The sequence below is a fragment of the Rutidosis leptorrhynchoides genome, chromosome 3, assembly GCF_046630445.1.
Source record: "Rutidosis leptorrhynchoides isolate AG116_Rl617_1_P2 chromosome 3, CSIRO_AGI_Rlap_v1, whole genome shotgun sequence".
NCBI lineage: Eukaryota > Viridiplantae > Streptophyta > Magnoliopsida > Asterales > Asteraceae > Rutidosis > Rutidosis leptorrhynchoides.
In genome coordinates, this window is record NC_092335.1 from 651,948,833 (window position 1) to 652,093,011 (window position 144,179).

A 144,179-nucleotide genomic window follows, 5' to 3' on the forward strand; every position below is an offset into this window, starting at 1 on the left:
TCCCCAGATGGATGATCTCCGTAAAGATCAACCGCATCTATGTTTTACCGCGGTCAACATACATATGCCATAACAAATTGAGGTGTGCAAACTCATGGTTCACCGATGATATTTGGACACGATATAATTTTACTCTAAAACTTGTGCTATTTTATGAATTATATTGTGTAAAACCATTTTTAGGACATTCGGTTTCAAGTTCCATGATACTTCAATTATGGGGGCGGATAGCTTGCTAATCGCCGACTGAGACTACGGTTTTCAGTTACCCTCAACCGGAATTTGAGGTTAAAACCGGAAAACGTGTCTAGTGTAAAAACTAGCATGACATTTTATAAAAATCATAAAACGTTTTCACAAGGTCCAATTTTCTCTAAGGATCCAAATTTTTAAAGCTTAATCACAAGTTTCAACTTTGTTTCTGTTGTCAGAATTTTATTTCGTGTGGTGTGCGTGTGATTCAATAAAAAAATTGTGTAATGTTTCTAACTTATTCCATATAGCGTGTGTTTCATTTCGTGTAGCGTGTGTTGTGTGATTTAATGTTCGATAAGGAAAAATATGTAATGTTCCAGTTCTGTTTAAAAGATGTGATTACTTGAGGACAAGCAACGTTCAAGTGTGGGGTATTTTGATATTGCTTTAAACATACATATAATTCGACGCAATATCATTTATATTTCATCATCTTTTATCGTTTACTAAGACATTCAAATGTATAAATCACGAGAAAAACGACAAAAGATAATACGAGCTCAAAGTTTGAAGAAAAGACGATAAACGATGGATTTAAACCAAATATATATCGAGATAACGTTACCCGAATAGAAGTTCAAGATGAGCAAATAAAAAGAGTTCAAATGAAAAGTTCCAAATCGATAAACGTCAACGCGGGATCGACATAGAACAAAACATAAAATAAAAATGAGAAAACAGTCGACAACTCTTACGCGAATCGTGTGGCCATCTACGCGAAACGCGTAGTATTTAAGCCGTACGCGTATCGTGTAGGAATCTACGCGAAACGCATAATCTCTTGATCAGATCCAGATTCCAAATGTAAATGGGACGGTTCCTTTTCTGTTTAATAATACTTCTTTTTTTTAGTGGTACAGCAAGAAAAGCAGTACAATCATTTCACCTACTACTTGAATCTCATAATACGGAATACTTATACAGAGTGTTGAGAAGAGAGGAGTACACACATTTAGAAGAGAATTACATTTACACACATACATTTTAACACAGTGCACATCAAATTTATTTTCTAGTATCTTTTGTAATTTGTATTAATTTCAGTTTCAAGGTTCAATATTTAGGATAGTTTCAAATATTAAGGGTGTATTGTTCGTGATTAAGAGTATTATTGTACGCGTGAAAGGGTGTTGTTATTGTAATTTTCTACCATTGAAGTTAATGAAAGTGAAGAATTTTTCGTAAGTATATTCTGTTAATATTATCGTTATCAGTTTTTATCATTATTATTATGTTTGTATATTTATATTTTTATGTTTACCTTAGTATAATGAGTAGCTAATTTCCCTAGTGTTTGCTTAGATGTAGAGCCCCTAGTGAAATGGATTGTTATTATTTGTAAAAATTAAAATGTAACTTTAGTATTTTTAACATTGAGCCTAATTGAAAGAACCATTATTATGTATTTGGATATTTAACCCTTGTCACTTAATTTGTTAGATTAAAAATAATGAAAGTTATTTTTATTTATATAAATTAAGCTTTAACATTAAAAGTGATCTAGACGAACTTATAACTAATTTACTAACACTAAATTAAAAATTAAGGTTCGGTGGTTTGGGTAATATCACTAGTCATATAATAGTGAAATTGTAAAAACTGAAACCGTTATGATTTGGGTTTTGGCGAAGGTCAAAACTGGGTCGGGTCTCAATTTAAATACTTAAAGATTAGTAACTATCTAAATATAATCCAATGAAAATTAAATTTAATTTAGTTAGCCAAAACTTATTATTTATTCGAAAGGAAAATATAAGTTTTATACTAAACATTTTAATACGAGCTTAAACTTAAAACAATCCATGGACCTAGAGGTGACACATTTAAGTAAACACTCCCTTTTATTTTATAAATCATTATTATTATTATTTACGTTTATTTATTCAGTAAAGTTAAAACTAAAAAAAATATATACACAACATTATAACCAAGTGTATTCGTTACTGTTTTGTCACCTGGATTATAACATACGCAGATCGCGTATAAATCTACACGATACGCGTACGTATTAAACCATACACAAAACGCGTAAATCACTACACGAAACGCGTAAATACAAATACGAGTACTGTAGCGAACTAGGTTAAAATTTAGGGTTTTATTTATTTTATTATTATATTTAAGTTGTTAGTTTATAATTAGTATTAATTTATAATTAGTAATTAGTTTATAACTAGTTAATTATTATAATTCCTATTAATTTATATTAATTTAGTTAAAACATGTTATTTAGTTAATTTAAATAAATTTACATTATAATTACTCAAAACAAAATTCTAAACAATTAGTTTTATTAAAAGTTATTATTTAATTAATTATCATTTAGTAATAAACTTATTAGTATAATTTCAATTAATTCACTTTTAAGTTAATAATTATAAATAATGTATTCGTATAAATTAATAAATAGTTCAATTAAATTAGGATTAAGTTATATTTTATTATTATGTAGTATTATCAATTCCTAATCCAAAACCCCCTTAAAATAAGTTTAACTTCAAAGACTATTAAAAAAACATTGAACACTGTCTCCCTGTGGAACGAACTGGATTTACCAACAAACTAAACTACACGGATAGGACTAGTTGCCTATATATGTTTGAAACCAACCTAAAATCGTTAAAATACCATATATACAATAAATCAATTCGTGTAACAAAACAACTCAAATCCGCTCATAAATAAAGGTACTGTTTCAACGCATCACAACTTCATAGCTTTCAGGTTCTATAGTTGTGAAGTTGCAGGTCTAGTACACCTCTGCTAACTTTTTAACTCTTCCAGGTGTTGACTCTAGACTTGATTCGTCTTGCGTTAATGGTAATGTTGCCGTCGGAGAAGATGGCGTAGTAGGGCTCGTTTCTCCTGTGCTTTCGTGACCAGAATGCTCCATTTGTAGTGGTTGTTGAGTTGGAGTTTCTATAGATATCCGCAGCAGATATGTTTGTTTTTCAACTTTGTCCTTCTCCCAGTTCCAAGAAGCGTCTTCGTCAAACTCCACGTCTCGGCTTATCACGATGTTATTGGTCTTTAGGTTATAGACTACATAGCCTTTTGACTGTGTGTTATAGCCCAAGAATATTCCCTTCTCTGATTTTTCTTGGAGCTTGTGACGTTTCTCCTTAGGAACATGGATGTAGCAGATACATCCAAATACTCGTATGTGTTTTGCCGACGGTTTCCTTCCACTCCATGCCTCAATAGGAGTCTTGTTTTCGACGGCTTTCGTGGGACATCAATTTAGTATATATACAGCTGTGTATACAGCTTCAGCCCAGAAACTGTTTGGAAGGCCTTTTTCATGTATCATTGTTTTGGCCATTTCCATTACAGTTCTATTTTTGCGTTCAGAAACGCCATTTTGCTCAGGAGCGTAACCAACAGTGAGTTGGCGCTTAACATCTTCATCTTCGCAAAATTTATTGAATTGTGTAGAGGTGTATTCTTTCCCTCTATCACTCCTTAGTGTTTTTATATAATGGCCACTACTTTTTTCTACGAAGTTCTTGAATTTCTTGAATATCGTAAATACATCAGATTTTTCACGCATGAAATAAACCCACGTCATTCTAGAATAGTCATAGATGAAGAGAATAAAGTACCTGTTTTGGTTAAGTAACGGGGTCCTCATTGGTCCACAAACGTCAGTGTGCACCAACTCTAGTATACCTTTCGCTCTCCAGGCTTTGTCACGAGGGAAAGGTTTTCGATGTTGCTTGCCCATCATACAGCTTTCACACGTGTCGGTGATCTCTTCTATGTTCGGCAAGTCTCTCATCATATTCTTCTGTTGGAGGATTTTTAGTGCGTGAAAGTTAAAGTGGCCAAATCTTCGATGCCATAGCCATGATTCTTCAACTTGTATTTTCATGGCAGTGTCTCTGATATACTGCCAACGAAGCGGAAAGTTGCGGTTCTCCATTGGCACCTCGGTTATTAATTTATAATTGTTTTTCTTATCACGAATAACACATGATTTATCTTCGAAGAGTAAAGTGTATCCGTGCTCCATCATTTGACCAACACTTAGCAAGTTACTTGCTAGGCTTGGTACTAGAAGAACGTCATTGATAGATCGAGTGACGTTATTAGTTTGAACAGTAATAGTACCTTTGCCTTTAGTATCAACAAGCGCTCCATTCCCTAGTTTGACTCGGGATTTTACTGACGTGTTGATACTATGAAATAACTTCTCATCTCCTGTCATGTGGTTGCTGCACCCACTGTCGATCAACCAAGTATCATCCATCTGTTTGTTTGCGACATGACAGGCATAGAATAGCTGATTTTTGTTCTCCGATATATCTTCACTTTCTTCCATGAAGTTAGCTCGATGATTTTGTTTTAAACGGCAATCTTTTTCTAGATGCCCAAATCTTTTGCAGTTATTGCACTGTGATTTTCTTTTGTGAAAACAATCTTTCTCCAAGTGGTTTGTACTTTTGCAAATACCACATGCAGGATAGTTTTTTTTTCTCTGATCTAACCCGGTTCTGGGTTTTTCTCCTCCTCTCGAATTTTCTTCAAGATTTCTTTTCCCCCCATTATTAGATTTCTGAGACGTTATTTTGAGTTTAGACTGAAAGGCACTTTCAAGTGAGTTTTCACTACGCCGACTCAGTCTAGCCTCATATGCTTCAAGAGAGACAATTAATTATGGTACCGACCGAGTCTCGATGTCTTTCGACTCTTCGATAGCAGTAATGGCATGATCGTATTATTCAGTCATACTGATAAGTATTTTTTCTACGATCCTTTTATCAGTTATAGAATCTCCATAGGCTCTCATTTGATTTACTATTTCTTTTATTCTCGAATAGTAGTCTTTGACAGTCTCATTCTCTTTCATATTTAAATTTTCAAAATCTCGTCTTAGAGTTAGTAGTTTGACAGATCTCACATTGGCATTTCCTTGAAATCCTTCTTGAAGGATTCTCCACGCCTCTTTGGCTGTCGTAGCTCCCATGATTCGTGGAAAGATAGACGGTGTCAAGGCTTGTTGAATGTAGCCTAGAGCAGCAGCATTTCTGACTACATTTTTGTTGTATTTTTCTTGTTCTTCCGCGGACAGAGTTTCGACGTCTTTTGGAGTTGTAAACCCGACTTCGACAATATCCCACAAGCTTTGTGCTTGAAAATATGTCTTCATTCGGATACTCCAAAAATCATAGTTGTCACCATTAAAAATGGGGACGGGAATATTGTACGCACCAACGGTAGTCATGGTGTACTCGAACAAACGCCCAAACTAGCTCTTGATACCACTTGTTAGAATTGTTATGTTTTTAGATTAATTAGTAGTGTTGATTAGTTGATGTTTAGATGTAGTAAATTAGTGATGAGTAGTAATTATGAGGGGATATTTTATAGAAACTTATTATTTGTGAATGATGGTGAATATAAGGAAGATTTCTTGTTTTAGAAAGAAGCGATTTTATTGAATTCTTGTGTCTTGAGTACATTCACATTTGCAACCTAAATGGCCTACTTATAGGCCTTGAAATGTGAGTTAGAGGATTCTAGTACTCCTTGATATTTTTTCTTGCTACACATCTAGTAACTTCTAGTTAATACAACTCAAATATCTAGTACTAAATATCTAAGACAAATTTCTAACTCTAGACTAATCTAGAAAAACATTTGATATTTTAATAGTTACAAACAAACTGAAGAATTTAAACTGTTCAATGAATGGTTCCCATGTACAGTAAATTCTACATTAAATTCTCACCGAATCAACTACTTCAACTTTTGCAGTTTCCCCAGATTAACCTAATTTATGTATTAAGTATAAGTTAATTAAGTATTAAGTGTATAATGCTAATTTAGAGTTTCAATATGATAGAAAATTAAAATAATAAATGCACACTTACACGAGTTATTACAGACACAACATTAATCAAGATCATACACATCAAGAATAGCCGGAAGTAATAAAAATTGCAAAATATAGTACGCTCTTGTAATAATGTAGATAAAAAATAAGAATTAGGAAAATCAAAATGTTAAAAAAAAAAAATTAGGGCAAATTGCCTAAAAAGGTAAGATAAAAACAACATTTTCTCAATGAAGGTAACATCATTTTTTTTCTTTGCCCATAAAAGTCTCTGATTTCAATTTAGTGCTTAAAAGAGTGTTTTGATTGAAAAATAGTGCAAATTGGGGTAAAAATTTGCAGATGGTATTTTTATTTAATTTTCTATCTGAGTTGTATATTCCATGTCATTTTTCTGTATTTTTTTAATTTCCATCTCATTTTTTATTGTCCATGTCATTTATTTATTTCTACTCTACATATATCAAATTGATTCATATAAAAACCTAACTACATTTCCCAAATTATTGCATATTCTCCAACGAAATCAAAACCACCGAAACAAAGGTCCGGTCAAAGTACCTAACCGTTCTTCTTCGTTTCCGGCTACCTCCGGTGACTGAATATTGGCCATTGACTTCCGGCAGTTCATACTCCTAAAGTCTGCATTGGTTGTAGCGTCTTCGTCGGTTTTTTGCGATGAGTACCGCCGTAGTTGTAAATCTGGATGGAAAATACGAGAATGATCGAAGTTGTGGATCTGATGGTTTGGGAGTGATGGTGAACTTTATATTGTAGATCGGAGTTGTAGATCTGTCGGTATATGAAATTTTAATTGTTCATATTTTATCTGTTGTTGCTATTTTTCACAATATACACTAATGTTATGTTACGGCTAGGGCTCTTATTTTAATTACAGTTAATATTAATATTTTGTAAGCCTTCAAGGTTCTACTGGTAGTAAGTTCAAGAGCAGACTCATTTGAATCTATATAATTACATTTGTTGGATCAAATTGTTGTTGGGTGTTGCTAATAAGTTGAAGTATGAATGGAATTAACTCTTGATAAAATGATTAAAATAAAAATGACATGGAAAACAAAAAAATGAGATGGAAAATAAAAAATTACATTATCCTAACATGGAATATACAACGAGGAAAGAAAATTAAATAAAAATGCCAACTGTCAATTTTTACCTCGATTTGCATCATTTTCCAATCAAATACCCTTCTAAGCACTAAATTGTAATCAAAGAAACTTATGGGCAAAGAAAAAAATGATATTACCTTTATTGAGAAAATGTTGTTTTTATCTTACCTTTTGGTCAATTTGCCCAAAAAATTAATAGAAACAAAAAAAAATAAAAATTAATTTATTTTTATCATGAAAAATAAAAAATAAAAAAAAAGATGAAAAAAAAATATATATATACTCCATATCATTCTAAAATTTTATAAGAAAAAATGGGTCTCGACCAAACCCGACCCAATCCAACCCGTTTAAACACGACCTGTTCAACCAGTTTGACCCAACCTGTTTGGGTCCCGACCCAACCCATTTGCCAGGCATAGTAAAGAGTTTGCTGCTATCATGGCTAGTGGAACGTGCGGTGCAGTGAAGCTGCAGCCCTTGCAACGAAGGTTGTGAAGAAATATGGGCACCAACCTAAAACAGGTTTTATGTTTCGTTATTTATATCTTCCATTGTACATTGTTACCCATTATAAAAAATGGCACCTTACATAATTTAAGAATTTGTTACTTTTAACTTGTGCAAACATTCCCATACGTTTTTTTATTTGCTACATTGAACAACAACGGGTTGTTTGTAGGGCTGTTAACGAGCCGAGCTTCACATATGAATCCTTCGACTTTGCATCACATACATACTAGACTAATTTATTACCATGTTGAACATATGAATCCTCAACTCCGTTTCTAAAGATGTCAAATGTTGCTGAATATATGGATTACAATCCAACAGTGGTTGATTCACATACTATTTGAACCCCATAAGTACTTCATAGCTACAAGTCACTTCTTCAAAGAGAACTAGTCTATTTATCGTATTGGATCCTGCACGAGGGAAGCTAAAGACGTAACAACATCGCTGATAAATGGACGTAATGATGCATTGTTATTAATACACATGGTTGCTATGGCTAGCACATGGCTTAAATCGGCCTTCGGGTAATTTCCTTCAAGAAGTGGATCAACCAATTCCGAGTATTTTTGTGGGTTATTGATCCTCGTTTCTGCCTGTTTAACAAAAAAGTTCATGCATGTTAGAACTTAAAACTCTATAAATTACGCCTTCCAAAAACTATAACACTAACTTACCCATCGAACAAGATGCAATTCTTCACTTTTCCTTGTCAAATCAACAGCTCTTCTTCCTGTAATTAGCTCCAATAACACGACTCCATAACTGTAAATATCGGTCTTTACACTTAACTTACCCCTCTTTTGATACTCAGGTGCACAATATCTAAGTGTTCCCATCACTCTTGATGTCTTGTCCCCAAATGGACCCAGCGTTGCTAACCCGAAATCAGACAGTTTTGCATTGAAATCATGATCAAGCAGTATGTTGGGCGACTTTAAGTCTCGATAGATGATTGGTGGATTGTTCGTCTCGTGCAAATATTCAAGACCTTGTGCGGTATGCATCGCTACTTTCATCCTTGTTGACCAACTCATCAGACTCTTTCCCCGTGGAAGATCTGTAAATATGAAATTAACAATGAATCAGAGCGGGTTTGGTACGTGTCAATATGGGTTACTTTTGGTGTCTGTCAGAAGATCTGTAAATATGAAATTAACAATGAATCAGAGCGGGTTTGGTACGTGTCAATATGGGTTACTTTTGGTGTCTGTCAGGTTAACCCAATAATTAGTATTTTAGGGAATGTAGTGTACCAAGTAGATGGTTTTCCAAAGAACCAGAAGACATGTACTCGTACACAAGTAGTCTATTATCTCCATCTGCGCAATATCCAATCAATTTAACCAAATTCGGATGACAAAGATGGCCCAACATCATAACCTCGACAAGAAATTCTTTGTTTCCTTGTCTTCCATTGCGGTTTAGTTGCTTCACAGCCACAATCTGAACCCAAAATAATATACAAAAAAACATAAAGATTGAAAGTATCATTTCGTCATATCGATACCAATTATGAAAGTTTCTCGAAAATCATTAGATCACCTCGCCGGTTCTTTCAAGTTGTCCTTTATAAACCCGCCCAAATCCACCTTCTCCTAGAAGACATTCTTCCTTGAAGTTCTTTGTCGCCATTTCTAGCTCCTTGAAGGTGAAGGTTTTAGCTGCCATATTGTTGTTAACGTTAGCCTTGTACTTTTTAGCTTCTTTACCGACCCTTTTAGGGGAATCCACGTCACCCGATGCCCTTTTCTTATTTTCTGCACAATAAACCAATTGATATACACCGACACTTTAATGTTTTTTTGGAACTATAGTTAGGCACTGACGGACGTCCGAATGCGATGTCAGAACCCACTCACCCGATCAGATCATGTCCTTGGACAGACATTAAAGTATGTGATTACATGAAAGAAAATGATACTTACTAAATGGAATGAAAGGTACACATTGGCGTTTCCCTTCTCTCTTTCTCAACCATTTACAACGTTTCATCTGTTGAACGGGGAAACGTGGTTTCCATCTCAAATTCCGCGTTTTCCCTTCTGTCGCATCTTTCTTTGGAACACACGTAAACAAATTAATTTTTCTTATTTTTGTTGGTTTCTTTTCTCTCTTTTTTAGTTTTGCATATAGTACTTGAAAACATGAAAAACAATTCATGTTTTGGTTCTTCCCTTCTGTAGAATCTTGTGTTTGGAAACATGAAAAACATTTCATCTTTCGTGTTTTTCCTTTGGTAGAATCTTGTGCCTGGAAACATGAAAAGCGATTCATCTTTCGTATCCTTGAATCTTTTGTCCCATGTGTTGCATCCCTAGTCCAAAAACCTGGGAAACAATTCATGTTTCGTTTCTTCCCTTCTCGTGTCATAAAACACGAAAAACAATTCATATTTCGTTTTTTCCCATCCGAAGAACCTAATGTCGAAAAGCATGTAAAACAGTTATGTTCATGTCTTGGCAGACACGAAAAACAGCCCATGTTTCTTTGACACAAAAATACCTTTCAATATATATTTGATCAATTCCCTTTCTTTTATCTCCCCAGATTTTGAAACCCCAGAATCAAAATATTCAACCCATTGGCTGCAAATTTTCTATACGTCAAATTATTCAAGAAGCTATTAAGAATTTTGACCGAATAATTGATGTTCTTGAGGGTTTCATGGGTCAAAGTTTGTTAAGTTTCATATCTTTCCTTGATCAAATTGATAAACAATACATGATATATATGTTGGAATTTAACAAGTTCATAATATACTTAAACCATTTTAAGAATTAAGAAAGCGGAAGCATGTTAATTACCAATTTTAGACTTGTTAAACTTTAACCAATTAAAGTTAAATCTCAATTAGGATTAAGTTGTGAAACATACTTACAAACTACAAGATAGATAAGAGATTATACCTTCTCCAAGCTATGTAGTTGATGATGAAGATGATGATGAAGAATAGAGCTTCAAATGGATGAAACCTCAAGTAGTTATACCCCAAACTTATGCACCAACACCTAGCCTTAGTTAGGATTTATAAACACTTGAATTATACTTGCAAAAACCAAACTTTGAACCCTCTTTTCTTCCCTAAAAGTCACTGCTGGACAGCAGCAGTTGGGAGAAGTTTGGTGCAGTTTTTTTTGAAGTATATTGCATGTATGTTGTTCCAAGAAGTCAAGGAACATATATATGGATATATGGAAAAGCATGACCAAAGGAATGGCATCTCTAGCATGTGTATGCACAACTCCAAGGCCACTACTAATATTAAATAAAATGGATTTATTTTATAAAATTACATTTTATAAAACTTCCATTTTATTTATTATGTTTACATCATTTATAAAACCTATTTTATAAAATGTAACATAATTAATTAATTATTTAACCTATAAATAATTAAATCCATATCATATAAATTATTCCATGATTCATATAAATATACATCAAGTAATAATTTAAGAAAGCCATTTTCTTAAAGTTCAAGTGTCGCGTATTTAATCAACGATCCAACCGCTAAGATTAAATACATATAAGGTGTCAGTAAGCTTGTTATTGGGTATGACCCGACTTGGATCATAACACATTAGCCACATTAATTTAATATGTCTCTCGGGCATACGAAGAACCTTCAATCTCCCACTTGCACGAGAAACATAAGAAATTAATGCAAGTGATGGATACCACATAACGACCGTCCATCACCCCCAATATGCTATGACTTTGTGCCATTCAATAACATCATCCCTTTCGAGTTCCCACCTCGAATATGAATAGGTGAATCTTTCATTATTTCCTTTCGTCCTAGATGTCATGTTAAATCCAAGAGATACAGAGTGATCACTCTCTTTTAGATTTAACTTTATCAGGCCTTAGACATCTGACTCTCAACGAATAAGAGGGACAAATTCCATCTTGACTACATATGTCCTAAATATGTACCTTGCATTATACCTGAGCTCTTCCTTGTGAGCTACCATATTTCAGAATAGCGAAGGAAAGAATCAAGGCACAATACTTGGTAAATATCCGAACCCAATATGTATCTCAGGTCAGAGGATACAATGATATTCGCCTTTACTCAAGATTACAAGTGATCAACCACAAAGGCTCTATTTAGTAAGTCTTGAGAGCGGGTCTTCCAATATTTGTGTCCCACAAATATCTATGAACCTTGGTTGCAACCTTGCCCCACATTCATCCCGTGAATGTATACCAATCCAAGTTCATAATAGTCTAAACCTCACACTTGTTCCCACGAATGTGATCGACTATGGAATTTTAGAATAATTACTTATTCATGGATAAAATATGCAAAATAGGAACATGACTCAAAATAAATTAATACCATAATTATATTAATGAGTTTGAACAATTTCATTCCGTTACAATACTTAAACAGATCATGACCAATCACTAGAATATCGAAGCCCTAATGCACAAACATGTCCAGTATGTTTTGCTCCATATAAGAGCTTCGTGAGAGGATCCGCTATATTAAGATCTGTGCGAACTTTACGAATACATATCTTTCCTTTTTCAACTTCATCCTTTATGTAGTTGAATCTCCGCTCAATGTGACGGGTCTTTTGGTGAGCACGAGGTTCCTTGATTTGAGCAATCGCACCCTCGTTGTCACAAAAGATCTCAAGAGGGTCCTGAATGGAAGGGACTACTCCTAAGTCGTCGATGAATTTCTTCATCCATGCAGCTTCCTGAGCTTCCAATGATGCGGCGATGTACTCCGACTCTGTAGTGGATAAAGCAACAACATCCTGTTTTGAACTCTTCCAAGAGACTGCACCTCCATTTAACGTGAAGACATAACCGGATTGTGATCGAGAATCATCTCGATCAGTTTGGAAACTCGCGTCCACGTAACCTTTTACAGCGAGTTCCTCCTCACCAGACCCATATATTAGAAACATATCCTTAGTCCTCCTAAGGTATTTCAATATACTTTTAACAGCAATCCAATGACTGTTTCCTGGGTTATTCTGGTATCTGCTTGTCAGGCTAAGAGCGCATGACACATCCGGTCTAGTACATATCATTGCATACATGATTGACCCAATGGCAGACGCATATGGGACTTTCTTCATTCTCTCTTGTTCATCTTTCGTGGTGGGGCACTGAGATGAACTAAGGAGTGTTCTGTAGTGACCCGAACTTTTCCATGTTTATATATATTAATTGAGATTGATATTTACATGATTAAATGTTTCCAACATGTTAAGCAATCAAACTTGTTAAGACTTGATTAATTGAAATATGTTTCATATAGACAATTGACCACCCAAGTTGACCGGTGATTCACGAACGTTAAAACTTGTAAAAACTATATGATGACATATATATGGATATATATATAGTTAACATGATACTATGATAAGTAAACATATCATTAAGTATATTAACAATGAACTACATATGTAAAAACAAGACTACTAACTTAATGATTTTTAAACGAGACATATATGTAACGATTATCGTTGTAAAGACATTTAATGTATATATATATCATATTAAGAGATATTCATACATGATAATATCATGATAATATAATAATTTAAAATCTCATTTGATATTATAAACATTGGGTTAACAACATTTAACAAGATCGTTAACCTAAAGGTTTCAAAACAACACTTACATGTAACGACTAACGATGACTTAACGACTCAGTTAAAATGTATATACATGTAGTGTTTTAATATGTATTTATACACTTTTGAAAGACTTCAATACACTTATCAAAATACTTCTACTTAACAAAAATGCTTACAATTACATCCTCGTTCAGTTTCATCAACAATTCTACTCGTATGCACCCGTATTCGTACTCGTACAATACACGGCTTTTAGATGTATGTACTATTGGTATATACACTCCAATGATCAGCTCTTAGCAGCCCATGTGAGTCACCTAACACATGTGGGAACCATCATTTGGCAACTAGCATGAAATATCTCATAAAATTACAAAAATATGAGTAATCATTCATGACTTATTTACATGAAAACAAAATTACATATCCTTTATATCTAATCCATACACCAACGACCAAAAACACCTACAAACACTTTCATTCTTCAATTTTCTTCATCTAATTGATCTCTCTCAAGTTCTATCTTCAAGTTCTAAGTGTTCTTCATAAATTCCAAAAGTTCTAGTTTCATAAAATCAAGAATACTTTCAAGTTTGCTAGCTCACTTCCAATCTTGTAAGGTGATCATCCAACCTCAAGAAATCTTTGTTTCTTACAGTAGGTTATCATTCTAATACAAGGTAATAATCATATTCAAACTTTGGTTCAATTTCTATAACTATAACAATCTTATTTCAAGTGATGATCTTACTTGAACTTGTTTTCGTGTCATGATTCTGCTTCAAGAACTTCGAGCCATCCAAGGATCCATTGAAGCTAGGTCCATTTTTCTCTTTTCCAGTAGGTTTATCCAAGGAACTTAAGGTAGTAATGATGTTCATAACATCATTCGATTCATACATATAAAGCTATCTTATTCGAAGGTTTAAACTTGTAATCACTAGAACATAGTTTAGTTAATTCTAAACTTGTTCGCAAACAAAAGTTAATCCTTCTAACTTGACTTTTAAAATAAACTAAACACATGTTCTATATCTATATGATATGCTAACTTAATGATTTAAAACCTGGAAACACGAAAAACACCGTAAAACCGGATTTACGCCGTCGTAGTAACACCGCGGGCTGTTTTGGGTTAGTTAATTAAAAACTATGATAAACTTTGATTTAAAAGTTGTTATTCTGAGAAAATGATTTTTATTATGAACATGAAACTATATCCAAAAATTATGGTTAAACTCAAAGTGGAAGTATGTTTTCTAAAATGGTCATCTAGACGTCGTTCTTTCGACTGAAATGACTACCTTTACAAAAACGACTTGTAACTTATTTTTCCGACTATAAACCTATACTTTTCTGTTTAGATTCATAAAATAGAGTTCAATATGAAACCATAGCAATTTGATTCACTCAAAACGGATTTAAAATGAAGAAGTTATGGGTAAAACAAGATTGGATAATTTTTCTCATTTTAGGTACGTGAAAATTGGTAACAAATCTATTCCAACCATAACTTAATCAACTTGTATTATATATTATGTAATCTTGAGATACCATAGACACGTATACAATGTTTCGACCTATCATGTCGACACATCTATATATATTTCGGAACAACCATAGACACTCTATATGTGAATGTTGGAGTTAGCTATACAGGGTTGAGGTTGATTCCAAAATATATATAGTTTGAGTTGTGATCAATACTGAGATACGTATACACTGGGTCGTGGATTGATTCAAGATAATATTTATCGATTTATTTCTGTACATCTAACTGTGGACAACTAGTTGTAGGTTACTAACGAGGACAGCTGACTTAATAAACTTAAAACATCAAAATATATTAAAAGTGTTGTAAATATATTTTTGAACATACTTTGATATATATGTATATATTGTTATAGGTTCGTGAATCAACCAGTGGCCAAGTCTTACTTCCCGACGAAGTAAAAATCTGTGAAAGTGAGTTATAGTCCCACTTTTAAAATCTAATATTTTTGGGATGAGAATACATGCAGGTTTTATAAATGATTTACAAAATAGACACAAGTACGTGAAACTACATTCTATGGTTGAATTATCGAAATCGAATATGCCCCTTTTTATTAAGTCTGGTAATCTAAGAATTAGGGAACAGACACCCTAATTGACGCGAATCCTAAAGATAGATCTATTGGGCCTAACAAACCCCATCCAAAGTACCGGATGCTTTAGTACTTCGAAATTTATATCATATCCGAAGGGTGTCCCGGAATGATGGGGATATTCTTATATATGCATCTTGTTATTGTCGGTTACCAGGTGTTCACCATATGAATGATTTTTATCTCTATGTATGGGATGTGTATTGAAATATGAAATCTTGTGGTCTATTGTTACGATTTGATATATATAGGTTAAACCTATAACTCACCAACATTTTTGTTGACGTTTAAAGCATGTTTATTCTCAGGTGAATATTAAGAGCTTCCGCTGTTGCATACTAAAATAAGGACAAGATTTGGAGTCCATGTTTGTATGATATTGTGTAAAAACTGCATTCAAGAAACTGATTTCGATGTAACATATTTGTATTGTAAACCATTATGTAATGGTCGTGTGTAAACAGGATATTTTAGATTATCATTATTTGATAATCTACGTAAAGCTTTTTAAACCTTTATTTATGAAATAAAGGTTATGGTTTGTTTTAAAAATGAATGCAGTCTTTGAAAAACGTCTCATATAGAGGTCAAAACCTCGCAACGAAATCAATTAATATGGAACGTTTTTAATCAATAAGAACGGGACATTTCAGTTGGTATCAGAGCGTTGGTCTTAGAGAACCAGAAAATTTGCATTAGTGTGTCTTATCGAGTTTGTTAGGATGCATTAGTGAGTCTGGACTTCGACCGTGTTTTCTTTAAAAATGATTGCTTAACATTTTTGTTGGAAACTATATATTTTTAACATATGAATATTATGTGATATATTAATCTCTTAACGTGTTTGATATTATGTGATAGATGTCTACCTCTAGAACAAGTCCCATTGACTCACCTAATAATAATGAAGAGTCAAATGTAAATTGGAATGATTTGTGGACTGATTCACAAGTTCCCGAAGAGGAACCGGAAGAAGAGTCGGAACCGGAAGAAGAATCGGAACCGGAAGAAGAATCGGAACCGGATGAAGAAATAGAACCGGTGGGGGAAATAATAAAACGGTTTAGTAAAAGAAAATCCTCAACCAACCGACCAAAGTTAATTATGGTCAATGGTGTTTCCGCCAAGGAAGCAAAATATTGGGAGGATTACCAATTCTCCGATGAATCGGATTCCGACGAGAATTCCGATGATGTTATAGAAATTACCCCAACTGAATTTAAAAAGGCAAAAGAAAATAATAAGGGAAAGGGCATAAAAATAGAGAAATCTAATTCCAACCCCGATGAACTTTATATGTATCGTCAACCCCCGAAGTCCTTAAGTTGTAACAATGACCCGGGAACCTCTAAACCACCAGGTTTTTCTAAACCAATGTGGACAACGACGGCTCGTATTAGGGGAACATCATATATCCCTATAAACTTGGCAAAACGAACCAAAACCGAAGAAGAAGAAACGAGCGAGTCGGAATAAGATAGTTGTATTCGTGTGGTGTAATATATGTAATATAGTGTTCTTATGCTTTATGATATATGTAAAAATTGCTTGTATTAATAAGTATTTTTTTATGAAACTAACTCTTGTCTATTTTACAGTTTAAAAACACAAAATGGATAGACAACCCAATATTTTAAGAGACCTACCCGGAGACATGATTGATGAAATCTTGTCTAGAGTCGGCCAGAATTCTTCGGCACAACTATTTAAGGCGAGATCAGTTTGTAAGACATTCGAAGAACGTTCCAAGAATGTCTTGGTTTATAAGAGACTTTCGTTTGAAAGATGGGGGATATCACATTGGGAAACCCATAAGTTACGATGTGTTTACTTTGACGCATATATTGCGGGGAACCCAAATGCTATTTTACGCAACGGGTTAAGAAATTATTTTGACTCAATATATCCGAATATTGGACTTCGTGATTTAGAAAAAGCGGCTAACATGCAACATAAAGAAGCATGTTATGCTTACGGATTAGTAATGTTCGCTTCTCACCAAAGTGAGAACAAGAACATCGGGCTACAACTATTAAACAAAACGTTTCCACAAGTGACGGAGTCGGTAATTGGGGTAAGAAATGAGGTTTTTAGATTATTACGGGACTGTTGGACATTACGTAACCCTCGTCCCTTTGATGACGTTACAACACGCTGTCTTATCAATGGCCATAACGGTTATGTTGCACAAGACCAAGGATGGGAAGTAGTCCTAGTAAAACCAGAATGCATGACTTGTTTCTGGACGTATGAATTACGTGTCTTTATTTCCTTTGCCGAACGACTTGTGTACTAGCTAGAATTGTCTTCACAACTATCTTGTATCAAAGTTATTGTGTGCTATATTTCATGCTTTACGTAAAATAAGCGGTATTGTAAGTTTGTAAAATATTGTATAAAAGTTTGAACGCGAAATATTATTACAATCAGTTTTTCATATAGAATTGTAGTAGTTGAATTGTATATTAGCTACTAAGTATGAACTTAACGGGTAGGTACTACCCGAATTTAAACTTATAAAACGCTAATATGAAGAAAAAGCTTTTATAAATGAGTTCATATTATGCTACGAAATACTATTAACTACTCTTAATATTCTGTATGATTAACTTGTTCCATTTAACTATTTTGAAGGAAATGGCACCGACTACTCGACACACCGTGAATATGAATGAAGAGGAATTCCGTACTTTTCTAGCTTCAAACATAGCCGCAGTACAGGCTGCGCTACATACCAACAATAACCTTGGATCTAGCAGTACAGGAAATCGTGTAGGATGCACCTACAAAGAATTCACTGCCTGCAAACCTTTGGAATTTGATGGAACCGAAGGACCGATCGGATTGAAACGGTGGACCGAGAAGGTTGAATCGGTGTTTGCCATAAGTAAGTGTACTGAAGAGGACAAAGTGAAGTACGCTACGCATACCTTCACAGGTTCTGCGTTAACATGGTGGAATACCTATCTAGAGCAAGTGGGACAAGATGATGCGTACGCACTACCGTGGTCAGCATTCAAGCACTTGATGAACGAGAAGTACCGTCCCAGAACCGAGGTCAATAAGCTCAAGACAGAACTTAGAGGGTTACGAACCCAAGGATTTGATATTACCACGTACGAAAGACGATTCACAGAATTGTGCCTATTGTGTCCGGGAGCATTCGAAGATGAGGAAGAGAAGATCGACGCGTTTGTGAAAGGATTACCGGAAAGAATCCAAGAAGATATAAGTTCACACGAGCCCGCCTCCATACAACAGGCATGTAGAATGGCTCACAAACTAGTGAACCAGATTGAAGAAAGAATTAAAGAACAGACTGCTGAAGAGGCCAATGTGAAGCAAGTCAAAAGAAAGTGGGAGGAAAACGGTGATAAGAATCACCAATACAACAACAACAGCAATTACAACAATAATCGCAACAATTATCCCAACAATCGCAACATCAATCGCAACTACAACAAACGGCCCAACAACAACAACAACAGCAACTACAACAATCATCCCAACAACAATAATAACCGCAACAACAACAACAATCAGAAGCAGCTATGCCAAAGGTGTGAAAAGAATCACTCGGGGTTCTGCACCAAATTTTGCAACAAGTGTAAAAGAAATGGTCATAGCGCGGCGAAGTGTGAGGTCTACGGACCAGGGGTTAATAGAACGAAAGGAACAAATGGTGTCGGAACGAGTAATGGCGGAGCAAGTAGTGTCGGAGCAAGTTATGCCAATGTAGTTTGTTATAAATGTGGAAAACCAGGCCACATTATTAGAAATTGCCCGAACCAGGAGAACACGAATGGACAAGGCCGTGGAAGAGTTTTCAATATTAATGCGGTAGAGGCACAGGAAGACCCGGAGCTTGTTACGGGTACGTTTCTTATTGACAATAAATCTGCTTACGTTTTATTTGATTCGGGTGCGGATAGAAGCTATATGAGTAGAGATTTTTGTGCTAAATTAAGTTGTCCATTGACGCCTTTGGATAGTAAATTTTTACTCGAATTAGCAAATGGTAAATTAATTTCAGCAGATAATATATGTCGGAATCGAGAAATTAAACTGGTTAGCGAAACATTTAAGATTGATTTGATACCAGTAGAGTTAGGGAGTTTTGATGTGATAATCGGTATGGACTGGTTGAAAGAAGTGAAAGCGGAGATCGTTTGTTACAAAAATGCAATTCGCATTATACGAGAAAAAGGAAAACCCTTAATGGTGTACGGAGAAAAGGGCAACACGAAGCTACATCTTATTAGTAATTTGAAGGCACAAAAACTAATAAGAAAAGGTTGCTATGCTGTTCTAGCACACGTCGAGAAAGTACAAACTGAAGAAAAGAGCATCAATGATGTTCCCATTGCAAAAGAATTTCCCGATGTATTTCCGAAAGAATTACCCGGATTACCCCCACATCGATCCGTTGAATTTCAAATAGATCTTGTACCAGGAGCTGCACCAATAGCTCGTGCTCCTTACAGACTCGCACCCAGCGAGATGAAAGAACTGCAAAGCCAATTACAAGAACTTTTAGAGCGTGGTTTCATTCGACCAAGCACATCACCGTGGGGAGCTCCTGTTTTGTTTGTCAAGAAGAAAGATGGTACATTCAGGTTGTGTATCGACTACCGAGAGTTGAACAAACTTACCATCAAGAACCGCTACCCACTACCGAGAATCGACGACTTATTTGATCAACTACAAGGCTCGTCTGTTTATTCAAAGATTGACTTACGTTCCGGGTATCATCAAATGCGGGTGAAAGAAGATGATATTCCAAAGACTGCTTTCAGAACACGTTACGGTCATTACGAGTTTATGGTCATGCCGTTTGGTTTAACTAATGCACCAGCTGTGTTCATGGACCTTATGAACCGAGTGTGTGGACCATACCTTGACAAGTTTGTCATTGTTTTCATTGATGACATACTTATTTACTCAAAGAATGACCAAGAACACGGTGAACATTTGAGAAAGGTGTTAGAAGTATTGAGGAAGGAAGAATTGTACGCTAAGTTTTCAAAGTGTGCATTTTGGTTGGAAGAAGTTCAATTCCTCGGTCACATAGTGAACAAAGAAGGTATTAAGGTGGATCCGGCAAAGATAGAAACTGTTGAAAAGTGGGAAACCCCGAAAACTCCGAAACACATACGCCAGTTTTTAGGACTAGCTGGTTACTACAGAAGGTTCATCCAAGACTTTTCCAGAATAGCAAAACCCTTGACTGCATTAACGCATAAAGGGAAGAAATTTGAATGGAATGATGAACAAGAGAAAGCGTTTCAGTTATTGAAGAAAAAGCTAACTACGGCACCTATATTGTCATTGCCTGAAGGGAATGATGATTTTGTGATTTATTGTGATGCATCAAAGCAAGGTCTCGGTTGTGTACTAATGCAACGAACGAAGGTGATTGCTTATGCGTCTAGACAATTGAAGATTCACGAACAAAATTATACGACGCATGATTTGGAATTAGGCGCGGTTGTTTTTGCATTAAAGACTTGGAGGCACTACTTATATGGGGTCAAAAGTATTATATATACCGACCACAAAAGTCTTCAACACATATTTAATCAGAAACAACTGAATATGAGGCAGCGTAGGTGGATTGAATTATTGAATGATTACGACTTTGAGATTCGTTACCACCCGGGGAAGGCAAATGTGGTAGCCGATGCCTTGAGCAGGAAGGACAGAGAACCCATTCGAGTAAAATCTATGAATATAATGATTCATAATAACATTACTACTCAAATAAAGGAGGCGCAACAAGGAGTTTTAAAAGAGGGAAATTTAAAGGATGAAATACCCAAAGGATCGGAGAAGCATCTTAATATTCGGGAAGACGGAACCCGGTATAGGGCTGAAAGGATTTGGGTACCAAAATTTGGAGATATGAGAGAAATGGTACTTAGAGAAGCTCATAAAACCAGATACTCAATACATCCTGGAACGGGGAAGATGTACAAGGATCTCAAGAAACATTTTTGGTGGCCGGGTATGAAAGCCGATGTTGCTAAATACGTAGGAGAATGTTTGACGTGTTCTAAGGTCAAAGCTGAGCATCAGAAACCATCAGGTCTACTTCAACAACCCGAAATCCCGGAATGGAAATGGGAAAACATTACCATGGATTTCATCACTAAATTGCCAAGGACTGCAAGTGGTTTTGATACTATTTGGGTAATAGTTGATCGTCTCACCAAATCAGCACACTTCCTACCAATAAGAGAAGATGACAAGATGGAGAAGTTAGCACGACTGTATTTGAAGGAAGTCGTCTCCAGACATGGAATACCAATCTCTATTATCTCTGATAGGGATGGCAGATTTATTTCAAGATTCTGGCAGACATTACAGCAAGCATTAGGAACTCGTCTAGACATGAGTACTGCCTATCATCCACAAACTGATGGGCAGAGCGAAAGGACGATACAAACGCTTGAAGACATGCTACGAGCATGTGTTATTGATTTCGGAAACAGTTGGGATCGACATCTACCGTTAGCAGAATTTTCCTACAACAACAGCTACCATTCAAGCATTGAGATGGCACCGTTTGAAGCACTTTATGGTAGAAAGTGCAGGTCTCCGATTTGTTGGAGTGAAGTGGGGGATAGACAGATTACGGGTCCGGAGATTATACAAGAAACTACCGAGAAGATCATCCAAATTCAACAACGGTTGAAAACCGCCCAAAGTCGACAAAAGAGCTACGCTGACATTAAAAGAAAAGATATAGAATTTGAAATTGGAGAGATGGTCATGCTTAAAGTTGCACCTTGGAAAGGCGTTGTTCGATTTGGTAAACGAGGGAAATTAAATCCAAGGTATATTGGACCATTCAAGATTATTGATCGTGTCGGACCAGTAGCTTACCGACTAGAGTTACCTCAACAACTCGCGGCTGTACATAACACTTTCCACGTCTCGAATTTAAAGAAATGTTTTGCTAAAGAAGATCTCACTATTCCGTTAGATGAAATCCAAATCAACGAAAAACTTCAATTCATCGAAGAACCCGTCGAAATAATGGATCGTGAGGTTAAAAGACTTAAGCAAAACAAGATACCAATTGTTAAGGTTCGATGGAATGCTCGTAGAGGACCCGAGTTCACCTGGGAGCGTGAAGATCAGATGAAGAAGAAATACCCGCATCTATTTCCAGAAGATTCGTCAACACCTTCAACAGCTTAAAATTTCGGGACGAAATTTATTTAACGGGTAGGTACTGTAGTGACCCGAACTTTTCCATGTTTATATATATTAATTGAGATTGATATTTACATGATTAAATGTTTCCAACATGTTAAGCAATCAAACTTGTTAAGACTTGATTAATTGAAATATGTTTCATATAGACAATTGACCACCCAAGTTGACCGGTGATTCACGAACGTTAAAACTTGTAAAAACTATATGATGACATATATATGGATATATATATAGTTAACATGATACTATGATAAGTAAACATATCATTAAGTATATTAACAATGAACTACATATGTAAAAACAAGACTACTAACTTAATGATTTTTAAACGAGACATATATGTAACGATTATCGTTGTAAAGACATTTAATGTATATATATATCATATTAAGAGATATTCATACATGATAATATCATGATAATATAATAATTTAAAATCTCATTTGATATTATAAACATTGGGTTAACAACATTTAACAAGATCGTTAACCTAAAGGTTTCAAAACAACACTTACATGTAACGACTAACGATGACTTAACGACTCAGTTAAAATGTATATACATGTAGTGTTTTAATATGTATTTATACACTTTTGAAAGACTTCAATACACTTATCAAAATACTTCTACTTAACAAAAATGCTTACAATTACATCCTCGTTCAGTTTCATCAACAATTCTACTCGTATGCACCCGTATTCGTACTCGTACAATACACGGCTTTTAGATGTATGTACTATTGGTATATACACTCCAATGATCAGCTCTTAGCAGCCCATGTGAGTCACCTAACACATGTGGGAACCATCATTTGGCAACTAGCATGAAATATCTCATAAAATTACAAAAATATGAGTAATCATTCATGACTTATTTACATGAAAACAAAATTACATATCCTTTATATCTAATCCATACACCAACGACCAAAAACACCTACAAACACTTTCATTCTTCAATTTTCTTCATCTAATTGATCTCTCTCAAGTTCTATCTTCAAGTTCTAAGTGTTCTTCATAAATTCCAAAAGTTCTAGTTTCATAAAATCAAGAATACTTTCAAGTTTGCTAGCTCACTTCCAATCTTGTAAGGTGATCATCCAACCTCAAGAAATCTTTGTTTCTTACAGTAGGTTATCATTCTAATACAAGGTAATAATCATATTCAAACTTTGGTTCAATTTCTATAACTATAACAATCTTATTTCAAGTGATGATCTTACTTGAACTTGTTTTCGTGTCATGATTCTGCTTCAAGAACTTCGAGCCATCCAAGGATCCATTGAAGCTAGGTCCATTTTTCTCTTTTCCAGTAGGTTTATCCAAGGAACTTAAGGTAGTAATGATGTTCATAACATCATTCGATTCATACATATAAAGCTATCTTATTCGAAGGTTTAAACTTGTAATCACTAGAACATAGTTTAGTTAATTCTAAACTTGTTCGCAAACAAAAGTTAATCCTTCTAACTTGACTTTTAAAATAAACTAAACACATGTTCTATATCTATATGATATGCTAACTTAATGATTTAAAACCTGGAAACACGAAAAACACCGTAAAACCGGATTTACGCCGTCGTAGTAACACCGCGGGCTGTTTTGGGTTAGTTAATTAAAAACTATGATAAACTTTGATTTAAAAGTTGTTATTCTGAGAAAATGATTTTTATTATGAACATGAAACTATATCCAAAAATTATGGTTAAACTCAAAGTGGAAGTATGTTTTCTAAAATGGTCATCTAGACGTCGTTCTTTCGACTGAAATGACTACCTTTACAAAAACGACTTGTAACTTATTTTTCCGACTATAAACCTATACTTTTCTGTTTAGATTCATAAAATAGAGTTCAATATGAAACCATAGCAATTTGATTCACTCAAAACGGATTTAAAATGAAGAAGTTATGGGTAAAACAAGATTGGATAATTTTTCTCATTTTAGGTACGTGAAAATTGGTAACAAATCTATTCCAACCATAACTTAATCAACTTGTATTATATATTATGTAATCTTGAGATACCATAGACACGTATACAATGTTTCGACCTATCATGTCGACACATCTATATATATTTCGGAACAACCATAGACACTCTATATGTGAATGTTGGAGTTAGCTATACAGGGTTGAGGTTGATTCCAAAATATATATAGTTTGAGTTGTGATCAATACTGAGATACGTATACACTGGGTCGTGGATTGATTCAAGATAATATTTATCGATTTATTTCTGTACATCTAACTGTGGACAACTAGTTGTAGGTTACTAACGAGGACAGCTGACTTAATAAACTTAAAACATCAAAATATATTAAAAGTGTTGTAAATATATTTTTGAACATACTTTGATATATATGTATATATTGTTATAGGTTCGTGAATCAACCAGTGGCCAAGTCTTACTTCCCGACGAAGTAAAAATCTGTGAAAGTGAGTTATAGTCCCACTTTTAAAATCTAATATTTTTGGGATGAGAATACATGCAGGTTTTATAAATGATTTACAAAATAGACACAAGTACGTGAAACTACATTCTATGGTTGAATTATCGAAATCGAATATGCCCCTTTTTATTAAGTCTGGTAATCTAAGAATTAGGGAACAGACACCCTAATTGACGCGAATCCTAAAGATAGATCTATTGGGCCTAACAAACCCCATCCAAAGTACCGGATGCTTTAGTACTTCGAAATTTATATCATATCCGAAGGGTGTCCCGGAATGATGGGGATATTCTTATATATGCATCTTGTTATTGTCGGTTACCAGGTGTTCACCATATGAATGATTTTTATCTCTATGTATGGGATGTGTATTGAAATATGAAATCTTGTGGTCTATTGTTACGATTTGATATATATAGGTTAAACCTATAACTCACCAACATTTTTGTTGACGTTTAAAGCATGTTTATTCTCAGGTGAATATTAAGAGCTTCCGCTGTTGCATACTAAAATAAGGACAAGATTTGGAGTCCATGTTTGTATGATATTGTGTAAAAACTGCATTCAAGAAACTGATTTCGATGTAACATATTTGTATTGTAAACCATTATGTAATGGTCGTGTGTAAACAGGATATTTTAGATTATCATTATTTGATAATCTACGTAAAGCTTTTTAAACCTTTATTTATGAAATAAAGGTTATGGTTTGTTTTAAAAATGAATGCAGTCTTTGAAAAACGTCTCATATAGAGGTCAAAACCTCGCAACGAAATCAATTAATATGGAACGTTTTTAATCAATAAGAACGGGACATTTCATGTTCCTCTTTGAATAGGTACCAAACCTTTCTTAGAGTTCTCCATCTTGAACCTTTTCAAGATCTTTTCAATGTATGCACTTTGATTCAAACCTATCAGTTTCTTGGATCTATCCCTGTAGATCCCAATCCCCAAAACGTATTGTGCTTCTCCAAGATCCTTAATGGAGAAGCATTTACTTAGCCAAGTTTTAACTCTTTGCATTGCCGGAATATCATTTCCAAATAACAATATATCATCCACATATAGTACAAGGAACATGATAGTGCTCCCACTAGCTTTCTTATATACACAAGCTTCATCACCATTTTTAATGAAGCCAAATTTCACGGCTTCCTCATTAAAACGATGATTCCACATTCTAGATGCTTGTTTCAATCCGTAGATTGACTTCTTTAACTTGCATACCTTTTTAGGATATTTCGGATCAACAAAACCTTCAGGCTGAACCATATAGACATCCTCCACAAGATATCCATTTAGGAAAGCGGTCTTGACATCCATTTGCCATATTTCATAATCATAATGAGCAGCAATGGCAAGTAATATCCTAATAGACTTTAGCATTGCCACAGGCGAAAAAGTTTCATCATAGTCAACCCCTTGAGTTTGAGTGAAACCTTTTGCTACAAGTCTAGCTTTATATGTATCCAAGTTTCCATGTATGTCGGTTTTCATTTTGAAAAGCCATTTACAATCAACTAGCCTTGAGCCAGCAGGTTGTGTAACAAGTTCCCAAACTTGGTTGTCATACATGGATTGCATCTCAGCGTTCATGGCTTCCTGCCATTTATCTTTATCAATCCTTGATAAAGCATCTTGGTAGTTTATTGGTTCATCCAAATCAACCACATAGCAACCATCCATGAGAAACCTATATCTCTCAGGAGGATTACTAATCCTACCAGATCTGCGAACGTCTTGTGTATTTTGATCATCCATCTGATCACTCTCAACATTTTCATGTTGAGTGCTAGTGTCAGCCAATTGTGTATCATCTACTTGATCTTGAACCTCTTCAAGATCTATCTTCCTTTCACTATTTCCTTCCATTAGGAACTTAGTTTCAAGGAATTCAGCTTTTCGAGCAACAAATACATTTTGCTCGGTTGGATCATAGAAATAGTATCCCATATCATCCTTGGGATATCCTATGAAGATACACTTCGTGGATCGAGCATTCAACTTATTAGGGACGTAACGCTTAGGATAAGCTTCACATCCCCATACCTTTAAGTATGATAGAGATGGAGGTTTTCCAAACCACATCTCATGAGGTGTTCGTTCCACTTTCTTGGTTGGGGCCATATTTAAAATACGAGCCGCGGAGCATAGACAATAACCCCAAAATGATAGAGGTAACGAGCTTCTAGCCATCATAAATCGAACCATATCCATTAGGGTTCGGTTCCTCCTTTCGGAAACTCCATTCAGTTGGGGTGTTCCAGGAGGAGTGAGTTGCGAGATAATCCCGCAACTTCTAAGATGATCTTGGAAAGCATCGCTTAGGTACTCCCCTCCTCTATCGGTACGAAGTACCTTGATTGTCTTATTGAGTTGATTTTGTACTTCGTTTTGATACTCTTTGAATGCTTCAAAAGTTTTGTCCTTATGTCTTAACAAGTAGACATATCCGAAACGACTGAAGTCATCAATGAAAGTAACGAAGTATCTTTCACCATTCCTAGTTATGGGCTTAAAGGGTCCACATACATCCGAATGTATTAATCCCAATAAGTCCTTAGCCCTTTCATAGGTCCCTTTGAAAGGTGCTTTAGTCATTTTGCCTTGTAAACAAGATTCACATACATCAAATGAGTCTAGTTCATTTGATTTCAAAAGGCCACTCTTTTGAAGTGTATGCATTCGATTCTTGTTTATGTGACCAAGGCGACAATGCCATAAGTAGGAATCACTCAAATCCCTTTTGAGTTTCTTGGTGCTAGTATGGTATATTGAGCTACTAGATGATGTGTCATCATGAACCAATTCATAAATTCCATTTGAAGGCGAAGCCTTAAAATAGAATACATTATCTAAATAAACGTGGATATCATCATTAACAAAATTAAGATAAAAACCACATTGTTTTAAATGGGAAACTGAAATAATGTTTCGACATAAATCCGGTGCATACAAAACATTGTTCAAAATAAGTTCTAAACCACTTGGAAGCTTTAATACAAAGTCTCCTTGAGCCTTCACTTGCACTTTGGCTCCATTACCCATAAAGAGACTTGATGTTCCCGTTTGCTTGCTACTTCTTTTGAACCCCTGCAAAGAATTGCAAATGTGAGTTCCACATCCAGTGTCTAATACCCATGTATTAGAAGAAGTAATACTAAGCTCTATATATACCATATATATATTACCTGAGGTTTGCCCCGCATCCCTCTTTTCCTTCAACTCCTTAAGGTAGACCGGGCAGTTTCGTTTCCAGTGACCCATTTCACCGCAACCGAAGCACGGGTCTTCCTTGGGGTTTGCTTGTCCGGCAATCTTTTGATTCTTGTTCTTGTTTTTGGTTGGGGTAACCATCCTCCCCTTTCCCTTGCCATGATGGGCGGGTCCTTTCCTCTTAGCCGCCTTTGGCTTAGAGGTGTTATTACCTTTGGACCCACCATCATTGATCATTAGCACGGGTGAAGCCCTCTTACCCATGCTAGTTTCTGCCGTCCTAAGCATGCCATGAAGTTCGCCAATGGTCTTATCCATCCCATTCATATTGTAATTAATTACAAATTGGTCAAACCTCTTTGACAAGGAGTTTAGGATAAGATCCGTGGCTAGCTCATTAGATATGTTGAGATTAAGACGGTTTGCGCGATCAATGAGGCTTTTCATCTTAAGGACATAAGATGAAACGGATTGGGAGTCGTCCATACGACATGCATGAAGCGCTCGGACCGTTTCAAAGCGCTCGACACGAGCTTGTTGAAGGAACATCTCCTTCAATTGCGTGATCATGTCGTATGCAGTATAATGCTCGAAATCCTTTTAGAGTTCGGGTATCATAGTCCCAAGCATTAGGCAAGCAACTTGCACCGAATCGGCGCAATACTTATCCCAATAAGCCATGCCTTCCGTATCATCCTCGTCGGGTTGATCGGGAATGGGGTCTTCCAACACATACGCCTTATCCTCAAGTTTGAGGACAATCCTAAGATTGCGGAACCAATCCATAAAGTTCGTATGGTTGAGTTTGTCTTTCTCGAGGAGAGACCTTAATGATAGGTTGTTCAAGTTAATAGGTGCGTTTTGCATGTTGTTGTTATTGGCGGCCATCTACAAAATTTAACAAAGTTCATTTAAGTATCGATTTTAAATTTAACAATCAATACCCTTTAAATCCAATTGATATATATATTAAATTTTAGAATCCAACGGTAAACCAAATTTCGGTTAGGTGACCTTTATCCCGTCATTTGATTTAGCTAGGTAGTCATTATATGACAATTGCAAACCTTTTGCAACTTCTAAGTTATGGGATCATGCAATCCTTTTGCATGACATATTATCCCATTAACGCCTATTTGTTCATCATGCTTCGGTGACCCTAAGTTCATGATTTCTAAATCAAGTCGTCCTACTTGTTTAGACATGTAAACTTAACATACAAGTGGTTAGGTGACCTTTATCCCACAAGTGTGCAAAATTTACCTTAATCATATTAGTTTGCTCATAACGGTTAGGTGACCTTTATCCCATTGTGAGTTCCCTAATATTTTTAAGCGTTGCACAAAAGGATGGCGTTTAACTTGTTTGCCTCGATAATAAGGGATTTTAAGTTTTCATTAATTCTAGTTTGAGAAAACTTTTATGCCATACACCAACATGCATTTAGTGTATGGTTCATTTGAAATCCATTTTCATGTCTATAAACCATTTTATATATGTGATCCTAATCATGTTCTTAATAACCGTTTATTAATGTCCTTTTAGCCATTTTTAATTTAACCAATTAAATTGTCGTTTTGCTTGTTGTTAACTTGTGTGATTAACTTGTAGCATACAACCATACAATCCACAATCATACAATAAACAACCATGCATGCAAAACAAATATGTTCACAATCAAGCCATTTTGGTAGACATTTGTTTAGCCGAAAACAAATGCCACCGGATAAGGGGTTATAACACAAAGTAGGAGATTTCAAATCTCCCACTTAACCTTGCATCCAAATGCTTCTTCATGTGTTCTTCAAGTCTTCATCATTCTTCATCATTTTACAAAATATATCCTAATACATTTTGTCTAAAAAATGAAATTACAACCTAATCTATTTTACATACCAAATATAAAATAAATTACATAACCAAATGAATTATTACATGCCAAATGAATAAATATTATTACAAACCAATTGAATAAATATCAATCAACCATGCATGCAACCAAACACAAGGTCAAGGCTTAGATTGTGAACTTTAACTACATAAGAGATAGGCAATACAGAATCACAAGTGATTGGCAGTACAGAATCACAAGTGATCGGCAGTACAGAATCACAAGTGATTGGCAGTACAGAATCACAAGTGATCGGCAGTACAGAATCACAAGTGATCGGCAGTACAGAATCACAAGTGATTGGCAGTACAGAATCACAAGTGATCGACAATACAGAATGCAGAATCACAAGTGATTTTGGCCAAAATGACAAACCGCCCAAAACCGAAAATTTTACATTCTACTTCATGCATGTTCATAGAATGCAAAATTATAGTGGGTTTAATAAATCATCTCGAAGCATATTCCATCAACTTCGGCTCTAGATACCATTGTTGGGATTTAACAAGTTCATAATATACTTAAACCATTTTAAGAATTAAGAAAGCGGAAGCATGTTAATTACCAATTTTAGACTTGTTAAACTTTAACCAATTAAAGTTAAATCCCAATTAGGATCAAGTTGTGAAACATACTTAAAAACTACAAGATAGATAAGAGATTATACCTTCTCCAAGCTATGTAGTTGATGATGAAGATGATGATGAAGAATAGAGCTTCAAATGGATGAAACCTCAAGTAGTTATACCCCAAACTTATGCACCAACACCTAGCCTTAGTTAGGATTTATAAACACTTGAATTATACTTGCAAAAACCAAACTTTGAACCCTCTTTTCTTCCCTAAAAGTCACTGCTGGACAGCAGCAGTTGGGAGAAGTTTGGTGCAGTTTTTTTTGAAGTATATTGCATGTATGTTGTTCCAAGAAGTCAAGGAACATGTATATGGATATATGGAAAAGCATGACCAAAGGAATGGCATCTCTAGCATGTGTATGCACAACTCCAAGGCCACTACTAATATTAAATAAAATGGATTTATTTTATAAAATTACATTTTATAAAACTTCCATTTTATTTATTATGTTTACATCATTTATAAAACCTATTTTATAAAATGTAACATAATTAATTAATTATTTAACCTATAAATAATTAAATCCATATCATATAAATTATTCCATGATTCATATAAATATACATCAAGTAATAATTTAAGAAAGCCATTTTCTTAAAGTTCAAGTGTCGCGTATTTAATCAACGATCCAACCGCTAAGATTAAATACATATAAGGTGTCAGTAAGCTTGTTATTGGGTATGACCCGACTTGGATCATAACACATTAGCCACATTAATTTAATATGTCTCTCGGGCATACGAAGAACCTTCAATATATAGGCTAAGAGGCCAATCCAAAAGACTACAAAATAAATATAGAGGCCAATCCAAAAGACCACATGATAAATATAGAGGCATAAATATTGGTCACACCAAAAGTCTTCTAACATCCCCCCCGCAGTTCGAGCGGGAGCGGACCGGACGCTCAAACTGGATCATTTTTTTTCTTTGTTTCATGAATTAGACTGATAATCGCTAATAAAAATGCATATTGTTTCGGCTTTCTCCTTTTCCGTAACGACATCGTGGCATGCATTGCCTAAGGATTCTTTTTCCTTTACCGTAACGTCATCGTGGCTTGCTTTTGCCTAAGGATTTGACAGTACTTTGATACACAACTTTTGTCAACGATAACAATCTTCTTCACCGCAAAAAAGAGTTTTGACATATATTCTCTTTTATTCGGGGTTTGGAACCTAGTCAAGCTAGGCGGCTCATCCCCACGCCGATTATTATTATTATTCAAAGTAAGAAGAAAAAATAAAGTAGATAAACGTAGCCATGCAAAGAAGATATGGCTACGTGGTTGTCATAGATCGATGTGTTTCAACCAGGATCGTACTGCTCGAATACCATGTTAAGTTTCATATCTTTCCTTGATCAAATTGATAAACAATACATGATATATATAGGCTAAGAGGCCAATCCAAAAGACTACAAAATAAATATAGAGGCCAATCCAAAAGACTACATGATAAATATAGAGGCATAAATATTGGTCACACCAAAAGTCTTCTAACAAAGTTAAGAACCCATATGGGGATACAAAAAGAAAAAAACAAAGGGAAGATCAGTGCGCTATTTATTCCAACAAGGGAACAATTTAAGGTGTGAAGAACCCTTTAATTTTTGTTTAATCGAATGAGAGGAGAGAGAATAGAGGTTGGGAGAAGATTGAAGCTATAAACAGAATGATCAATGAGCGCACGTACGGGAAGATCCTTCATAATAAAAAAAAATAAAAAAAGGTTAAAAATCGACCTTCTGGCGGCCCCAGACAGATCAATCCCACGGCCAACATGTAAGAGGTAAATCGTGTAACTCATTCTTAGAGGAACATGGGGGTAGTCATGACCACCGCTTTATGCTACATGCCCCAACCACTAAGTTATCATTACGGGGACAGATCCTTCCATAATACATGGGTAAACCTAGTGTTCTTTCATTTCTAAGATAGAGTAACTTAACTCGGGTATATTATACTATGATATTTTTTTAAGAACACACTAATACTATGATTAGTTCACCCCGGGACTAAAAATCACAATCTCAATCTCAAGGTTGATGAGTCATTTCGAAACTGTTAGGCAAAGTCCTTTGCTATTTTTACTCTGATATACTTGCCTAATTTAATTATCTCCGGGCATTTACTATTTTTTCGTTCTATCACACTCAAAATGTGATGCTAGTGATATAAGGACGTTAATCACTAGATCGTCTTTTGATAGATTTAAATAAATAATGTAAGTTACATATATGGACTAGAAATAGAATGACTATTGCCCCTTAAATGAACAATTGAGTATTGTTGTATCGTTTCATTCATTCCCCCAATTATATGAAGCACACCTTTAATCACCAACTAGTCCGGATCCGGCCCGCGCGATGTGGCGGGGGCTTTCAACCTGCGTATTCATATTTAACGTTGCTTTATGTATTTACAGAAGGGAAAACGGCTCATGTGTTAAGCGCTGTTGTAGATGTCGTTGTGTTTAGCGTTTTTTAACGCAGTTAGTTTCGTTTTGTTCATAAAATTATTTCGAGTGTAACGGTGTTGTCGAAAAAAATTAATTCGCGGCGAGCAGCAAAATACGGGCTGTCGTTGTGTTTAGCCTTTTTTTAAAAGTCTCCGTTTCGAACGCCGTTAGTTTCGTTTTGTTCATAAAATTAGTTCGAATATGACGGTGCTGTCGAAAAAATTTAACTCGCGGCGAGCAGGAAGATACAGGATGTCGTTGTATTTAACGTTTTTTAAAAAGTGTCCGTTTCTAACGTAGTTAGTTTCGTTTTGTTCATAAGAATATTTCGAGTTTAACGGTGCGGTCGATGGAATGTAACTCGAGGCGAGCAGGAAGATACGGGTTGTCGAAGTGTTTGGGTGGAGTTTTTATTTTAAGTATGAGAATTTATGTTTTACCCCTATGTAATTAGGTGTATTTTTTGGGAGTTGGTTAAAGTTAAGGGGGTGTTTTGTAAGGTGTGGGGGTGGTGTCGTTTTTGGCTCGGGGAAGCGAGGAAAAGTGCTTCTCTTTTAGTATATTAAAAATTATGCGATTTACCATGATTGGTCAATTGGGCTAAATAATACTTATCATATACACGTAGAAACTCAAACAATTTTACCAGTCGTTTAAAATTTTTAACATAAAGGCTATGTTTGACTAGGATTTAATGGACTTAATAGTATAAAACTCAATATGAGAAGTCATTGACAAGTGTTTGTTTTTGACTTATTGAATAAGTTGCATCTTAATCATGAAATATTCAAATAAGTGTGAATTTCCATTTAGGTTCCGACTTTTTAGTAACTGCTCTAATAACTCACAATGTACATGGTTAATATGATAAATTCAATTATTCAAACGGTTATTCAACATATAAATCAAACACTAATTATTTATTCATCACTTATTCATTATAGACGTCTTATTTAAATTCAGATAAAAGAACTAACTTAATTGGGGAAAAAAAATGGGGCCAAAAAAAAAAGTTTATACGGAGTAAAATTTTGCAAATATGCAAAAGAGCGGATTTACAGTTGGACGTTTTTTTTCCGTTACTTTGCACGAGACTTTGTTATGACCACCGCATCATCAACAAAAACAAACGCCACCTTTACTTTCTCAGTATATAAGCAAACCAAAATTCATATTCTCTTCTCACATTTTTTTTCTCTGTTAAACCTAAATAAAAATTTGTGATCGTTGCTACTTAGGGTTTCTGAGATTAAAAGCGGCTAAGATGGGACAAAAATCGTTGATTTACAGTTTTGTTGCAAGAGGAACATTGATTCTATGGAATTTACGGAATTCACCGGTAATTTTACTAACATTGCTTCTCAGTGTCTCCAGAAGCTTCCAGCTACGAATAATAAGTTTACGTACTCGTGCGATGGACATACGTTTACGTATCTCGTTGTAAACGGATTCAGGGAGTTTCATCTGATTTATTTACGGTTTTTAAACCGTTGATTTTATGAAATGTTGTTCGATTGGGTTAATTATGTGTTGATTAGGTTAAAGTTAATACTGTCACGTTAGATGACTATAAGTTTGAAATGTTAGTTGATTTGAATATGATTGTGTGTGGTTTTTGAATATTTATTTATACTGATTAAGTTACTTTTGTTAGTTGATATGATTATAAGTTTGAAATGGTCGTTGATTTGATTATTTATGTGGTTTTAGATTATGTGTTGATGCGGATTAAGATAATTATGTTAGTTTAAATGATTTTTTTAGTTTGAGTGATGATCGATGAAAATCGTACTAAGTATCTTCTATAATGTTTAGTTTTGTGATTGTAGTCGTTGAATGATTGTTGCCAAGTTTGATTTGCTTTGTAGTTGATTACATTGCTATAAATGTGTATTAATCGAATCATGAGATGATCGCTTAAATTGTCGCTGGAATATGTATTTTATGTAGTAGTTCAAAGCATATTTATGTTGTCAGTAAGCACGAAGAAAATGTGTCATATAAAACTTGAGTCAGTTTGAGTGGCTAATCTCAATAGTAGAAATAGATGGATGTAGTTGTTTCTACTTATATAGTTATGAAGTGCTATCAATTGATTAGTTATCGTTCCTAGTACACATCATATAGCAACTAAATATTAACTGTTAAAAAAATGCATTTTCTCTCTCCCTCTCCTGGATAGGGGATTTGGGCGGGAAAAATTTCAACCGTCAATTTTGCCCTAATTTTCAATTTGTGTCACGTTTTTCATCGATCTAAACAGCAAACTGTAAAGTTTTTCTTCGTTTTATTCAATTAGTAGTCACTTGTATTGGTCTTCTTCTTCTAATTGTCTGCAATCATGTCGCTTAATCGTTGTAATTCGAAGCGTAAAATCAAAATTCCGGTTAGGTTTTCGAATACAATTCATAATATGAAATCAAAGGAGGTAGAAAGTGATACGAGTTCAGAGAAGGATATAACGGATTATGTGAATGTTGATTCTAGTGCTGAGGTCACAAATGAGGAGCAGAGTGTGAATAAAAGTATGCATGAGGTGCTTAACACGAATGATATCAGCTAAAAAGTCACGTTTTCACCCCGGTATTAAAGCCCAAATACAAGAAAGATTCGAACTTTGTCAGCAAAATACCCACTTCGTCGGTTAGAATTGAAGAACAAGTAATTACGAAGACAGTGCAAAAAGAATCAAGAGAATCGGAGCTAAAACGAAGATTCTAGAGCGAAAACGGAGAAAGACAAGAAATCAAGTTACGATCCAGGAAATTCGGCTGACAAGGCAAGCCAAACGGCCTGCCAAACGGCTTGCCTGGCTCACAAACGGCCTGCCAAACGGCCAGGGCAAACGGTTCGGCTTGGCAAACGGCCCCTGCAAACGGCCTGCCAGCCCAGGGAAAAATTAGGCTTATTTAAAGGGTCTTTGTCATTCATTTCAACACACACTTCAATTCACTTCTTTCTCTCTCTTGTACAATATTAGTCAGACTTTCAAGGTCTTCGACTCTGTACGGGAAACCTAGTACCCGGAAAAGAACGCCGAAGATTGTATTAGGAGCGGTCTGGAGTCTTGAAGTTGTCACTTTTGTATTCATAACTCGTTTAATCTACTGGTACTCCTATCCTTTATCTTTATATAATGTGTTCTATCATTATGTTCTGTGATATTGTTGCCATGATTAGCGAGTAGTTATCTTTAGTGTATGCTATGATGTAAGCAGTTATAATGCCGAAATGATGTTATGGTTTGTGTACGTTGTTGAAATGCTTTCCGATTATGCTTTAAACTCAATCGCTTTTCCAACTAATAGAACGTAGTTATTGGCTCTGTTATTGGGAAGTCGCGAACCCCAATTCAGAGTACACTATCTGTGTCACCCCTTGGTAAGAGAAGTCTATCGGATACAACGTAAGATCGACTGAGGCACACCGGTTGTAGTAAGTCTATCGAGCTTTGGATTCCGACCGAGGACTCTCTCGTAGTGAAACATCTGACTAGACCCTTAGTACATTGTCAGTCCCAGACCATGCTAGTGTAGTCACCAAGCATGTAAACTTCGTACGTGAATGCTGAAGCACAGCGGTTGTTGTAAGCAGTACCTCTGCTAAGTAAGGCCATGGAACCCGGTCAGTGTTGATTAGTACACTGCACCATAACACGGTCTCAAGCATTGCACCCCGCTTGAGGGATTCTTAGTTAATTAAGGAAATGTTTGTTTAGACACATAAAAGATTGGACCGTTAGGATAACCGAACGTGTTCATGGAAGTCAGCTTGACTTGGCCATGGTGTTCTTTATGGTTGAACTCTTCTTAAGGGCCTAACTATCTTTTAAAACCAATCATTAACGAAAGCATTGAAACACATCACGTCTCTCGGATATGGTAACCCATGTATTCTATTATGCTTAAGAAAGTTTAGACCTTTGTGGAATGTTAATACGTCACCCAACCGAGTCGCTCAATTGGATGAGCCGTCTGAACGTGTATGCCTGTAGTCAGACTGCACGGGCGTCGGGGGTAAGGGACGTTGCTGTCTATTCAGAATCTTCAAGCCTATCGCAGTACCCAGTGACATGTCTTATGACAAGGGCATTTAGGACCAGTGTAATGAATACAAGTCCTCTGCCTATTCATGAGCCAACATTCCATAATCTCAGTAGAATAACTGATGAAATCATAGTATGCACTTACTTTAACCTTATCTGAATTACGAATTTTATCGCATTTACTTTATCTGTCTTATAAATTAGAAAATCCCAAAATTAAGTAACCACTACTCCTTCATAACTATCTTAGGCTTAAATATAGGTTCGATTCTACTGATATCTCAAAAATACGACTCTAGGTCATACTTCTCTTACTCATACTAAGGAGTAGTACGATTTAGGCCCCGCTAAATATAAATTTAAAACAGTACCCCCCTCTTGGTGGTTGATTCTGATGTGTTGCGACCTAATGACACCACACAAATAAAACCGTCCGTTTTGGCCATATCAAGAGGGAAGTTAGTTTTTGGCGCCGCTGCTGGGGAACTGGTATCATACAATACTGCTCTCTATCAAACTTATTCACAAGCATTTAGTGGTATCTAAGAAAGACAATTATACACGGACTTGGTTGTTAGATTTTTCGAACAGTATTCATTTATATTGGGACCAAAAGGATCCTGCCTCTCCGTAGTCGGCCTGGCCACTTGGTTTGTTGAATAGTTCGTGTGGAGCTCTGTTATCGAAATACCAGGGAATCAGTAGCCAGAACCAAAAACATATTCAACCTTAGGATAGTTAGTTAAATTAGACTACTTTAGATTAGATTACCTTAGATTACATTAGACATATCTTAGATTACTTTAGAATTAGATTACCTTAGATTAAGACTACCTTAGACTAGCTTAGCTTACCTTAGATTACTTTAGAAATTTAGTTTATCTGCTTAAAATTAAAAACAAAAAGGCATACCCAGTGTAAGACCCAAACCCGATCTAGACCAGGGCCGTTGTTATTCGTACCTAATCCAGACGCAATAATCTCTAAAGCAGGCAAGGAAGCACGAATCAGAAATCAAATGGCGTTACGCGTTACTTTAGCAGAAAATACCAAACCCTCGATTGAAGGTCGAGGAGGACCGATCAGATTTCCAGAGATTCAAGGACACTCGTTCGAGTTAAAACATCACATCATCCAGCTCATCCAGAATAGCTGTCAGTTTCATGGATTACCGAATGACGATCCTAATTCTCACCTTGATAAATTCATATCTCTTTCGAACTCCTACAGACAGCCAGGGATAGGACAAGATATAGTCCGACTATACTTGTTTCCCTATTCTCTCACTCATCATGCTCAAACCTGGTTCGAAGGACTGGAAAAAGATTCCATCATATCATGGACGGAGATGGCCACTAAATTCCTAACCAAATATTTCCCTCCTTCTAAACAAACCAAACTAAAGAATGACATCATTAACTTCAAACAAAGTTATGATGAATCTCTTTACACCGCATGGGAGCGATTCAAAACCCTGCTGAAGAAATGCCCTAATCACCAGCTAGAACGGTCAGCCCAAATCTGTACCTTCTATAATGGTCTTACGGTAAATCATAGGACGACGATCTATGCAGCAGCTCAAGGGAATCTGATGAACCAAACCGCAGACGAAGCATGGGAATTGCTCGAGAACATGACAATGCATCATCATGACTGGAACAGTGGTGAAATAACTTCATCATCTGCCCCACTCTCTGCACTTAACAATCAAACGGAGGCCATCAAATCCCTTACGGATAAGATGGAATCTCTCGCTAAACAACTCGGATAATTGAAGACGCAGCCGCAGCAGGTCAACCAAGCTCAGGCTTGTGTTAATTGTACCAACCCGCAACCCACTGAATAATATCAAGTTGAGTACGAAAACCCTTACGGTTCAGTCTGTTACATTCAATACCCAGCTCGTCCACCAAATCCCGGATTCAATCAACAACCTAGGGTTAATCAATTCCAGCGAAGCAACCAGCCTTTTCGCTATCGCTACCCACCTTATCCAGTCCAACAATGTCAATTGACCTACGATCAACCACTTCCACTCACTGGTTCACCGGTCGAGGAAAATTCCCCTACCACCCATATTACAAAAGCAACTAACTCCACTCTCGGAGCTGATGATCAGTTGACTCAGTTCATTCAAGGACAACAACAGCTAAATCATAGAACTGCAGCCATACAAGATTAGACAGAGATACTAATGAGAAATCAATTGGCTCTGCTCAAAAGTCTGGAAACGCAGCTCGGACAGTTATCACAACGCCTTGAAACCCGACCGCAGGGAAGGTTACCAAGTAATACTATCCAAAATCCCCACATAGAAGAAGAAAAGCAAATGGATTCCCTAATCCCAGAGCAAAAACCATGGAGAAGGTGAGCTAGGCTCAAGAAAAAATTGACATATACTCAGAAGCTGACCCATGCAACTCCAGTTCGTGTACCCTATCCTGGAAGTCTACAGGAGGAACCATCCAAGCTTAATTCCTTCAAACTTGATGGAAGATGTAGTGACCCGAACTTTTCCATGTTTATATATATATTAAATGAAATTGTTATTTACATGATTAAGTGTTTCCAACATGTTAAGCAATCAAACTTGTTAAGACTTGATTAATTGAAATAGGTTTCATATAGACAATTGACCACCCAAGTTGACCGGTGATTCACGAACGTTAAAACTTGTAAAAACTATATGATGACATATATATGGTTATCTATATAGTTAACATGATATTATGATAAGTAAACATATCATTAAGTATATTAATAATGAACTACATATGTAAAAACAAGACTACTAACTTAATGATTTTGAAACGAGACATATATGTAACGATTATCGTTGTAACGACATTTAATGTGTATATATCATATTAAGAGATATTCGTACATCATAATATCATGATAATATAATAGTTTAAAATCTCATTTGATATTATAAACGTTGGGTTAACAATATTGAGCGTAGGTGGCAAGCAGTTATATGTATACGGTGCTTTACTCGTAGACGCTTCTCCAGCTCTCGCAAGAATAGTATGGGAGTCGTCCTCGGAGGGACTTCCCGAATGACCGTACCGAGGAATTCTACCATACTCCATGCAGCTATTGTTGTTAATCCTGCAGAGCCTACCCAAAGGTTCAGGCCGGATTGTATATACATGTAGTGTTTTAATATGTATTCATACACTTTTTAAAGACTTCAAGACACTTATAAAAATACTTCTACTTAACAAAAATGCTTACAATTACATCCTCGTTCAGTTTCATCAATAATTCTACTCGTATGCACCCGTATTCGTACTCGTACAATACACAGCTTTTAGATGTATGTACTATTGGTATATACACTCCAATGATCAGCTCTTAGCAGCCCATGTGAGTCACCTAACACATGTAGGAACCATCATTTGGCAACTAGCATGAAATATCTCATAAAATTACAAAAATATGAGTAATCATTCATGACTTATTTATATGAAAACAAAATTGCATATCCTTTATATCTAATCCATACACCAACGACCAAAAACACCTACAAACACTTTCATTCTTCAATTTTCTTCATCTAATTGATCTCTCTCAAGTTCTATCTTCAAGTTCTAAGTGTTCTTCATAAATTCTACAAGTTCTAGTTTCATAAAATCAAGAATACTTCCAAGTTTGCTAGCTTACATCCAATCTTGTAGAGTGATCATCCAACCTCAAGAAATCTTTCTTATTCACAGTAAGATATATTTCTAATATAAGGTAATACTCATATTCAAACTTTGATTCAATTTCTATAACTATAACAATCTTATTTCGAGTGAAAATCTTACTTGAACTGTTTTCGTGTCATGATTCTGCTTCAAGAACTTTCAAGCCATCCAAGGATCCTTTGAAGCTAGATCCATTTTTCTCATTTCCAGTAGCTTTATCCAGAAAACTTGAGGTAGTAATTATGTTCATAACATCATTCGATTCATAAATATAAAGCTATCTTATTCGAAGGTTTGAACTTGTAATCACTAGAACATAGTTTAGTTAATTCTAAACTTGTTCGCAAACAAAAGTTAATCCTTCTAACTTGACTTTTAAAATCAACTAAACAAATGTTCTATATCTATATGATATGCTAACTTAATGATTTAAAACCTGGAAACACGAAAAACACCGTAAAACCGGATTTACGCCGTCGTATTAACACCGCGGGCTGTTTTGGGTTAGTTAATTAAAAACTATGATAAACTTTGATTTAAAAGTTGTTCTTCTGGGAAAATGATTTTTATTATGAACATGAAACTATATCCAAAAATCATGGTTAAACTCAAAGTGGAAGTATGTTTTTCAAAATGGTCATCAAGACGTCGTTCTTTCGACTGAAATGACAACCTCTTACAAAAATGACTTGTAACTTATATTTCCGACTATAAACCTATACTTTTTCTGTTTAGATTCATAAAATAGAGTTCAATATGAAACCATAGCAATTTGATTCACTCAAAACGGATTTAAAACGAAGAAGTTATGGGTAAAACAAGATTGGATAATTTTTCTTGTTGTAGCTACGTGAAAATTGGTAACAAATCTATATTAATCATATCCTAGCTAACTTATATTGTATTCTACATGTATTCTAATATATTATGTAATCTTGGGATACCATATACACGTATGCAAATGTTTTGACATATCATATCGACCCATGTGTATATATTATTTGGAACAACCATAGACACTCTATATGCAGTAATGTGGGAGTTAGCTATACAGGGTTGAGGTTGATTCCAAAAATATATATACTTTGAGTTGTGATCTAGCCTGAGACGTGTATACACTGGGTCGTGGATTGATTCAAGATAATATATATCAATTTTTTTTCTGTACATCTAACGTTGGACAACTAGTTGTAGGTTACTAACGAGGACAGCTGACTTAATAAACTTAAAACATCAAAATGTATTAAAAGTGTTGTAAATATATTTTGAATATACTATGATATATATGTACATATTTGTTATAGGTTCGTGAATCGACCAGTGGCCAAGTCTTACTTCCCGACGAAGTAAAAATCTGTGAAAGTGAGTTATAGTCCCACTTTTAAAATCTAATATTTTTGGGATGAGAATACATGCAGGTTTTATAAATGATTTACAAAATAGACACAAGTACGTGAAACTACATTCTATGATTGAATTATCGAAATCGAATATGCCCCTTTTTATTAAGTCTGGTAATCTAAGAATTAGGGAACAGACACCCTAATTGACGCGAATCCTAAAGATAGATCTATTGGGCCTAACAAACCCCATCCAAAGTACCGAATGCTTTAGTACTTCGAAATTTATATCATATCCGAAGGGTGTCCTGGAATGATGGGGATATTCTTATATATGCATCTCGTTAATGTCGGTTACCAGGTGTTCACCATATGAATGATTTTTTATCTCTATGTATGGGATGTATATTGAAATATGAAATCTTGTGGTCTATTGTTACGATTTGATATATATAGGTTTAACCTATAACTCACCAACATTTTTTGTTGACGTTTGAAGCATGTTTATTCTTAGGTGATTATTAAGAGCTTCCGCTGTTGCATACTTAAATAAGGACAAGATTTGGAGTCCATGCTTGTATGATATTGTGTAAAAACTGCATTCAAGAAACTTATTTCGTTGTAACATATTTGTATTGTAAATCATTATGTAATAGTCGTGCGTAAACAGGATATTTTAGATTATCATTATTTGATAATCTACGTAAAGCTTTTTAAACCTTTATTGATGAAATAAAGGTTATGGTTTGTTTTAAAATGAATGCAGTCTTTGAAAAACGTCTCATATAGAGGTCAAAACCTCGCAACAAAATCAATTAATATGGAACGTTTTTAATCAATAAGAACGGGACATTTCAGAAGATTCCTGGATACTATGTCTAAAGTCCCTAACCAGAAGAGATACATCTGAAGGCTTCTCTCTACAAAGGAGAGGATACCAGATTCTAACAAAATCCCCCTGAGTGAAGAATGCTCAGCATTACTCAGAAACTCTCTACCACCAAAGCTAGGAGATACGGGCCGATTCGTTTTCCCGTGTTCAATCTACCAATCTGGAACAATTCATGCACTAGCAAATTTAGGAGCAAGTATCAGCCTTATCCCCTACTCTCTCTAAAAGAGATTAGAGTTAGGAGACTTGTCATCAACTAAAATGACAATCCAACTTGCCGATCACACAATTCGATATCCTAAGGGCATAGTTGAGAACGTCTTGGTGAAAGTCGACAAATTATTGTATCCTACGGATTTCGTAGTAATGGATATTAAGGAAGACCTACACACACCAGTAGTGTTAGGAAGACCTTTCATGAATACGGCTAGGACTGTCATTGATGTATACAATCAAACCTTGATCTTACGATCACATGGGGAGAGCGTTACCTTTAAAATTGACCGACCAACCCATCTTTCTGGACAGGCAGAGATGTTTGCTATTTCCACCAGACGGATCACTTCCGATGACGATTCTTCACCACCAGCCGATGATATCGAGATGGGTGTCAAATCACAGTTTGTAGACGACCCAGAAATGGAAGAAGAGGATCTCAGCGAAGAAATAGAGGAAGAAGAGGAATCTGAAGAGGAAGAGGAGATGAAAGACGTAAAAAAAAACTGCAATAATACCCTCTCTAAGCGTTGAGCGTCACGAAGAATTAATGAGGCTTGAGACGGAAGATCACAGTTTAATCATTTGCTTCAAGAAGAAGACTAACAAGGCTGAGGTTAAGGATATAGAAATTGACCCTACAAGTATCAAAGTGGAGAATCTGAATACAGAAGAAACCCGTTCATCAGACGCATCCTCAGAAGAACACTATACTGATGATGACGAGGAAGAGCAACATGAAGACATTCTGAATAACTCACACTCTCCAACTGAACCAGATCAAGGGGAGCTGGACTCTTCTTTATATCGGATTCCGGTCATATCTACACACGCAGACATGATAACCTTCATCAATGATACCGATGAATTTGAAGATATTCTTGAAGGTATTTCATATTCCCGAGAGACATATTAAATTAACGTGGCTAATATGTTTTGATCCAAGTCGGGTCATACCTAATAACAAACTTACCAGCACCTGATTCGTATTTGATCTTAACGATTGGATCATTAATCAAATACGCGACACTTGGACTTGAAGAAAAATGGTTTTCAGTAATTTAACTTGATGTATATATATAAATTATGGAATAATTTATATGATATGGATTTAATTATTTATAGGTTAAATAATTAATTAATTGTGTTACATTTTATAAAAGTAAGTTTTATAAATAATGTACACATAATAAATAAAATGAATGTTTTATAAAAAGTATTTTATAAAATTTAATTATATAAAATCAAATTTTATAAAACCATTTTATATAAAAGTTGGAAGTGGCCTTGGAGTCTTAACACACATGCTAGAGATTCCATCTAGTTGGTCACACTTTTCCTTTAATCCATATACATGTTCCTTGACTTCTTGGAACACATTACATGCAAAATACATAAAAAAAAAACTGCACCAAACTCTCTCAAAAACTGCTGTTAGGCCGTGGCCTTTGGGAAGAGAAAATAGGTTCAAAGTTTGGTTTTTGCAAGTTCATTCAAGTGTCTAATAAATCCTAACCAAAAGCAAGGGTGTTGGTGCACAAGTTTGGGGTATTTCTCCTTGAGGTTTCATCATTTTGAGACTTCATTCGTCATCATCTTTTGGGCAGCTGCTGTTCGGGTTTTAGTAGAAGATACAAGTGGTTTTCAAGCTTGGTTTACTAGCTCATTAAGGTTCTAAAGCCTAACTACATTAAGGGTAGTGTTGGTGCATCAAAAGCTTGGGCTTTTACACATTGTTCATCACTTTGTTCTTCATACACACCCTCAATTGACTTGAGGAGGTAAATACATTCTTACTTCCTAGTTATTATTTGTAAGCATATTTTCATGACTTGATGCATTTATGTAATTCAAATAAAATGGTTTTACATATAAACTTGTTTTCTTGTTAATTATGCTTCCGCTAGTTATAACTAAAATGAATTGGTTTCATGATTCTATTAACATCAAGAAACTTGTTATTATGTTGAATTCCATCAATGGTATCTAGAGCCGAAGTCTATGAAATATGCTTCTTATATATGGTCTTTAAAACCCACCAACTTTGCATTCTATGTACATGCATGAAAGTAGAATGTAAAAATATTCGGGTTTGGGTGGGTTCATGATTTTGGCCGAATTTTAAGGGTTCCAAAAGTGGGTTTGGAACTTGCAAATTGGTCAATTTTGTTGTATGTTGTAAGTTCACAATCTAGCCATGACCATGTGTTTGAATGAATGCTTATTTGGTTGATTTATTATTCAATTGATATGGTTGTAATATTCATTCATTTGGTTTGTAAAATTAATTATTCATTTGGCATGTAATATTAATTTTGGTTATGTAATTTATTTCATATTTGGTATGTAAAATAGATTAGGTTATATTTTCAATTTTAGAAAAATGTATTAGGATATATTTTTTGTAAAAATGAAGATGAAAGGATGGAGTCAAAGGAAGAACATAAGAAGAATCTACTTGGATGCAAGATTAAGTGGGAGTGGTAAAATCTCCTACTTTGTGTTATGACCCATTACCCGGTAGCATTTTGTTTTCGGCTAAACAAAATGTCTACCAAAAGGCTTGATTGTGAACATTTGTTTTGCATGCGTGGTTGTTTTAATTTCTTGTATGATTGTGGATTGTGTATGTTACTACAACAAGTTATCACACAAGTTAACAACAAGCAAAACTACTATTTAATTGGTTAAATTATTAACAACATGAAATGTACCAAACTACAATTTAATCGGTTAAATTGAAATGGCAAAAGACGCTAATAAATGGTTATTAAGAACAAGAAACGGATTGCACATATAAAACGGTTTATATCAAAGTAATGAAATATCTTTATTACATAACATGTAAATGGATTTTCATAAACACCATACACTAAATGCATGTTGGTGTATGGCATAAAAGTTTTCTCCAGCTAGAAATTATGAAACTTAAAATCCCTTTAACAAACAAGGCAAACAAGTTAAATGCCATCCTTTTGTGCAAACACTTAAAAATATTAGGGAACTCTTAATGGGATAAAGGTCACCTAACCGTTATGAGCAAACTAATATGATTGAGGTGAATTTCACACACTTGTGGGATAAAGGTCACCTAACCACTAGTATGTTGAATTTACACGTTAGCACAAGTAGGACGACTTGATTTGGGAATCATGAACTTAGGGTCACCGAAGCATGATGAACAAATAGGCGTTGATGGGATAATATGCCATGCAAAAGGATTGCATCATCCCATAACTTAGAAGTTTCAAAAGGATTGCAATTGTCATATAATGACTACCTAGCTAAATCAAATGACGGGATAAAGGTCACCTAACCGAAATTAGGTTTACCGTTGGATTCTAAAATTTAATAAATATCAATTGGATTTAAAGGGTATTGATTGTTAAATTAAAATTAATACTTAAACAACTTTGTTAAATTTTGTAGATGGCCGCCAATAACAACAACAACATTCCAAATGCACCTATCAACTTTAACAACCTGTCGTTGAGGTCAATCCTCGAAAAGGAAAAACTCAACCATACAAACTTCATGGATTGGTTCCGCAATCTAAGAATAGTCCTCAAACTTGAGGACAGGGCGTATGTGTTGGAAGACCCCATTCCCGATCAACCGGACGAGGATGATACGGAAGCCATGGCTTATTGGGAGAAATATTGCACCGATTCATTGCAAGTTTCTTGCCTCATGCTTGGGACTATGATACCCGAACTCTAAAAGGATTTCGAGCATCATAGTGCATATGACATGATCACATAATTGAAGGAGATGTTCCGTCAACAAGCTCGTGTCGAGCGCTTTGAAACGGTCCGAGCGCTTCATGCATGTCGGATGGACGACACCCAATCCGTTTCATCTTATGTCCTTAAGATGAAAAGCCTCATTGATCGAGCAAACCGTCTAAATTGCAACGTGTCTAATGAATTATCCACGGACCTTATCCTTAACTCATTGTCAAAGAGGTTTGACACATTCATGTTAAACTATAACATGAATGGTTGGGATAAAAGCATTGGCGAATTACATGCCATGCTTAAGACGGCAGAAGCAAGCATGGGAAAAAGGACTTCACCCGTGTTTACGATCAATGAAGGCGGGTCCAAAAACTATAACACTTCTAAGCCAAAGGCGGCTAAGAGGAAAGGACCCGCCTACCAAGGCAAGGGCAAGGGAAAGGGGAAGATGGTTACCCCAACCAACAACAAGAAGCAAAAGGTTGCCGGTAAAGCTAACCCCAAGGAAGATCCGTGCTTTGGTTGCGGTGAAATGGGTCACTGGAAATGAAACTGCCCGGTCTACCTTAAGGAGTTGAAGGAAAAGAGGGATGCAGGGCAAACCTCAGGTAATGTATATATGGTATACATTGAGCTTAGTATTACTTCTTCTAATACATGGGTATTAGACACAGGATGTGGAACTCATATTTGCAATTCTTTGCAGGGGTTCAAAAGAAGTGATCGAGAAGCGGGAACGACAAGTCTCTTCATGGGAAATGGAGCAAGGGTGCAAGTAAAAGCTCAAGGAGACTTTGTTTTAAAGCTACCAAGTGGTTTGGAGCATATTTTGAAAAATGTTTTGTATGCACCCGATTTATCTCGAAACATTATTTCTGTATCCCGTTTGAAACAATATGGTTTTAATCTTAATTTCATTAATGATGATATCCATGTTTCTTTAGATAATGTATTATATTTTAAGGCTTCGCCTTCGAATGGTATTTATGAATTGGTTCATAATGACACTTCATGCAGTAGCTCAATGATCCATACGAACACCAAGAAACTCAAAAGGGATTTGAGTGATTCCTACTTATGGCACTGTCTCCTTGGTCACATAAACAAGAACCGAATGCATACACTTCAAAAGAATGGACTTTTGAAATCAAATGAACTAGACTCATTTGATGTATGTGAGTCTTGCTTACAAGGCAAAATGACTAAAGCACCTTTCAAAGGGACCTATGAAAGGGCTAAGGACTTATTGGGATTAATACACTCGGATGTATGTGGACCCTTTAAGCCCATAACCAGGAATGGTGAAAGATACTTCGTTACTTTCATTGATGACTTCAGTCGTTTCGGATATGTCTACTTATTAAGACACAAGGACGAAACTTTTGAGGCATTCAAGGAATATCAAAACGAAGTACAAAATCAACTCAATAAGACAATCAAGGTACTTCGTACCGATAGAGGAGGTGAATACCTAAGTGATGCTTTCCAAGATCATCTTAGAAGTTGTGATATTATCTCACAACTTACTCCACCAGGGACACCACAACTTAATGGAGTTTCCGAAAGGAGGAACCGAACCCTAATGGATATGGTTCGATCTATGATGGCTAGAAGCTCGTTACCTCTATCATTTTGGGGTTATTGTCTATGCTCTGCGGCTCGTATTTTAAATATGGCCCCAACCAAGAAAGTGGAACGAACACCTCATGAGATGTGGTTTGGAAAACCTCCATCTCTATCATACTTAAAGGTATGGGGATGTGAAGCTTATCCTAAGTGTTACGTCCCTAATAAGTTGAATGCTCGATCCACGAAGTGTATCTTCATAGGATATCCCAAGGATGATATGGGATACTATTTCTATGATCCAACCGAGCAAAATGTATTTGTTGCTCGAAAGGCTGAATTCCTTGAAACTAAGTTCCTAATGGAAGGAAATAGTGAAAGGAAGATAGATCTTGAAGAGGTTCAAGATCAAGTAGATGATACATAATTGGCTGACACTAGCACTCAACATGAAAATGTTGAGAGTGATCAGATGGATGATCAAAATACACAAGACGTTCGCAAATCTAGTAGGATTAGTAATCCTCCTGAGAGATATGGGTTTCTCATGGATGGTTGCTATGTGGTTGATTTGGATGAACCAACAAACTACCAAGATGCTTTGTCGAGGACTGATAAGGATAATTGGCAGGAAGCCATGAACGCTGAGATGCAATCCATGTATGACAACCAAGTTTGGGAACTGGTTGTACAACCTACCGGCTCAAGGCTAGTTGATTGTAAATGGCTTTTCAAAATGAAAACAGACATACATGGAAACTTGGATACATATAAAGCAAGACTTGTAGCAAAAGGTTTCACTCAAACTCAAGGGGTTGACTATGATGAAACTTTTTCGCCTGTGGCATTGCTAAAGTCTATTAGGATATTGTTTGCCATTGCTGCTCATTATGATTATGAAATATGGCAAATGGATGTCAAGACCGCTTTCCTAAATTGATATCTTGTGGAAGATGTCTATATGGTTCAGCCTGAAGGTTTTGTTGACCCGAAATATCCTAAAAAGGTATGCAAGTTAAAGAAGTCAATCTACGGATTGAAACAAGCATCTAGAATGTGGAATCATCGTTTTAATGAGGAAGCCGAGAAATTTGGCTTCATTAAAAATGGTGATGAAGCTTGTGTATACAAGAAAGCTAGTGGGAGCACTATCATGTTCCTTTTACTATATGTGGATGATATATTGTTATTTGGAAATGATATTCCAGCAATGCAAGGTGTTAAAACTTGGCTAAGTAAATGCTTCTCCATTAAGGATCTTGGAGAAGCACAATACGTTTTGGGGATTGGGATCTACAGGGATAGATCTAAGAAACTGATAAGTTTGAATCAAAGTGCATACATTGAAAGGATCTTGAAAAGGTTCAAGATGGAGAACTCTAAGAAAGGTTTGGTACCTATTCAAAAGGGAACACTTCTCAGTTCATCTCAGTGCCCCACCACGAAAGATGAACAGGAGAGAATGAAGAAAGTCCCATATGCATCTGCTATTGGGTCAATCATGTATGCAATGATATGCACGAGACCGGATGTGTCATGCGCTCTAAGCCTGACAAGTAGATACCAGAATAACCCAGGCAACAGTCATTGGATTGCTGTCAAAAGTATATTGAAATACCTTAGGAGAACTAAGGATATGTTTCTAATATATGGGTCTGGTGAGGAGGAACTCACTGTAAAAGGTTACGTGGACGCGAGTTTCCAAACTGATCGAGATGATTCTCGATCACAGTCCGGTTATGTCTTCACATTAAATGGTGGTGCGGTCTCTTGGAAGAGTTCAAAACAGGATGTTGTTGCATTATCCACTACAGAGTCTGAGTACATTGCCGCCTCATTAGCAGCTCAGGAAGCTGCATGGATGAAGAAATTCATCGACGACTTAGGAGTAGTCCCTTCCATTCAGGACCCTTTTGAGATCTTTTGTGACAACGAGGGTGCGATTGCTCAAATCAAAGAACCTCGTGCTCATCAAAAGACCCGTCACATTGAGCGGAGATTCAACTACATAAGGGATGAAGTTGAAAAGGGAAAGATATGTATTCACAAAGTTCACACAGATCTTAATATAGCGGATCCTCTCACGAAGCTCTTACATGGAGCAAAACACGCTGGACATGTTTGTGCATTAGGGCTTCGATATTCTAGTGATTGGTCATGATCTGTTTTAAATATTGTAACGGAACGAAATTGTTCAAACTCATTAATATAATTATGGTATTAATCTATTTTGAGTTATGTTCCTATTTTGCATATTTTATCCATGAACAAATAATTATTCTAAATTCCGTAGTCGATCACATTTGTGGGAGCAAGTGTGAGGTTTAGACTATTATGAACTCGGATTGGTATACATTCACGGGATGAATGTGGTGCAAGGTTGCAACCAAGGTTCATAGATATTTGTGGGATATAAATATTGGAAGACCCGCCCTCAAGATCTACGAAATGGAGCCTTTGTGGTTGATCACATGTAATCTTGAGTAAAGGCGAATATCACTGTATCCTCTGACCTGAGATACATATTGGGTTCGGATATTTGCCGAGTATCGTACCTTGATTCTTTCCTTCGCTATTCTGTAACATGGTAGTTCATAAGGAAGAGCTCAGGTATAATGCAAGGTATATATTTAGGACGTATGTAGTCAAGATGGAATTTTTCCCTCTTATTCGTTGAGAGTCAGATGTCTAAGGCCTGATAAAGTTAAATCTAGAAGAGGGTGATCACTCTGTATCTCTTGGATTTAACATGACATCTAGGATGAAAGGATATAATGAAAGATTCACCTATTCACATTCGAGACGGGAACTCGAAAGGGATGATGTTATTGAATGGCACAAAGTCATAACATATTGGGGGTGATGGACAGTCGTTAGGTGGTATCCATCACTTGCATTAATTTCTTATGTTTCTCGTGCAAGTGGGAGATTGAAGGTATTTCATATGCCCGAGAGACATATTAAATTAACGTGTCTAATATGTTTTGAACCAAGTCGGGTCATACCCAATAACAAACTTACCAGCACCTTATTCGTATTTGATCTTAACGATTGGATCATTAATCAAATACGCGACACTTGGACTTGAAGAAAAATGGTTTTCAGTAATTTAACTTGATGTATATATATAAATTATGGAATAATTTATATGATATGGATTTAATTATTTATAGGTTAAATAATTAATTAATTGTGTTACATTTTATAAAAGTAAGTTTTATAAATAATGTACACATAATAAATAAAATGAATGTTTTATAAAAAGTATTTTATAAAATTTAATTATATAAAATCAAATTTTATAAAACCATTTTATATAAAAGTTGGAAGTGGCCTTGGAGTCTTAACACACATGCTAGAGATTCCATCTAGTTGGTCACACTTTTCCTTTAATCCATATACATGTTCCTTGACTTCTTGGAACACATTACATGCAAAATACATCAAAAAAAAAACTGCACCAAATTCTCTCAAAAACTGCTGTTAGGCCGTGGCCTTTGGGAGGAGAAAATAGGTTTAAAGTTTGGTTTTTGCAAGTTCATTCAAGTGTCTAATAAATCCTAACCAAAAGCAAGGGTGTTGGTGCACAAGTTTGGGGTATTTCTCCTTGAGGTTTCATCATTTTGAGACTTCATTCGTCATCATCTTTTGAGCAGCTGCTGTCCGGGTTTTAGTAGAAGATACAAGTGGGTTTCAAGCTTGGTTTACTAGCTCATTAAGGTTCTAAAGCCTAACTACATTAAGGGTAGTGTTGGTGCATCAAAAGCTTGGGCTTTTACACATTGTTCATCACTTTGTTCTTCATACACACCCTCAATTGACTTGAGGAGGTAAATACATTCTTACTTCCTAGTTATTATTTGTAAGCATATTTTCATGACTTGATGCATTTATGGAATTCAAATAAAATGGTTTTACATATAAACTTGTTTTCTTGTTAATTATGCTTCCGCTAGTTATAACTAAAATGAATTGGTTTCATGATTCTATTAACATCAAGAAACTTGTTATTATGTTGAATTCCATTAATTCTCGAAGCCATCCGTAAATCAACAATTGATTTCATGCTACGCTTAACAGAACGAATTATGGCTATCCGAGAAGAATACAACCTTTATCTCCAAAGAGAAGACAATGATGTTGAAATCCTAGAAGAACGCATTCAAGACTTTATCAACACTCTTCACGATCATATCTACCGAGAACAAAGGCAACGAGAGCACAATTCAGTGGTTCGCACTATTCTTGAGACAAGATTCTGTCGAGATCAGAAGATCATTTACTCTAACGTTTATAACGCCTTGACCTGATCTGCACTTCCGTTCTCAGCAAACCAACGAGCACTACTGACTCTCATCCGGAAGCACATGGATCTTTCCACCGGACGCCCAACTTATCACTTTGATTTGAAAATGATCGAGGATATTCACAGTTTTTTTCGCTCTCTTGGAAAGATATAATTTCGAAAGCACACCAGACAGACTAGTGATTTACGTAACAATTGATCACCATGCTGATCTGATAATCAAAGAGTTACGAGATGCTATTACGGAGGAAGTATAGCTCAACAATCTGTTCTCTCATCTTGAACCAGACCGAGTCAACATTGCCACCTATGTTACGAAGCAGATATCATGTATCTTCCATGAATCCACAGATCCAAGTTTCACATTCAAAGCTGGATGTCAGGAGATATACTCAAAGACGGTGACATTAATGCTCGGGTCAGGATTGTTGTTCACTTCTTTTCAGCTTCGTCTTCTAACAAATCTGTGCAAAGCTACAGACTCTTACTGTGGAGATCACCATTCTGAAGACTTCGAGATTCTAAAGATACAGTTTCTAACATTGTTTGAAGACCTCCGAAATAAGCATCCCATCAGAGAAACAATCACCACCAGCACTGCTTCTATGATTGACATTCATGGGTTAACCAGCAGAGCTGTGGATCATATTCTCATCGGACTTCAAGACTTATCACGAGCCGAAACTGCGCACTACTTATCTTTCAGAAGATCTTCAAGAGAAGTACCGGATCTTCTACCACTGTTGGTCCGACACTTTCTCAGGATTTACCCACCAAGACTCACATTCCCTCTAGAAGACCAAGATTACAACCATCAGCGAGGAATGTTCGCTTTTTAAAGCATCACTACGGTCGAGCAACGACCTTAAACAAAAGCGCTTCCCGGGAGGCAACTCGTGCAATAAAGTAGAGTAGATGAATAAAGGATGACAAATGAGCCGATCAATAAAAGATGCAAGGATTGAAAGCCAGCCACATCTGCTAGGGGTATTTCTTTCTTCCCACTACTAGCTTAAAATTTAAACTATGCCACATCCTAGCTTATCACTAAATGTGGGATTCTAACCCAATTAAAACACTAGACAAATACTCCCAAATCTTCAACTAAAACTCCTAAGTGTGGGATACACTAGGAACATTGAGGACAATTTTCATCTAAGTGTGGGATGTTGGTATAATCTTTTTATGATGTATTAAAATAACCCATTACAAAGATTCCAAGTTCTTAAGCCGAATTTCAAAATTTTTAACAAGAGAAAGCCTTTTCGAAAAAGTATTTTAAAAAACCTGAAACATTTGTAAATAAAAGTAAGGCTTAAGTAGGGTGGAAATCTTGTTAGGATGAACCAAATCTCTAACAGAGCATTGCATGACTAAGACATTATCGACCTAAATTGATTATGGTGAGGCACCCCAAATAAGACCAGCATTCATCTTTAATGCTCATTGTTTTTCGTTGAGAGTGCCGATGTCTGTGCTCAGAATCAGAACTTGCTTTCGATCTACATTTCCAAAGCAGCGAAACGTGATTTGGTTATAATCAAAAGAGCTAGCCATTTGTCAAAAATAAACCTTCCGCAACTCCACTACTTCTACTCCACCACCATATCCACATCATCTTTACTATTATTCAAAAAATCCAGAAAATGAGATTCCTTCCGAAAACCCGATGTTATAAACCCCTCAAGCATCATGGCAAAGGTCTTGAAAAAGTTTACCAACAAAAAGTTTCTCGAGATGAAAAATATTTTCAAAGTTCTGAAAAAAAGAGCATAACTTATTAAGAGAAACGCAGAAGAAAAACTTGACCGAAAATGATTATCAAATGAAGAAAGGTTCAATAGTGCTTCTCAAACACTTCAGCACTCCTATCTATCCGAATAAAAGTCTGTATAAAGACTATATTACCCTTTTCTCTCACCCCTCAAAAACAACTTTATTACCACTCCAAAATTCCTTTTTCATCATTGACAAATGACCTAGAATCTAAGATTACTACCATTCTCACATTAATAGCAAGGATTTGAGTCTTTATCAAGCCTATGACGATGGGTGCAGCATGACTGGCTATGAGTGAATTCATTTCTTAGATCTATAGGGAACCCTAAACACTTGTGTGATTTGAGCGACCCGTGAAAGCTAGCCTATGTCATGTAACCTCCTCGCATACTTGCAGAGATAGTTTCAATCATAACATAGATGACTCACCTTATCTTTCCGCTCTTATAATAAAAAGCAAACCACTTAGGCTATTAGAAAAGAAACTCCGAAAAGATTTCTTAAGGTAAAATGAGAGTTTGCTTGAGGACAAGTAAAGTCTAAGTGTGAGATATTTGATATCGGCTAAAAAGTCACGTTTTCACCCCGGTATTAAAGCCTAAAAACAAGAAAGATTCGAACTTTTTCAGCAAAATACCCACTTCGTCGGTTAGAATTGAAGAACAAGTAATTACGAAAACGGTGCAAAAATAATCAAGAGCATCGGAGCTAAAACGAAGATTCTAGAGCGAAAATGGTGAAAGACAAGAAATCAAGTTACGATCCAGGAAATTCGGCTGACCAGGCAAGCCAAACGGCCTGCCAAACGGCTTGCCTGGCTCACAAACGGCCTACCAAACGGCCAGGCCAAACGACCCTTGCAAACGGCTCATCTTGGCAAACAGTCCCTGCAACCGGCCTACCAAACGGCCTGCCAGCCGTTTGCACACAAAAATTAGGCTTATTTAAAGGGTCTTTGTCATTGATTTCAACACACACTTCAATTCACTTATTTCTCTCTCTTGTACAATATTAGTCATACTTTCAAGGTCTTCGACTCCGTGCAGGAAACCTAGTACCCGGAGAAGAACGCCGAAAATTATATTAGGAGCGGTCTGGAGTCTTGAAGTTGTCACTTTTGTATTCAGAACTCGTTTAATCTACTGGTACTTCTATCATTTATCTTTATATAATGTCTTCTATCATCATGTTCTGTGATATTGTTGCCATGATTAGCGAGTAGTTATCTTTAGTGTATGCTATGATGTAAGCAGTTATAATGCCGAAATGATGTTATGGTTTATGTATGTTGTTGAAATGCTTTCTGATTATGCTTTAAACTCAATCGCTTTTCCAACTAATAGAACGTAGTTATTGGCCATGTTATTGGGAAGTCGCGAACCCCGATTCAGAGTACACTATCTATGTCACCCCTTCGTAAGAGAAGTCTATCGGATACAACGTAAGATCGGCTAAGGCACACCGGTTGTAGTAAGTCTATAGAGATTTGGATTCTGACCGAGGACTCTTTCGTAGTGAAACATCTGACTAGACCCTTAGTACATTGTCGGTCCCAGACCATGCTAGTGTAGTCACCAAGCATATAAACTTCGTACGAGCATGCTGAATCACATCGGTTGTTGTAAGCTGTACCTCTGCTAAGTATGTCCATGGAACTCGGTCAGTGTTGATTAGTACACTGCACCATAACGCGGTCTCAAGCATTGCACCCTACTTGAGGGATTCTTAGTTAATTAAGGAACTATTTGCTTAGACACATAAAGGATTGGACCATTAGGATAACCGAACGTGTTCATGGAAGTCAGCTTGACTTGGCCATGGTGTTCTTTATGGTTGAACTCTTCTTAAGGGCCTAACTATCTTTTAAAACCAATCATTAACGAAAGCATTGAAACACATCACATCTCTCGGATATGGTAAACCATGTATTCTATTATGCTTAAGAAAGTTTAGACCTTTGTGGAATGTTAATACGTCACCCAACCGAGTCGCTCAATTGGATGAGCCATCTGAACGTGTATTCCTGTAGCCAGACTGCACGAGCGTCGGGGGTAAGGGATGTTGCTGTCTATTCAGAATCTTCAAGCCTATCGCAGTACCCAGTGACATGTCTTATGATAGGGGCATTTAGGACCAGTGTAATGAATACAAGGCCTCTGCCTATTCATGAGCCAGCATTCTATAATCTCGGCAGAATAACTGATGAAATCATAGTATGCACTTACTTTAACCTTATCTAAATTACGAATTTTATCGCATTTACTTTATCTTTCTTATAAATTAGAAAATCCCAAAATTAAGTAACCACTACTCCTTCATAACTATCTTAGGCTTAAATATAGGTTCGATTCTACTGATATCTTAAAAATACGACTCTAGGTCATACTTCCCTTACTCATACTAAGGAGTAGTACGATTTAGGCCCCGCTAAATATAAATTTAAAACAATACCCCCCTTTTGGTGGTTGATTTTAACGTGTTGCGACCTAACGACACCGCACAAATAAAACCGTCCGTTTTGGTCATATCAACGAACAGCTCTGATCAGTTTTCACCACTTGGTGTGAATAACAATACTGTACCTACTGTCAATATTTTACATGTTAATAATGATTCATTTGTTAATATTGGGGAAACTATGGATAATCAGAATAGTGATGTTAATATGAATAATGAGAGACATAGATCATATGCTAAAATTGTTAATGAAGATATTGACAGGAAATTAAGCTTTGTACCTTTGAGTATTGATGAGGATGGTAATGAAATAGTTGTATTTGATGAGGTTTTTGTTGAGGAGGGTGCTAGTAGATGGAATAAAACTGCTTATGGTTATATCATTGGTGGTAACATGCCATATGGAATGCTTCACTTTAATCTAAGAAATATGCGGAACAAATATGGCATACGAGATTTAATCATGGATCAAAACCAGGTCTGTTATTTTAAGTTTAGGAGTGTGGAAGGTATGAATGAGGTTATTGAACAAGATCCTTGGATTGTAAATGGAAAACCATTGTTTGTTGGTAAATGGAGCCCTGATGTTAATATTGAGAAGGTAGAGCCTACTAAATTGCTAGTTTGGGTTAAACTTACTAATGTTCCTCTGGAGGCTTGGAGTTCAAAAGGCATTAGTGCCATTACAAGTAAGTTTGGTAAACCTCTAGTCATGGATAATATGACTGCTAATATGTGTCATAAAGTTGTTGGTAGAGCAGGGTATGCTAGAGTCATGGTAGAAATGGAAGCTGCTAAGGGTTATAGTGATCATGTGAACATCCATTATAGAGATAGTATGCAGGTGGTCAAGGGAATTAAGAAAGTTAAGGTTGAGTATGATTGGAAGCCTGCATTGTGTTCACGTTGTGCTGTCTTTGGTCACATCCATGATGTATGTAAAATAAGACCTAAAACTAGTGCTGAATTGGAGGCAAAGGATGATAAGATTGTCAGAGATCAGGAAGGTTATATAGAGGTTAAAAACAAGAAGGCTGTGCTGAATGAAAGGAAGCAAGTGAAAAGACAGGTAAAAATTAGCAAAGTTTATATGCCTAAAAAACAAATAAAACCTGTCAAAGATAAAATTCCTAAGAAGATGTGGAAACTAAATGAGCAAGCTAGTAGTGGTTTGAAACAATCTATGAATAAGTATGCTGTTTCATCTGATTATGAGGATGACATCAATTCTATGAAATCAACGGGAGAAAATAGCAAAAGTGATGATGATATTTTAGAGTTTAGCAAGTATGAAAATATCCAAGTAAGGGCTAATGAGTTGAATGGTACTGATCCAGCATTGTTGGAAAAAGATATTTAGTTATCATGGATTTTAAAATTGCTAGTTGGAACATAAGGGGTATGTGTAATAAGAATAATCAAGATGAATTAAGAGATTTTTTTAGGGATAAAAGGGTTAGTGTATGTGCTATTTTGGAAACTCATTTAAAGCCAAGTAATATTGATAAAGCCTGTAAATATGTGTTTGGTAACTGGAGTTGGATGTCCAATATAGCCTTAAGTCCTAATAGCTGTAGAATCATAATTGGATGGGACATCAATGTTGTGAATGTTATGGTGTTAAATGTATCTAGACAAGTGATATTATGTCTGATTGAAACAATGGATAAGAGATCAAAGTTTTATTGTAGCTTCATTTATGCTTGTAATAGTGGTAGACAAAAGAGAAATTTGTATGCTTGTAATAGTGGTAGACAAAAGAGAAATTTGTGGGATGAACTGCTATGTCATGCTTCTATTACTAATCAAATGCCTTGGATTTTGATTGGTGACTTTAATGTTACTAGAAGTGTGAATGAACACAGTACAGGTTGTTCTCATATGTCTGATGATATGAATGAATTCAATGAATGTATCAATAACATTGAGGTTGATGATTTGGGTTTCTCTTGTTTTCACTTCACTTGGACAAAATCCTTGAAGAATCCATTGTGTAATGTGCTGAGAAAATTGGATAGAATTATGTGTACGAGGCCTTCCTCACCTGCTATCCTCTAGTGTATGGTGTTTTTTTTACCATTTCATGTTTCTGACCACAGTCCTGCTATTTTGGGATTACCTAATGGTTTTAGTAGGAAGGGGAGATCTTTTAGGTTCATAAACTATGTGACTGATAAAGAAGATTTTCTGGAAATTGTTGATCAAAGATGGAAAGAAAATATAGTTGGGCATAAAATATATCAAGTGGTTACTAAATTGAAGTTGCTCAAGAAAGATCTCAATAGATTAAATTGGGAGGGTGGTAATGTCTTTTCTAAGGTAAAGGAGCTAAAAGTGAATCTCAAATGTAGTCAAGCTGATGTTGAGAAGATGCCTCATGATCTTGAGTTGAGGAAAATTGCAACTGCTATTTTGTTGGAATATGAAAATGCTAAAAAAGATGAGTTGACTTTACGCAACCAGAAAGCCAACATAAAGTGGCTTGCTGAGGGAGATAGAAATTCTAAGTTTTTTCATAGCATTTTAAAGAATAGGCAACAAAAGAGTAGAGTTGATAATATTTGTGATGAGAATGGTATGAGGTTTAGTGGTAAACAGGTTGGTGAGCAATTTGTCAATCATTTCAAGAATGTTTTGGGTGTTAATAAACCATGCAAGCCTATTTTGGAGTTAGGTGATATATTTACTACTAAACTGACACCTATTGATGCTCAAGATATGGTCAGACCTATTAATGATGATGAAATCAAGTGTGCCATGTTTGACATTGATGATGATAAAGCCTCAGGGCCTGATGGGTTTTCTTCTCTCTTTTTCAAAAAGGCATGGAATATTGTGGGGCAGGAGGTATGTCTTGCTGTAAAAGAATTTTTTGAGTCTGGTAGACTATTAAGGGGGGTGAATGCAACATTAATTGCTTTAATTCCTAAGTTAGAGACTCCTTAAAAGGTATCAGATTTTCGTCCAATAGCATGCTGCAATGCTCTTTATAAATGCATTAGTAAAGTCATTACTAATAGATTGAAAGGAGGCTTGATAAACTTGTTTGTTGCAATCAAAGTGAATTTATCCCAGGGAGGTCTATCCATGATAATGTTCTAGTTGTACAGGAAATTCTTAAAGGCTACAATAGAGTAAAGGGTCCTAAAAGGTGTGCCTTGATGATAGATATTCAAAAAGCCTATGATACAGTGGATTAGGCATTTTTAAGGTATATTCTGCATAATTTTGGATTTCATCCTAAAATGGTGTAGTGGATTATGGCTTGTGTGAATAGTACATCATTCTCTATATGTGTTAATGGGGACATAGAAGGGCTTTTTAAAGGAGGAAGAGGGCTTAGACTGTTGGATGTGCAAAGAAGATCAAAACGAAGAAACTGGAACAGGTCGCGTTTGGATGTGGTTTGTCGCGATACGCAACACAATGGAACGCGATATATGTTTCTGGTACGCGATGAATGAGGCAGGGATTGGGACTTGATGGTTATCGCGTTTTGATCAACGTTGCCGCGTTTGAGTTGAGTTTGTCGCGGAACGCGACATAGTGTCGCGAAACGCGACAGTGTTCGTAGCCAGCAAGTTATTTAATTTGTTTCCTAATTTTGATTAGCACTATAAATATGTGACAACCCGGGAATTTCCAATCAAATTTAAACTTTATCTTTATATTATTCCGACACGATAAGCAAAGTTTGTTAAGTTAAATCTCAAGAATTTTAAATTGTGTTCATACATTCATTATAATCTCGACCAAATTCAGACGATTCACGAACCGTTATATATAAATAAATATGTATATATATGTATATATATATATTATAACTTGAGAATATTAATAAAGTATTAAACGTATAATACTTTACATGATCGTATTTGTTTCAATATGTTTATCGATGGAATTAGAAGATAATATCAAATTGTTGATTTATCAGATACATTATGATATGATTACGGGTCTATGTTATGAGGTCCACTGTGATTTAAGAAATCTATTCTTTTTGACAACATTCGGAAAATGGTAAAGTGATTTATAAGTAAGAACGTAAAGTGTAAATAACTTAGATGTTGGATATCGACAAGTTAAGTAACTCGACATTTTTCATTAAGATGATTTCATACGTTTATTTAACCTTTGAACTTTATCCCATGCTTCACCAACAAACTGTAATTTAAAAACTTGAAACCTATTATGAATATATATGATTCTACTTTTTTAAAACATTTTATGATATAACGATTTCCATTATTTTAATCTTTAAACAAAATGATTCTTAAAAATATATTTGGTTTTGGAAAACAAAATTATTATATTTATTTGATTTAGTTTCAAACGTACAAAACCGTTTTCAGTTTAAAAAGAACTTTATTATTAAAACGTATATAACTTTTATAAATATCTAGAACCACTTTTGACAACTCATTACTTAATGATAATGCTAAAAACGAACATATATTTCATAGCATTATTCCTCAAGAAAGACAAGCTTTTAGTTGCAATTGTTCTATTTACAAGTGATATTCGTTTAAATAATAAAAGGTGAAGACAAAAGACAGATTCGACGAATTGAAGACGCAAACGACCAAAAAGCTCAAAAGTACAAAAGACAATCAAAAAGGTTCCAATTATTGATAAGAAACGTCTCGAAATCACAAGAGTACAAGATTCAAAACGCAAAGTACAAGATATTAAATTGTACGCGAGGACGTTCGAAAATCCGGAACCGGGACTAGAGTCAACTCTTAACGCTCGACGCAACGGACTAAAAATTACAAGTTAACTATGTATATAAATATAATATAATATATAATTAATTATATTAATTATATATATATTATATATATATATTAAAAACTGTCGGCAGCCAGAAACTCCAAGGGTGTGAATTGAAAATACCTCTCCGCGACTCGCGGAGTTTGAAGGGCTTTTTGCCGCGAGTCGCGGAGCCCCAAAATTCACTTCTGGCTATAAAGCCAACCGAATTCTGATCGAATTTTACACATCTTATTTCTCAATCTCTCTCTCAATATATACGTAATATATTTATATTTATAATTTATATTTTAATTTTAATTATAATTCTAATAATAAGGGTATGTTAGCGAATGTTGTAAGGGTGTAAGTCGAAATTCTGTCCGTGTAACGCTACGCTATTTTTAATCATTGTAAGTTATGTTCAACCTTTTTATATTAATGTCTCGTAGCTAAGTTATTATTATGCTTATTTAAAACGAAGTAATCATGATGTTGGGCTAATTACTAAAATTGGGTAATTGGGCTTTGTACCATAATTGGGGTTTGGATAAAAGAACGACACTTGTGGAAACTAGGCTATGGGCTATTAATGGGCTTTATATTTGTTTAACTAAATGAAAGTTTGTTAATGTTAATATAAAGATTTACAATTGGGCGTCCCTATAAATTACCATATACACTCGATCGGACACGATGGGCGGGGTATTTATATGTACGAATAATCGTTCATTTAACCGGACACGGGAATGGATTAATAGCCACTAGAATAATTAAAACAGGGGTGAAATTACATTCAAGGGTAATTGGTGTAATTGTTAACAAAGTAGTAAAACCTTGGTTTACACGCAGTCGATAACCTGGTGTATTCATTAAACAAAGTATTAAAACCTTGTTACAATTCGAATCCCCAATTAGTTGGAATATTTATCTTCGGGTATAATAATAATTTGACAAGGACACTTGCAATTTATATTTATGACTGATGGACTGTTATGGACAAAAACCAGACGGACATATTGAATAATCCAGGACAAAGGACAATTAACCCATGGGCATAAAACTAAAATCAACACGTCAAACATCATGATTACGGAAGTTTAAATAAGCATAATTCTTTTATATCATATTTTATTTCCTTTATTTTATATTTAATTGCACTTCTAATTATCGCACTTTTATTTATTGTTATTTTATTTTATCGCACTTTTAATTATCGTACTTTTTAATTATCGCAATTTAATTTTATCGCATTTTTATTATTCGCAATTTCATTATCGTTATTTACTTTACGCTTTAATTTAAAGTCTTGTATTTATTTTATATTTTACATTAGGTTTTAACTGCGACTAAAGTTTTAAAATCGACAAACCGGTCATTAAACGGTAAAAACCCCCCTTTATAATAATAATATCACTTATATATATATTTGTATTTTTATAAAAGTAAACTAATATAGCGTTGAGCTTTGTTTAAAGATTTCCCTGTGGAACGAACCGGACTTACTAAAAACTACACTACTGTACGATTAGGTACACTGCCTATAAGTGTTGTAGCAAGGTTTAAGTATATCCATTCTATAAATAAATAAATATCTTGTGTAAAATTGTATCGTATTTAATAGTATTTTCTAGTAAAATAATAACTATTTTATATACCCCTCGCTGCACATAAAGTTATTTTTGGCGCCGCTGCCGGGGACATCTTAAAAGCCGGAAGCGCAACGCTAATATAAAAAAAAAAAAAAGGATTTTTATCTACTTTTATTAAAAGTCATTTTTGTAAAATTACGTTTTAAAAAATTCGAAAAATATAAAAAGAAAAACAAAAATATTAGTATTTTTAGGATTTTGTTAAATATTTAAGTTTTATAAGTTTCTTTATTTTTATTTTAGTTTATAAAAATATAAGTTTTAATTTTAATATCTTTTAATTATTTAAAAAACAGAAAACAAAATAAAAAAAAAAAAAATAAAAGAAAACGCGTAAAAATCTGTAAGCTGTCAACAGAATTTCTGAACCCCGCGACTCGCGGGGTTTTCCTCTTTATTTGCCGCGACTCGCGGAGACCCTCTGACACACGGACAAAAACCCTAATCACGGGTTATTTTTAATTATTATTATTATTAAAACCTAATTATTATTATTATTATTATTAATTTTAATTTTACTTTTACTTTTTATTTAATTTGTTATATTTAGTATAAATAAGTTTATTAAAATTGTAAAATTAGTAGTTTTATTAAATAAATAATATAAAAATAATATTTTTATAAAAATTGTACTTTTTACAACTTTTTATATATTTTTATATTTTGTACCTTTTTAATCGTTGTAGCGTAATATTTATATTTTTAGCTCATATTTAATTTTAAACTTAGTTTTTGCTATAGTTATTTTTACTCCTATATTTTTAGGCTTTGCCGTAGAATTCCTTAAGTGCTTTTTCTTTAGACTAAGATTTAGGTGCTTTAGAATTTTGCGACGCCTTTTTAAGTTTTAGTTTCTTTTTAAGTTATTTTCATTTGGGATTTAGTTTTTCCCTGTAAGCTTTAATATTTTTAGACCTTTTACTATGTATCAATTATCACTCCAATTAGTAATTTCAATTTGCGATTATAATTTTAAGTTAGTTGTAGTAATAAGGTTAAATTAGTTAAGTATTTTTAAGTTTTTATAAGTTTCTTTTATTTTTCCGTCACCTTTTATTTTTCAACCATTTTTTCTTTTTCGACCTTTTGCGGCGCAATCTTTTTCTCTCTTATTTCTCGCTATTCTAGTTTTAGGACTTAGAATTTATTCTACTTCTTATCTAAATTTCTAAAAATTACGAAAATTTATTTTAAGTGGTTAAATTAATAGACATCAAAATTTTCTGGTTCGTAGTAATAGTTGGATTTGTACGTGGACCGGGTTATTGGAGCCAAACAGTCCTCAATTATATTGAGACCAAACGAATCCTGCCCCTCTGCTGCATCTTTTGGCTATTCGAAACGTGGGCAAAATCAGAAAAGTCTATTGATTGGATAACTTATTATAATTTTTCTTTCCTTTTAAAAACTAATAGGATATTCAGTGAATGCACCGAGCAAGACGTTCACCACCTTTTGTACGTTCACCACCTGTAACTCGATCAAGACATCGTTTAACAAATATAACCACCGTTGATTTTTCTTTAGAATCGTCATCCAGTCGACCAAGTACTTCAGTTCAAATTTCCGATAATCCAGTTTTTGAAACAAACCTCACAATTGAGAATCCGGAAAATATTCAGGAACGGTTCGTAGATCCTGAACCATTAAACTTTCCTCCGGAACCACCAATCATTCAAACAGAGATTGTTGAGGAACGAACCATTAAATCTGAAGCATCTAGTGATACCGAGTCAACAAATTCAATTATGGAGAATCTGGAACCTTTAAGTATGGAAGACCGAATGAGAGCTAAACGCACTGGCCAAGGTCACGCAATTACTCATCCAGACATTAATGCGCCAGATTATGAAATCAAAGGACAAATTTTACACATGGTGACTAATCAATGCCAATTTAGTGGTGCGCCGAAGGAAGATCCAAATGAACATCTACGTACCTTTAATAGGATCTGCACACTATTTAAAATACGAGAAGTGGAGGATGAACAGATATATCTCATGTTATTTCCCTGGACTTTAAAGGGAGAAGCCAAAGATTGGTTGGAATCGTTACCTGAAGGGGCGATTGATACATGGGACGTTTTAATTGACAAATTTCTTAAACAATTTTTTCCCGCATCTAAAGCCGTAAGACTTCAAGCAGAAATTGTTACGTTCACACAGAAACCAAATGAAACTCTATATGAGGCGTGGACAAGATATGGAAAGTTATTAAGAGGATGTCCGCAACATGGTTTAGACACCTGTCAAATAGTACAAATATTTTACCGAGGATGCGACATCACTACAAGGAAAGACATAGATATAGCAGCTGGTGGTTCTATTATGAAGAAAACCGAAACTGATGCTTACAAAATTATTGATAACACTGCTTCCCACTCACATGAGTGGCACCAAGAAAAAGATATCATTAGATCATCTAAAGCAGCTAGAGCCGATTCTAGCCATGACTTAGATTCCATTTCCGCAAAGATAGATGCTGTGGAGAGACGAATGGAAAAGATGACTAAGGATATTCATGCTATACGAATTAGTTGTGAGCAGTGTGGAGGACCACATTTGACAAAAGATTGTCTCAGTATTGAATTAACAATGGAACAAAGAGAGAATATTTCATACATAAACCAAAGGCCTGGAAATAATTATCAGAATAATTATCAACCGCCAAGACCGATTTACAATCAAAACCAGAATTATAACCGAAATATTCCATACAACAACCAACAAGGTCCTAGCAATCAACAAGTATCCAATAATACTTATAATCAGCAAAGACCGAATTTTCAAAACAAACCACCACAACAAACCGATGATAAAAAGCCGAATTTAGAAGATATGATGACGAAGCTAGTTGAAACTCAAACGCAGTTTTTCACATCTCAAAAACAAACCAATGAACAAAATGCTCAAGCATTTAGAAATCAACAAGCTTCTATTCAAAATCTGGAACAAGAAGTAAGTAACCTAGCAAGGTTAATAGGTGAAAGAAAACCGGGAAGTCTACCAAGCGATACAAACGCTAACCCCCGGAATGAAACAGCTAAAGCTATTACCACAAGAAGTGGTACAACACTTAAACCACCTGAAATACCTGTAACTTCTGATGAAACTATTCCTACTCCACAAGAACCACAACCTGATCAAGATAAGGAAAAAGAACCGGTAGTTGAAAAGGTTAATGAAGATAACACAGTTAAGGCTAAACCTTATGTTAAACCATACCAACCACCACTTCCTTACCCGAGTAAAATGAAGAAAGAAAAACTTGAAGCCGAGCAATCCAAATTCTTGGATATGTTTAAACAGATAAATGTAAATCTTCCTTTCATTGATGTGATTTCAGGAATGCCAAGGTATGCTAAATTCTTGAAAGATCTAATCACGAATAGAAAGAAAATGGAAGAACTCTCGGCTGTCACTATGAATGCAAATTGTTCAGCAGTACTGTTGAATAAGATACCAGAAAAACTATCTGATCCAGGAAGTTTCACAATTCCATGTTTTCTGGGTAGTCTTAGTTCAATAGAAGCATTGGCAGATTTAGGTGCTAGTATAAATCTAATGCCGTATTCACTATACGCTAAACTAGACCTTGGAGAATTGAAACCAACCAGAATAAGCATACAACTAGCCGATAGATCAATAAAATATCCTAGAGGGATAATGGAGAACATGCTAGTTAAAGTTGGTACTTTAGTATTTCCAGTAGATTTTGTTGTTTTGGACATGGAAGAAGATTCTCAAGTTCCTCTCATATTAGGAAGACCATTCTTAAACACGGCTAAAGCAATGATAGACGTGTTCGGTAAGAAACTGACCCTAAGTATAGAGGATGAGAGTGTTACCTTTTCAGTTGATAGAGCAATGCAACAACCACAATCTGCAGATGATACATGTTATTATATTCAAACTATAGATGCACATGCAGAATTATTAGAAGAATTTCCAGAATTACAAGGAACAGGAGAATGTTCTTTAGGAGAAAGTAATGAACCAATTGATGAAGTTGAAATGTTAGCTACACTTATAGCTAATGGATATGAACCAACAACAGAAGAAATTCAAATGCTAAAAGAAGAAGACAGATATCGATATAAATCATCGATAGAAGAACCTCCGAAATTAGAGTTAAAGCCACTTCCAAACCATTTGGAATACGCTTATTTACATGGTGAATCTGAATTACCTGTAATAATATCGTCTTCTCTTACTGAAAATGAGAAATCACAACTCATTTCTGTGTTGAAAGATCATAAACCAGCCATTGCATGGAAGATTCATGATATTAAAGGAATAAGTCCTTCGTATTGCACACATAAAATCCTTATGGAAGAAGGTCATAAAACGTATGTGCAACGCCAACGAAGACTAAATCCTAATATGCAAGATGTAGTTAAGAAAGAGATTATTAAACTGCTAGATGCAGGTTTGATATATCCAATCTCTGATAGTCCATGGGTAAGCCCAGTTCAATGCGTGCCTAAGAAGGGTGGCATGACTGTCATCACAAATGAGAAAAATGAGCTTATTCCTACTAGGACTGTAACAGGATGGCGTGTATGTATTGATTATAGAAAATTAAATGACGCCACCAGAAAAGATCACTTTCCCTTACCTTTCATAGATCAAATGTTGGAAAGATTAGCCGGAAATAGTTACTATTGTTTTCTAGATGGATTTTCCGGATATTTTCAAATTCCAATAGCACCCGAAGATCAAGAGAAAACCACATTCACGTGCCCTTATGGTACTTTTGCTTACAAACGCATGCCATTTGGACTTTGTAACGCCCCTGCAACCTTTCAAAGGTGCATGATGGCGATTTTTCATGACATGATAGAAGAATGCATGGAAGTATTCATGGATGACTTTTCAGTCTTCGGTGATACATTTAAATCATGTCTAGTTAATCTGGAACGAATGCTAATTAGATGCGAAAAATCAAATCTAGTACTTAATTGGGAGAAATGCCATTTTATGGTTAAAGAAGGCATCGTTCTTGGACATAAAATTTCAAAAGAAGGAATTGAAGTGGATAGAGCTAAAGTAGATGTAATTGCTAAACTTCCACATCCCACCAATGTTAGAGGAGTTAGGAGTTTTCTAGGGCATGCCGGTTTTTACCGACGTTTCATAAAAGATTTTTCTAAAATTGCCACTCCTATGAATAAACTCCTAGAAAAGGATGCACCATTCATCTTTTCAGATGAGTGTATCAAATCTTTCAATATTCTTAAAGAAAAACTCACTAATGCACCGATCATGATAACACCAAATTGGAATCTACCATTCGAACTAATGTGCGATGCAAGTGATTTTGCAATGGGAGCCGTTTTAGGACAAAGGATTGAAAAACGATTTCAACCTATATATTATGCTAGTAAGACATTACAAGGAGCACAAACGAACTATACAACTACTGAAAAAGAACTCCTTGCTATTGTCTTTGCTTTTGACAAATTTCGATCATATCTCGTTCTAGCAAAAACGGTGGTCTATACCGACCATTCTGCTCTTAGATACCTATTTTCAAAACAAGATGCTAAACCAAGATTAATCCGTTGGATCTTACTCTTACAAGAGTTTGATATTGAAATCCGAGATAAAAAAGGAGCAGAAAATCTCGCCGCTGATCATCTTTCTCGTCTTGAAAATCCCGAATTAGAAGTTCTAAATGAATCGACCATACAAGACAACTTTCCTGATGAATATCTATTGAAGATAGATTATAAAGAAATCCCATGGTTTGCAGACTATGCAAACTACTTGGTTTGTGGATTCCTTGAAAAAGGATTATCGTACCAAAGACGAAAGAAATTCTTCAGTAATATAAAACACTATTTCTGGGAAGATCCACACCTGTTTAAAAGTTGTCCCGATGGAATAATACGCCGATGTGTATTTGGAGATGAAGCTAGTAAAATTTTAAACCATTGTCACACAGGACCAACAGGAGGGCATTATGGGCCTCAACTAACAGCAAGAAAAGTTTATGAAGCTGGATTCTATTGGCCTACAATTTACAAAGACGCACACCTTCTTTGCAAATCCTGTGATGCATGTCAAAGGGCCGGAAAAATAAGTCAACGTGATGAAATGCCACAAAATGTCATCCAAGTATGTGAAGTATTTGACATTTGGGGTATTGACTTTATGGGTCCATTTCCAAAATCTCATAATAATCTATATATACTCGTAGCCATTGATTATGTATCTAAATGGGCGGAAGCACAAGCTCTCCCAACTAACGATGCACGAGTTGTAGTCAACTTTTTAAAACGTCTTTTTGCAAGGTTTGGAACACCGAAAGCTTTAATAAGTGATCGGGGTACTCATTTCTGTAATAATCAACTTGAGAAAGTTCTTAAAAGATATGGAGTAACTCATAAAATCTCCACTGCATATCATCCACAAACAAGTGGACAAGTTGAAAATACCAACCGAGCTTTAAAACGTATTCTAGAGAAAACCGTAGGATCAAATCCGAAGGAATGGTCCATTAAATTGGAGGATGCACTCTGGGCTTTTAGAACAGCCTACAAAACTCCAATTGGAACCACACCTTTTAGACTTGTTTATGGAAAAGCATGTCATCTTCCAGTAGAAATTGAACACAAAGCATTTTGGGCTTTGAAGACATGTAATCTTGATTTACATGAAGCCGGACGTCTACGATTAAGTCAACTAAACGAATTAGAAGAATTAAGACATGAAGCATACGAGAATTCGTTAATATATAAAGAAAGAACGAAGAAATGGCATGATAAAAGAATCAGAAGTTCAAGGGAATTCAAAGAAGGAGACAGAGTTCTTCTTTTCAATTCACGATTCAAGCTGTTTCCTGGAAAATTGAAATCAAGATGGTCTGGACCATTCATAGTCAAAAGAGTTTTCCCATACGGAACGATAGAATTGATAAATTCAAATGGGATTGAATTTAAAGTTAATGGTCACAGAGTTAAACATTACATACAGGGTCCGATGGAAGTCGACAACGAAGTTAATCACAATTTCAATACCACAGCTAACTAAGTATGGGGAGAATCAAGTCTTTAAAGGATAATATATATTTCTGTTAGAGTTAGATTGTCTGTTTTCGTGTAGTTCTCGAAAATGGAACACGTATGGTCTTTCCCTAGCAGACCCTAAAGAACTAGTCTTCTCCCCCCATTCTGAATTTTTATTTTTTTTAGGTTTTTACGTAATGAAGACTGCCTGTGAACTAAACCATGGTCTAATGCTACACGCTTTGATCACTAAAAGAAATAATGACATACTACCGAGTGAATTAGTATCAGTAATCAGAGAAAGAATGGACGGAGTTAGAAAAGGATCCAGATGCGAAGATAATAAGTTACAATTTGGTAAAGGAAAATCAAAATCCGCAGCGAAAAGAAGAGCACGACACCTAGAAAAATGTCACAAATGCGGAAAATGGTCACATGGAGGTAAATGTTCAAATAATCAAACCTATTCAAATACCGAATTTGTTACTTTATGCAGAGACGGACCGTTCATATGTTTAGAAGAAAAGACAATGAATGCTCGAGGTTACGCCTATGCAGCCATGGAAAACCAATTAAACCGACTATCTTATGAATATAATAGATCATATAACTAAGAAATCTATTTCACAGGTATGTCTGTACAGTTTTTATTTTTATTTTTATTTTTAACCTTTTGATAATAAACGCTAATTTGTTCGCTAAAAAGTATTAAATTGGTATTAAATAAAATTAGGTTTGGCGACCGAAATTATTGATATCCTTCAAAAATTTATTACATCACTGCGAAATTTAACGTTTATTCTTAAGGTATAAATATCTTTAATCAATCAACCCAAAATATTTCAAAAATTCGTCATGAGTTAAATTAGGTCTTGGAACCGAAATTACTTTACCGAAAAGAGGGGCGCATATTTTTGATAATATTTGATTGATTAAAGTGGGATAAAAAGAAAAAAAAAAAAAAGATTTTTAAATTTATTTTTACCATGTTTTTAAAATTAATATTTAAATCTTAAATTAATATTGTAAACTTTGTAAAAACAATATTTTTAAAATTGTAAATATTTGAAAAAATTAATATAAGTTTGGTATGAATTTATGAATTTTTAAAATAAGTTTGGTATGAATTTATGAATTTTTAAATTAAGTTTGGTGTGAATTTTTAATTTTTAAAATATGAAATTTTAATTTTATGCATTTCAAATTTTAAGTTTGGTGTGAATTTTTAATATTAATTTTGAATTTTATATTTATGTTGTGTGAATTTAAAAACAAAAATTTACTTTATCTCATTAAGTTAAAAATATGATTTTAAAATTCGTCGTAAGTTGAAGACTAGGTCTTTGAACCGAAATTGCTTTACCCGAGGGAGGGACGAGAACTTTTATTATCATTATTTTTAATCTTATTGATTTAAAGTATGCCAAAAACATTAAAAAACCCAAAAATCTTAGCTTTTAAAACAATCGCTACAAAAAGACAAATTTTAAAATTTTGTCGAGGGACGAGAACTTTTATTATCATTATTTTTAATCTTATTGATTTAAAGTATGCCAAAAACATTAAAAAACCCAAAAATCTTAGCTTTTAAAACAATCGCTACAAAAAGACAAATTTTAAAATTTTGTCGAGGGACGGACTAGGACATCGATCCGAAACGACCTCGTCCTAAATAACAAGGGAAACAAAATTTTAAAATTAATTTCTTAATTGTTTTATAAGTTAAAGATTATAAAAAAAAAAAAAAAAAAAAAAAAAAAAAAAAAAGTAACTCCGCGACTCGCGGAGTTTTAAGTGAAAACCTCCGCGACTCGCGGAGGGACCAAAACACAGAAAAAAAATAAAACAGCTGAATCGATCAGTAAACTCCCACCACCAAAAACACAGAAATTTTCTGCGAAAAAACCCGAGAAAACCCACGAAAATCATCCCAAAAACTCGATTTTTCACCGTTAATCTTCAAATTTTTCACTACAATCATGTTGAGGAGGATCTTATCTAAGAATTACTCAAGAAAACAGGTACAATTACACCCCAAATCACCTTTAAATCCGAATTTTAGTGTGTTCTTGAGCATATTTTCATAATTTGAATTTTGTTAATTTTTAGTGTAATTAGTGTTAAATTGTTAGTATATTATGCTTGTATAACCTAGATTGATGCTGTTTAACATGATTAGAAGCCAAAAACTTCAAAATCTTTAGAATCTAGGGTTTGTGTTCTTGAGCAAATTTGGGGCTTTTTGATATAAACAGGTTATGGCCGATTTTTGTCATGAATTGTTGCTAAATTGAGTAGTGTAACATGTCTAGGTAGTTAAATGATCCAAACTTTGAGCCTAAACATGATTTTGAGAATTAAAGTGGACTTTTTCAAGTTCAAAATTCATGAACTTGATTTTTGAAAGATAATGCCATTTGAGACTTGTTTATTTGCTAATAATGATTATTTTGACATGTTATTTGAGTTGAATGCTTATGAATTTGGCGAAAATTTTCGTATATGCTTATTTGAAAAAGTGTAGATTTGATAAAAATGTGAAAATAAGCTTAAGTTTGATATAAAGTAATAATGTCATTGTAATTATTTTGATTGATGATTTTGCTGACACTAATGCATATTTGGATGCACAAAATTTGTGTTTGATGTGTTTTGCAGAATGAAAGGGGTGAATCTTCATCCCAAGCCCGCCATGCTCCTGCTGAGAACTTGGAACAACAGGAGGTAGATAACTACTACAAGCAGGATGTACCTCATCCAGTCATGACCTTTTCAGATATGCACTTGGAACAGTTGCACCCGAACCTGCGATTTGACAGACTTTGGATAGATTATCCAAAATATCAACGGGGTTTGCATACTCTTCATTCCAAGGTTGTTGAGGTACCAAGGGTCATAGAATGGGGACCCTTAGAAGCTGTAGAATTGGCCGGGCCAATTAGGGAATTACTGGTACAGAGGTATGGTAATTCTTCTTTTAATGACTGGATATGTTTATTCACCATACGCAGACCTGTATATAAAGTATGGTGTGAAGAGTTGTTATGTAGTATAGAGTTGAATGATCGGGTAGCTAGTTTAACCGATCGTTCTTTTATTAGATTTTTGTTAGGCGGTTCGATGCGCCACATGTCTTTACTGGACATGGCTCAGGCTTTACGTATATATACGCCTGAGGAATTAGCGTCTGCCGATTGTAGAGGATTGATACTAAACGGTAGGAAAATAGATGAGAATTTTGATACACACGGTGTGTGGAGTCAAATGACAAGCCACCACCGTTTCAAAGGGGGAAACTACTCTTATTTGGATATAGATAGAGCCGAATTAAGAGTAATACATAGGTTTTTAGCTAATTCGATTACACAAAGGGGTAAAAACAAAGAAAAGGTAAATGAACAAGATTTGTTTTACCATATGTGTATTCGAGACCCACACAGCGCTGTAAGTATACCATATTGTGTGGGTTATTATTTATCAGCTATGGTTCGAGGGATGCGTCCACATAGCATAATAGGAGGTGGTATTTTTATTACTTTGATTGGTGAATATCTCGGTGTGGATATAAGTCGGGGGGGATTATTAGTAGAAGAGCCGGAACCCCGCGACACTATAGGTTTAAATGTATACCATGGTGCGAAAGTGTTGAAGCGGCGAAATAACGCCGCAGTACGATACAATGGTAGACATCCACAGGTAGAGAGAAACCAGGAACAAGGTAATATAGGAGGGGGGAATGAGATGCAAGAAATGCATAGGTTTATAGCTTCTCAGGAATACGAAAATGCTAGACAGAGAGCATTTGAAGATTGGCAAGTTCATCAGAACCAGATCATAGCGCATTGCCAACATATAGGTAGAAACTATATTCCTACTCCGAAACCCGTCTTCCCTCCTTGGTCGATAGAGATGCAGCCACCATATCCTACGTATGACCCTGCCGAAGCATTCTATAGCACTTATGGTTATGCGTGGAACCCCTATTGGTACCAATATCATCCTTAGTTTACTTATTATTTTTTTTTATTATTTTGTAATTTGTAATTATTTATACATTTAATATTTTTGTTAATATTGTAATCATTTTTATAATTTCTAACTTTTATTCTTAGATTTTAAAAATTTTTGAATGTGGGGTAATAAACCAAACTTCAAAAATATGTATATATGTTTGCAGTTTATCTTATGTATACAACAGGGTAAAACAACGCATTTTCAAAGACTGGCATTAAGTTCAGCAAAAGCAAGTAATTTTGACGACAATGATGCAAAATATATGTGAAATAACAACAATACGGAATGAACAAATGACGTGCACCATTTATCATTCAGCAAACAAACGCCAATATATTTGGAAACTTTGGTAAAAATTTAATCATTTTCACACAAATCACCCTCAATAATTTAAATTGTTACTGATTTCTTGCAAATGAGGGCATTGCAAGATCTTAAGTGTGGGAAGGGGTTAAATTCTTTCGGATTTTAAAATTTTTATATTAAACACTTGGTTACCATTAAAAATACTAGTAAAGCAGTAGTTGTATTAGAATCTAGTGCTCTCTGATAAAAAAGAACAGCCCTAGTCTTATATACTGACTACCCAATTCTAGTAAAATTTTTCAAAATTTTCAATTAAATGAATTAAAATCATGTTTATACACATTTATGAACGATAAAACTAGGTTTTAACACCGAAATTATTGTTACCTCGGAAAGGACATAAATTGAGAAACAAACTAAAATGTTAAAATTTATTTAAAATGGAATAGAGGACGATAAAAAGAAAAATAAAAAGCCAAGTGTGGGAAAATTTACCAAATTATTTTAAACATATGTCACATATATCTGTAACAAATAACTGAAAATACTTTTGCTTTGGACTAAACTAAACTGTTTTACCCGATGAAAGAAAAGAAGAGATGGATCTACACGATGAATCAATTCCATCATTAAAAGGAAGTAAAGTCTTCCGAAAAAGACACGCGCTTCTTGATTTAGGTCATGAAGTTGTCGTTCAGACCAGCTGTAGGTTGACGAAAAATCTAGAAAAGTCATCACTAAAATCAGCAGGAAATCCACGGACCTCAGCATTAAACAGGGTCGCCAAGTGGTCAGATTTATCCTAACCATGAGAAGGATTTATCTCGTACAATGGGGGGGCACCGTGCAAATTAGCTGGATAATACTAATGAATCAGATCCCCAGAAAGGATAATCTCCTTAAAGATCAAAAATCAGCTTTTAAGCCTGATATTACTCAATCCTAGAGATTGACCTTAAAGATTGAGAATTCAAACTCATGGAATTCAATGATATCTAAACTCGAGCTTGAAACGAGAAAATATTTTGATCAAAATTATAAACCGATTTGTTTTCTGAAAACCCTATTTTCAATGCGTTCATTACCATTGAACGTAAAATCCTAGGAATTCACCTGGAATTCATTAGGTCACCTGAACTAAATCGGGTGTCAACCGTAAGAACGGTGGTTGCATAACATGGTCAAAGACAGAACCTTGTGCCAGACCGAAAAATTATAAGGGTGAGCTTTACTATTGCTCCTACCAAGGATAGTAATTGCGTCCGACACGTTATAGACCATAATCAAAAGCATGTCACGGGACATTGCCTTAAACAGTTGCTTGTTCAACGCTTTCCTTTACAACCGGACGGTAGTTTGCCGAAAGGTAATATACGGAACAAGTAAACTGGACGTGTTGCTTTCCAAATACAAGGTTAGCAAGTGGGTGACACAAAACCGCAAGTTTTGAGCTAAAATTTTCAAATCTGAAACCCACCAAACCCACAAAAATATTTTGCAAACACCGGTAAAGGGTTATTCCGGAAAATTTATCTAGGGTAAAAACTAGATTTAATTTTCAAAAGATCAAATGTTTTCATAAAGATCCAATTTCCCTAATGGATCTAAATTTTTATAGTCATGTGGGACTGTAAACCATATCGTTACTACCATTGTTTATACCGCCGTATAGAAATCACTGATGTACAAAGTGTGAAGAATAAAGAAGTGATTCTAGTATTTCAAGACGATATTGCTTGAGGACAAGCAACGCTCAAGTGTGGGAATATTTGATAATGCTAAAAACGAACATATATTTCATAGCATTATTCCTCAAGAAAGACAAGCTTTTAGTTGCAATTGTTCTATTTACAAGTGATATTCGTTTAAATAATAAAAGGTGAAGACAAAAGACAGATTCGACGAATTGAAGACGCAAACGACCAAAAAGCTCAAAAGTACAAAAGACAATCAAAAAGGTTCCAATTATTGATAAGAAACGTCTCGAAATCACAAGAGTACAAGATTCAAAACGCAAAGTACAAGATATTAAATTGTACGCGAGGACGTTCGAAAATCCGGAACCGGGACTAGAGTCAACTCTTAACGCTCGACGCAACGGACTAAAAATTACAAGTTAACTATGTATATAAATATAATATAATATATAATTAATTATATTAATTATATATATATTATATATATATATTAAAAACTGTCGGCAGCCAGAAACTCCAAGGGTGTGAATTGAAAATACCTCTCCGCGACTCGCGGAGTTTGAAGGGCTTTTTGCCGCGAGTCGCGGAGCCCCAAAATTCACTTCTGGCTATAAAGCCAACCGAATTCTGATCGAATTTTACACATCTTATTTCTCAATCTCTCTCTCAATATATACGTAATATATTTATATTTATAATTTATATTTTAATTTTAATTATAATTCTAATAATAAGGGTATGTTAGCGAATGTTGTAAGGGTGTAAGTCGAAATTCTGTCCGTGTAACGCTACGCTATTTTTAATCATTGTAAGTTATGTTCAACCTTTTTATATTAATGTCTCGTAGCTAAGTTATTATTATGCTTATTTAAAACGAAGTAATCATGATGTTGGGCTAATTACTAAAATTGGGTAATTGGGCTTTGTACCATAATTGGGGTTTGGATAAAAGAACGACACTTGTGGAAACTAGGCTATGGGCTATTAATGGGCTTTATATTTGTTTAACTAAATGAAAGTTTGTTAATGTTAATATAAAGATTTACAATTGGGCGTCCCTATAAATTACCATATACACTCGATCGGACACGATGGGCGGGGTATTTATATGTACGAATAATCGTTCATTTAACCGGACACGGGAATGGATTAATAGCCACTAGAATAATTAAAACAGGGGTGAAATTACATTCAAGGGTAATTGGTGTAATTGTTAACAAAGTAGTAAAACCTTGGTTTACACGCAGTCGATAACCTGGTGTATTCATTAAACAAAGTATTAAAACCTTGTTACAATTCGAATCCCCAATTAGTTGGAATATTTATCTTCGGGTATAATAATAATTTGACAAGGACACTTGCAATTTATATTTATGACTGATGGACTGTTATGGACAAAAACCAGACGGACATATTGAATAATCCAGGACAAAGGACAATTAACCCATGGGCATAAAACTAAAATCAACACGTCAAACATCATGATTACGGAAGTTTAAATAAGCATAATTCTTTTATATCATATTTTATTTCCTTTATTTTATATTTAATTGCACTTCTAATTATCGCACTTTTATTTATTGTTATTTTATTTTATCGCACTTTTAATTATCGTACTTTTTAATTATCGCAATTTAATTTTATCGCATTTTTATTATTCGCAATTTCATTATCGTTATTTACTTTACGCTTTAATTTAAAGTCTTGTATTTATTTTATATTTTACATTAGGTTTTAACTGCGACTAAAGTTTTAAAATCGACAAACCGGTCATTAAACGGTAAAAACCCCCCTTTATAATAATAATATCACTTATATATATATTTGTATTTTTATAAAAGTAAACTAATATAGCGTTGAGCTTTGTTTAAAGATTTCCCTGTGGAACGAACCGGACTTACTAAAAACTACACTACTGTACGATTAGGTACACTGCCTATAAGTGTTGTAGCAAGGTTTAAGTATATCCATTCTATAAATAAATAAATATCTTGTGTAAAATTGTATCGTATTTAATAGTATTTTCTAGTAAAATAATAACTATTTTATATACCCCTCGCTGCACATCACTTAACCAGTATGATAAAGATAACGATATTTATATTTTATTTTATTAAATATATATAACGATTTAAATTAATATTATATATATTTATACGCGTATTATACGTACATAGTTTTATACTTTTACTATACTTAAACTTTACCTTTACTTTATTTTTACTTTACTTTAACTTTAATAATTCACTTTAATAATTCATACTTTAATAATTCACTTTAATAATTCATACTTTAATAATTCACTTTAATAATTCATACTTTAATAATTCACTTTAATAATTCAAAAATCTATTATAAATAGAATTCAATAGGTTTCATTATTTCATAGAAACTTGAAAATATTTTTCTCTAAACTCTCACAATCGATTTACATATATATATTTACTCCGTATTATTTCAAGATATTATTAGTATACATAAAATATTACGTCAGAGTGCTGTTCGAGTGATTTCGAAATTGTTTTTCGAGTGGGATTGGATTAAGGAAATTATGGGTTATAGCTATGGAGGTGATTGGTATGGTTCATGGGTATGCTCGTGAGGTCAATATAGTGTTTATCATCTCCGTTGCGTCTACGTACCTTTCCTGCAATATTGAATCTCAATATTGATACGTGAGTACTCACAATTTAACTTTTACATACTAATAGTGTATCCCTGACTAGTGCTCGAGTATATAGGATTATGCATGTTTGTACTTTTGATATTGCCTTTAGTTAGGTTATGTTGAATCCTGAATTAGTTATATATGCGACTGAGATAAGGTATAAGATATGCATGTCGTTGAAAAGCTAGCGAAAAATTAAGAACTTTTCATTTAGATATCGAATGATTTCGATGAACGGATTTGAAGTTATAGTCCATCGAATTTTTGTATTATTATTAAAAATGATTATTATTATCGTCGTTATTATCGTCGTTCTAGTTTTATCTTATTATTATTATTATTATCTTTATCAATAAAAGGATTTATCATTAAAAATTGTTATTTTTTTATTACTATCGTTATTATCGTTAAAGTTATAATTAGTATTATTATTATTATCCAATTATTATTATTATTATTATTATTATTATTATTATTATTATTATTGGTATTATTATTATTATTATCATTATTAATATATATATCATTATTTAAAAATGGTTATTGTTATTGTTATTATTATTATTACTATATTATCATTAAGATAATTATTAGTATTATCGTTAATAATGTTATAGTAACTATCATTATTAATATTAGTGTAATTAAAACAAATATTTGTAACACCTAATTATTTTGATTACTATTATTATCATTATTACGAACACGATATAAAAGACGATTAAAAGCTATTAAACAAAACGATTAGGAAATAATGGGTAAGAGTATCATGATGAAATTAAAATATTATAAGATATTGATTTAGATAAAATTATCGTTCTTATTATTTTTATCATTACTATTATTATTAAAATTATCGTTAGTATTAAAACTATCATTTTAACAAAAATTATCATTTTAATAGAAATGTCATTGTTACTATAAAATATCATTATTATTATTATTTTAAATAGAATTATTATTTTAAAGATAATATTAAAAATTATCGTAAATATTAAAGTTATCATAATTAGAATTATCGTTTTATCATAATGTCATCTTAGTAATTATAAATATTGATATTTTTATAATAATAATTATTATTATAAAATAATACAACTTTTACTTACTATCATTATAGATATTATTTTATCAAATAAATATTTGATACAAACATATTTTACTACGTGTAATAACTTACTTTAATAATACGTATCATATTATCTTTATAATATTAAATGAACCCTATAAATTTTATTACTTAATATATATAAAAGTATATTTTATTATATAAATATAATATAAAATTTTATTTATTAATAAATAAATTATATTATTTACTCTAATAAATCTTTTAAGAATATTTAAAAATATAAAACGACGATATTTAAACTATATATTAATCATGTATAAATTTTTGGAAATTATTTTGAGTCAAATTTACTTTTGTTGACTTTTGCATATTAGTCTCGAGCATTAGGATTGTGGTACACTATGACTTGACCTAATTTGTTAGACAAATATTGATCAACACATAAATATATATAATTAATTTAGGTTCGTGAATCCGAGGCTAACCTTGCACTTGTTCAATGACGTTATATGTATTTTTACTACGAAATACAGTATGGTGAGTTTCATTTGCCTTTTTACCCTTTATATTTTTGGGCTGAGAATACATGCTCAATTTTTATAAATGTTTTTCGAAATAGACACAAGTAATCGAAACTACATTATATGGTTGAATTATCGAAATCGAATATGCCCCTTTTTATTAAGTCTGGTAATCTAAGAATTAGGGAACAGACACCCTAATTGACGCGAATCCTAAAGATAGATCTATTGGGCCTAACAAACCCCATCCAAAGTACCGGATGCTTTAGTACTTCGAAATTATATCATGTCCGAAGGAGGATCCCGGAATGATAGGGGATATTCTTATATGTATCTAGTTAATGTCGGTTACCAGGTGTTCACCATATGAATGATTATTTTTTGTCTCTATGCATGGGACGTATATTTATGAGAACTGGAAATGAAATTCTTGTGGTCTATTAAAATGATGGAAATAAATGATTATGATAAACTAATGAACTCACCAACCTTTTGGTTGACACTTCAAAGCATGTTTATTCTCAGGTGTTAAAGAAATCTTCCGCTGTGCATTTGCTCATTTTAAAGATATTACTTGGAGTCTTTCATAGCATATTTTGAAGAACGTTGCATTCGAGTCATTGAGTTCATCAAAGATTATTATTAAATCAATTTATAGTTGAATAGTGGATATTATGAAATGGTATGCATGCCTGTCAATTTTTGATGTAAAGAAAGATTGTCTTTTAAAAACGAATGCAATGTTTGTAAAATATATCATATATAGGTCAAATACCTCGCAATGTAATCAACTATTGTGAATCGTTTATAATGTATATGAACGGGTCCTATCAGTTGGTATCAGAGCGGTGGTCTTAGCGAACCAGGTCTGCATTAGTGTGTCTAACTGATAAGTCGTTAGGATGCATTAGTGAGTCTGGACTTGGACCGTGTCTGCATGTCAAAAGTTTTGCTTATCATTTCTAGTCGGAAATCATCTGCTTATCATCCATAGGAAATTACCTGCTTATCATTATTAGTCTAGACACGTCTTGCTACATTAATTGCATGAGTAGTGTATAGACAAACTTCATATCTTAGCGTATCTGCTAAATCATATCTTATCGTATCTGTTACTTTAAACTTTACCTGACATACCCCGCAAATTCCTCCGTAATCTATGAAATCTTTTGATCTCTATATATAGATATCCTATGTAAATAGAATACCACCCGATAGCCGAAAAATCATTTTTATATCGAAAATCCTTTATCCAATCGTACGAAATGGAATTTGTCATCAGTTCAAGTCACTTGGATTCCGAAATGGAATCTCACTCAAGCTCCGAAAGCAGTGTGACCGGAATGGATCAACCAATCAGTCATCACCTATTCTGGATTAATTGGGGATGGGTTCGTAGCCTCCTCAATCATTGGAAACAAGAAGAAGGCGATCCTTTCCATCCACCACATTGCCCTCTTGGCGAAGAACCTGAAGCACTTACCGGCGAACCTGTTCGAGACACCATTTTCTCTCTCATTTCCAGGGTATCTCATCACGATTATATACTACATCAAATTCTAGATTTTATTTATCCGCTCGTTCCGACCGACAATCATCCTGGAATAATAGAAGAAGTCAACGAACTTCGCGCTCGGGTAGTGGCTTTGGAGAATATGGTGCAGATATTACAAACACCAGCAGCAGCACCAGCAGCATAACCAGTACTACCATCATCAACGCCAACAGTACCATTACCACCTCCAACCACAACCGCGTTGTAAACCTCAACTTCACAATCTGTCCCACGAGCATCAACGTCATACGCACCATAGATACCAAGGAGTACCAACAACAATAACTGACGAAGTATTAATTCATAACTTCATTGGAGAAACATTCTGCGGCGATTATATAATCTCTAAAGTCTTAGAGATTATCTAATCTAGCCCTAACCATAAATCAGTTAAGCGAACCAAAATGATAGAAAGAAGAGTAGAAACCCTGACCAAAATGGTGTGTGATTAACAAGTTAAACTTGTTTTACCAACAGCATCAACAGTACCGTCAACGTCACCAGCATCGTCAGTACAGTCAACATCAGAATCAACAACACCTATAACATCACAAACTCCGTCAGTTCAAGAATCACTGTGGACATCATTACGAATCAATAACGTGTATATTGTATCAACAAGTTATGAAGAATTAACTCATTCCCTCTGAAGAAATTATATATATATATTATATATATATATATTTTTTGAAATAAAAAACAAATCTTTCCGTGATAAGCTATTGTGTGTGAATCTTAACTACTCAGTTAATTCATATTACAAATATGCAATAATGTACGTCCCTCACCCGCGACTTAACCATCGTTAACTACAATCTCTGTCTCAATTCAACAAATTCCAATTCCTAATAAATCAAGTATATATTTGATTTTACACTTCATCATTGATGTAACCGAAACTTTTCAGATAACATCATTCGTACTTTGCGAAGTTCACAAGAATTTAACGAAAACCAACATCACTTCTCAACAAATAACGAAGTATTGATTCATAATTTCAATATTATTGAAGAAATACTTATGTAACCTCTAAACCTTCAAGGAATTATTCAATTCTAGTTCCAACCGTAAATCGAATGAGTTTAATTTAGTATTAACTCATTAAAATCTATGTTACATCTGAGGAGAATATATACATATATATTTTCATAAAGACTGTAATAAAATTCTTATGTACAAAATATTAATTGTGAAATTTTTTTAACGGGTAGGTAATACCCGAGAGATATATATAAATTCACAATTAATATGTTACATTCTTCGAATCAGATTAAGCAAATTATCAATTATACTTCCTACTTTCACAATAATATACATTCTTTCATAGAAATCAAAACAACCATACTCATTCAAACCCAATTACGTATTCTGATTTTAAAATCTCAGAATTCAATTCGAGATATAACCGGTACCATTACTTTTAGATTCCTACATCTTTCAAAGCTATACTTTGACTTCAAAAGTGTGTTAGAACATCAAATGTATACAAACGATTACAATCTATGTTTAAACCCTTCAAAAATCTCTGAAGACACTTCAAATAATGAGCAATCGAGATGATGATCCAACCACATATTACCCACAGTTATGTACTTAAAAAGCTCTCGAAACCAAAGTCATAATTCAACACATATCTGTGTCAGATCTTTTGGCATTTATTAGCAAAAATAACCTTGCAATTCCTTTGCAAAGTAGAAAATTATATCACAGCTCCAGCAAGACAACTTTGATTTTTTCATTCGGAGTAGCCTTATCATAATTTTGATATATGTGATTACCCTTTTGTTACCGGAGAACCTTTCATATTCCACCACATTAGCAATAAACTTACCAACAACTTCACTGATCTTGGGCATTCCGAAGAATCTTTATATTTATCGAAACCTCATCATTTACTCATCTGCCTCTTGTAACGAGAATTGTCATACGAATCATTGGGAGTTAGCAATCAGTATTTTGAAATCTCACAGCATGTTGACGCCAACAGTTATACATAACGTCTATTTCCAAGGCTTACATACTTCGAATGTGAAGTTTCTGAAAAACACTCTGAACCGCGAACTAGTTCTCGAAATGCTGATGAAGCAACAAAAACTGTAAACGACCTTAGCAGTAAAAAGTTTGATGATAAAGATTAGTGTATTAACAAAGCTCAGAAATAGAGAAGTTTTGGAACTGAAAAACGGACTGAGCAAAGTATGAAGGAGGCTGTGGACAAATCACAAAGACTGAACCTGCCTTCAAAGAATCCAAATGATTCAGTGTCTGCTGAAGTCATTAATGAATACCTTGCTCCTGACACTAAACCCTTACAGACAATATTCTTCATCATCCTCTGATATTAGAAATTCTAAGATATCATCGTATCATTCATTATAAATATCCTCCGTATTTCTGAAGATATTTCCATAACTATTCTTATCTGGAATCATTTATCTCTTTGCGCTATCTGTATTACATCAAAAAGGAAACTGTTTAGTTCCTATACCCTGTAAACCTTTGAGTTTAAAATATGAATGTTTTTGAAGTAGTGTTGGAAACTGAAGCATGAGTTAGTATAATATAATGACACTTGATCAACGTGATTATATTACAGTAATTCATGCTGGGTTTCTAAATGGAACGTGATGATTCACAGATCATAACATCATCATGTGCCATGTTATACGACTCTTGTATTCTATTTAAGCTCTAAAATATCAAGAAAATATTTCTTGATGATTCGGCCTTTTCCAAGGTATTCTAGTAATTTGACAAGTCAAGATCGTGCCATCACAATTTCCTTCTAGAACATTAACAATGTTCATTCCGAAAATCATATTTGTGAATTCTGGACCATTACAAGCGGTGCTTAATCGTAAGAAGAAGAAACGAAAGGACAAAACTCCGAAATAGAAATTGGGGTATAAATTTCAGCAAATAAAAGAGAGCATTAACTATGGATGACAATGATTATAGAAGATAGAAACAGAGACTTTGAAATATAAGGGAAGATATAAAGCCCAACGACAAACCAAAAATTATAAACCATATATATCGATGCATATAGCAATATAAAGACACGGGAGAGCTAGAAACACTATAAACCCAAGAGTATAGTAGAAGTAAATAGATTCTTCCGGCGGTAGATGAAAAAGAAGAATGACCGATATGAAAGTTATAAGTATATCGAGAATCAGAACTGGATGAAGCATATTGATGAATACTTTAAAATATGAGTTGAGGGGGAAAGAATAGAAGGTGATGAAACATGACTAGGAACTTAGAAATCAACAGATTTAACTCACACAATGACGGAATAAGTGAATCAAACCCTCTAGTGAATAGGTTAAGCTTTTTGTGATTAATTTAGTCATACCACAACTAAATCAAGTGTGATTAGATCAACACCTAGAGCTATTATTCACCACCTGGGTGATTTGGGTTGAGAGAAAATCGGAGGAGCTCACCAGATCTGAGTTTGTGTAACAAATGAGAGGCTTAACCTAAAAATGAAGAACATAAGACTTTATATACCCCTGCTGTTGACTCACCCGTATGATTCATCCATCACACATACGAGTTGGCTTCATCAGCCGTACGGGTGATCACTCACTCGTGTCTTCTCATTTAGATTGTAATTGTGACTTAGCTCAGCATCAACTGTGCGTATGAGCCTGTCAGCCATACGAGTGAGGCTTCACTCGGACGTCTGACTAAGTCTAACATAGTCAAACATCCACATCTCGTTCCTGCAGTTGCTGTAACCACATACAAACACAAATAGGATAATAACGAACGATCATGGTGGCCTGTAAACTGTTGTACCTGCAATGGACGTGGGTAGATGTCTAGGGACTTGCATAAAATGCATCAACAGAAGGTGTGAGTTGTAAGAAAAGGAAGGAGGTGAATTTATAAGAAAATCTCCGACAGAACAATTAAAATGAACGATCGCATTTAAAGCGGATCCTAATTCCTTTTGTTACCGGAGAATCAAATCTTATTACAAAGATTTTCTTCAAATCCCTTGAAATCTGGAAATCAATCATATCTACGTCAAATGATAAGATGAATCTACACTTACTCATTTCACTCTTCTATGTTAGCTTCATTCGTACTCTTCATATAAATGGATTGTTTATCCAAATTATTCGCTGATGATAAAACTCTAATTTTCAGCCTGTATGCATCATGAAAACATACTTATTATCATTCACGACCTTTCCACTCAAATTTCGGGACGAAATTTCTTTAACGGGTAGGTACTGTGACAACCCGGAAATTTCCAATCAAATTTAAACTTTATCTTTATATTATTCCGACACGATAAGTAAAGTTTGTTAAGTTAAATCTCAAGAATTTTAAATTGTGTTCATACATTCATTATAACCTCGACCAAATTCAGACGATTCACGAACCGTTATATATAAATAAATATGTATATATATGTATATATATATATATATATATTATAACTTGAGAATATTAATAAAGTATTAAACGTATAATACTTTACATGATCGTATTTGTTTCAATATGTTTATCGATGGAATTAGAAGATAATATCAAATTATTGATTTATCAGATACATTATGATATGATTACGGGTCTATGTTATGAGGTCCACTGTGATTTAAGAAATCTATTCTTTTTGACAACATTCGGAAAATGGTAAAGTGATTTATAAGTAAGAACGTGAAGTGTAAATAACTTAGATGTTGGATATCGACAAGTTAAGTAACTCGACATTTTTCATTAAGATGATTTCATACGTTTATTTAACCTTTGAACTTTATCCCATGCTTCACCAACAAACTGTAATTTAAAAACTTGAAACCTATTATGAATATATATGATTCTACTTTTTTAAAACATTTTATGATATAACAATTTCCATTATTTTAACCTTTAAACAAAATGATTCTTAAAAATATATTTGGTTTTGGAAAACAAAATTATTATATTTATTTGATTTAGTTTCAAACGTACAAAAATGTTTTCAGTTTAAAAAGAACTTTATTATTAAAACGTATATAACTTTTATAAATATCTAGAACCACTTTTGAAAACTCATTACTTAACCAGTATGATAAAGATAACGATATTTATATTTTATTTTATTAAATATATATAACGATTTAAATTAATATTATATATATTTATACGCGTATTATACGTACATAGTTTTATACTTTTACTATACTTAAACTTTACCTTTACTTTATTTTTACTTTACTTTAACTTTAATAATTTACTTTAATAATTCATACTTTAATAATTCACTTTAATAATTCATACTTTAATAATTCACTTTAATAATTCATACTTTAATAATTCACTTTAATAATTCATACTTTAATAATTCACTTTAATAATTCAAAAATCTATTATAAATAGAATTCAATAGGTTTCATTATTTCATAGAAACTTGAAAATATTTTTCTCTAAACTCTCTCAATCGATTTACATATATATATTTACTCCGTATTATTTCAAGATATTATTCGTATACATAAAATATTACGTCAGAAAGCTGTCCGAGTGATTTCAAAATTGTTTTTCGAGTGGGATTGGATTAAGGAAATTATGGGTTATAGCTATGGAGGTGATTGGTATGGTTCATGGGTATGCTCGTGAGGTCAATATAGTGTTTATCATCTCCGTTGCGTCTGCGTACCTTTCCTGCAATATTGAATCTCAATATTGATACGTGAGTACTCATAATTTAACTTTTACATACTAATAGTGTATCCCTGGCTAGTGCTCGAGTATATAGGATTATGCATGTTTGTACTTTTGATATTGCCTTTAGTTAGGTTATGTTGAATCCTGAATTAGTTATATATGCGACTGAGATAAGGTATAAGATATGCATGTCGTTGGAAAGCTAGCGAAAAATTAAGAACTTTTCATTTAGATATCGAATGATTTCGATGAACGGATTTGAAGTTATAGTCCATCGAATTTTCGTATTATTATTAAAAATGATTATTATTATCGTCGTTATTATCGTCGTTCTAGTTTTATCTTATTATTATTATTATCTTTATCAATAAAAGGATTTATCATTAAAAATTGTTATTTTTTTATTACTATCGTTATTATCGTTAAAGTTATAATTAGTATTATTATTATTATCCAATTATTATTATTATTATTATTATTATTATTATTATTATTATTATTATTATTATTATTATTGGTATTATTATTATTATTATCATTATTAATATATATATCATTATTTAAAAATGGTTATTGTTATTGTTATTATTATTATTACTATTACTATATTATCATTAAGATAATTATTAGTATTATCGTTAATAATGTTATAGTAACTATCATTATTAATATTAGTGTAATTAAAACAAATATTTGTAACACCTAATTATTTTGATTACTATTATTATCATTATTACGAACACGATATAAAAGACGATTAAAAGCTATTAAACGAAACGATTAGGAAATAATGGGTAAGAGTATCATGATGAAATTAAAATATTATAAGATATTGATTTAGATAAAATTATCGTTCTTATTATTTTTATCATTACTATTATTATTAAAATTATCGTTAGTATTAAAACTATCATTTTAACAAAAATTATCATTTTAATAGAAATGTCATTGTTACTATAAAATATCATTATTATTATTATTTTAAATAGAATTATTATTTTAAAGATAATATTAAAAATTATCGTAAATATTAAAGTTATCATAATTAGAATTATCGTTTTATCATAATGTCATCTTAGTAATTATAAATATTGATATTTTTATAATAATAATTATTATTACAAAATAATACAACTTTTACTTACTATCATTATAGATATTATTTTATCAAATAAATATTTGATACAAACATATTTTACTACGTGTAATAACTTACTTTAATAATACGTATCATATTATCTTTATAATATTAAATGAACCCTATAAATTTTATTACTTAATATATATAAAAGTATATTTTATTATATAAATATAATATAAAATTTTATTTATTAATAAATAAATTATATTATTTACTCTAATAAATCTTTTAAAAATATTTAAAAATATAAAAAGACGATATTTAAACTATATATTAATTATGTATAAATTTTTGGAAATTATTTTGAGTCAAATTTACTTTTGTTGACTTTTGCATATTAGTCTCGAGCATTAGGATTGTGGTACACTATGACTTGACCTAATTTGTTAGACAAATATTGATCAACACATAAATATATATAATTAATTTAGGTTCGTGAATCCGAGGCCAACCTTGCACTTGTTCAATGACGTTATATGTATTTTTACTACGAAATACAGTATGGTGAGTTTCATTTGCCTTTTTACCCTTTATATTTTTGGGCTGAGAATACATGCGCAATTTTTATAAATGTTTTTTGAAATAGACACAAGTAATCGAAACTACATTATATGGTTGAATTATCGAAATCGAATATGCCCCTTTTTATTAAGTCTGGTAATCTAAGAATTAGAGAATAGACACCCTAATTGACGCGAATCCTAAAGATAGATCTATTGGGCCTAACAAACCCCATCCAAAGTACCGGATGCTTTAGTACTTCGAAATTATATCATGTCCGAAGGAGGATCCCGGAATGATAGGGGATATTCTTATATGTATCTAGTTAATGTCGGTTACCAGGTGTTCACCATATGAATGATTATTTTTTGTCTCTATGCATGGGACGTATATTTATGAGAACTGGAAATGAAATTCTTGTGGTCTATTAAAATGATGGAAATAAATGATTATGATAAACTAATGAACTCACCAACCTTTTGGTTGACACTTTAAAGCATGTTTATTCTCAGGTGTTAAAGAAATCTTCCGCTGTGCATTTGCTCATTTTAAAGATATTACTTGGAGTCTTTCATAGCATATTTCGAAGAACGTTGCATTCGAGTCATTGAGTTCATCAAAGATTATTATTAAATCAATTTATAGTTGGATAGTGGATATTATGAAATGGTATGCATGCCTGTCAATTTTTGATGTAAAGAAAGATTGTCTTTTAAAAACGAATGCAATGTTTGTAAAATATATCATATATAGGTCAAATACCTCGCAATGTAATCAACTATTGTGAATCGTTTATAATGTATATGAACGGGTCCTTTCAAAATATACCTATTGAGATCTGTAACCCAATGTACGAAAATTCAATAAAAAAGCTCTCTAGTTGCTCGTGGACTAAAGCAATCATACCGATTGCATATAACCACGTAAATTATTGTGTCTTTTACTTTTCTTGTTGTTATTCTGTCCGTTTATCATTTGTGGGATCACAATCTTTAGATTGGTGATCGTTGTTGGGTCCATAAATTCCTAACATAGACAAGATGACCCTATGTCACCTTATTTGTTCACCTTGGTTATGGAAGTATTATCTCTTATTATGAGTAGATATACAAATGCAAATAAGGGGTTCAAGTATCATTTTAAGTGCAAAGGTATGAAGCTAACCCATATTTGTTTTGCTGATGACCTCCTTGTGTTTTGTCATGGTGATGTTAATTTTGTGAAGGTCATTAAGAAGGTGTTATATGACTTTGGTCAAGTTTCAGGCTTATTACCAAACATAAGTAAAAGTACCATCTTTTTTGGTAGTGTTACAGCTAATATAAAGGAACAAATTATTCAGATTCTTCCTTTTAAGGTTGGTAGCCTTCTAATGAAATATTTAGGAGTTCCTTTATTAGCAAAAAGATTGGGTATAAAAGATTGTAAGTGTTTGGTTGATAAAGTGAAAAAGAAAATTTCAAATTGGAAATTGAAAAAGCTTTCATATGCTGGTAAATTACAATTGGTGGCATCTTTTTTATCAGCTATGCAGACATATTGGGCTTCAGTTTACATCTTACCATGTGGTATTGTTTCTGAAATTGACAAGTTATTGAATGGTTTTCTGTGGAATCAATCTGATAGCTCTAACGGTAAAGCAAAAGTGGCATGGAAGGATGTGTGTGTGCCTAAGGATCAGGGGGAGCTTGGTTTAAGGCCTCTCAAGGAATGGAATGAAACTTTGATTGTGAAACAAATATGGAGAATTGTGGCTAAGGAAAATTCCTTATGGAGTAAATGGGTGAATCTTATTAAACTTAAAGGAGGTAGTTTTGGGGATATTGAGCCTGATAATTATGATAGTTGGGGCTGGAAGTATTTGTTGGAATTGAGAACTAAAATCAAGCATCATTTTGGTGTTGAAGTTGTGAATGGCAGGAATCTTTATGTTTGGATTACTATGAGGGTAAAAAAGTTTCATTTTCTACTCAGCAGGTTTGGCAGGATCTAGGAGTAAATAGAGCTAAAGATACATGGAATCATGTTGTGTGGTTTAAAGGTTTTAATCCTAAGCATGCATTTGTATTGTGGCTTGCTATGTTAAATCGTTTGAATACTCAAGACAGGTTGATTAAGTGGCTGCCAAACCAGAATTTCAGTTGTTCTCTTTGTGGTATTGAGAGAGATTCTATAAATCACTTGTTTTTCAATTATGCTTATAGTTTGATGGTGTGGAGAAGTATGAAATTAAAATTGGTATTCAGGGGTTTGCCAGGTAATCTTAGTGGGATTGTGCAGTCTCTTTCAAATTACCCATCTGCAAGTAATATTTGGAATGTGATCAATAAACTGGTTCTCGCAGCCTGTGTGTATTACTTGTGGTATGAAAGAAACAATCGAATTTTCAGAATGGAGAAGAAGGATGAAGTGGAAGTGTGCAAAAGTATTCAGTCCTTTGTGCAATGTAAGTTGTTAACTCTGAAAGTCAAGCAAACTGGAGTAGTTTGTAGAGTTGCTAGAATGTGGGATTTAAAGTTGATGAATTCTAGATTGTATTTGTAGTTGTTTTGGGTTTTGTTTTGGTATGCTTGTATCGTTTGTCTTTTTGGGGCTTGTGTATGTCCAGCTCTAGTGTATGTTGTTTTTGAAATAATATATCTTTTGTTTGCCGCAAAAAAAAATTTATATTAACTGTTACAATAAATTATGAAGCATACAGTGTGGTTGCTATGGAAGCTCTTGGCCAACAGATTCCAATGGCTTATCTGGTGAGAATCAAAGATGATTTTACCAAGAAATATGTCGGAGGGAAAGCTGCAACAGCTGTTGCGAATAGTCTGACCAAATAATTCGGGTAAACGCACTTATTAATTTTGTTTGCAGGTCAATTTTCATATCTTGTAAACTTAATATTTAACTGCTGTAAATTTTTTACCACCAGTCCTAAGCTGAAGGAGCAGATGAAGTATTGTGTGGATCATCCAGACGATATCAGCAAACTTTCAAAAGTCAACGCCCAGGTAGCAGAAGTCAAAGGTGTGATGATGGAGAACATTGAGAAGGGGAGGCATAGGAAATTTCTTTTTAACACTTAATAAATTACTATAAAGGAAACTGCTGGTATGTTATATAGGTTACACTATGAAAAATTGTTTTCACATTCACAGAATAACTTCCCCTTCTTTCGAAGGCATTATGTCCACTTACCTAGCCCCTGTCCCGCTCATTGTGCGATTGTTATGCACAATAGAGGTTGCTAAATGGGTGGGTCGGACTTGTTAGGGTAATAAGAAATGAAGCAATGCATATTACCATATAGTAATCTTCATCAAAAACGCATTTAAAAATTAGACTCATTTCATTTGAATGCAGTTTATTTTTATTTTTTTATTTTTTTATTATTTTTTTAATGCAGTTTATTATTTGTTAAACCTTTTGATATTAATAGACATGGATTCATTAATTCCTAATTAATTTGATCATGGTTGATCTCCTATGTAATATACGTTACAGGTTCTTGACCGTGGAAAGAAGGTTAAGCTTGTGGTTGATAAACAGAGACTCTTCACTCTCAGGTAAATCTGTTGAAGGATCAAATTTGCCAAGTCATATATCCTTGAAGTATATTTTTTACTCTTTTAATTCTGCAGGGACTATTATGCAATTTTCTTATTGTGTAGGTGAATGAGTCGGTTATCAAGACTTAGGGTTATAAATATCATTTATTCTTTTTGTTCTGAATGTAATTTTCATTGTAGTTGTTTTTAGGGTTTCAACATCTTCTTCTTCTTTAAAACGATTAAGTCATGGTCATAGGTGTAGGTGTGTATTTTTGTTGTTTCTGTATTTGAGATTGCACACAGTTGTGGACAATCTGTTGAGTTCGTGTCTGTATTTGGAATTGCACACTTTTTGTGGATGATTCTTTTTCTTCTGAAATAATTGTTTGCTCCGCTGGTTGAAGTGTAGATCTGTGTGTTCTTGTAGGGTTTGATCCGTGAAAGTTTTTTGAAGATCTAGGGTTTTGTTCGTGATGTTTCGTAGATCTAGGGTTTCGGGTATTGAAATCAAAGATCTGTTGTACTTTGGTGTTGGTGATTGTTGGTATTTCATCAACAAGGTGTTTTTTGGGTTCGACAAAGATTGTGGGTTGGATTTCGGTTGTATTTTGTGCTCAGATTAATACTCAGTCTAATTGGGGTTAATTGGTGTTCGTTGCTTCCGCTGAATCTTCTGTTCATGTTCTCTTATCAAGCAAGGAGTACTCTGTATTGTATTCTCTTCCCTTTTTTTGTGTCTGTGATTTGTTTCTCTATATTGTGTTATATGTTCTGTGTTTCTTTTGATAAGGGAAGAATATTGTGACCAACTCTTGAATCTTGATCTTTAAGACTACAAGAAAACCTGATCAAACACAGTTATTCTTGTTGCGATTAATCTGCTACTCTCTGTAATTGTATTTTTTTTGTATACTTGTATTTTTCTGTGTATTCTCTGTATTTGATACAATGTCTGTAAGTGGTGATGAGGGTTCTGAAACTCTAATTAGTAAATTGGATTTTGGTGACCCTCTTTATCTGCATGCTAGTGATATTACAAGTGTCCCACTGATTGAAATAAAATTGAAAGGCACATAAAATTATAGGGTCTGGTGCAGTGCTATGACTCTTGCTTTACAAACAAAAAAATAAATGGGGTTTTATTGATAAAACTTGTATTAAAGATACTGAAGATGATGTTCTTGGTAAACAGTGGGACAGATGTAATGTTGTTGTTCTTTCTTGGATATTAGGGTCTATTTCTGAAGAGTTATATTTGGGACAAATTTTTTCTAAAAGTGCAGCAGTAGTTTGGCAAGAACTCAAAGAAACTTATGATAATTTGGATTGTGCTGTTATTTTCAATGTGTATCAAAAAGATTAATACATTAACTCAAAGTGGTGCAACTGTTTCAGAATATTATAATAAGTTGAACTCATACTGGAAACAATTTGATGCTCTTGTCAAACTACCTCCATGCACTTGTGGTGCTACTAGTTGCACTTGTGATACACCTAAAGGATTAACTGACCATGTTTCTATGATTAAATTGATGCAATTTCTAATGGGTCTTGATGATATATATGCTCCAATTAAGAGTCATATTCTTACTTATGAGTCTGTTCCTTCTGTGAGAACTGCTTTTGCAATTATTTCTAGAGAAGAATCCCATAAGGGAATAGGTTTAAAAACTGTAGGAAATTCTTTTGCTTTTGTTACTCAGTTTCAAGGCAGTAATAGTAACGCTGTTAGAAGATTTGGTAAAGGACCAAATCCTAATTTCAAATGTACTCATTGTGGTATGATTGGTCATACTGTTGACAGATGTTTTGAGTTGATAGGTTATCCACCAGGTTTTAAAGGAAGAAATAGTAATTATAATAGCAATAATAATAATTCAAATCAGAATATTGCTAGTGGCAGACCTAAGTTTAGTTCTTCTTCTAACCAAGCTAGCTGTTCAAATAGTGGTTCTTCCAGTTTTCCATTTTCAAATGTGCAGATACAGAAGCTACTAGGACTGATTGGTGACAATGGGTCTTCACCAGACTTGCAGTGTAATGCTACTGGTAGGTTTTTTTAACTGCAGTGTGCTTTTTAATTTAAACTTTGAAAAAAAAATTAATGCATCTGCAACCAGGTCAACCTATAACCCAAGTGATGCTTGGGTTATAGATTCAGGAGCCAGTCAACATATGACTTCAACCTGTGATAATATGGAATATGTTGTAGATGTATCCGATCTTGGTCTCAAAGTGGGTCATCCCAATGGGACTCAAGCTTGCATAACAAAAATTGGAACATTGAATTTGTCTAATAATGTTGTCTTAAAAGATGTTTTGGTGGTTCCACAATATTGTGTTAACTTGTTGTCTGTGTATAGACTATCAACAGATAGTGATATGTTTGTAGGATTTGATAAAAATCACTGTAATATTCAGGATTTGGTGTCAAAGAGAACACTCAAGACTGGTAATCAGAATGGTGGTCTCTACTTTTTTGGTGACTGTAAAAATGTAAGTGTGAGTAATCATACTTTTGTTGTTAATATGTCTAGGGAATTATGGCACAATAGACTTGGTCACCCAGCAGATCAAGTCTTGAATGTGTTGCAGTACAAACTTGGCATAGGAAATACTAGTAATAGTATACCTTGTGACATTTGTCACAAAGCAAAACAAATCAGAGAGTCCTTTCCTTTGAGTGATCATAAAACTCTTAGGTTAGGTGATCTGGTACACTTTGATGTGTGGGGCCCTTATCAGGGTGACTAGTAAGGAAGGTTATAGATATTTTCTCACTATTGTTGATGACTTTACAAGGGCAGTTTGGGTGTTTTTATTAAAAGGTAAAGATGAAATTGTAGATAATGTAATAGACTTTTGTAGTCTATTACTAAATCAATTTAATGTGTATGTGAAAGTTTTAAGAAGTGACAATGGAACTGAATTTATAAATGAAAGAATGAAAATGTTTGTAAAAAAGAAAGGGATTTTGCATCAAACATCCTGCCCTTATACTCCTCAACAAAATGGGGTTTTTGAAAGGAAACATAGACATTTGCTCAATGTAGCAAGAAGTCTTATGTTTCAAGGGGGGTTGCCTTTATATCTTTGGTCTAAATGTATATTAACTACTGTGTATCTTATAAACAGGCTGCTATCCTCTGTATCGTCTGGAAAAAGTCCCTATGAGTTGGTGTATAAAAAAGAACCTAATTTCTCCCATTAAAGGTCTTTTGGGTGTCTCTGTTTTTCTAATATCTTGAATGTTAAAGACAAGTTTTTAGGTAGGTCTGAAAAATGTGTGTTAGTTGGTTTTTCTGCTACTCAAAAAGCTTACAAGTTGTTTTCTTAGGAGAATAAAATCTTTTTATTTTCTAGAGATGTAAAATTCTTTGAAGAAATTTTTCCTTTTAAAAACAAAGATTTTGTGTTTGTTGAAAATTTTGTTGACAAGTCTGTTTTAGAGTCTGTAAACCATTAAAATTTTTTTGATAACCCAAATGACCTAAATCCCAATGATGAAGGGAGATATAAGTCAGATGGTGAGGGCAAGGGTGATGGTCACCTAGGTCATGCTGTTAAGTCTGCTAGTAAGGTTGTCCCTTCTGCAACTCCACAAGATGACTCTACTGCTCAAACAGAGCTCCCTGAGGGTAATTTTCAAAATATAAAAGGTTCTGATAGCAATGTAAACAGTGAAATTTCAGATAATATAGAGGTTAGGAGGTCTAGTAGGAAAGTGTCTTTACCTGCAAAGTTAAAGGATTATGTTGTAGAAGGTAAAGTTAAGTTTGGAGTAGATAAAGTTGTCAATTACTCTAAGTTGAGTAAAGATTGTTTTTGTTTTGCTTCAACTTTAAATAAAGTTATTGAACCAACCTCTTATTATGAGGCTTGTAAACATGATTGTTGGGTAGATGCCATGAATCAAGAGATGGAGGCATTAAATAGGAATGGGACTTGGATAATAACTGATCTGCCTGAAGGCAGAAATGTTATTGGTAGTAAATGGGTATATAAAGTTAAGTATAGGTCAATAGGTGAGATTGAGAGGTTTAAGGCTAGGCTTGTAGCAAAAGGGTATAATCAAAGAGCTGGTATAGATTTTGAAGAGACTTTCTCTCCAGTTGTCAAGATGACTAATGGTGTATCCTATCGTATACACGCATAAAGGCACAATAATCGCATGAAATTAGCATCAGAAACACTGAGAATAATAGTTTTGTGAAACTATCCGTTAAGCGTTCTCCGCTGTGCAGGCTGCTTCCTTCATGCATAAGCCCTGAGGGCTGCCTAGCGCTTAAGCCCTGGCTGGAGAGCGCCACTTCCAGCGCATATTTCGGATCACGAATAACAGAACGTATCATCATCTAACACGTGTCCCCGAACAATCCGGTGGATCTATCACTATAAATAGACCCCTTGGGTTGAAATTTTCTACATTCAGACATTCTGACAACTTGTGAGCAGAGACTTCACCTTTCTCTCTCACAGTATTTTCTCTCACTAGAAGTCATCCGGCTAATAGCTAAGCGCTAAACGGACAATAAATTGATTAAGCCACCCCACAGATTTCTAGATCTGTGTACCGGGTCTGCAGGGATTATTTCCCAAGGGTAAAAATCAATCGGCAACACTCCCCCACCTTTAGCTAGATCACTTCTAGTATTGTGCTAATACACTAAGCTTTACCTCATAAGGAAATAGGTGTTAACAATGGCGCCATCCATTATTAAGACGAATCATCTCACCAACACTGATAAAGAAGGCGAGGGTAACGAATTGATACCCATAGAAGTAGGCATGATACATCCATGGAAAGCTGGACAACGGAGGAAGGCAGAAGTGTTAGAAGATTGGAAGAGCAATTAATATCATTTCCTTCTATGTTTGACACAAATCCATCCGATGGTCCAGTGGTTATAGAGGCACGAGTTGCTAATTGCTTAATACGCAACATTTATACTGACACAGGAGCTGGAGCAGACATTATGTATGAACATTGCTTCATACAGCTTCCCAAAGATGTGCAAGAAAAAATGAAGGAAACATATGTGCCGTTAGAAAGTTTTACAAGTGAACCGTCTTGGTCTGAAGGAAGTATTCTGCTTGAAGTAACCTTGGGCAAGTCACCCTTAAGACGCACATCCAACATTGAGTTCCTGGTAGTTAAAGCAAATTCACAATACAATATAATTTTAGGAAGAACTGCTTTAATGACATTTGGGGCTGTAACATCAACTGTGCATGGCATGATGAAGTTTCCAACGCCAGGTGGAATAGCAACGTTGTATGCAGAAAGGCAGAAGTTAATTGAGTGTTCTCAAGTAACAAAAGCAATAATTAAGCCAATAATACATGATGATGGGTCAATCTCGCCAAATCCACAGTTTCCAGATCAAAAAATCATAATTGGGCATACGTTATCTACCGCATGTAAAGAAAAATTATACAACATTTTGGCAACAAATTTAGATGTTTTTGCATGGTAACCGTCTGATATGACTGGTGTCCCAAGAGAAGTGGTAGAACATAGGTTAAATGTGAATCCTAACATGCATCCTGTTTGTCAAAAGAAACGAGGCATGGTGCCAGAAAGAAGCAAATTCCTCCGTGATGAGGTACGAAGTTTGGTGGATGTTGGGATCTTGCGAGAGGTAAAATATCAGACATGGGTGGCCAATCCAGTGATGTTTAGGAAGCCGGACAACTCATGGCAGATGTGTGTGGATTTCACAGATATCAATAAGGCATGTCCAAAGGATAATTATCCCTTACCTGAAATCGATTGAAAGGTTGAATCATTGGCAGGGTATCAATTTAAATGTTTCTTAGATGCAGCTAAGGGGTATCATCAAATACCTATGAAGGGGTATCATCAAATACCTATGGCTTTAAAAGATGAAGACAAAACGGCTTTTCACACGATGGAATGCATATTCTGTTACATGAAAATGCCTTTTGGACTGAAAAATACAGGAGCAACATATCAACGATTTATTGATATGGCTTTTAAGGATCAAATTGGGCGAAATCTGGAAGCGTATGTGGATGATATTGTTATAAAAAGTCATACTGAAGAAAAGATGTTACGAGATATACAAGAAACTTTTGCATCTTTGCGAAAAATCAACATGAATCTAAATCCCAAGAAGTGTACGTTTGGTGTGGAGGAAGGAAAATTTTTAGGTCATATAGTTACAGAACGGGGTATTAAAGCTAATCCTAAGAAAATTCAAGCAATTGAAGACATGAAATCGCCGGTCAGCAAGAAAGATGTTCAACGATTACACGGATGTTTAGCGGCATTAACAAGATTTCTGTCCAAAGCAGCTGAAAAGTCACTTCCATTCATGAAAGTGTTAAAAGGCTGCTTAAACCAAACGGATTTTGTATGCACGGCGAAAACCGAAAATGCATTCCAAGAGGTCAAGCAGTTGTTGAAAACTTTACCTACATTAACAGCACCAAAAGAAGGGGAGACCTTAATTTTGTATTTAGCTATCTCAAAAGAAGCTATTAGTTCTATCTTAATCGTAGAACGGAACGGTGTGCAAATGCCCATATATTTTGTTAGCAAAGTATTGCAGCTCAGTGAAACGAATTATCCACCACTTCATCGCATGGTTTATGCCCTTGTGCATACTGCACGATGTTTACGAAGGTATTTTCAAGGTCATCCTATCTTGGTGTTAATAGATCAACCATTGAAGCAAATACTCCGGCGTCCGGAATCATCTGGCCGTCTAGCAAAATGGGCCATCAAGTTGGGGGAATATGAAATCAATTTTGCTCCCTGGAATGCAGTTAAAGGACAAATTTTGGCAGATTTTCTCTTGGAAACAAATGAAAAAGTGGAATACGATAATAAAATGGCACCACAACAGCATGTGTGGGAATTACACACTGATGGGGCCTCCGGTGAAGAGGGAACAGGTGCAGGACTGGTTTTAACAAGTCCAGACGGAGAAGAGTATACTTATGCATTGAAATTTTATTTTTATGCGTCCAACAACGAAACAGAATATGAGGCATTACTCTCCGGCTTACGCATAGCAGTGAAAATGGGCATAACAAATTTACGAGCATATGTTGATTCTCAAATTATGGCCCAGCAGGTTAATGGAACGTTTGATGCAAGGGATACATCAATGAGGCAATATGTAAAGTTGGTGGAGGCAATTTCAAAGAAATTTGATAACCTTAAAGTCGTGAAAATCCCTCGAAATAAGAATAAGAAGGCTGACGTCTTAAGCAAACTGGCTACTTTAACCTTTGATCATTTACACAAACGAGTGTTGGTTGAAGAACTTAAAGAAAAATCAATACATGAAAAACTAATTATGGCGATAGTTGAAGGTACCAAGGAAACTTGGATGACGCCATATTTGAGATATTTGCACGACGGAGGGTTACCCATTGACAAGACGGAAGCCAGAAGGATAAGAGTAACGACACCAATGTATGAAGTGATTAATGGCGTCCTTTATCGAAAGTCTTACAATGGTCCGTTGTTAAGATGTTTAACCAATGATGAAGCATTACAGGTAGTCAAAGAAATGCATGAAGGAGTTTGTTCTCAACACTCCGGCTTCCGTACTGTGGCATCACGGATTATGCGGCAAGGATATTTTTGGCCTTCCCTTTATAGAGATGTTGCAGAGATCATCAAAGCATGCGAGAATTGTCAGTGGCATGGTACAGTTCAGCGTCTCCCAAAATATGACTTGATACCAGTGTCATCCGCTTGGCCGTTCTACAAGTGGGCGATAGATATTGTGGGACTATTCGATAGAAGCACTGGCAATGCTAAGTTCTTGGTGGTAGCAATTGATTTTTTCACAAAGTGGGTTGAAGCAAAGGCTTTAGCAAAAATTACAGGAGAAAATGTCAAGAAGTTTATGTGGCATGATATAGTGTGCCGTTATGGGGTTCCAAATGAAATAGTCAGTGACAATGGCAAGCAATTTGCAGAAAATCCATTTCGAAGTTGGTGTGAAGAGCTGGGAATAAAGCAAAACTTTACATCCGTTGCTCATCCCCAAGCAAATGAGCAAGTGGAGGTTACCAACAAAGAAATTGTTGCTGGTATTAAGGCACGGTTAGGGTTAAGTCAAACTGGTTGGCTGGACGAACTGCCAAATGTGCTATGTGCACACCGGATAACTCCAAAGCGGAGCACGGGGGAAACACCCTTCAGTCTGGTATATGGTACCGAAGCAGTAATACCAGCTGAAATATGTGTCCCAACACAACGCATTATGGCATTTGATATTGAAGCTAATTCTGAAGCATTAAGGGACAATCTCAATTTGTTGGAGGAAAGACGATTGATGCCCGCCATCCGGCAAGCAGATCACAAGCATAAAATGTCAAAATATTACAACAAGAAAGTAAAACATACACAATTTGCAGTTGGTGATCTGGTGCCACGGGATAATGAGGCAAGCAGGCAAATCAAATTTGGAAAGTTAGCACCAAAATGGGAAGGACCTTATAGGGTTACAAAAGTAAATCAGAACGGATCATACATGCTTGCTGTGCCATCCGGCGAGCAATATGAAAGAGCTTGGAATGCAATGAATTTAAAGAAATTTTATGCGTAGTACTATATGCATGGGCAGCTTGATCACTTGTCAAATGCATGAGATATAGTCATAAATGTAAAAATTTCTTTACGAATATGAATAATAGCAATTATTCTTATGGCAATATTTTTTCATAATTTTTATCCGACCAAGGATTTTTTAGCCTAGGTGTCACATAGCTGTGTGTCATCCCTACCTGCAGAAAGAAAGATAACCTTTCGGTGGTAGAAGTGCAATCATACTCAAAATGGTTGTATAGATAGTGAGACATGTAGAACTCACTAAAGCATCGAAGCGTTAAAAGCGAATCTACAAAAATTTCATGACACAAAACTTATATACACAAACTACAAAGCAAAATGGATAACGGACAATAGCGTCCTGCAAGATATTTGAAGGCAAAAATAGTTCACAACTCTTCCTCATGAGTTTCATGAAGGAAAGCGTATAATGGAAAATGCAAATCCAAATAAACATAATATTTTATTCATTTTGTGGGGTGTAATTCAGTACATCGTCTATAGTTACATTCGGATTTTTACAAAGGATTTCAAGATCAGAAAATCTCAAATTTTCTATTGAAGCACCAGCTGCATCAGCTTCTGAGATAGCATTTTCATTGATCTTTGATGTGATTACCTCAGGCAGAGGATTTGGAAGTTCTGGTAGTTTTCTCTTCATAAAATTGAAAAAATTTAATCGTTCAGCAGATTTCGCAAGACGGACAAACTCACGGATCCTGTGAGATAATGCCTGGCAGTTAAAAATACGGTTAACAAGCACAGGAATTGCAGCAATTATACGTCTTTCATTATCCTCTTTGGCTTTAAGTTGTTCTTTCAGAGCATTATTCTCCTTTACCAATTCTTTAATCCGGCTTAAGTGCTGATTTTCTCTAAAAGATAGTTCTTTAACTTGTTTACTATACTCTGCTCTCTGCGTGTTACAGTGCTCATAATGCCTCTTCATCATATCATAATCTCTCTTTAAAGATGTAGCTACTTGTTCCAGCTTGGTTATTTTCTCTTTTTCAACCGATAGTTCCTTCTTGGTGGTAATTTCATTGCTTTGTAACTCAGACAGGCGTTCAAGATCATTTAACCCAGAAGCAATGTTAAGAATGATATTTTGTGCCTTAACCTTCTTAGCATCTGCATCAGAAAGGCTGCTGAAAAATTGGGCTAGTGAAGGACATACCATGGCATTCATAAAATTCATGAAGTCCTCGTAAGAGTGTGGTGGTCCCTTTAGAAAGGAGGAAAGTGTATTTGTATCAAGGTTGGGAAGCATAATTTGTTGTTGAGAAGAACTAGTGCCGACTTCTTGTTGGGCGGATGGCGGAGCGTTTTGACCAGTTCTTCTTCTCTTGGCGGAAGGCGGAAGAGTTACTAGTGTAGTACCTTGGTGTGATGCAGTAGCTGTTGGAGATAAAGGGAAATTGTTACTTATAAAAGTGTTCCAATACGATTCATAAGATTTCAAAGGTGGCATAATGTATAAAGAGGGGTTTGGATTATAAAATCCACCAGTGCTGGGCCTAAAAGAAAACAAATTCAGGTTTTGGTCTAGTATTTTACATAATTTAGTTCTATCATTCTCATTACCCGAGGCACCACGTTCTCTAGAAGCAATTCGATTCATACCTATGTCCACTTCTTCATCCTCTTCTTCTTCCTCCTCCCTTGCACCATCCTTTTCAGGAATGGGAGTGTCATCAATAATTTTTTGGGTGGTAAACTTAAGTTGTAAATAAGATGATGATCGCATGGCGGTAAGCGGAGTAATTTCTACAAAAGTTTTGAAGTCACAGTGGTTAGTTGGATAAACAAAAGGAAGCATCTTATAAACCATATGTAGCAAAAATAAGCACTTACTCTTTCTCCCAGCAAGAACGCAGGCAAAACCTTGAGAAATATCCCAATCCTGGCTTACAGATGTCAATGATAACATATGTTCTCCATACTTGACATCATTGATTTTTTCAGATTTCAGTTTTTTGAGCAGAGCATTCTCTTTGTTGTTCAACCGTGGAAATGTAACTGATACGAGATGAATGTGTTGACGCCAAACTCGAACAGATGAGTACTCGTTGTCAATTGAATCTTCATTTATAAAAATAAAAGAAGCATGCCAATCATGGGCAGGATGATCAAGTGCAGGTCTTAGAAATCCATCAACCTTGTTGAAAGTAAATCAACCTTTTTCGTGAGAGGCTATACGTACCAAAGAGCAAAAAATTCGAATAGATGGCACTATATTACTCGCATGGCAATACATCTCAAAAATGAGAATTTTTTGAATAGATGTTGGTTCGAATTGACCAACAGCAACTCCATAAAACTTACAGACTTCTAAGAAGAATGGCGTAAACGGCAATCGCAAACAATAATTGAAGAATGAATGACCGTAGACGGCAACCTTGCCCGGACGAGGTGAGCAGGCCCTAACATTAATTGCAGGAATCATTGGATCAAAACCAGCTAATCTAGAAAAGTATCGCAACAGCAGAGCCAAATATTTATCGTTCACTCTACTATGCATAGTGGTAACGTCATGTATTGTCGCCATTAAAGCTTTAAATGAAACAGGAAGTAAAGAATGTATTGATGGTAAATGATGAAGTCTGTAGAAAAAAGCTGTGAAAGTGAAAAATTGATTAGGGTTTTTTGGTGGATAAAAAGGAAAAAGATATAACAGCTGTGATCGGTGGTGATTTTGGGGGTTTTATTTTCAACCACACACGTGTATGGACACGATTAAAAGGCGAGTACATCGAAATGCCTTTTTACAGCTAGAGGCGCGTGAGGTATTATAGCCATGCAAAAAGCAATCATCACAATGTCAGTAAAAATCCGTCTGTCATTAATGCTTGAAATGTTTTCCCGATGCAAATGGAACACGTGAAGACTTGTTTGAGGATGCGTTAACAAAAGTTTAACAACTTAATCATTTTTCAAATGCTTAAGTCATTAAACTGGGGGGACTTAATGGTGTATCCTATCGTATACACGCATAAAGGCACAATAATCGCATGAAATTAGCATCAGAAACACTGAGAATAATAGTTTTGTGAAACTATCCGTTAAGCGTTCTCCGCTGTGCAGGCTACTTCCGTCATGCATAAGCCCTGAGGGACGCCTAGCGCTTAAGCCCTGGCCGGAGAGCGCCACTTCCAGCGCATATTTCGGATCACGAATAACAGAACGTATCATCATCTGACACGTGTCCCCGAACAATCCAGTGGATTTATCACTATAAATAGACCCCTTGGGTCGTCATTTTCTACATTCAGACATTCTGACAACTTGTGAGCAGAGACTTCACCTTTCTCTCTCACATAGTACTTTCTCTCACTAGAAGTCATCCGGCTAACAGCTAAATGCTAAACGGACAACAGATTGATTAAGCCACCCCACAGATTTCCAGATCTGTGTACTGGGTCTGCAGAAATTATTTCCCAAGGGTAAAAATCAATCAGCAACACTCTCCCACCTTTAGCTAGATCACTTCTAGTATTGTGCTAACACATTAAGCCTTACCTCATAAGGAAATATTTTTTAACAATGACAACTGTGAGGTGTTTGATTTCTATTGTTGTTCAGTCTAACTGGACATTATTTCAATTACACATTAATAATGCCTTCCTCTATGGAGATTTACAAGAAGATGTTTATATGCAAATACCAGAGGGATATGTTACTGAGGGGGAGAATAAAGTATGCAAGTTAGTAAAATCATTAAATGGATTAAAACAGGCCCTTAGGAAGTAGAATGAAAAGTTGACTGCTGCACTTGTTGAATATGGTTTTAGTCAAAGTCTAAATGATTACTCTTTGTATGTTAAGAATAGTGATGATGTTTTTGTGGCTTTACTTGTATATGTGGATGATATAGTGCTTACTGGAAATAGTATTCATGAAATAGATAAAGTTAAACATTTTTTAAGTACTAAATTTTTGATTAAGGACCTAGGGAAATTAAAATATTTCCTATGAATTGAGGTTATTGAGTCAAATAAAGGTCCGTGTCTTTCTCAAAGAAAGTATTGTATGGAGTTGTTATCTGACTTTGGTCTTTTAGCTTCAAAACCTGTTTCTACTCCTCTCGAAGCAAATATAGTTATTTCTAATATAGAAAATAGGAGTGAAACTGATCTGCCACTTGTGAGTATAACAGAATATCAAAGGTTAGTTGGTAGATTAATTTATCTTACAATTACAAGGCCTGATATCTCTTATGTTGTGCAGTGTTTGAGTCAATTTATGCATGCACCATTAACTTCTCATCTTAATATTGCTTTGAGATTATTAAGGTATTTGAAACAAGCACTGGGTAATGGGTTGCTATTCTCAAAAAGTAACAATCTAGACTTAACTGCTTTTGTGGATTCAGATTGGGGTAAAACTACATTTGCTACAAAGTCTGTCACAGGATTTGCTATTTATTTTGGTGATAATCTAATTGGTTGAAAAAGTAAAAAGCAAGCTACAATCTCAAGGTCGTCTACTAAGGCAGAATATAGAGCTTTGGGTTCTGTAACTTGTGAATTAATGTGGATTGTTGAAGTGTTACATGATCTTAATTTTTCTAATTTGGTTCCAGCTAAAGTATACTGTGATAACAGATCAGCAATTCTTATTGCTTCCAATCATGTTTTTCATGAAAAAACCAAACATTTCGAGATTGATTTATACTTTATTAGAGAAAAGCTTAGTAAAAAGATTGTTGATGTTGTTAAAATTGATACTTCTGAAAATGTGGCAGACATTTTTACAAAAAGTCTTATCTCAAGACAATTTGCATTTTTGTGTGAAAAGCTTCATATGCAGGACATGTTCCAGGCCTAATTTGAGGGGGAGTGTTGAAGGATCAAATTTGCCAAGTCACATTTCCTTGAAGTATATTTTTTATTCTTTTAATTCTGCAGGGACTATTATGCAATTTGCAGGTGAATGAGTCGGTTATCAAGACTTAGGGTTATAAATATCGTTTATTCTTTTTGTTCTGAATGTAATTTTCACTGTAGTCGTTTTTAGGGTTTCATCATCATCTTCTTCTTCTTCTTCTTTAAAACGATTAAGTCATGGTCATAGGTGTAGGTGTGTATTTTTGTTGTTTATGTATTTGAGATTGCACACAGTTGTGGAAAATCTGTTGAGTTCGTGTCTGTATTTGGAATTGCACACTTTTTGTGGACGATTCTTTTTTCTTCTAAAATAATTGTTTGCTCCTCTAGTTGAAGTGTAGATCTGTGTGTTCTTGTCGATTTCTGTTCAAAATCCATTTAAATGCAAAATCTATTCATTAAATGGGACCATTTGTAAGGTGCTGACCACGGGTCGTAACTTTGCAGGCGCAAGGTTTTAAAACGCAGGGCACACAGTTGAGAATAAAATTGTGGATGGAGAACATGCAGAGAAAATTGATAATTTTATCAATCAGCATGATATTAGAGCGGGTTTGATCCCGAGACCTAGTGGGCCGCCTTGAGCCGTTGTCTCTATACCGCCCGTCAAATCTTCTACTACTCTAATTCAATACCCAAAAACCACAACTACAGAAAAAAAGGGAAGCGGCCGTCGCATGTACCAAACCCCAAAAAAAGAGAATATAGTCAAAATTCTTGTTTGCAGCGTTGAAGATGACTGTTATCGTCGACAAAGTTCTATGCCCAAGTCTTGCTCAAAAAGAAAGCCACGACGTATAAGAAAAGAGAAAAACGCTACGGAAAAGGAATACGCAGTCAAGCAATATGCAACCACATCCGCGAATATCTATCTATTTTGTGCATCAAATAAGAAAAAAAAATTTATTTTTATGCGTTTATTTTGTATTTAGCATTACCTTTCAGTCTGAACTTACGTGATTTCACTGTTCGAATTGCGGGGAAGTGTTAAAGTATAGTTTAGGATTAGGTCCAAGTCTGATTGTGGGCTTGAGTACGTTAGGTTCTATAAATAGAGCTAATATAAATAAGGCTAATATTATCAATGATATTCAGGGGGTATTATCACTGTTTAACATAAAGTATGTTAATGATATTCATATTTAAGTATATTATTAGGATATATATTCATTGATATATTGATTACCGATGGAATGAAATTGTGGTCCTATCATTTAATTTTAAGAAGAAAAAAATAGATTCAACATTAATCAATCAAATTTAGTAGTTAAATCACCTTGTTATTAGTAAAAGTCACTTATGTAACATCTTAGATGAAGGTGCTAAGCAAGTTGGCAAAAAAGTGTGTTTCATTTGAAAACCACTAAACTAAACTCACCTCATTAGACCACTCCCAATCATGACATGCTTCTTTAAAAATACTGACTGCCATATCAGCGACAACTCAACACTTATCCAAAAAGACTGAAAAAAACTAAACGCTACCAACCATCACATACTTCTTCAAAACAAAGTAGGGCTCACTCATTATTTAATAAAAAAAAATAACTACACAAAATACATTTATTAATATTAATATATTAATTAAATTTAATACATTACATAAATTTAAGAATAAAAACATTTATTAAAAAAAATCCGGAGCAGTGTTTTGGCAAAAAAAAGATATTAAACTCAATATTTTTCCTTCACTACTATTTCTCAGATATTTTTTTTTTCTCAGTATTTTGGCTATGTTCTTGTTGTTCCAATTTTATTTTTCTTTTCTGAAATTGTAATTTAGCCAAACAAAATTAAATAGTACGGAGTATGAAATTGAAGTTGACCCCACATTAAGTGCCACATCTCTCGTCTTCACAATTCTTTAGATCGACGAAATTGAATTGTTGCTATAAACAGACGGAAAATGACGTGTTGGCACCAACCGTGTCTTTTACAATTAGAAAATGACGGAGCCTAACGACGGTGTGTTGGGTCCGGTCTTATAGCGAGATTTTTTGAGTTACTACCTCATTAGTAAAAGTTGAGTTTTATAGATTATATAAATAAATATAAATGACTAAATAATTCGCTCTACGTATTGAGAATTTAATTTTACCATTTTTATGTCGTCTCATTTTTATTTTTATTTTTAATTTAATTTATTTTTATTTTTTAATTTCCTACTTATTGGCCGGATGTCCACTCGGAAGCAATCTCTCTATCCGTTGAATAGAGAGAGGTATGACTCCCTCTACTTTTGAGAGTGTTTTCATTCTGAGCGGAGAAATGACTTATCTTTGGGAAATAATTGTTTACATCTCACCTCCTCATACACATTTAGTATTGGATTTTATTGTTGTTGTTTACCAAATAAATATATGACAAGAAAAGTAGCAACAAAAGAACAAATTACGTACGCGAATTATAATTGGATTACAATTCAATCAAATTAAATCGGTTTGTTTTAGATAAGTATTGCTTCTTGGACAATTAAATGGGTTTGTTTTAGATAAGTATTGCTTGTTGGACAATTATAAGGAATTAAGTTTCAAATAAATTGTACTCCGTATATCTTGTTTTCTCTTCTTTCCGAAAACGCCCCTAACCTACCGAATACGCGCAGATAATTAAAAACCTTAACTTTCTTTTTTCTTGCCGAATACGAAAACAAACATAATCCACGAATTTGGTTTTGTTCTTTCCACAAAGACTACATATATATTATTCTGTACCCTTCGAATTCGGCTATAGACTATAGTATATGGCAAATCTCGAAGATTCGTTTCTAGCGGATGTTGAGGATCTTTCCGCCAATGATAACGAAAACTTGGACGCCATGGAAGATGATAATGTTACTGGACATTTGGCAGCTGATATGAAAGCTATGATCAATTACGATGATCTCGATAATGTCTCAAAGCTACAAAAAACACAGAGATATAACGATATCATGAAGAAAATTGAGAATGCTCTTAACAAGGGGTCAGATACAGAGCACCAGCAGCTGATTGCGGAATGTAATGAATTGTCGGTTTTAATAGAAAACGAGATTGTTATTATTTATAATTTCATTCGTGATAATTACCGCCTCAAGTTTCCTGAGCTTGAGTCTATTGTGCGCCGCCCAATTGATTATGCACGTGTGGTGAAGAAGATCGGTAATGAAGTCGACTTAACCCTTGTAGATCTTCAAGGACTGTTACCGTCGGCTACTATTATGGTTATATCTGTTACAGCATCAACTACCAGTGGCAAACCACTTCCTGAGCATGTTCTTGAAAAGACCATTGAGGGATGTGATAGAGTACTTACGCTCGATGAATCAAAGAAGAAAGTATTTGATTTAATTGAAAGTAGAATGGGCTACATTGCACCAAATCTTTCCGCCATTGTTGGGAATGCAGTTGCTGCAAAACTGATTGTGACAGCTGGTGGTTTATCATGTCTAGCAAATATGCCAGCTTGTTATTTTCAGCTGGTGGTTTATCGTGTTGGTTACACTGAGCAATCGTTGGTTATTCGGACTACGCCTCCTGCTCTAAAGGAGCGTGCGTGTCGGCTTTTGGCTGCAAAAGCAAGTCTTGCAGCACGTGTAGATTTAATACGAGGTGATCCATCGGGAAGCCAAGGAAGAAGATATCTTGAAGAAATTTGTAACAAGATTGAAAAGTGGAAACAGCCACATCATGCAAAGCAACCGAAACGACTCCCCGTTTCTGATTTCGAACGTAGGGAGAATAGAGGTGGTCGTGGTCTTCGGAAGATGAAGGAGATGTTAGAAAATAGGGTTGTAAATTGACTGCCGGATTCGTTCTTGAATCGTGTATTCACTTTCTCTATAAATTATTTCGACCCTACGATTGCCTCGGTTGCACGAAATCTTTACAGGGATAAGACAAGAACGCAATCAGTGTTTTTGGCAATGAAATCACTGATCAAATTGTTAGAGAATATGTGTGTGTTTTTTGTTTGTTAAAATGAAAGCAAAAACAAATTCCTATATTTATAGGAAGCGAAAAGGTGCGAGTGAAAGTACGCAACCTTTCAACCAAAGGATGTAACCCTTCAACGAAAAGACGCAACCTTTCGTTCACATCATTTAGGAAATGACATCACTCTTCATGAAATGATGTAACCATTCATGGTTACCTTTCATCAAAAGATGTAATTTCCAATACCTTATTGAATTAACTCGAACGAGCGTGCACTCCGCACTCTCCAAACTCGTCATTAAGCTTAATTCGATAAGCCTTTGCTTTCTAGTAAATCCCAATTAACTAAAATGATTGTTGATAACACTAAAATCACCAACAAATTCCCCCCATTTTAGTGTAATCCTTGATTGACTAAACTAACTAAACAAACAGAACAAACTAATGCATAAATGAAAATGTTTCAGAAATTGAATTTTCACTTAGTATAATATTTACGAGAATTCGAGTATCAGGGTGTTTCAGAAATTGAACCCTTCCACTCATATGAAGACTATAAAATATTATACACATCAGTTTCTTACATATCCCCAAGACAATCTTGACACTATTATAAGCCATGTGTCTCAATCCTTCAGTGAACATATTGGCAGCTAAGTCCAAAGCTCCATTGAAGCGGCAAAACTTCATGTTCACATAGGTAGCTCTTTTAGTCTTGCACCCGCATATGCAATTTTTCAAAAGAACTATTAAGAAGTTAAACTTCAACCTAACTCCACTTACGGGTCTAAACACATACTTTGGGATCATAATATTTATGTGTTTCAATCTTCAGAAAGTAAGCTTACCTCATTGAATTCAGCTCCTAGCGTTGTACTAGAAGGGAATTGGGCGTCTCACTTTGGAAGATTTAATGGACTTCAATCCCACATCATTAGCCCTTGCGCGCGCTTCCTGCTAATGCTTTTGTCAAGTGATTTTGTTAAATTTTGTTGTGACCCAACAAAATTCACATTCATCACAACATTCGTGATCACCTCACGAAACATTATATGTCTAAGCCATAAATATCTAGATTTTCCCTTGTACATTTGACTATATGCCTTAGTCATAAATATCCCAATAACTAGGGATCTAAATGGACATTACTCACATCTTTTCCGACTTTAATCAACTTTCCTTAGTAATCCTTCTATGAAAGGACTTACTAAATTCTTATTCAACCATAAGACACTCGCGAGTATTTATTAATTGATTGATCAGTCATTGTGTATGTCCACTTTTCTATGGCTCACCAATGTAAACTTATCATTTGTACACCCTTGATAATGTATTCCCATTATCCTTGTGCACACATTTATTACCACTACATTGGATGTGAGATTATAATTATAAACTTACCTTAGTCAAACCTCTTCTAAGATCAAGGAGAAATGACCCCAAGTTTTTAGTGTCAATAATCTCAATATTAATTTCTTGATCCAAGATACTTAATCTATACCAAGTGTAAAATTCTACAACTTGTAGATGTATAATCTTGTTGATCGACAGTAAACTCAATACATTCTTAATATGCTTTAAGGATTCATATTGTGATTTGAACAATAATCCATGATTGACTTCTACAAGTATTAAAATACTTAAGCCACATCACAATTCATTATACAAAACCACGCTTAATATTTCCAACATATACGTTATATTGGTCACTTGATGTCATCACATACATCACTCCAATTTTCAAGCATAACAATACCATACGATATTTGTTATCAATTAAGCAATTGTAATCCTCATTTCATATTAAAATTTATTCATTGATCATCAAGCTCTTCTGCAGACACCACTCACATGAAGAACCAACGAATGGATACTTCTTGTTTATTTATTTATTTGGTGCGACAAATCACCCACTTTGCAACCATACATACGAATATATTGGAAATATATACATATGTATACATACTACATATATAAATATACATGTATAAGATATTAGTTGACAGTTATCTTTTCAATGGTTGTGCCTTTTTACCACCAACCATCAAGTAGTCTACCGATTGTTAAAGATTAAACCATTGTGACTCCTTAACAATCACAACCTTTAACAACTCATAACTACCATGTATTAACTGAAAAAAAGAAAATAACTACCATAATCGTTGGTCTAAAAGTCAAACTTAGAACCAAAGACCAAATCCCATACAAAGACATAATCGTTACTGAAAGTCAGACTTTTTATCAAATGTCAACTTGGACATTTAGTCAAGTGGAACGGATTACTTTAGTGAATGAATGGTCCACTTCAAAATGCCATAATAGGAATATTCCATACGTAAAACTTATCCTTAATTTTTTTTTATTCACTAAACAGTTATAACATTTTCCATATTCATATTCATTCTAATAATATTAAACTTATACAAATTCCCAGAACTCTTGATTTGATTCTTAACAAATCAAACACATGTTTAATTTTTTTTTTCTTCTTCATAAATCATGGAAAATAATGGCTTTTATGCAAAATATGATGTGTAACCAACTGACTCAAATCATTTGAAAATTATCTTTGCATTTATATTTGATTCATATCTTCCATTTCATTAAGTCTTTGATGTCGGTTGGTTACCAAGTCAACATGTGAACCAACAAATACAACAATCAAAGCATTCAAAGGAAAAGACCCGCCCCATATCAAATAAAATCATCTTAAGGATTATACATAATTGAAGGATTATTTTCCGATAATAAATAAAGGAAAACTTACATACGCAAGTCAGAATTGACTTGTTAATCCGTTTGTCAAAAGAACATGAGACAGATTGATGCGTGTTCCACATAAATATTGTCATCGGGTCCATACAAAATTCTTCAGAACGTATGATTCTTCAGAACGTATGCTTTTCAAATGGATCCCAATTGATTATAACCGAAAGAAAAAAAAGAAATTGTTTGCAAAAAGTTTCACTGCATTAATTGATGCCATGAATAACATAAATATTCATATTGGTGCACATGACTGTTTGCATCAATTAATTAAGCGTCTCTCACTTCATGGTAATATTTCAACGTTGGACGATTTGCATTAATTTCAACACATCATTGGTTATTCTTTTCTTATACAAATAGTATAAGTGAATATAGGATTCCATTCAATCAACATTATACGGTTCATGACTTTGATGAAAATTCCTTATCTTTCACTCTCCACGATTCCATCGAAGATTTATCCTCACGAAAAATACTTTATAGATTTGTTAGAAAATAGGGTTGTAAATTGACTGCCGGATTCGTTCTTGAATCGTGTATTCACTTTCTCTATAAATTATTTCGACCCTACGATTGCCTCGGTTGCACGAAATCTTTACAGGGATAAGACAAGAACGCAATCAGTGTTTTTGGCAATGAAATCACTGATCAAATTGTTAGAGAATATGTGTGTGTTTTTTGTTTGTTAAAATGAAAGCAAAAACAAATTCCTATATTTATAGGAAGCGAAAAGGTGCGAGTGAAAGTACGCAACCTTTCAACCAAAGGATGTAACCCTTCAACGAAAAGACGCAACCTTTCGTTCACATCATTTAGGAAATGACATCACTCTTCATGAAATGATGTAACCATTCATGGTTACCTTTCATCAAAAGATGTAATTTCCAATACCTTATTGAATTAACTCGAACGAGCGTGCACTCCGCACTCTCCAAACTCGTCATTAAGCTTAATTCGATAAGCCTTTGCTTTATAGTAAATCCCAATTAACTAAAATGATTGTTGATAACATTAAAATCACCAACAGGAGAGACATGCTATAACGGACATGCATAAACTCATGAACAGAATGCAGTTTGGAGAAGCTGGAAATATTGGAAAGTTGAGTGTATCAGTTGGTCGGAGCAAGCTCGCTGCCAAAGTTACCAAAATGTTCAAGCGTAAGCTGCATATCGAGTAGTACGTGGTGGAGCTAATATTCTAATACGCCTTGGCCTAGGAACTGAACTAACCAAGTGATGAAATCGAATACTTAACAAAGTTATTATCGATTTCTCTTTTTGTCAAGGGTCAAGTTACTCATCCAAATTTTTGCATGTATACACTGATATAATGCCTATTTTATTCGTATCTAAGAATAAAATTCTTAGGTTCTCATTAGATTATTTTGATACTACCAACATGAAAAAGGGTTGTTCAATTTTGAATCTACTTTGACATGTAATAAAGATTCCGATATAGATGAAAATGACTTGTTTATGGAGTTTCTAATGCGGGAGATGTTGCCGAATAGAGCATATGAGGGTCGTAGGGCACTTATTTTTATAATCGAACATTTTTTTATTGAACCGCCCGGAGCATTAGAAAATCCAAATCCGACCTTCTTATGCTCTTGGCAACATCTCCTGATCAGTGGTTGTGGTTACAAAACTCCACTAGGTCTTTGGCAATTTCTCAAGAGATTTGTGTTGTGGCGTCCACAATGGATGTTAATCATAGTTGTTAATCAGCCAACTAGTTGGATTTGGGGACTTGACAACCCGTCTAGGCCCAAGATCGTCAAAGTCGCCAGACAACGCAGGTCAACTGGTCAAAATCAGTCAAAATTCTAATTTAGTCGGTTAAAGTTGAATTTATTCTGCTAAATTCGGATTTATCCTATCAAAATTGGTTATTCAGTCCGACTAGTCCTTACAGTGTCACCATTGGCCCTAGGGATGTCAATGGCAACCCGATCCAATGGAAATCTATCTGATCCACCCGTTTCGTGATAAATATGGATGAACTTAAATGGATATGGATATGGATGAACTTAAATGGATATGGATATCATGGATGAAAAGTTTAATCCATGTATATATTCATTAAAACCCGAATACATATACAAATACATAAATATAGATTTATGCTTACATCTTTACTATTAAAAATGAAATTACCGTTAGATTTACATTTTGCTTTCAAATTTATAATGTTATTGATGTTAAAGCTAAGGGGTATAAAATACTATTAAATTTTAGAAGGAAATACTATTAAATACGATACAATTTTACACAAGATATTTATTTATTTATAGAATGGATATACTTAAACCTTGCTACAACACTTATAGGCAGTGTACCTAATCGTACAGTAGTGTAGTTTTTAGTAAGTCCGGTTCGTTCCACAGGGAAAATCTTTAAACAAAGCTTAACGCTATATTAGTTTACTTTTATAAAAATACAAATATATATATAAGTAATATTATTATTATAAAGGAGGGTTTTTACCGTTTAATGACCGGTTTGTCGATTTTAAAACTTTAGTCGCAGTTAAAACCAAATGTAAAATATTAAAAATAAATACAAGACTTAAATTAAAGCGTAAAGTAAATAACGATAATGAAATTTCGATAAATAAAAGTGCGATAAAATAAACTTGCGATAATTAAAAAGTACGAAAATTAAAGTGCAATTAAATACAATAACAATAAATAAAATGCGATAATTAGAAGTGCAATTAAATATAAAATAAAGGAAATAAAATATGAAATAAAATAATTATGCTTATTTAAACTTCCGTAATCATAATGTTTGACGTTTTGATTTTAGTTTTATGCCCATGGATTAATTGTCCTTTGTCCTGGATTATTTAATATGTCCGTCTGGTTTTTGTCCATAACAGTCCATCAGTCATAAATATAAAGTGCGAGTGTCCTCGTCAAATTATTCTTATACCTGAAGTTAAATATTCCAACTAATTGGGGACTTAAACTGTAACAAGATTTTAATACTTTGTTTAATAATTACACCAGGATGTCGACTGAGTGTAACCCAAGGTTTTAATACTTTGTTAACAATTATGCCAAGTGTCCTTGTACATAATTTTACCCCTGTTTTAATAATTCTAGTGACTGTTAATCCATTCCCGTGTCCGGTTAAATGAATGATTATTCGTACATATAAATACCCCGCCCATCATGTCCGATCGAGTGTATATGATAATTTATAGGGACGCCCAATTGTAAATCTTTATATTAACATTAACAAACTATCATTTAGTTAAACAAATATAAAGCCCATTAATAGCCCATAGTCTAATTTCCACAAGTGTCGTTCTTTTGTCCAAACTCCAATTATGGTACAAAACCCAATTACCCAATTTTAATATTTTTAGCCCAACATCATGATTACTTCGGATTAAATAAGCATAATAATAACTTAGCTACGAGACATTAATGTAAAAAGGTTGAACATAACTTACAATGATTAAAAATAGCGTAGCGTTACACGGACAGAATTGGGACTTACACCCTTACAACATTCGCTAACATACCCTTATTATTAGAATTATAATTAAAATTAAAATTAAAATATAAATTATAAATATAAATATTACGTATGAATGGAGAAGAGAAAAGATATATATTTTTTTGCGTTCACCAAACTGCGAATTTATAGGGGATGTGGCCTGACTTTTCATGCCATGCGATCGCATGGACTTTCTTCTTCCTGGCCATGCGATCGCATGGCCAGCTGGGAGAGCTCACATGTTGCTTGTTTCCTTGTGCCGACGTTTTATAAATATAATATAATATATATATTAATTTTAAGAATTAATTATATATTATATTATATTCATATACATAGTTGACTTGTAATTTTTAGTCCGTTGCGTCGAGCGTTGAAAGTTGACTCTGGTCCCGGTTCCGGATTTTCGAACGTCCTTGCGTACAATTTAATATCTTGTACTTTGCGTTTTGAATCTTGTACTCTTGTGATTTCGAGACGTTTCTTATCAATAATTGGAACCTCTTTGATTGTATTTTGTACTTTTGAGCTTTTTGGACCTTTGCGTCTTCAATTCGTCGAATCTGTCTTTTGTCTTTACCTTTTATTATTTAAACGAATATCACTTGTAAATAGAACAATTGCAACTAAAAGCTTGTCTTTCTTGAGGAATAATGCTATGAAATATATGTTCGCTTTTAGCATTATCAAATATTCCCACACTTGAGCGTTGTTTGTCCTCAAGCAATATAGTCTTGAAATACTAGAATCACTTCTTTATTCTTCACACTTTGTACATCAGTGATTTCTATACGGCGGTATAAACAATGGTAGTAACGATGTGGTTTACAGTCCCATATGACTATATAAAAATTTAGATCCATTAAGGAAATTGGATCTTTATGAAAACATTTGATCTTTGAAAATTCAATCTAGCTTTTACCCTAGATAAGTTTTCCAGAATAACCCTTCACCGGTGTTTGCAAAATATTTTTGTGGGCTTGGTGGGTTTCAGATTTGAAAATTTTAGCTCAAAACTTATGGTTTTGTGTCACCCACTTGCTAACCTTGTATTTAGGAAAGCACACATCCAGTATACTTGCTCCGTATATTACCTTTTAGTAAACTACCGTCCGGTTGTAAAGGAAAGCTTTGAACAAGCAACTGTTAAGGCAATGTCCCCTGACATGCTTTTAATTATGGTCAAAAACGTGTCGGATCCAATTACTATCCTTGGTAGGAGCAATAGTAAAGCTCATCCTATAATTTTTTCGGGCTGGCACAAGGTCATGTCTTCGACCATGCTATGCAACCACCGTTTTTACGGTTGACACCCGATTTAGTTCAGGTGACCTAATGAATTCCAGGTGAATTCCTAGGATTTTACGTTCAATGGTAATGAACGCATTGAAAATGGGTTTTCAGAAAACAAATCGTTTTATAATTTGATCAAAATATTTTCTCGTTCAAGCTCGAGTTTAGATATCATTGAATTCCATGAGTTTGAATTCTCAATCTTTAAGGTCAATCTCTAGGATTGAGTAATATCAGGCTTAAAAGCTGATTTTTAATCTTTAAGGAGATTATCCTTTCTGGGGATCTGATTCATTAGTCTTATCCAGCTAATTTGCACGGTGCCCCCCATTTTACGAGATAAATCCTTCTCATGGTTAGGATAAATCTGACCACTTGGCAACCCTGTTTAATGCTGAGGTCCGTGGATTTCCTGCTGATTTTAGTGATGACTTTTCTAGGTGTTTCGTCAACCTACAGCTGGTCTGGATGACAACTTCATGACCTAAATCAAGAAGCGCGTATCTTTTTCGGAAGACTTTACTTCCTTTTAGTGATGGAATTGATTCATCGTGTAGATCCATCTCTTCTTTTCTTTCATCGGGTAAAATAGTCTAGTTTAGTCCAAAGCAAAAGTATTTTCAGTTATTTGTTACAGAAATATGTGACATATGTTTAAGATAACTTGGTAATTTTTCTCACACTTGGCTTTTATTTTCCTTTTTATTGTCCTCTATTCCATTTTAAATGAATTTTAACATTTTGATTTGTTTCTCAATTTATGTCCTTTCTGAGGTAACAATAATTTCGGTGTTAACACCTAGTTTTATCGTTCATAAATATGTATAAACATGATTTTGAGTTCATTTAATTGAAAATTTTGAAAAATTTTACTAGAATTGGGTAGTCAGTATATAAGACTAGGGCTGTTCTTTATCATCAGAGAGCACTAGATTCTAATACAACTACTACGTTACTAGTATTTTTAATGGTAACCAAGTGTTTAAGATAAAAATTTTAAAAATCCGAAAGAATTTAACCCCTTCCCACACTTAAGATCTTGCAATGCCCTCATTTGCAAGAAATCAGTAACAATTTAAATTATTGAGGGTGATTAGCGTAAAAATGATTAAATTTTACCAAAGTTTCCAAACATATTGGCGTTTGGTTGCTGAATGATAAATGGTGCATATCATTTGTTCATTTCGTCTGTTGTTACATCACATTTATTTGTCATCTTGTCGTCAAAATTAGTAGCTTTTGCTGAACTTAATGCCAGTCTTTGAAAATGCGCTGTTTTACCCTGTTTTGTACAATTTACAATATACATACATACAAATATAAACATGCATGGCAATTTGAAATGGGACTTAATATCCCACTTTCAAATCCTAAATGTGAAATATTAGTACACAATAATAATAAAAATGATAAAGATTACATAAGTATATTCAATAACATAAGTTTAAACATGAATAAGTAAAAAGATAAAAACATAAAAATCATATAAATAACCAAATGGAACTAAATCAGTCTGGATATGGGTTCCAGTTCATCTCGTCAGGTGGGTTCCATTGTTGGTTATAGGTGTTCTAATAGGCTTGGTTATAGTCATACCTGTTAAAGGGTGGTCGGATATCGGGGCTATGTGGCGGAAAATGAGCAGGTCGAGTAGGTACATAGTTATTTGGTACCTGATATGATAGCTGGCTCATGATTTGGTGCTGATGAACTAACCATCTATCATGTTGGCATCACCTATAATCCTCGTATACTCGCTCGGAGTTCCACTGCTCATACATACTATGTCTGGCCGCGTTCGTCATTGCTTCCTCATCTATACGAACGTGGACGTCAAGAATAGCATCTCGAAAGACATCCCTAATGTCTTCCGCCTCCTCCATTTCCTCGTCTGAGCCTCTCTCTACCTGAGGATGAGATCTCTCATAGGGTACTGCCTGGTTACGTCTACTTTTCAATACCTTAGCACCCACATAAACTTTCAATCCTAAGGGCTCAACCTGTTCTCTACAAAGCTGTAATGGACCCCCTTGGTTCCTATCAACACCTAAATACTCTCCAATGAGAGTAACAAAAATACCTCCTCTTATTATACTCCCGTCCTGCATTCCCTCTACCATTTTAGATAAATAAAAAGCAACACAGTAAGGGATATTGACAAAGCTTCTAGGATCCCGAATACACTTTAGGTAGAATAAATCATGTAAGGTAATTTTTTCTTTATTATGACCTCTATGTGTAATCGAGTTAGCCAAAAATCTATGAATAATACGAAGCTTGGCTCTGTCAATATGTGTATAGGAGTGTCCTCCTGCTCGTGTAAAAACATCAAAATGTGACATACGCCTCCAAATGGCGTCAGCGTCAAAGTTACTATCTACCCTTTCACCATAATGAATCAAATTTGTACAATCGGGTAATAGCAACTCACCAGGAGTATATATCTGTAAGGCCCTGGCCATGTCCAACATGGACATTCTGTACATCCTACCGCCAAGGATAAACCTAAGAAATCTTCTATCATCTATTCTAACTATATTTGTATCAACTGATACAGTACTCATCAACTCAACACACCATTCCTTATATACAGGTCTACGAATGGTGAAAAGACGTTCCCAATCTGCAAAAGAAGAACTGCCATACCTTTGAACTAAAAGCTGTCTAACACGGTCAGCTAGATGGACCGTTTCCAAAGGGGCCCAATCGATTACCCTTGGCACCTCTATATTTTTTGTTACCAATTTGAATTTGTTCCTTTGATATGTCTCGTAATCTCTCCATCTTCTATCAAATCTCAGATTAGGATGTAGAGTGTGCTCAGGAATCGTTGGGAATTCCACTGGCGGCCTCATTGGGAATACTATGAATTCATCAACAAACTGTACCGGATCATAATAAGGTATGTGCTGATCAGGCTGTTGTTGTGGTTCTTGTTGTGGTTGTTGTCCGTGTTGCATTTCTGGTTCTGGTTCTGGTGCTGGTGCTGGTCGTCTAGATGATGATGCTCCTGAACCTCCAGTATCGGCTTTCTGCAAAACACATTAAATACAAAATTTGTGCATCCAAATATGCATTAGTGTTAGCAAAATAACAACTTAAAACAATCACTATAACATGTTAAATCAAAATTAAACTTATACACATTTTCACAATTTTTCACAATTCTACACTTTTCAAATAAGCACATATGAAAATGTATACAAAGTTCATAAGCTTTTAACTCAAATAACATGTCAAAATATTCATTACTAATAATTAAACAAGTCTCAAATGGCAAATATATCAAATTAATCAAGTTCATGAATTTTGGACTTAAAAAGTCCACTTTAATCTCCAAAAATCATGTTTAGGATCATTGTTTGGATCATTTAACTATCTAAACATGTTACACTACTCAATTTAGCAATAATTCATGATAAAAATCGGCCATAACCTGTTTATATCAAAAAGCTCCAAATTGCTCAAGAACACAAACCCTAGATTTCTAAAATTTTTGAAGTTTTTGGCTTCAAATCATGTTAAATAGCATCAATCTAGGTTATACATGCATAAAATACTAACAATTTAACACTAATTACACTAGAAATTAACAAAATTGCATTAGGTAAAAAATTGGTAATTATCACAAAAACTAGGAATTTATAGAGTTTAGGGGTGTAATTTTTACCATTTTGCTGAAGAATGAGAATCTAGACATGATTAGAGCAAGAAATTTGATGAATTACGGTGGAAAAATGGCGAAAATTGGTGAATTTTTGGGTGAGTTTCGTGAATGTGTGTGTTTTGTGGAGAAGAAACAGACCCGCTGGTCTGTATGTACCAGGCCTGTAATTGGCCTCCATGCGATCGCATGGATGGATAGGGTGATTCCCATGCGATCGCATGGGTACCCGGCTACAGTGTTTTTGGTTTTTTTTTTTTTTTTTTTTTTTTTTTAACTTTAACTTATAAAACAATTAAGTGATTAATTTTAAAATTTTGTTTCCCTTTGTTTTAGGACGTGGTCGTTTCAGATCGATGTCCTAGTCCGTCATTCGACAAAATTTTTAAAATTTGTCTTTTTCAAGCGATTGTTTTAAAAGCTTAGATTTTTGGGTTTTTTTTAATTTTTTTGGCATACCTTAATTCAATAAGATTAAAAATAATGATAATAAAAGTTCTCGTCCCTCCCTTGGGTAAAGCAATTTCGGTTCAAAGACCTAGTCTTCAACTTACGATGAATTTTAAAAATCATATTTTTAACTTAGCGAAATAAAGTAAATTTTTGTTTTTAATTTCACACAACTTAAATTTAAAAATGCATAAAATTCAAAATCAATATTAAAAATTCACACCAAACTTAAATTTAAAATGCATAAAAATAAAATTCATATTTTAAAAATTAAAAATTCACACCAAACTTAATTTAAAAATTCATATTATAAATTCACAACAAACTTATATTAATTTTTTGAATATTTACAATTTTAAATATATTGATTTTACAAAGTTTACAATATTAATTTAAGATTTATATATTAATTTTAAAAACATGGTAAAAATAAAATTAAAAATCTTTTTGGCTTTTTATCCCACTTTAATCAATCAAATATTATCAAAAATATGCGCCCCTCTTTTCGGTAAAGTAATTTCGGTTCCATGACCTAATTTAACTCATGACGAATTTTTAAAATATTTTGGGTTGATTGATTAAAGATATTTATACCTTAAGAATAAACGTTAAATTTCGCAGTGATGTAATAAATTTTTGTATGATATCAACAATTTCGGTCGCCAAACCTAATTTTATTTAATACCAATTTAATACTTTATAGCGAACAAATTAGCGTTTATTATCAAAAGGTTAAAAAAATAAAAACTGTACAGAATTACCTGTGAGATAGTATTCTTAGTTATATGATCTATCCCATTCATAAGATAGCGGTTTAATTGGTTTTCCATAGCTACATAGGCGTAACCTCGAGCATTCAGTATTTTTTCTTCTAAACATATGAACGGTCCGTCTCTGCATAAAGTAACAAATTCGGTATTTGAATAGGTTTGATTATTTGAACATTTACCTCCATGTGACCATTTTCCGCATTTGTGACATCTTTCTAGGTGTCGTGCTCTTCTTTTCGCTGTGGATTTTGATTTTCCTTTACCAAATTGTAACTTATTATCTTCACATCTGGATTCTTTTCTTACTCCGTCCAATCTTTCTCTGATTACTGATACTATTTCACTCGGTAGTGTGTCATTATTACGTTAGTGATTAAAGCGTGTAGCATTAGACCATGGTTTAGTTCACAGGCAGTCTTCATTTCCTAAAAAAAAAAATTCAGAATGGGGGGAGAAGACTAGTTCTTTAGGGTCTGCTAGGGAAAGACCATTCGGGTTCCATTTTCGAGAACTACACGAAAACAGACAATCTAACTCTAACATAAATACATAAAATCCTTAAAGATTTGATTCTCCCCACACTTAGTTAGCTGTGGTATCGAAATTGTGATTAACTTCATTGTCAAATTCCATCGGACTATCTATGTAGTGTTTAACTCTGTGACCATTAACTTTAAATTCAATCCCATTTGAATTTATTAATTCTATCGTTCCGTATGGGAAAACTCTTTTGACTATGAATGGTCCAGACCATCTTGATTTCAATTTTCCAGGAAATAGCTTGAATCGTGAATTGAAAAGAAGAACTCTGTCTCCTTCTTTAAATTCTTTTAAACTTCTGATTCTTTTATCATGCCATTTCTTCGTTTTTTCTTTATAGATTAATGAATTTTTGTATGCTTCATGTCTTAACTCTTCTAATTCGTTTAGTTGACTTAAACGTCGACGTCCAGCTTCATGTATATCAAGATTACATGTCTTCAAAGCCCAAAATTCTTTGTGTTCAATTTCTACTGGAAGATGACATGCTTTTCCATAAACAAGTCTAAAAGGTGTGGTTCTAATTGGAGTTTTGTAGGCTGTTCTGAAAGCCCAGAGTGCATCCTCCAATTTAATGGACCATTCCTTCGGATTTGATCCTACGTTTTTCTCTAGAATACGTTTTAAAGCTCGGTTGGTATTTTCAACTTGTCCACTTGTTTGTGGATGATATGCGGTGGAGATTTTATGAGTTACTCCATATCTTTTAAGAACTTTCTCAAGTTGATTATTACAGAAATGAGTACCCCGATCACTTATTAAAGCTTTCGGTGTTCCAAACCTTGCAAAAAGACATTTTAAAAAGTTGACTACAACTCGTGCATCGTTAGTTGGGAGAGCTTGTGCTTCTGCCCATTTAGATACATAATCAATGGCTACGAGAATATATAGATTATTATGAGATTTTGGAAATGGACCCATAAAGTCAATACCCCAAATGTCAAATAATTCACATACTTGGATAACATTTTGTGGCATTTCATCACGTTGACTTATTTTTCCGGCCGTTTGACAAGCATCACAGGATTTGCAAAGAAGGTGTGCGTCTTTGTAAACCGTAGGCCAATAGAATCCAGCTTCATAAACTTTTCTTGCTGTTAATTGAGGCCCATAATGCCCTCCTGTTGGTCCTGTGTGACAATGGTTTAATATTTTACTGGCTTCATCTCCGAATACACATCGGCGTATTATTGCATCTGGACAACTTTTAAACAAATGTGGATCTTCCCAGAAATAGTGTTTTATATCACTGAAGAATTTCTTTCGTTTTTGGTACGATAATCCTTTTTCAAGGAATCCACATACTAAGTAGTTTGCATAGTCTGCAAACCATGGTATTTCATTATAATCTGTCTTCAATAGATATTCATCAGGAAAGTTGTCTTGTATGGCCGATTCATTTAGAACTTCTAATTCGGGATTTTCAAGACGAGAAAGATGATCAGCGGCGAGATTTTCTGCTGCTCTTTTATCTCAAATTTCAATATCAAACTCTTGTAAGAGTAAGATCCAACGGATTTATCTTGGTTTAGCATCTTGTTTCGAAAATAGGAATCTAAGAGCAGAATGGTCGGTATAGACCACCATTTTTGCTAGAACGAGATATGATCGAAATTTGTCAAAAGCAAAGACAATAGCAAGGAGTTCTTTTTAAGTAGTTGTATAGTTCGTTTGTGCTCCTTGTAACGTCTTACTAGCATAATATATAGGTTGAAATCGTTTTTCAATCCTTTGTCCTAAAACGGCTCCCATTGCAAAATCACTTGCATCGCACATTAGTTCAAATGGTAGATTCCAATTTGGTGTTATCATGATCGGCGCATTAGTGAGTTTCTCTTTAAGAATATTAAAAGATTTGATACATTCATCTGAAAAGATGAATGGAGCATCCTTTTCTAGGAGTTTATTCATAGGAGTGGCAATTTTAGAAAAATATTTTATGAAACGTCGGTAAAAACCGGCATGCCCTAGAAAACTCCTAACTCCTCTAACATTGGTTGGATGTGGAAGTTTAGGAATTACATCTACTTTAGCTCTATCCACTTCAATTCCTTCCTTTGAAATTTTATGTCCAAGAACAATGCCTTCTTTAACCATGAAATGGCATTTCTCCCAATTAAGTACTAGATTTGACTGTTCGCATCTAATCAGCATTCGTTCAAGATTAACTAGACATGATTCAAATGTATCACCGAAGACTGAAAAGTCATCCATGAAAACTTCCATGCATTCTTCTATCATGTCGTGAAAAATCGCCATCATGCACCTTCGAAAGGTTGCAGGGCGTTGCAAAGTCCAAATGGCATGCGTTTGTAAGCAAAAGTACCATAAGGGTACGTGAATGTGGTTTTCTCTTGATCTTCGGGTGCTATTGGAATTTGAAAATATCCGGAAAATCCATCTAGAAAACAATAGTAACTATTTTCGGCTAATCTTTCCAACATTTGATCAATGAAAGGTAAGGGAAAGTGATCTTTTCTGGTGGCGTCATTTAATTTTCGATAATCAATACATACACGCCATCCTGTTACAGTCCTTGTAGGAATAAGCTCATTTTTTCATTTGTAATGACAGTCATGCCACCCTTCTTAGGTACGCATTGAACTGGGCTTACCCATGGACTATCAGAAATTGGATATATTAAACATGCATCTAGCAGTTTAATAATCTCTTTCTTAACTACATCTTGCATATTAGGATTTAGTCTTTGTTGGCGTTGCACATACGTTTTATGACCTTCTTCCATAAGGATTTTATGTGTGCAATACGAAGGACTTATTCCTTTAATATCATGAATCTTCCATGCAATGGCTGGTTTATGAGCTTTCAACACAGAAATGAGTTGTGATTTATCATTTTCAGTAAGAGAAGACGATATTATTACATGTAATTTAGATTCACCATGTAAATAAGCGTATTCCAAATGGTTTGGAAGTGGCTTTAACTCTAATTTCGGAGGTTCTTCTATCGATGATTTATATCGATATCTGTCTTCTTCTTTTAGCATTTGAATTTCTTCTGTTGTTGGTTCATATCCATTAGCTATTAGTGTAGCTAACATTTCAGCTTCATTAATTGGTTCATTACCTTCTCCTAAAGAACATTCTCCTGTTCCTTGTAATTCTGGAAATTCTTCTAATAATTCTGCATGTGAATCTATAGTTTGAATATAATAACATGTATCATCTGCAGATTGTGGTTGTTGCATTGCTCTATCAACTGAAAAGGTAACACTCTCGTCCTCTATACTTAGGGTCAATTTCTTACCGAACACGTCTATCATTGCTTTAGCCGTGTTTAAGAATGGTCTTCCTAATATGAGAGGAACTTGAGAATCTTTTTCCATGTCCAGAACAACAAAATCTACTGGAAATACTAAAGTACCAACTTTAACTAGCATGTTCTCCATTATCCCTCTAGGATATTTTATTGATCGATCGGCTAGTTGTATACTTATTCTAGTTGGTTTCAATTCTCCAAGGTCTAGTTTAGCGTATATTGAATACGGCATTAAATTTATACTAGCATCTAAATCTGCTAATGCTTCTATTGAACTAAGACTACCCAAAAAACATGTAATTGTGAAACTTCCTGGATCAGATAGTTTTTCTGGTATCTTATTCAACAGCACTGCTGAACAATTAGCATTTATAGTAACAGCCGAGAGTTCTTCCATTTTCTTTCTATTCGTGATCAGATCTTTCAAGAATTTAGCATATCTAGGCATTCCTGAAATCACATCAATGAAAGGAAGATTTACATTTATTTGTTTAAACATATCCAAGAATTTGGATTGCTCGGCTTCAAGTTTCTCTTTCTTCATTTTACTCGGGTAAGGAAGTGGTGGTTGGTATGGTTTAACATAAGGTTTATCCTTAACTGTGTTATCTTCATTAACCTTTTCAACTACCGGTTCTGTTTCCTTAAATTGTTCAGGTTGTGGTTCTTGTGGAGTAGGAATAGTTTCATCAGAAGTTACAGGTATTTCAGGTGGTTTAAGTGTTGTACCACTTCTTGTGGTAATAGCTTTAGCTGTTTCATTTCGGGGATTAGCATTTGTATCACTAGGTAAACTTCCCGGTTTTCTTTCACCTATTAACCTTGCTAGGTTACTTACTTCTTGTTCCAGATTTTGAATAGAAGCTTGTTAATTTCTAAATGCTTGAGCATTTTGTTCATTGGTTTGTTTTTGAGATGTGAAAAACTGCGTTTGAGTTTCAACTAGCTTCGTCATCATATCTTCTAAATTCGGCTTTTTATCATCGGTTTGTTGTGGTGGTTTATTTTGAAAATTAGGTCTTTGCTGATTGTAAGTATTATTAGATACTTGTTGATTGCTAGGACCTTGTTGATTGTTGTATGGAATATTTCGGTTATAATTCTGGTTTTGATTGTAAATCGGTGTTGGCGGTTGATAATTATTTCCAGGCCTTTGGTTTATGTATGAAATATTCTCTCTTTGTTCCATTGTTAATTCAATACTGAGACAATCTTTTGTCAAATGTGGTCCTCCACACTGCTCACAACTAATTCGTATTGAGTGAATATCTTTAGTCATCTTTTCCATTCGTCTCTCGACATCATCTATCTTTGCGGAAATGGAATCTAAGTCATGGCTAGAATCGGCTCTAGCTGCTTTAGATGATCTAACGATATCTTTTTCTTGGTGTCACTCATGTGAGTGGGAAGCAGTGTTATCAATAATTTTATAAGCATCAGTTTCTGTTTTCTTCATAATAGAACCACCAGCTGCTATATCTATGTCTTTCCTTGTAGTGATGTCGCATCCTTGGTAGAATATTTGTACTATTTGACAGGTGTCTAAACCATGTTGCGGACATCCTCTCTATAATTTTCCAAATCTTGTCCACGCCTCATATAGAGTTTCATTTGGTTTCTGTGTGAACGTAACAATTTCTGCTTGAAGTCTTACGGCTTTAGATGCCGGAAAGAATTGTTTAAGAAATTTTTTAACTAAAACATCCCATGTATCGATCGCCCCTTCAGGTAACGATTCCAACCAATCTTTGGCTTCTCCCTTTAAAGTCCAGGGAAATAACATGAGATATATCTGTTCATCCTCTACTTCTCGGATTTTAAATAGTGTGCAGATCCTATTAAAGGTACGTAGATGTTCATTTGGATCTTCCTTCGGCGCACCACTAAATTGGTATTGATTAGTCACCATGTGTAGAATTTGTCCTTTGATTTCATAATCTGGCGCATTAATGTCTGGATGAGTAATTGCGTGACCTTGGCCAGTGCGTTTAGCTCTCATTCGGTCTTCCATACTTAATGGTTCTGTTACTTCCATAATTGAATTTGTTGAATCGGAATCACTAGAGGATTCTGATTTAATGGTTCGTTCCTCAACAATCTCTGTTTGAATGATTGGTGGTTCCGGAGGAAACTTTAGTGGTTCAGGATCTACGAATCGTCCCTGAATATTCTCCAGATTCTCAATTGTGAGGTCGGGTTCAAAAAATGGATTATCAACGGCGACAATATTAGTTAGATGTCTTGATCTAGTTACAGGTGGTGAACGTACAAAAGGTGATGAACGTCTTGCTCGGTGCATTCACTGAATATCCTATTAGTTTTTAAAAGAAAAGAAAAATTATAATAAGTTATCCAATCAATAGACTTTTCTGATTTTGCCCACGTTTCGAATAGCCAAAAGATGCAGCAGAGGGGCAGGATTCGTTTGGTCTCAATATAATTGAGGACTGTTTGGCTCCAATAACCCGGTCCACATACAAATCCAACTATCACTACGAACCAGAAAATTGTGATGTCTATCAATTTAACCACTTAAAATAAATTTTCGTAATTTTAAGAAATTTAGATAAGAAGTAGAATAAAAACTCTATGTCCTAAAAACTAGAATGGCGAGAAATAAGAAAGAAAAAGAGTTCGTCGGAAAAAGATCGAAAAAGAAAAATAAGAAAGAAAAATAAAAGGCGACGGAAAAATAAAAGAAACTTATAAAACTTAAAAACACTTGACTAACCCAACCTTATCACTACAACTAATTTAAAATTATAATCGCAAATTGAGATTACTAATTAGAATGATAATTGATACATAGGTAAAAGGCATCTAAAAATATTAAGGCTTATAGGAAAAACTATATTCCAAATGGCAATATCTTAAAAAGGTACTAAAACTTAAAAAGGCGTCGCAAAATTCTAAAGCACCTAAATCTTAATCTAAAGAAAAAGCACTTAAGGGATTCTACGGCAAAGCCTAAAAATCTAGAAGTAAAAATAACTATGGCAAAAACTAAGTTTAAAACTAAATATGAGCTAAAAATACAAATATTACGCTAAAACGATTAAAAAGGGACAAAATATAAAAATATATAAAAAGTTGTAAAAAGTACAATTTTTATAAAAATATTATTTTTATATTATTTATTTAATAAAACTATTAATTTTAAACTTTAAATAAACTAATTAAACATAAAAATACAAATTAAATATAAAAACTAAATTAAATTATAAAATATATAACCCTAAATAGGGTTTTAGATTAATAATAAATAATAATACCCGTAATAAATGTTGGTTCAGTCAACTGTGGCGTGTCAGACGGGCTCATGCGATCGCATGAGTCCTAAGTTGCCCAGCCATGCGATCGCATGGGCTAGGGTTTCGGGCCACAGAATGGGCTGCTACAGTACATGCCGAATTAAATTAAATTTTTTTTTGCTGAATAATATATTTATAAAATATATTTATAAATTAAATAAAAATTATATTTTTACAAAATAAAGATAAAGAAACTTTTATAGAACTTAAATATTTAACAAACTCTAAAAAAAATATTTATATTTTTGTTTTTTTATATTAGCGTTGCGCTTCCGGCTTTTAAGTTTTTTCCCCGGCAGCGGCGCCAAAAATAACTTGATGTTAAAGCTAAGGGGTATAAAATACTATTAAATTTTAGATGGAAATACTATTAAAAATGATACAATTTTACACAAGATATTTATTTATTTATAGAATGGATATACTTAAACCTTGCTACAACACTTATAGGCAGTGTACCTAATCGTACAGTAGTGTAGTTTTTAGTAAGTCCGGTTTGTTCCACAGGGAAAATCTTTAAACAAAGCTTAACGCTATATTAGTTTACTTTTTTAAAAATACAAATATATATATATATATAAGTAATATTATTATTATAAAGGGGGGTTTTTACCGTTTAATGACCGGTTTGTCGATTTTAAAACTTTAGTCGCAGTTAAAACCAAATGTAAAATATTAAAAATAAATACAAGACTTAAATTAAAGCGTAAAGTAAATAACGATAATGAAATTTCGATAAATAAAAGTGCGATAAAATAAACTTGCGATAATTAAAAATACGAAAATTAAAGTGCAATTAAATACAATAACAATAAATAAAATGCGATAATTAGAAGTGCAATTAAATATAAAATAAAGGAAATAAAATATGAAATAAAATAATTATGCTTATTTAAACTTCCGTAATCATAATGTTTGACGTTTTGATTTTAGTTTTATTCCCATGGGTTAATTGTCCTTTGTCCTGGATTATTTAATATGTCCGTCTGGTTTTTGTCCATAACAGTCCATCAGTCATAAATATAAAGTGCGTGTGTCCTCGTCAAATTATTCTTATACCTGAAGTTAAATATTCCAACTAATTGGGGACTTAAACTGTAACTAGATTTTAATACTTTGTTTAATAATTACACCAGGATGTCGACTGAGTGTAACCCAAGGTTTTAATACTCTGTTAACAATTATGCCAAGTGTCCTTGTACATAATTTCACCTCTGTTTTAATAATTCTAGTGACTGTTAATCCAATCCCGTGTCCGGTTAAATGAACGATTATTCGCACATATAAATACCCCGCCCATCGTGTCCGATCGAGTGTATATGATAATTTATAGGGACGCCCAATTGTAAATCTTTATATTAACATTAACAAACTATCATTTAGTTAAACAAATATAAAGCCCATTAATAGCCCATAGTCTAATTTCTACAAGTGTCGTTCTTTTGCCCAAACTCCAATTATGGTACAAAACCCAATTACCCAATTTTAATATTTTTAGCCCAACATCATGATTACTTCGGATTAAATAAGCATAATAATAACTTAGCTACGAGACATTAATGTAAAAAGGTTGAACATAACTTACAATGATTAAAAATAGCGTAGCGTTACACGGACAGAATTGGGACTTACACCCTTACAACATTCGCTAACATACCCTTATTATTAGAATTATAATTAAAATTAAAATTAAAATATAAATTATAAATATAAATATTACGTATGAATGGAGAAGAGAAAAGATATATATTTTTTTGCGTTCACCAAACTGCGAATTTATAGGGGATGTGGCCTGACTTTTCATGCCATGCGATCGCATGGACTTTCTTCTTCCTGGCCATGCGATCGCATGGCCAGCTGGGAGAGCTCACATGTTGCTTGTTTCCTTGTGCCGACGTTTTATAAATATAATATAATATATATATTAATTTTAAGAATTAATTATATATTATATTATATTCATATGCATAGTTGACTTGTAATTTTTAGTCCGTTGCGTCGAGCGTTGAGAGTTGACTCTGGTCCCGGTTCCGGATTTTCGAACATCCTTGCATACAATTTAATATCTTGTACTTTGCATTTTGAATCTTGTACTCTTGTGATTTCGAGACGTTTCTTATCAATAATTGGAACCTCTTTGATTATATTTTGTACTTTTGAGCTTTTTGGACCTTTGCGTCTTCAATGCGTCGAATCTGTCTTTTGTCTTTACCTTTTATTATTTAAACGAATATCACTTGTAAATAGAACAATTGCAACTAAAAGCTTGTCTTTCTTGAGGAATAATGCTATGAAATATATGTTCGCGCTTAGCATTATCAGTTATATATTACAATAAAACATGTATATTTAATAAAATAAACATACAAATTACATATTTAATTTTTCATACTCTACGTTTAATTGTAAATTCAATAAATTGTGCTATATATTCGACAAATATTATACATTTATACATTCTTGTCTATAAATAATAATTATGTCATTTTATATGTTATTTTATTATACTACGTATTTGTTTTCATCGCATATTTCTTAATCTAGTGGATATGGATATGGATGAACTGAAATTAAATGAATAATATGGATGAACGAAAGCTAAATGAATATAAATATTAGTACGACATTACTCAATCCATATCCGATGCATTGTCATCCCAAGTTGGCCCTTTTAATCCATAAAATACTTTATCCGGTTTTTGTTTCACGGGTCTTTATTTTAGGAAATAACAACTTTGTCTTGTGTGTAATTTTACCCCTAAACTTTTTAGTGTTTACTACTTAACTATTTTTATCAACACAAACACCAGTATATTTCAATATATTTATATGTATCTATTAATTTATCTATCCAGTAATATTGAAGTTACATAAACAAGGTCAGAAAGTAATTGATAACCGACATGTACAATTATTCAATGCATATTAACGATAGCCTTAAGGGCCATCGTTAGTGTTGTATAAATAAATGTATTCAAGGCATACCCGAAAGCTAGTAGCGGAAGCGAATAGGATCAACGTTTAGATTACCGGTCGGGAAAACGATCACCAAAAGAAAAGCTTTCAATTTACACGGCCTAAGTTCTTTCAATGGTTTGTAGTGTTCCACTTGAACAAATATACTCACAATCTCTCAACTCACTATTGTATGGTTTTCTTTATGACTTGTGTGTTTCAAACAATGAGATGGAGCCACAATATATAGGGTCATCAAGTGAGACTTCACGGTATATGTAAAGTGTCCATCATTAACCACAAAGTCAATGAGTGACACTCAAAGGTTTGTGGGTGTAAACCTATTAATTTCCAACATCTCCCACTCGCACACAAACCATTTTGATATACTCATATATGTTGAGAAAACTATCGTATAGTACACAAACCATTCATACTTAGAACTAGGTTGTGCGACCGGCATACTTTGAGAGCTCATTTGCTATACATCTGTTAGGAATATATAACATCTCAATAAACTTGGAAAGAGTAGATTTAGTATGCAATATCCGAGATCATTAATCACATTAGTAACTCACATGATCTCAGTTTCACTTATAAAACCCTTTTGTATTCACAATTATCATTTATCACTAAGACAAAAGATAATTGGTCGACCGGTGAATACAAGTCAATGTGAACTTCAAATGATCTTCCCTTCTCTTAGAATCCATTGGCCTTAGCTCAACTTGCTTTTCTAAGAACGTACGGCTAGGTTGAATCACTCATAACCCTTAAGCAACGCCTTAAGATAGCAAACATTGAACTAAGCTTCAAGAGACAAGAAAAAGTCATAAGAATATTAAATTGAGGTTACTAATATCTCAAGGGACTCATATAACATAGAAGTAGAGATCGTTTCTTCTATTTCCCTTATTGGTCATCTTGATCACATGTGATATGAATCACATGTTGCAAAATTTCTCCTTTCATAATGGACGTATGTGTTTAAATTAATGTTGCACAGATGATAGTCCAAACATACTCAATGTTCAAAACTCGAGTTCACTTATCTACTCATAAAACTCTTAAGAACTCACATCTAGATACTCATGACAGATAAGGTGAATTGTAAAAATTCACATAATATTTGTACACTTACAAATTTGGCGTATAATAATCTCATTCTTGAGCTCTCAATTGTCACTAAAATAATTTGCTTAATATACACTACTTATCCATTTGTCACATAAAATGGAATTGATTACCCATGTGAGTGGGCTAATCTTATATCTGTCCGACATACTTTTCTCGATTCGCAACACAAAGAGCGAACAATAAAATAATGATTTAAGAGGAAACTTATTGCATTGGATATAAACTTAAACTTGTAAGTACATTTATTAAAGTAGTACATTTATCAAAATTTACGCAATCCTTGAGACCTAACATGCTTAACAAATGCATCTCTAGGTATCCGGTTTTGTCAAAGGATCTGCTACTATATCATGCGTAGATATGTACTCCATACTTACTTCCTTTCTTGCAATCTTGTCCTTCATATAATTGTACTTTATGTCTATGTGCTTTGTCTTACAATGAAACTTGGGGTCTTTTGAATATGCAATGGCAGCCTCATTATCGGAATATATCAATGCTCGATCACTGGTATTGCCATCAACCCCCAAACTAATTAAAAAACGATTAAGCCACACAGCTTCTTATACAACAGCTGAAAATGTCACATATTCAGCTTCCATTGTAGATAATGCTATAGATGATTGTTTCTTGCTACTCCAAGATATAGCACCTTTGTTTAACAGAAAAACAAAGCTAGATGTGGATTTTCTTTCATCCATATCTCTTCCCCAATCAGCATCAGTATAGCCTCTCATTTGCAGATCATTTTCTTCGTAGCACAAAGAGTAATGACTACCCTTAAGATACCTAAATATCCTTTTCACGGCTTTACAATGGGTTAAACCTGGATTGGATTAGTATCGGCTTACCATGCTAACAGTAAAGCAGATATCCGGTTTTGTACACATCATAGCGTACATGAGACTTCCAACCGCACTAGCATAAGGAACATTTTTTATTTTATGTTTCTCTTGTGGAGTTTGTGGACACCCGCTCATGTTCAACGTATCACCAATAGCCATAGGAGTGTCTATGGGGTTACATTTATGCATGTTAAAATGTTCAAGAATCTTGTTGATATAAGTCTCTTGTGAAAGAGCCAACAACTTCCTTGAGCGATCCCTTGAAATCTTAATTCCAAGGATATATTCAGCTTTACCCATATCCTTCATTTTAAAGTTAGATGATAACCATCTTTTAACCTTGAAAACATACTCCTTGTCATTTCCAGCAATCAATATATCATCAACATATAATGACAATATGACTAATTTTCCTTTAAACCATTTGGTATAAACACAATTATCTTCATTGAGCGCATTGAAGCAATGTGACGTGATCACATTGTGAAAATGTATATACCATTGTCTTGATGACTGCTTGAGGCTATATATTGTTTAAGCAATCTGCAAACCTTATACTCGTGGCCTTCTTTAATGAAACTCATCGGTTGTTCCATATAGATTTCTTCATCTAAATTTCTGATATGGCCGAAATGGACGATTTTTATTCGCGCGGTGTCGTCGGGCCGCGGCTCGCCCGGATCAGCCACTCGAGGGGGAGGGTACTGTTTTAAATTTATATTTAGCGGGGCCTAAATCTTACTACTCCTTATAAGTAAGGGAAGTATGACCTAGAGTCGTATTTTTGAGATATCAGTAGAATCGAACCTATATTTAAGCCTAAGATAGTTAGCGAGTAGTGGTTATTTAGTTTTGGAATTTTCTAAATTATAAGACAGATAAAGTAAATGCGATAAAATTCATAATTCAGATAAGGTTAAAGTGAGTGCATACTATGACTTCACCAGTTATTCTGCCGAGATTATGGAATGCTGGCACATGAATAGGCAGAGGCCTTGTATTCATTACACTGGTCCTAAACGCCCCTGTCATAAGAGATGTCACTGGGTACTGCATTAGGCTTGAAGATTCTGAATAGACAACAACGTCCCTTACCCCCGACGCCCGTGCAGTCTGACTACAGGCATACACGTTCAGACGGCTCATCCAATTGAGCAACTCGGTTGGGTGATGTATTAACATTCCAAAATGGTCTAAACTTTCTTAAGCATAATAGAATACATGATTTACCATATTCGAGAGACGTGATGTGTTTCAATGCTTTCGCTAATGATTGGTTTTAAAAGATAGTTAGGCCCTTAAAAAGAGTTCAACCATAAAGAACACCATGGCCAAGTCAGACTGACTTCCATGAACACGTTCGATTATCCTAACGGTCTAATCCTTTATGTGTCTAAACAAACAGTTCCTTAAGTATCTAAGAATCCCTCAAGCGGGGTGCAATGCTTGAGACCGCGTTATAGTGCAGTGTACTGGTCAACACTAACTGGGTTCCATGGCATTACTTAGTAGAGGTACATCTTACAACAACCGCTGTGCTTCAGCGTGCACGTACGAAGTTTATATGCTTGGTGAATACACTAGCATGGTCTAGGACTGACAATGTACTAAGGGTCTAGTCAGAGGTTTCACTACGAAAAAGTCCTCAGTCGGAATCCAAAGCTTGATAGACTTACTACAACCGGTGTGCCTCAGTCGATCTTACGTTGTATCCGATAGACTTCTCTTACCAAGGGGTGACACAGATAATGTACTCTGAATCGGGGTTCGCGACTTCCCAATAACAGAGCCTATAACTACGTTCTATTAGTTGGAAAAGCGATTGAGTTTAAAGCATAATCGGAAAGCATTTCAACAACATACACAAACTATAATATTATTTCGGCATTATAACTGCTTACATCATAGCATACACTAAAGATAACTACTCGCTAATCATGGCAACAATATCATAAGACATTATTTAAAGATAAGGGATAGAAATACCAGTAGATTAAACGAGTTCTGAATACAAAAGTGACAACTTCAAGACTCCAGACCGCTCCTAATACAATCTTCAGCGTTCTTCTCCGGGTACTAGGTTTCCTGCACGGAGTCGAAGGCCTTGAGAGTATGACTAATATTGTACAAGAGAGAGAAAGAAGTGAATTGAAGTGTGTGTTGGAATGAATGACAAAGACCCTTTAAATAAGCAAGAATTTAGCCTGCAAACGGCTGGCAAGCCGTTTGGCAACCCGTTTGGCAAGCCGTATTTGGCAATCCGTTTGCCAGGCAAACCGTTTCTCGAGGCCGTTTGCTGGACCGTTTGGCAAGCCGTATGGCAATCCATATGGCAAACCGTTTTTGTGCCTGGTCAGTCTTGATTCACTGGATCATAACTTGATTTCTTGTCTTTCACCATTTTCGCTCTAGAATCTTCGTTTTAGCTCCGATTCTCTTTATTCTTTTTTCCACCGCATACGTAAGTACTTGTTCTTCAATTCTAACCGACGAAGTGAGTATTTTGCCGACAAAGTTCGAATCTTTCTTGTTTTTGGGCCTTAATACCGGGGTGAAAACGTGACTTTTTAGCCGATATCAAATATCCCACACTTAGACTTTGCTTGTCCTCAAGCAAACTCTCATTTCCTTAAGAATCTTTTCGCGTTTCTTTTCTAATAGCCTAAGCGGTTTGCTTTTATTATAAGAGCAAAAAGATAAGGTGAGTCATCTATGTTAGGATTGAAGTTATCTCTGCAAGCATGCGAGGAGGTTACATGATGTATGCTAGTTTTCACAGGTCACTCAAATCACTCAAGTGTTTAGTGTTCCCTATAGATCTAAGAAAAAAAATACACTCATAGCCAGTCATGCTGCACCCATCGTCATAGGCTTGATAAAGACTCAAATCCTTGCTGCTAATGCGAGAACGGCAGTAATCTCAGCTTTATAGGTCATTTGTCAATGATGGAAAAGGAATTTTGGAGTGGTAGTGAAGTTGTTTTTGAGGGGTGAGATAGAAAGAGTAATGTAGTCTTTATACAGACTTTTATTCGGATAGATAGGAGTGTTGAAGTATTTTAAGAAGCACTTTTGAACTTTTCTTCATTTGATAATCATTTTCGGTCGAGTTCTCTTCGGCATTTCTTTTATTTAGTTCTGCTCCTTTTTCAGAACTATAATTTTTTTTTTCAGAGACTTCATCTCGAGAAACTTTTTACCGGTAAACTTTTTTCAAGACCTTTGCCATGATACTTGAGAGGTTTATAACATCGAGTTTTCGGAAGGAATCTCGTCTTCTAGATTTTTTGAGTAAATAGTAAAGGTGATGTGGATGTGGTGGTGGAGTAGAAGTAGTGGAGGTGCGGAAGGCTTATGTTTGACAAATGGCTAACTCTTTTGATTACAACCGAATCACGTTTCACTGCTTGGAGATGTAGATCTAAAGCAAGTTCTGATTCTGAGCACAGACATCGGCACTTTCAACGAAAAACAGTGAGCATTAAAGATGAATGCTGGTCTTATTTGGGGTGCCTCACCATAATCAATTTAGGTTGATAATGCCTTAGTCATGCAATGCTCTATTAGAGATTTGGTTCATCCTAACAAGATTTCCACCCTACTTAAGCCTTTCTTATATTTACAAACGTTTCAGGTTTTTAAAAAAACTTTTTCGAAAAGGCTTTCTCTTGTTAAAAATTTTGAAATTTGGCTTAAGAACTTGGAATCTTCGTAATGGGTTATTTTAATATAGCATAAAAAGATTATACCAATATCCCACACTTAGACGAACATTGTCCTCAATGTTCCTAATGTATCCTACACTTAGGAGTTTTAGTTGAAGATTTGGGAGTATTTGTCTAATGTTTTAATTGGGTTGGAATCCCACACTTAGTGATAAGCTAGGATGTGGCATAGTTTGGATTTTAAGCTAGTAGCGGGAAGAAAGAAATACCCCTAGCAGATGTGGCTGGCTTTCAATCCTTGCATCTTTTATTGATCGGCTCATTTGTCATCCTTTATTCTTCCACTCTACTTTATTGCACGGGTTGCCTCCCGGGAAGCGCTTTTGTTTAAGGTCGTTGCTCGACCGTAGTGATGCTTTAAAAAGCGAACATTCCTCGCTGATGGTTGTGATCTTGGTCTTCTCAAGGGAATGTGAGTCTTGGCGGATAAATCCCGAGAAAGTGTCGGACCAATAGTGGTAGGAGGTCCGGTACTTCTCTTGAAGATCTTCTGAAAGATAAGTAGTGCGCAGTTTCAGCTCTTGATAAGTCTTGAAGTTCGATGAGAATATGATCCACGACTCTGCTGGTTGACCCATGAATGTCAATCATAGAAGCAGTGCTGGTGGTGATTGTTTCTCTAATGGGATGCTCATTTCGGAGGTCTTCAAACAATGTTAGAAACTGTATCTTTAGAATCTCGAAGTCTTCGGAACGGTGATAACCACAGTAGGAGTCTGTAGCTTTGCACATATTAGTTAACAGATGAAGCTGGAAAAAAGTGAACAGCAATCCTGATCCGAGTATTAATTTCACCGGTTTTGAGTATACCTACCGACATCCAGCTTTAAATATGAAACTTGGATCCGTGGATTCGTGGAAGATACGTGATATCTGCTTCGTAACAATATAACGACCCTCATTTTTCCGTTCTATATTTTTCCAATACTAAAAGCCCAAACAATATAATTAAAACTTAATGATTAAACTTTAATCAACAATTGTTAAGTGTTAAGAGTTAGAAAACATATTAATTAACTTTGTGCAAATATTGACAAGTTAATAAAAGATGAAAGTAATAAACTGTTAGTCGACACTCACTGCTAATTAAAATTTATGCATTTATGTAATATTATAACTAATAACCTATAAGTAATAAATAAAAAGTGACATTTATATAAATAATAAAACAATTGGGAACTAAATATATACAAGTCATGAATTAGTAAAAAGAAAATAATACTTATCATGTAGTAAATGTAAAAATAATAATAATAATTAATAATAGTAATAATAATGAGACTAAAAAAATCTTACATCCTTATGTTGACTAAAAATAAAGTGTAAACTAGTACATCCTTATGTTGACTAATTATAAACTAGTACCACCTATTGTTGACTAAAAATTATAAAACAAAATAAAATCATTAATTAGAACATCCTTATGTTGACTAACACTCTAATACTTGCACTATATAAACACCTAGTTTCTCATTCACAAATCACACCAAAATCCTCTCTCAAAAACAATCTCTCCCTCTCCCTCTCTTGTGGTATTCGGATCTTCAAGCTTGTTCTTCGTGTTCTTCAAGAATCTTCAAGGAGTTCTACAAGATTTTCAAGGCTTTGATCTTCCATCTTCATTGTGTTCATCTTTTCTTTGTTAATTATCTTGAATCTTCAAAGGTATAACATAAACCCTAAAATTTACATAAACTTTGATCTTTGTTAATTCATATTCATATTATAAACTTTTTATTCATAAGTATATACATAAACACACTGATGTTATGCGAGGCGTATATGAAATAACTTATATTTTACTAGGAAATACTATTAAATATGATACAATTTTACACAAGATATTTATTTATTTATAGAATGGATATACATAAATCTTGCTACAACACTTATAGGCAGTGTACCTAATCGTACAGTAGTGTAGTTTTTAGTAAGTCCGGTTCGTTCCACAGGGAAATCTTTAAACAAAGCTTAACGCTATATTAGTTTTAATTTATAAAAATACAATTATATATAAGTAATATTATTATTATAAAAAGGGGGTTTTTACCGTTTAATGACCGGTTTGTCCATTTTAAAACTTTAGTCGCAGTTAAAACCTAATGTAAAATATTAAAAATAAATATAACTTAATTTAAAGCGTAAAGTAAATAACGATAATGAAATTGCGAATAATAAAAGTGCGATAAAATAAACTTGCAATAATTAAAAAGTACGATAATTAAAAGTGCAATTAAATACAATGACAATAAATAAAAGTGTGATAATTAGAAGTGCAATTAAATATGAAAATAAAGGAGTTATGCTTATTTAAAATTCCGTAATCATGATGTTTGACGTGTTGATTTTTAGTTTATTCACATGGATTAATTGTTCTTTGTCCTGGATTATTTAATATGTCCGTCTGGTTTTTGTCCATAACAGTCCATCAGTCATAAATATAAAGTGCGAGTATCCTCGTCAAATTATCCTTATACCCGAAGTCAAATATTCCAACTAATTGGGGACTTAAACTGTAACAAGGTCTTAATACTTTGTTTAATAATTACACCAGGATATCGACTGAGTGTAATCCAAGATTTTAATACTTTGTTATCAATTATGCCAAGTGTCCTTGTACATAATTTCACCCCTGTTTTAATAATTTCATAGACTATTAATCCATTCCCGTGTCCGGTTAAATGAACGATTATTCGTGCATATAAATATCCCGCCCATCGTGTCTGATCGAGTGTATATGGTTATTTATAGGTACGTCCAATTGTAAATCTTTATATTTAAATTAACAAACTATCATTTAGTTAAACAAATATAAAGCCCATTTATAGCCCATAGTCTAATTTCCACAAGTGTCGTTCTTTTGTCCAAACCCCAATTATGGTACAAAGCTTAATTACCCAATTTTAGTATTTAGCCCAACATCATGATTACTTTGGCTTAAATAAGCATAATAATAACTTAGCTACGAGACATTAAATTAAAAAGGTTGAACATAACTTACAATGATTAAAAATAGCGTAGCGTTACACGGACAGAATTTCGACTTACACCCTTACAACATTCGCTAACATACCCTTATTATTGGAATTAAAATTAAAATTAAAATTATAATATAAATATAAATATTATACGTTGAGTAAGAAGAAGGAAAAAGATGTGTTTGATGTTCACCAAACTGCGAATTTTATAGGCCTGTGAGCTGAAAAAGGGGCTCATGCGATCGCATGAGTTTTGCTCTTCACGGCCATGCGATCGCATGGCCGTCGGTGACAGCTCAAATTTCTTTGTTTTCTTGTTTGTCGATGTTTTAATTAAATAAATATAATATATAAATAATTATAAGAATTATTTAAATATAATATTATATTTATGTGCATAGTTGACTTGTAATTTTTAGTCCGTTGCGTCGAGCGTTGAGAGTTGACTCTGGTCCCAGTTCCGGATTTTCGAACGTCCTTGCGTACAATTTAATATCTTGTACTTTGCGTTTTGCGTCTTGTACTCTTGTAATTTTGAGACATTTCTTATCAATAATTGGAACCTCTTTGATCTTATTTTGTACTTTTGAGCTTTTTGGTCGTTTGCGACTTCATTTCGTCGAATCTGTCTTTTGTCTTCACCTTTTATTATTTAAACGAATATCACTTGTAAATAGAACAATTGCAACTAAAAGCTTGTCTTTTTTGAGGGATAATGCTATGAAATATATGTTCATTTTTAGCATTATCAAATATTCCCACACTTGAGCGTTGCTTGTCCTCAAGCAATATAGTCTTGAAATATTCTATACTAGAATCACTTCTTTATTCTTCACACTTTGTACATCAGTGATTTCTATACGGTGGTATGAACAATGGTAGTAACGTTGTGGTTTACAGTCCCACATGACTATGAAAATTTAGATCCTTTAAGGAAATTGGATCTTTATGAAAACATTTGATCTTTTGAAAATTAAATCTAGCTTTTACCCTAGATAAGTTTTCCGGAATAACCCTTCACCGGTGTTTGCAAATTGTTTTTGTGTGTTTGGTGGGTTTTAGATTTGAAAATTTTAGCTCAAAACTTGTGGTTTTGTGTCACCCACTTGCTAACCTTGTATTGGGAAAGCAACACATCTAGTATACTTGTTCCGTATATTACCTTTCGGTAAACTATCGTTCGGTTGTAAAGGAAAGCGTTGAACAAGCAACTGTTAAGGCAATGTCCCCTGACTTGCTTTTAATTATGGTCTATAACGTATCGGATGCAATTACTATCCTTGGTAGGAGCAATAGTAAAGCTCACCCTTATAATTTTCTGGTCTGGCACAAGGTCCTGTCTTTGACCATGCTATGCAACCACCGTTCTTACGGTTAACACTCGATTTGGTTCAGGTGACCTAATGAATTCCAGGTGAATTCCTAGGATTTTACGTTCAATGGTAATGAACGCATTGAAAATGGGTTTTCAGAAAACAAATCCGTTTGTAATTTTGATCAAAATATTTTCTCGTTCAAGCTCGAGATTAGATATCATCGAATTCCATGAGTTTGTAATTCTTAATCTTTAAGGTCAATCTCTAGGATTGAGTAATATCAGGCTTAAAAGCTGATTTTTGATCTTTAAGGAGATTATCCTTTCTAGGGATCTGATTCATTAGTCTTATCCAGCTAATTTGCACGGCGTCCTCCCTATTTTACAAGACAGATCCTCTCATGGTTAGGATAAGTCTGACCACTTGGCGACCCTGTTTGATGCTGAGGTCCGTGGATTTCCTGCTGATTTTAGTGATGATTTTTCTAGATTTTTCGTCAACCTACAGCTGGTCTGGACGACAACTTCATGATCTAAATCAAGAAGCTTTCTTTTTCGGAAGACTTTACTTCCTTTTAATGATGAAATTGATTCATTGTGTAGATCCATCTTTTCTTTCAAATATATTACATTAAATCGGGTAAAACTGTTTAGTTTAGTCCAAAGTAAAAGTATCTTCAATTATTTGTTACAGAAATATGTGACATATGTTTAAAATAACTTGGTAAATTTTCCCACACTTGGCTTTTATTTTCTTTT

At 34.3% G+C, this 144,179-nt stretch overlaps 2 protein-coding genes and 1 pseudogene across 2 annotated transcripts; 2 read left to right on the forward strand and 1 right to left on the reverse strand.

The window, feature by feature from the left end:
* Window positions 1-8,132: 8,132 nt before the first annotated feature.
* On the reverse strand, window positions 8,133-9,405 carry LOC139902494 (probable serine/threonine-protein kinase PBL26). Its single transcript, XM_071885109.1, has 4 exons — window positions 9,280-9,405; window positions 8,991-9,180; window positions 8,412-8,794; window positions 8,133-8,330 (listed from the first exon to the last, which is right to left on the reverse strand). Exons 1-4 carry the CDS (start codon window positions 9,403-9,405, stop codon window positions 8,133-8,135), a joined length of 897 nt encoding a protein of 298 aa, XP_071741210.1.
* Window positions 9,406-34,624: 25,219 nt separating this feature from the next.
* Window positions 34,625-107,524, forward strand: LOC139902495 (vesicle-associated membrane protein 722-like; annotated as a pseudogene).
* Window positions 107,525-109,709: 2,185 nt separating this feature from the next.
* Window positions 109,710-114,911, forward strand: LOC139899192 (U4/U6 small nuclear ribonucleoprotein Prp31 homolog). The gene is made up of 2 exons (XM_071882013.1): window positions 109,710-110,722; window positions 114,682-114,911. Exons 1-2 carry the CDS (start codon window positions 109,710-109,712, stop codon window positions 114,827-114,829), a joined length of 1,161 nt encoding a protein of 386 aa, XP_071738114.1. The 3' UTR covers window positions 114,830-114,911.
* The last annotated feature ends 29,268 nt before the right edge of the window (window positions 114,912-144,179 follow it).

What these genes read in the sequence shown, in the direction of transcription:
- LOC139902494 (XM_071885109.1), bottom strand. Translation starts at nt 9,405, where the DNA reads ATGGCAGCTAAAACCTTCACCTTCAAGGAGCTAGAAATGGCGACAAAG. An exon ending in AACTTGAAAGAACCGGCGAG is followed by an intron (nt 9,181 to 9,279) that starts GTGATCTAATGA and finishes TTTTGGGTTCAG; the next exon opens with ATTGTGGCTGTGAAGCAACT. An exon ending in AATTGCATCTTGTTCGATGG is followed by an intron (nt 8,331 to 8,411) that starts GTAAGTTAGTGT and finishes TTTGTTAAACAG; the next exon opens with GCAGAAACGAGGATCAATAA.
- LOC139899192 (XM_071882013.1), top strand. Translation starts at nt 109,710, where the DNA reads ATGGCAAATCTCGAAGATTCGTTTCTAGCGGATGTTGAGGATCTTTCC. An exon ending in CTTCGGAAGATGAAGGAGAT is followed by an intron (nt 110,723 to 114,681) that starts GTTAGAAAATAG and finishes CCAACAGGAGAG; the next exon opens with ACATGCTATAACGGACATGC.